The sequence below is a fragment of the Aotus nancymaae genome, unplaced genomic scaffold, assembly GCF_030222135.1.
Source record: "Aotus nancymaae isolate 86718 unplaced genomic scaffold, 86718_ANA_hifiasm-v0.15.2.pri h1tg000058l, whole genome shotgun sequence".
In the NCBI taxonomy this organism is placed as follows: Eukaryota; Metazoa; Chordata; class Mammalia; order Primates; family Aotidae; genus Aotus; species Aotus nancymaae.
This window is the reverse complement of record NW_026988472.1, coordinates 7,631,056-7,760,582: the sequence shown is the minus strand read 5'-3', so window position 1 is coordinate 7,760,582 and position 129,527 is coordinate 7,631,056. Positions and strand designations below refer to the sequence as shown.

Genomic DNA, 129,527 nt, shown 5'->3' with positions numbered 1-129,527 from the left:
GTGGATTTGGGGTGGAGAGTTCCGTAGATGTCTATTAAGTCTGCTTGGTTCAGACCTGAGTTGAAATCCTGGATATCCTTGTTAATTTTCTGTCTCATTGATCTGTCTAATATTGACAGCGGGGTGTTAAAGTCTCCCACTATTATTGTGTGGGAGTCTAAGTCTCTTTGTAGGTCTCTAAGAACTTGCTTTATGAATCTGGGTGCTTTTTTATTGGGTGCATATATATTTAGGATAGTTAGCTCTTCTTGTTGCATTGATCCCTTTACCATTATGTAATGTCCTTCTTCATCTCTTTTGATCTATGTTGTTTTAAAATCTGTTTTATCAGAGACTAGGATTGCAACCCCTGCTTTTTTTTTTACTTTCCATTTACTTGGTAAATATTCCTTCATCCTTTTATTTGGAGCCTATGTGTGTCTTTGCACTTGAGATGGGTCTCCTGAATACAGCACACCAATGAGTCTGGACTCTACCCAATTTGTCAGTCTGTGTCTTTTATTTGGGGCATTTAGTCCGTTCATATTTAAGGTTCATATTGTTACATGTGAATTTGATCCTGCCATTATAATGCTAGCTGGTTATTTTGCTTGTTAGTTGATGCAGTTTCTTCGTAGTGTCAATGGTCTTTAGAATTTGGTATGTTTTTGCAGTGGCTGCAGTGGAAAAGAACCAGTTGTTCTTTTCCATGTTTAGTGCCTCCTGCAGGACCTCTTGTAAGGCAGGTCTGGTGGTGACAAAATCTCTCAGCATTTGCTTGTCCATAAAGGATTTTATTTCTCCTTCACTTAATTTGGCTGGATATGAAATTCTGGGCTGAAAATTCTTTTCTTTAAGGATGTTGAATATTGGCCCCTACTCTCTTCTGGCTTGTAGGGTTTCTGCTGAGAGATCCACTGTGAGTCTGATGGGCTTCCCTTTGTGGATAACCTGACCTTTCTCTCTGGCTGCCCTTAGCATTTTTTCCTTCATTTCAACCTTGGTAAATCTGACGATTATGTGTCTTGGGTTGCTCTTCTCAAGAGTATCTTTGTGGTGTTCTCTGTATTTCCTGAATACAGGTGAATAGATAATGAGATCTCTGCCTTCATGAATGGATTAATCAATTTATAGATTTATAGATTAATGGATTAATGAGTCAATGGGAGTCAATAGGTTATCATGGGAATGGAACTGGTGGCTTTACAAGAAGAGAGAGACTTGAGTTAGCACCTTATCATGCTCTGCCACCTCGCCATGTAATGCCCTTGTCAGATGAATAGCCTCAGACTCTGAGCCACCTCAGGACTCTGCAGAGTACCCACCAGCAAGAGGGTTCTTACCATATATAACCCCTTGACATTGGACTTCTCAGCATCCATAACTGTAAGAATAAATTCCTTTTAAATAAGGTACCCATTTTTGGGTGTTCTAAGCGACAGAAAAAAGACTAAGACAGTGGCCACGTGGGATTTATCCTTGGCATGCAAGCCTGTTTTTTTTTTTTTTTTTTTTTTTTTTTTTTCTGTGCTTCATAGGTTTGTTTTTATTTATTTTGGGGTTTTTTTAGGCATACAGTCCAGACTCCCTCCCAACCCTCACTTCTCCTCTGGGCAGCCACTTCTTGTTACCTGTCCTTTGAAGTTTCTTAAAGCACATCCAAACAGACACATATAGATCACTGTCTCCCTCTTATTTATTCTATGGCTGCATGTTATAGAGAGTTTCATTTTTTTTTGTTTGTTTTTTTTGTCCCCTCTTTTTTTTTTATTGCATTTTAGGTTTTGGGGTACATGTGAAAAACATGCAAGGTTGTTGCCTGGGTGCATACGTGGCAGTATGATAGCCTGTTTTAAAGTACACAAATCAGTCAACGTGATACATTAACAGAATGAATGATAGAAAGCACACAAAAATCATCTCAACTTACACAGAAGAAGCATTTGACAAAGTTCAACATCATTCCTTGATAAAAGTGCTGAACAGTTTAGGTATAAAAAGAAAGTTTCTCAGCAAAATAAAGGTCATTTATGAAAAACCCACAATTAACATCCTAATTAGTGGGGAAAAATGAAAAGCTTTTCCTCTAAGATCCAGTACAAGGTAAAGATTCCCACTCTCTCCACTTCTATTCAGTATAGTACAGGAAGTAGTATGATGTGAATTTCTTGTAGAGTTTATACATTGGATTTTATGAAAATTCATACTGCCAATCTCTTTTTTACCAAGTATTTAAAAATTTTTATTTATAATTGATGCATAATAATTTTATATGTTTATGGGGTACACTGTGATGTTTCAATACATGTATACATTGTATAATGATAATTTTGAAACATTTATACATTGGGTATACATGTATAGATGTTTGGATAATTTGCATATCCATCACCTTAAGCATCTGTCATTTCTTGGTGGTCCAATCCCTTTTTAATTGCTATATTTACACCATTTATATTTACAATAATTATCGCTATTTTAAGGCTTAAGTATCCCATTTTGTTTTCTGTGCATCCCTCTGTTTTTTGTTTCTCTCTGTCTTTCTGTTTCTCTCTTTGTCTCCTTCTCTCTGCTTCCTATAGGTCACATGAACATTCATTAGAATTCCACTTAGAGTGAAGTGTAGAAACACAACTTTTGATGTATTTTTAATCTTATGTTTACACTGGTTAAGTCTTGCTGTTTCAATTTGGTATAATTTATTGCTTTTGTCTTTATATTATCCTATAGTGCTTGATTTTTATAAAGCAATGAATATATAATAAATTTGTGAACTCATTATCCTTCCTCCTATTATATTTTGTAAATGTAGCTATATATTGTCAATGAAAAAAATGTGGCTGATTTACACTGTTATGAAAACTTGAAAATATTCAGTATTTATATACTAGTTTTTAGACTTGATTCACTTGAGATTTGATAGGCAAAATCCTTTTTTGCACATGACCTATTTTTTTTTTTCTATGATCATATTAGTTTCCACCCAAGCATTAGTGATTTAGGTCACTCGGATGGGGACAGGTTTCTCTTACAACTCTTCTCCAGCTCAGGAAAAGCCTCCGTCTCTCAAGCTTCTTCCTCACTGCTCCCTTAGAGGAAGGAAGACCAATGTGACAGGTAAAATTCTGGAGCACTCTGAGAAGTACCACTGTGCATTGCTAAGTGACACCCATACATGTAAGACACATCTAAGCTCTTCTCTTTCTTATCATACTGAAGTAATGAAAAAGCTGGTACTGTGAAGGCTGGGCATTGACACATTGGCTTCTTTTGCTTCTCATTGGAAATTTTGGGCTCTGTCACTCCCGCCTACTAGGGTCAGCTGATGATAAGATTTCTGTAGAATTAAAGAGGCAAAGAGACCCTGCTTCAATCTTGTGCCTAAACCTGTGCTTTAATTCAACTTGACCTGAGGACTCTTCATTGAGGGGTCATGGGAACTGGCCCAGTGAATGATATTTCAGGCCCTTGTGTGCATGTCTCCTTCAGGGAAAGCCCTAAGGGGGGCAATAAAGCACTGTAACATAGGAGTAGGGTATTATGGTATCCTCTGAACAAATGCTAATCCCACACTGTCAGATTCTTACCAGTAATGTCACATAATTGAATGTCTCTCACTGTACTGCAGGTGGTAGAGATGGTGACTTAAATGTCATAATCTACATTGAAATGTCACACATACCCACTCAAATAGACATACTCTCAGGTGTTGCCATGCCTCCATCCACATGTCAGCACTAGGTATTTGCAGACATGATTGGTGGACTTCATGTATGAAAAGACAAGAGTAACTTTCCATAGTTCTTAGTAAGTTTCAATTATTTGCAGAGTCACTATTCCCTCCCTGTTCTCCTTTTTGTTTCTTCCCCATTTATTCATTAGGGTGTTCTATGCTACTTAGCCTTATTGGCATCTGCTTTCATTTCCTGAATTCGTATCAGAATGTCACCTGTGCCCTGCCTTCTTAGAATTCATGGTGATGCAAAAACAGGAAACTTGAATAAAAAAGACTGATAGGAGGCCTCTTGAACTCTGTTAGTTTCCCTGCTGTTTACTTTTCTTTTTGTGTTTCATGTACCATCCTCAGGTACCAGTTTCTGATTTTTTTTTTATTGCATTTTAGGTTTTGGGGTACATGTGGAAAACCTGCAAGGTTGTTGCATAGGTGCATACGTGGCAGTGTGATTTGCTGCCTCCCTCCCCTTCACCTATACCATTTTACTTCTCAACAATTTAACCCTGACATTAGGTTGTCCAAACTGGCAAACACATCCCAGGTGAACTTACTAATTTTTGCCATTTCTCAGTTGTATTAATTACAGTTAGAATTGGACAGTTAAGTTCATCTTTAGTTCATCTTTAGTAACCGCACACATATATTTAACTAATTATTAGCTTTCTTTGCACACAGTGTTATTTTATGTACCTCACGTTATTCAATTTCCTTGAGAGAGCATGTATCACTCTTGTGTTTTTATGAAATAACTTTCAGCTCTCAGAAAATTGTGTATTTGAAATTTTTTCCTGAAGCATTGCTACCACTTTTCAATATACATTTTCTCTTGCACACAAACGTCACACAGGCTCATGTCAAATATTTATATAAGCATAGTCAAAATAGGATGAATAAATTTCTCTTTGGCGGTCAGTTTCCAATTACACCTTCAAGTGACAGGTAGACCCTGCTTTAGAGTCTCTATAATCAATCCTCAACTGCCTGTTACACAACAGTATCTCCACCATTGGGAAATCAATTATCTGTTACCATAGGCTCTGGTAGTTACATTCCTCTGCCATCTCAAAATAAATCCACCTGTGAGATCATACTCATTTCACATGGTGCCATCACTCACGTTGAGCCCTAGTGGAATGGTAATAAAGTAAGTATTCCTAATATGTTCTCACAAAAGAGGACTGGAATAACCTTATGACAAAGCTAAGATTGATGCAGTAAAGTGGTTTCAGGATGGGAGGCACTTTTCCATTTCAGGTTATCTGAATACTGTAAGTCTTGACTAAAAGACTTTATTAGTTTGTATTAACAATACCAGCTCATGATGAATTAAAAAGTTTAACATGAGGCTCAGTGCGGTGGCTCACGTCTTGTAATCCCAGCACTTTGGGAGGCTGAGGCGGGTGGATCACCTGAGAGGTCAGCAGTTCGAGACCAGCCCGGCCAACATAGTGAAACTCAGTCTCTACTAAAAATACAAAAAATTAGCCAAGCATGATGGCAAGCTCCTGTAATCCCAGCTACTTGGGAAGTTGAGGCAGGAGGATCGCTTTAAACTGGGAGGTGGAGGTTGCAGTGAGCCAAGGTTGCACCATTGCACTCCAGCCTGGGCAACAAGAGTGAAACCATTGCACTCCAGCTTGGGTAACAAGAGTGAAACTCTGTCTCAAAAACAACAAAAAAAATTAACATGAGAAACCTGTAACACTATCTTGCAGCTTTGCACCAAGATTACCGTTGTTTAACAGTCATAGTTAGTAATATTTATTTGTGCCAGGGGAATAACATTTTCATGGCTCCTGAATTTAAGTTTCCTATTTAGTAGATTTATTTTTACCTAATGAGTTTAAAATACCAGCATGAGTATTTTGCTAAGAGAGAAGATTAGATGATACCCTAGTGTCCCAGAAAAGGGTATGGATAGTTCATCAAAAAATATTCAAAATATTCCCAAAAAAAACTTTTTAGCAATGACAAATGCATTAGTTTATGCTATTCACTATGTGAAAGAAGTTCATTCCCTAAAGTGCTGGTAGTATTAGCTTTGTAAAAACATATCCCTGTTAATATTTTTTAAAACTATCACCTATAGGATAAACATAGAACTCGGTGTCATGTGCCTTTAAGATTTTCTATGTTTTGATCAAACTTCCTTTGCAGGCCCATTTTTCTCCCTGTTCTCCTGAGAGTCACCACCCACTCTTAACCGGCACCTTCATTAAGATAGAGCTCTCTGTTCTTTTCTTTTTTTCAAACTGTGCATAGGAATAACTAAAATCTTTGTTAGATATGATTTTCCATTAACAATAATGTGAAAATTAGAATTATGAATTCAAAATCAGTAAAGTCTGAAAATTTAAAAAGTAGACTAGGTATTTGGGAACAAAAGGTAAAGGAAGATGAGAATGTTTCTTTAACGCTATTCGTTATCTCCCCTCTGTACACAATGTTGCATATATACAACTACTTCATTTTTATTGCCATTATATAATAGTGAAATCCCCTGAAGCAACCTAGTGTATATAGCTAGTGTCCAACTTTCAGGGGGTGGGAGTGGGGAGTAGAAACACACTTGATTAACAGTTTTGCTCACACATTTTAGACATTTTTTTTTCTTTTCTTGCCAAGCTTTTAGTAGTAAATTCATAAATATAAGAAATACTTTCACTCCTTCGGTGTTAAAATAGAAAACCAAACAGTGCCAACAGTAGCGGCCTAATTATTGGTATACGAGAAAAACACAACATCAATGGGTTTTCTTAATTATGCATTTTAAATAGCAATATGTGCATTTGTTTTTACAGTTATAATTTTTCTCATGTGTTTTAGGCAACAGCTTGTAATAGTTTTGAATCCATTAAGATGTTGCTTTCAATTTGAAATATTTTGTGTATACATGTATATAAAAAGTAACCCAATGTATGACTCATCCTACAGATGTTGAAGATCAATAAAGGCTTCTTTTTCAATATGCAGTTAGGTAGAGAGGGAAGCAAGCCAGCCTCTCTACACTGTCTTTTTGCTGGCTTGTTTTTGCAGTGCTATCAATAGTGGTTTTTGGAGGGAACCATGTGCCTTCAGCCTATCTAGTTAGATCAGATACCACAATCGACAACACGGGTAGAAGAGATGGGGAAGGGGGAGTAGGTAAGTGTTAAACATTAATTTTTAAGTGTGAATTTTGTACTCTTTCTAGGTACAGGATTAAAAACAGACCAATGAGGAAAAAATTGTTATATTAGGAAAGAAACTGCAGTTAAATCAAGACATAATAGCTGAATTAAGTTCTTTAAATAGAGTGCATATATAGATGTTTAGCCATACTCTTAGATCAACTCTTTAAGAGTAGAACTTTATATCCAATTTACATGCTCTAGATACCACCTTATTTTTTACAGTAAGGTCTGGTATTCAATACCCACTTGTACACTGACAGCTTTAAGAAAAACAGGACACAGAGGGAGTTGTCATTTTTAGCAGCAATGAAATACCACTAACCCCATTTTACATACCAAATTCAAGGCACTATCAGAGGTGAATGCACCACAAAGTTACCAGATACAAAATTACTAATCTTTTTTAAATTAATAACTTGAAATTACCCTTGCCCCCCACCCCATTACATCTTTTTATAAAGAGCAAACATTTTGCTATTTTATACACAGGCTAGCAGGCTTGTTTCAATATGAAAGTGCTAGTTCATTTACAGGTTTTTATAATTAGTTATGTAGTGCTACAATAAATGTCCAGTCATCTACATAGGAACAATGACGAATGAAAAAGATGAAGATTGAATAAGGCTATCAGATTACCTTATCTTACTTACACATAAAGAATAGATACCCAATGGTGAGGAAGAGACAGAAATTGGACAAACGCCCAAAGGCGTAAAAATTACATCTACCTTTGAGGTTCATACTGTAAATGAGACATTTAAAAAAATTCTGTAGCCCATGCCTATTCTTTCCTCAGAAAACAAAAAGCTGCCTTCCTGACATCCCCTCTTGTTTCAGATTTCCACAGCGTCACTTTGAAGCTTCAGAGCCAAGATCTAACTTTCTTCAAAAAATAAATAAAATACGTCCCCTAAGGTACCTCCCCATCCCACCCACCCCCGAAATCCTGCTGGTTTCTTTTCCAGTGCCCGGTTGCATGATCAGGTACCATCTCCTGGGGTGGTTGTTGTTTTTTTTTTCTGGTCCATCTATTGATCATTAGTTTAGAATAGATAACATGAACCGGTTCTGGAACCACTACTGGGAGGAACACAAGCTCTTTACTACGATCACACAGCAGGGAAGAAAGAGCTAATTCAATTAATCCCTGATGCTGGGCCTCCAAAATTGAAAGAACTTGGCACAACTGGAGCACTGAATTTGTATCCTCCATGCTTCTCAATCATTTTGGATTCATGGGCTTCTCTTCTTTGATCAGCCAGAGTTGTTATGTCCTGTAACTGTTTTCTTTGTTCTTCATTAGGACCGTGAGTCAGAGCCTGATACCACACGGGATTACGATTTTGAATAGTTTGAAAAATAGCTTTAAATATCTGATACTCATCAACAGGGTTATCTTCATCATCAGTGATTGCGGAATAGCCTTCCAGAGCAGTCTCTTAGGCATCATATTTTTCCCAATCTTCATCATCTCCATCTTCACCTGCCTGCTTAGCCAGAATCTCCAAATATTCTTGTCCATCTTCACCGATATCATCTTCATCACACCCCAGTTCCTCGGTTTCATCATCTTCACCTTCATCATCATCATCACTGTCATTCTCGTGTTCTGCACCGCAGGTGTATGCTCTTTTTAATCCATTAAATATGCTGAACAAGAGCATAGAAGATCTTGAATATTTGTTTCTGGATGAGGACAGACTGATCAGACTGGTTAGAAAGAAGCTGGATAAAACGATCCTTTAGACCTGGCAGAAAATGCTGCATTGCTGCTACCAGTGGACTCTGCTCCTCTGGTTTTTTATACTCATAATTTTTCACAAGCTGATAAAGGCAAACAAGAATTCCTAGCCAACAAGCACTGTTATCGAACTGAAGATAAAAGCCAATTTTGTGCAAAATGGCAGTCCAGCAGCTTGGATAATCATGTTTCATGATGTGATGTATGCATGTAGTAAGCTGTACCCTGATGACCTCAGGAGAATGGATAACGGCTTCTACAATATTTTCTCGAATACAATGGCGATCTTCTTCTGGAATAGTATAAGAGGACCCCTGGTCCTGTTTCTCGATCAGGCCAATACTGTGCTATGTTTTTCAAACAGATAACACCTGCCTATCTCACTAAATCCAGATGTTCCGACGTACTAATCTGGAGCAGTGTTGAGACAAAATTCAGACTTGTGTGTTGGGGTCCATCGCAGCATGGACTCGGTCAAACCCGGGGCTCGGCTGCTACTGTCCAGGAATAGCGCCACCAACTGCGCGCATGGATTCGCCGCGAAAGGCTTTTTTTTTTTTTTTTTTTTTTTTTTTGAGACGGAGTCTCGCCCTGTCTCCCAGGCTAGAGTGCAATGGTGCGATCTCGGCTCACTGCAGCTTCCTCCTTCTGGGTTCAAGCGATTCTTCTGCCTCTGCCTCCCGGACAGCTGGGATTACAGGCGCCCGCCACCACGCCTGGCTAATTTTTGTATGTTTTTTAAGTAGAGACGGGTTTGTCCATGTTGGCCAGACTGGTCTCAAACTCCTGACGTCAAGTGATCCACCTGCCTCCACATCCCAAAGTGCTGAGATTACAGGCGTCAGCCACTGCGCCTGGCCTCTCTCTCCTTTTCTAATTCTCTGATGTATTCTCTGCTAAAGGTCCTGGGCAGTGCCTTATTTTTGGTGATTCTTCTCTGTCTTCCTTGCAGCTGTTCCAGTTTGGTGTTTGCCTGTTCTAAATTGTCAGTGCTCCTTGACTGTTTGTTCCCTCTGAAATCCGTGGGGCATGATGTTGTTATGCTTGGGTCAGGAAGGGAAGGCTGCCCTCTGACTAACTAGTGCTGCTCTGGGTAGAGTTGGAGGCAGAGCAATGGCACTTCCACTTATTTCCCTGTGTGGTGCGAGGTCTCTCTTCAGAAACATATCTATGGTCTCTAAATATTCTCAAATTGGGAAAACTGGATGCATCTCAACACCCCTATCATGGAGAACTTTACCAAAGAACTTCCCTAGTTGAAAGCCTCCCGGTTTGCTCTTTCTTTTCTAACGTGAGCTTCTCTTGGTCCTGCGGGGTTGACACTGTGTTTCCAATCTTTTCCAATCTCACTGGGTTTCCAATACAGTTGACACTGTATTTCCTTAGGGTTCCTCAACCCTCTGTGAAAGGTGTGAAGGTACAAAGAAATGTTAAGTCAAGTCACCAGGCAGGTGATACCGGTTCCCTGCAGAACAATGTGTGTAATAGCTGAGGGCTGAGTTCCCTTCCCCATCCCTTTCCCCTCTCTGCATCTGCCTCCTTGATAATCTAAGCTACTTTCTTATCTCCTAACTGGATGACAAGAGAGGTGCCAGGGTTGCCTCATGGGTACTAGAGGCCCTTGGTTTTGATGGTCTATTGTTGTGCATCCGGAAAGCACTAATGCTTAGGTTTTTAGTCCTAGTACCAAGTCAGAAAAACATGAAAGAAGAGGAAGGAGAGTTTAGATTTAGCAATCAAGAGCTAGAACAGGAGTTTTACATTACTGCAAAACAATACTGCTGCCTTAGTTTTCTTCAATATATGTAAAATGCAAAATGAAAAAATTATCTATTACACCAACATTTTATATCACATATATGTTATATACGTACTTGAAGAATGAATGTGAAGTACAAATCTCTTGTGATAAGTGAAGACTAAGAAAGGTTGTTACCAGCTGGATAATACTACAAGCAATGTTAAATGAAGTTCTTTAGGTTGAAGGAAAATGAGATTCAATGGAAATTTTGATCTACAATCAGGAATAAAGAGCACCAGAAATGATAAATATGTAGGTAAGCATAAAACATTACATTTTATTTTCTCTTAATTATAAAAAGGAAAACAATTTAAAGCAAAAAAATTCTATTGTGGAGTCTATAATGAATGCAGAAATAAAATATATGTCCACAACTACACAACTGAGAGAAGTGAATGAATTTTTACTATTGTAAATGTATTGTGCTTTATGTGAAGTGGTAAGTATTAACGCTAATGGCCTGTGATAAGTTAAAGATGCAACCCCTAAAATTAATGCCAAAATTTATTATTAAAAAGGCAATAGAGGAAGAAACATGGCGGCGCTGATGTTGACTGCAAATTGTATTCCCTGCTGTTCCGCAGGACCTCCACCTTGGCACTCACCATTTGTTTGGTCTTGCTTCTCTAGTTCTTTTAATTGTGATGTTAGGGTGTTGATTTTAGATCTTTCCCACTTTCTGATGTGGGCATTTAGCGCTATAAATGTCCCTCGTAACACTGCTTTAGCTGTGTCCCAGAGATTCTGATACATTGTCTCTTTGTTCTCATTGGTTTCAAAAAACTTCTTTATTTCTGCCTTGATTTCGTTATTTATGCAGTAGTCATTCAGGAGCAGGTTGTTCAGTTTCCATGTAGTTGCGTGATTTTGAGTGAGTTTTTTAATCCTGATTTCTAATTTGATTGCACTATGGTTTGAGAGTCTGTTTCTTACGATTTCTGTTCTGTTGCATTTGCTGAGGAGTGTTTTACTTCCAATTATGTAGTCAAATTTAAAACAAGTGCTATGTGTTGCTGAGAAAATTCTGTTAATTTGGGGTGGAGAGTTTTGTAGATGTCTATTAGATCTGCTTGGTTCAGACCTCAGTTCAAGTCCTGAATATCCTTGTTAATTTTCTGTCTCATTGATCTGTCTAATATTGGCAGTGGGGTGTTAAAGTCTCCCACTATTATTGCGTGGAAGTCTAAGTCTCTTTGTAGATCTCTAAGAACTTGCTTTATGAATCTGGGTGCTCCCGTATTGGGTGCATATATATTTAGGATAGTTAGCTCGTCTTGTTGCATTGATCCCTTTACCATTATGTAATGCCCTTTTTGTCTCTTTTGGTCTTTTTTGGTTTAAAGTCTGTTTTATCAGAGGCCAAGATTGCAACTCCTGCTTTTTTTGCTTTCCATTTGCTTGGTAAATATGATTTATATTTTAAAGCAATTACTCTAGATACTCTGTGGGTAACTGATTGTAGAAAGGGGAAGGATTTGAAGCAGGGAAGTCACTTCAGAGACTCTTTCAGTATGCCAGTGGCCTCAGCTAGGATGATAGAGAGAGAAGCTAATATATATATGAGGTAGAACATTAAGGATTCTGTGATATTTTTAGTATGGGATAGGAGATCAGGTAAAGGAAGTAGTGATGGAAGACTCATAAGTTTTTGGTTTGAGAATCTGAATGTATGTTGGTGGTATTCAGAGTTGAAAAAGTCATGTGAAGGAATACATGATGTTTTTGAGAAGGATATATTATAAGATCTCAATTTGAGACATGTTAAATTTGAAATTACTGAGAGATTTCCAATTGCAGAATGGAGATAGGCAGTTGGATTACGGGGCTAAAAATCATAGGCCAAGTTAGTACTGGAGATACAGATTTGGGAGCAGGAAACATATAAAATTCTGTTTTAAACCTCCTTTCCTGAATTTGTTTACCTTTTACTGTAGACACATTACAGAGGAAGTGCTGAAGAAAAGCATGCACCTGACAGGGAAGGTTGCTATGCAACAGATGAGGAAAGTCATCCAGCCAGGCAGAATTGATGTTGGCCTTTGGGGACCAAATGCTGCAGTCCTTCCTACCATTAGCTTCCTTTCATATGCAGGCTTCTGGCATGAGTTGATACCAGAACAAATGTTAACTGCACAAAGATCTGTCTTGAATTTTGGAAAAGTATCAGTTCATTTTGAGTAACCTCACATCTGTATTTAATTTTCTGCCTTTTTGAGTTTCTCCAGTCATTCTGGAAGCATAGCAGCATGTGCGTCCTTGGGTAGGATTCACTTACTGTGCATTCCTCTTTGCACATTGAGAAACCAGGCTCAGAGAATTGAGTGGCCTGAGCGGGGTCACACAGCTTGAGACAGACAGGCTGGGCACTCCATCCCTGGAATTCTGAAGCCCAGCCCAGTTTCTCTCCATAAGACCACAGCTGCCCAGGCCTCAGCCCTGAAAGGAACCAGGGCTTGCCATGGCTCACACACATAGGTCTGATTGTCCTGACCGCTCCAGTGAGCACCAGGAAGGCCTCAGGGACATTGTGATTGTGTCTTTGAAAAGGAAGAGGCCTGATGTTCTGGGCACAGAGTGGACACCAAGGAGCAATTCCCACACCTGGATGGAACCACACGGGGGAGGTTGGGAGCCTCTGCTCATTTCCTCCTGAAAGCAGAGCATGAGCTTGGGCCTCCTAGAACACAAACCTTGCTTGTTTAGAACAAATGCTGCAGTGGAAAATGTCTGTCACTCAAATGGGAAGGGTGCCTTGGTCCCCAGACCAGCACGAGCAGAATGTGAACTTTGGAGTTAGGAAGACCCAGGCTCAAACTTCTTTTCATAATTTCAAGATTTATTTTAGATTCAGGAGGTAAATGTGCAAGTTTGTTACATGGATATATTGCGTGATGCTGAGATTTGGAATATGAATGATCTCATCACTCAGGTGATAAGCGTAGTACCAAATAGGTAGTTTTTCAGCCCTTGCCCCACTCCCTTTTTCCACCCTCTAGTAGTCCACAGTGTGTATTGTTACCATCTTTACTTCCACGTGTACCCAATGCTTAGCTCCCACTAATACGTGAGGACATGAGATATTTGGTTTTCTGTTCCTGCATTAATTCACTTAGGATAATGGCCTCCAGTTGCATCCATATTCCTGAAAAGGACATGATTTCATTCTTTTGTTGTGGCTGTGTTGTATTCTATGGTGTATATATGCCACGTTTTCTTTATCCAGTCCATCACTGATGGGCACCTTGGTTGGTTCCATGTCTTTGCTATTGTAAATAACATGGTAATAAACATATGAGTGCACGTTTCTTTCTGGTATAATGATCTGGTTTCTTGGGTGTATAGCCAGTGATGGGGTTGCTGGGTCGAATTGTAGCTCTGTTTTAAGGTCTTTGAGAAATGTCCAGCTCTGTTTTAAGTCCTTCGAGAAATGCCTAGACTGGTTTCCACAGTGGCTGGACTAATTTACATTCCCACCAGTAGTGTATAAGCATTCTCTTTTCTCTGCAGCCTTGTCAGCATCTGTTTTTTTTTTTTAACTTTTTAATAACAACCATTTTGAGTGGTGTTAGATGGTATCTCATTGTGATTTTGATTTGAGTTTCTCTAATGATAGTGATGTTGAGCATTTTTTCATGTTTGTTGGCCACTTGTATGTCTTCTTTTGAGAAGTGTCAACCAGGCATGATGACTTATGCCTATAATCCCAGCACTTTGGGAGGCTGAGGAGGGCAGATTGCTTGGGTCCAGTAGTTCAAGGCTAGCCTGGGTGACATGGTGAAACCCTGTCTCTACAAAAACCAAAAAAATTAGCTGTGTATGGTGGTAAACACCTGTGGTTCCAGCTACTCAGGCGGCTGAGATAGGAGGATCACTTGAGCCCAGGAGATGGTGGTTGCACTGAGCTGTGATTTTGCCACTGCACTTCAGCCTAGGTGACAGAGCAAGACAGTGTCTTAAATAAAAAACAAACAAACACCTACAAGCCAGAAGAGAGTGGGGGACAATATTCAACATCCTTAAAGAAAAGAACTTTGAACCTAGAATTTCATATCCAGCCAAACTAAGCTTCATAGGCGAAAGAGAAATAAAATCTTTTATGAACAAGCAATTGCTCAGAGATTTCATCACCACCAGGCCTGCTTTACAAGAGCTCATGAAAGAAGCACTAAACATAGAAAGGAACAACCAGTACCAACCACTCCCAAAATGTAACAAATGGTAAAGAGCATCCACACAATGAAGAAACTGTGTCAACTAATGGGCAAAACAACCAGCTAGCATCAAAATGGCAGGATCAGATTCACATATAACAATATTAACCTTAAATGTAAATGGGCTAAATGCCCCAATCAAAATACACAGACTGGCAAATTGGATAAAAAGTCAAAACTTATCAGTGTGCTGTATCCAGGAAACCCATCTCACATGCAAGGATACACATAGGCTCAAAACAAAGGGATGGAGGAAGATCTACCAAGCAAATGGAGAACAAAAAAAGAGCAGGAGTTGCAACCCTAGTCTCTGATAAAATAGACTTTAAACCAGCAAAGATCAAAAGAGACAAAGAAGGACATTACATAATGGTAAAAGGATCAATGCAACAAGAAGAGCTAACGATCCTAAATATATATGTGCCCAATACAGGAGCACCCAGATACATAAGGCAAGTTCTTAATGACCTACAAAGAGACTTAGACTCCCACTCAATAATAGTGGGAGACTTTAACACTCCACTGTCAATATTAGACAGATCAATGAGACAGAAAATTAACAAGGATATCCAGGACTTGAACTCAGACCTGGACCAAGAAAACCTAACACACATTTACAGAACTCTCCACCCCAAATCCACAGAATATACATTCTTCTCAGCATCACATCACACCTACTCTAAAACTGACAACACAATTGGAAGTAAATCACTCCTCAGCAAATCTAAAAGAACAGAAATCATAACAAGCTGTCTCTCAGACCACAGTGCAATCAAGTTAGAACTCAGAATTCAGAAACTAACTCAGAACTGCACAGCTTCATGGAAACTGAACAACTGGCTGTTGAATGTTGACTGGATAAACAATGAAATGAAGGCAGAAATAAAGATGTTCTTTGAAACCAATGAGAACGAAGACACCACGTATCAGAATCTCTTGGACACATTTAAAGCAGTATTTAGAGGGAAATTTACAGCAATAAATGCCCACATGAGAAGCAAGAAAAGATCTAAAATTGACACCCTATCATCAAAATTGAAAGAGGTAGAGGAGCAAGATCAAAAAACTTCAAAACCTAGCAGAAGACAATAAATAACTAAGATCAGAGCAGAACTGAAGGAGATAGAGACACACACACACAAAAAAAACCCTTCAAAAAATCAATAAACCCAGAAGCTGGTTTTTTAAAAAGATCAACAAAATAGACAGACCACTGGTCAGATTAATAAAAAAGAAAAGAGAGAATAATCAAACAGATGCAATAAAAAATGATGAAGGAGATATCACCACAGATTCCACAGAAATACAAACCACCGTCAGAGATTACTACAAACAACTCTATGCACATAAACCAGTAAATCTGGAAGAAATGGATAAATTCCTGGACACTTACACCCTCCCGAGCCTAAATCAGGAAGAAGTCGAAACCCTGAATAGACCAATAACAAGGGCAGAAGTTGAGGCAGCAATTAACAGCCTACCAACCAAAAAAAGCCCAGGTCCAGATGGATTCACAGCCGAATTCTACCAGACATACAAAGAGGAACTGGTACCATTCCTTCTGAAACTATTCCAAACAATCCAAAACGAGGGAATCCTTCCCAAATCATTTTATGAGACCAACATCATCCTGATACCAAAACCCGGCAGAGACTCAGCAAGAAAAGAAAACTTCAGGCCAATATCCATGATGAACATAGATGCAAAAATCTTCAATAAAATACTGGCAAACTGATTGAAACAGCACATGAAAAAGCTTATCCATCATGACCAAGTAGGCTTCAATCTGGGGATGCAAGGCTGGTTGAACATGCGCAAGTCTATAAACGTAATTCACCGCATAAACAGAACCAAAGTCAAAAACCACAAGATTGTCTCAATAGATGCAGAGAAGGCCTTCGACAAAATTCAACAGCGCTTTATGCTAAAAACTCTCAATAAACTAGGTATCGATGGAATGTATGTCAAAATAATAAAAGCTATTTACGACAAACCCACAGCCAATATCATACTGAATGGGCAAAAACTGGAAGCATTCCCTTTGAAATCTGGAACTAGACTAGGATGCCCTCTCTCTGCACTCCTATTCAATATAGTACTGGAAGTTCTAGTCAGAGCAATCAGGCAAGAAAAAGAAATAAAGGGTATTCAAATAGGAAAGGAGGAAGTCAAATTGTCTCTATTTGCAGATGACATGATTGTATATTTAGAAGACCCCATCATCTCAGCCCAAAATCTCCTGAAACTGATAAGCAACTTCAGCAAAGTCTCAGGATACAAAATCAATGTGCAAAAATCACAAGCATTCCTATACACCAATAACAGACTTAAAGACAGCCAAATCAAGAACAAACTGCCATTCACAATTGCTGCAAAGAGAATAAAATACCTAGGAATACAACTACAAAGGATGTAAAGGACCTCTTCAAGAAGAACTACAAACCACTGCTCAGTGAAATAAGACAGGACATGAACAGATGGAAAAACATTCCATGCTCATGGTTGGGAAGAATCAATACCGTGAAAATGGCCATACTGCCCAAAGTAATTTACAGATTCAATGCTATCCCCATCAAGCTACCAATGACCTTCTTCACAGAACTGGAAAAAACAGCTTCAAACTTCATATGGAACCAAAAGAGAGCCCACATAGCCAAAACAATCCTAAGCAAAAAGAACAAAGCTGAAGGCATCACTCTGCTTGACTTCAAACTATACTACAAGGCCACAATAATCAAAACAGCATGGTACTGGTACCAAAACAGAGACATAGACCAATGGAACAGAACAGAGGCCTCAGAGGCAACGTCACAATCTACAACCAGCTGACCTTTGACAAACCTGAGAAAAACAAGCAGTGGGGAAAGGATTCCCTGTTTAATAAATGGTGTGCAGAAAACAGAAACTGGACCCCTTCCTGACACCTTACACTAAAATTAACTCCAGATGCATTAAAGACTTAAACATAAGACCTAACACCATAAAAATTGTGGAACACAGTGTGGTGATTCCTCAGAGACTTAGGGGCAGAACTACCATTTGACCCAGCAATCTCATTATTATGTGTATACCCAAAGGAATATAAATAATTCTATTATAAAGATATATGCATGTGTACATTCATTGCTGCACTATTCACAACAGCAAAGACATGGAATCAACCAAAATGCACATCAGCGATACGGTGGATAAAGATAATGTCATATATACACCACGGAATACTATGCAGCCACAAAAAGAAGTGAAATAATGTCCATTGCAAGGACATGGGTGGAGCTGGATGCCATTATCTTTAGCAAACTAATGCAGGAACAGAAAACCAAATACCACGTGTTCTCACTTATAAGTTGGAGCTACATGAGGAGAACACATGGACACATAGGGGAGGGAATAACACACTGGGGTTTTAGGAGGGTTGGGGATGGGAAGAGGGAAAGGATCAGGAAGAATAGCTAATGAATGCTGGGCTTAATACCTAGGTGATGGGATGATCTGTGCAGTAAACCACCATGGCACACGTTTACCTAGGTAACAAACCTGCACATCCTTCATATGTACCCCGAACTTAAAATAAAAGTTGGAAATTAGAAAAAATAATTATCTATTTTCTTTTGGGTATGTTCTGGAATTGCTGGGTTGAATGGTAGCCCTGTTTTAAGTTCTTTGACAAATCACCAGACTGCTTTCACAGTGGCTGGACCAATTTACATTCCCAGCAACAGTGTATAAATATTTCGTTTTCTCTGCGGCCTTGCCAGCATCTGTTATTTTTTTTGGCTTTCAAATAATAGCCATTCTGACTAGTGAGAGATGGTGTCTGAGAATATGGCCACTGGTGGGAGGAGTGTCCCCAGGCTTCCCACATCTACAAATGCTCTCTAGGATTAATCTTAAAGATGCTTAATTTTATTTCTTAAATCGTGTTTTTCCTTACTCTTTCCTAATGCCATGAAAATATTATTCAAAAAGATGTGTTTTTTTTGTAACAGCAGAAAAGTATGCTAACTCTGTATTTAAATTCTATGTAATATAATAAAAGAATTCCATATTGTTGGACACTCAGGTGTTTCCCAATTTTTACAATTGCATATGAAAATTTTTTGCTTTTAAATGTTAAAGTATATCTCTGGTCATTTTCTTGCAGTTAATTCCTAAAACTGGAAACATTGATATGTGACTCTATGAACATTTCTAAAGCTTGCATGTATACGTTTCTCTCCAGAATAGCTGTACCAATTCATAATGCTACAGCTATGTGTGAATGCCAGTTCTACTGCATTGTCACCAACACTGGCCACTATTCTCTAAATATTTGCCAACCTCATATATATATTTTTTTGAGACAGAGTCTTACTCTGTTGCCCAGGCTGGAGTGCAGTGGTGCAATCTTGGCTCACTAAAACCTGTGCTTCTTGGGTTCAAGCGATTTTAATACCTTAGCTTCCCAAGTAGCTGAGATTATAGACGTGCACCACCACACCTGGCTAATTTTTTGTATTTTAGCAGAGACAGGGTTTTGTCATGTTAGTCAAGCTGGTCTTGAACTTCTGGCCTCAAGTAATCTGACTGCCTTGGCCTCCCAAAGTGCTGGGATTAAGATATGAGCCACCACACTTGGCCACCAATCTCATATTTGAAAAATAAGTGATTTAGTATTGTTTTATTTAAAAAATATATTTACTCTCTTCTAGTTATAGAAACCATTTATATTTATTCTAGGAAACAGGAAAATATATAAGAGAATGAAGAACAAAATAAAGTCTGTAATCTTACACTAATATAACTACTGTTATTTTAAATATTTTGTTTACATTTAGTTGTTAATTTAATTATAATTGACTCCTTCTCTCTCTTCACATTCAATATCCAACCAACCTGTCAGGAAAATATTTTGGTTTTATCTTCAAAATATATTTAAAATTTGAACAGTTATTACCAGTTCTATAGTTATCACTCTGGTTCCAACCACCATCATTGCTCATGCAGACCATTACAATAGCCTTTTCACTGGCAATATGGATTGGCTCTGTGTCTGCACCTAAATCTTATCTTGAATTGTAATCCCCTCCTGTTGAGGGAGGGACCTGGTGGGAGGTGATTGGATCATGGGGACAGTTTCCTCCATGCTGTTCTCATGATACTGAGTGAGTTGTCATGAGATCTAATGGTTAAAAACTGTTTGGCAGTTCCTCCTAGCTCTCTCTCTGCTGTAGCCATGTGAAGAAGGTCCTTGCTTCACCTTCACCTTGCACCATGATTGTAAGTTTCCTGAGGCCTCCCAGCCATGCAGAACTGTGAGTCAATTAAGCCTTTTTTTTTCATAAATTACCCAGTTTCAGGTAGTTCTTTATAGCAGTTGGAAAATGGACTAATACCACTGGTCTCCATGCTTTGACCCTGTCTCCGACAGTCTCCTCTCCACACAGCATCTGGAGGGATCCTGTGATGTCTCATGTCACTTCTCTGCTCAAAATCTTTCCATATTTCTTATCAAACTCAGAGTAAAATTAAAGTTGTTATGGTGGTTTTTAAGGTCTAAATGTATTCATTTATCACCTCTATGACCTCACTGCCTCACCCTCTTTCCCACTCCACTTCAGCCACATTGGCTTCCTTCCAGATCCTTAAATACACCAGGCTTGCTCTCCCACTTTAGGTATTTTCTCAGCTGTTTCCATTGACAGAAATACTCTTCTATAATACAGCTGCATGACTAATTCCCTCGTAGTGAAGCATTAGCTCAAGTGAGCACCCCAAGAATATTCTGATCCCCTTTGCTATGCTCTATTTTTCTCTTCTACACAATTCTTATTTTGTAATGCACTATATGATTATTTACAGAATATTTCTTCCACTAGAATATAAGATTAAAAAGGGAAGAAATATGTGGGTGTTTTGTTTTATGTTTCTGAAGAATCTTAAACAAGGACCTGGCACATAGAAGGCACTTAGTGAATATTTTCCATGGTCTACAGTGATCATAAAGTCATAACAAACCAATTGCTTATGAGAGATACAACTGTTCCTGCTAATGATGCAATTCCTTTGTTTTGATGGTAAATAATAACAGTGATTTGCTGATAAGCATATCAGTAAAACATGGATATTTGTACCAATCTAACTTACAGGTTTGTCATATGAACTAAAATAGATAACATATTTAAAGAAAGTACTGCTTGGCATATAGTATACAGTCAATAAATGTTAGCTACACTATTTTATAGTGCTTAAGAGTGCTTTGCTCAGGAGTTAGACAGTCCTGGGTTTATCATCTCTTTCTTCCACTACTGGTTACATGGTTTTGGTCAACTTACTTAACAATGTATATACAAGGGGATATTATTCAGCCCTAGAAAAGAAGAAAATCCTGCTATCTGTGACAATATGGTTGAACCTGGAAGATTATTATGCTATGTGAATTAACCTAGACACAGAAAGAAAATTACTGTGTGATCTTATTTACATGTGGAATCTTAAAAAGTTGAATTCATAGAAGCAGAGAGTAGAATGGTAGTTATAGGAGGAGGGGAAGAATGGGAGATGGTGGCCAAAGGATACAAAGTTTCAATGATGTAGGATGAATAATTTCTAGCGATCTAATGTACAGCATGGGGACTATAATTAACACATATGTAAATATTTGAAATTTGCTGAAAAGTTACATCTTGAGTATTCTCACCATAAAAAATGTAACTATGTGAAGAGATAGATATTTTAATTAGCTTGACTGTAATAATCAGTTTACTGTTTATTTATATCAAAACATCACACTGTACACATTAAACACACACAATTTTAAATTAAAAACATAAACGCTATGTTTTTACCACAATACAAAAAAAAGGGATTAAAAACAGAGGAAATTTATTGTGTGTGAAATCCAGAGAAGGGACAGAGTTCTCCTGTAGTTCTAGAAATTATTGAAAAATGGAGAAGATACAAATCAAGATTATCTAAATGTCCAAAGTTCAAACATGTGGGCTACATATGATAATTTAATACATTCACATAATTTGTAAAGGTCAAGTCATTGTAATTGGGATATACATAACCTTAAATATTTGTCTTTATGCTGGAAAGATTTGATACATGCATATATATCTAAAAGAATTGAAAGCAGGGTCTGGAAGAGATATTTGCACACTCATTTTCATAGCAATTTTATTCACAATACCCAATGAAATTGGAAGTATTCTTCTAGCTATTTTGAAATATACAATAGATTGGATAGTTACCCTACTGACCTATCAAACACAAGGTCTTATTTCTTCTATCAAACTGTATATTTGTACCCTTTAATCAACCTCTCTTTGCAAACACTATTTAATGATTTAGTCTCTTTGTAAACACCATTTAATGATTGATTGCCCAATACTAGAGGGTAAGAATCATCATATGTTGCCTAACAATTTCTTTATTGCCTTTTATTTTATTTAAATAATGCAATGTTGGACTTCTTACAAAAAAAAAAATGCAACATTGGACTTTTTGCTGGCCTCTGGCCACCACCAATCTACACTCTATCTTCTTATGTTTTCCTCTTTAAATTGGCTGCTAGAAAGCTTAGCGTCATATTTGTGGTTCACTTAAGGGTATTTCTTCTGTGTTTTAACTTCTTCATATTAATTTTATTTTTTTCTACCCATTTCTTTTTGTCTTAATTCTTTTCAAATGTTAATTATATATTGTGTGAATCACATACATTCTCAAGGCAAATTTTAAAATAATTCAAAAGTATTAAATATAAAGTACATATAATTAGATATGCACTTACATATAATCAAATAAATATTATTTAAGTCAAAACAATGAGATATTTTTTAGCTACCAAATTATCAACAGTTAAAAATTATTCAGTGTTATAATGAATACAGTGCATGGCACTATTATATGTTCTTAGTGAAAGGAATTTAGCAATATGTGTTAAGTGTGGCCAAATATGCAAAAAGTCCAATGTTGCATTATTTAAATAAAATAAAAGGCAATAAAGAAATTGTTAGGCAACATATGATGATTCTTACCCTCTAGTTTTGGGCAATCGATCATTAAATGGTGTTTAGAAATAATTTGAATTGTAAAGGGGAAAGCCCTCATTTTATAATGTGTAGCAAAGAAATATTTAGGATTCTGCTATAGTTTGAATGTTTGCCCCCTCAAATCTCATGTCGAAATTTGATCTCCAGTGTTGAAGGTGGGGCTAATGAGAGGTGTTTGGGTCATTGGGGCAGGTCCCTCATGAATGGTTTGGTGCTGTCCTCACTGTAATATTAGGGTGATTTTTCACTCTGATAGTTTCCAAGAGAGCTGCTTGTTAAAAGGGGCCTGGCACCTTCCTCTCCTCTCTTGCTTTCTCGCCATGTGATCTCTGCACATGTCATCTTTGCTCACCTTCTGCCATGAATGGAAACAATCTGAGGCCCTCACCAGAAGCAGATGCTGGTGCCTTCTTGTGCAGTCTGCAGAACCATGAGCCAAATAAACTCCTCTTCTTTATAAATTACACAGCCTCAGATATTCCTTTATAGCAACACTAAATGGACTAAAATAGATTCTATACTGGATAATATATTATCTTATGTGCAGTGGTTTTCTTTTTTTTTTGTTTTTTTTTTGTTTTTTTTTTTTGAGACGGAGTTTCACTCTTGATACCCAGGCTGGAGCGCAATGGCGCGATCTCGGCTCACCGCAATCTCCGCCTCCTGGGTTCAGGCAATTCTCCTGCCTCAGCCTCCTGAGTAGCTGGGATTACAGGCACGCGCCACCGTGCCCAGCTAATTTTTTGTATTAGTAGAGACGGGGTTTCACCATGTTGACCAGGATGGTCTCGATCTCTTGACCTCGTGATCCACCCGCCTCGGCCTCCCAAAGTGCTGGGATTACAGGCTTGAGCCACCGCGCCCGGCCGGTTTTCTTAAATGTTTATAAGAGTATCCGAAAGATATTGCAATGGTTATCGATGAGTGGATGGATGATTTATGCTCTCCCTGTATTCCAAAGTGTTTATATATGAAACAAATTTCCTTTACAGTTGGAGGGAAATATAATTTAGTGAATATATGACAAAACTCATTAGTGGCTTTGTAAACTCTCACAGCTGTGAACAGGATCAAGGAAGCAGTAGGCCATCTCCACAGAGACAGTGATGTAAAGTTGCTGGAGAACAGAGACAGTAGAACTTCTCTATGTGTATTTCACGCAAATCTTCTCTGCAAAACTCAAATGTCTTTTATGTTTTAAATGGTAGAACAAATTCTGGTAAGAGGAATCTATCATTCAATTCAAACCCTTCCTTCCTTCCATGCTTTCTTTTTCTTTCTTTACCTTTCTTTCTTTTTCTCTATCTTTCTTCACAGCTTTATTGAGGTATAAATGATATACAAAAACATGGACATATTTAGTATATACAAATTGATGGATTTGGAGATATGCATACATTTATAAGCCATCATCACAATCAAGGTGATGAACACATCCATCACCTCCAAAACTTTCCTACTGCCTCCTCTTTTTGTATTCAAAACCTTTATTTATCGTTATGTGTTCCTTTGATATTAAAATAACCTTACCTGCACCTCCATAAAATAACCTTACCTGCAAATTGGCTTCACCAATGTTATGGACTGCTTTTTAAAAAAAGTTCCTTTGCAAATTTATTATCATTTCATATATCTACATTCAGAAACTGTAGACACTTTGATAAATGGATTGAATTTTTTTGTCTTTGAGCTTTTTCTCTTTTAATGTGATATGTCTAGATATAATGTGCATGCGTATGTGTGTGTGTAGTGCATGTTTGCACATGTTTATACTGTTTGGTGCTTTTTGAGCTTCTTGAATGTGTGGTTTAGAATCTGTCATTAATTTGGAAAGTTCTTGTCTACTATTTATTCAAATATTTCTTCTGTGATATTTGTTCTTTCTTCTCCTTCCGGTATTACAATTATGTGTATGTTATAGTTGTTGCTATTGTTCCACAGTCCTTGTATGTTCTACTCGTTTTTTTTTTTCTGTAATTTTTTTTTATCTTTGTGTTTTAGTTTGGAAAGATTCTATTGGCCTATCATCAAGTTAACTGATTCTATTCATGGGTGTGTCCATTCTTTTTTTTTTTTTTTGAGATGGAGCTGTGCTCTTGTTGCCCAGGCTGGAGTGCAATGGCACGATCTTGGCTCACTGCAACCTCTGCCTCCCAGGTTCAAGCGATTCTCCTACCTTAGCCTCCCGAGTAGCTGGGATTACAGGCATGTGCCACCACACCCAGCTAATTTTGTATTAGTAGAAATGGGGTTTCTCCAATTTGGTCAGCCTGGTCTCAATCTCCTGACCTCAGGTGATCCACCTGCTTCGGCCTCCCAAAGTGCTGGGATTACAGGCTTGAGCCACCGCACTTGGCCGGCTGTGTCCATTCTACTCAGAAACTTGTTAAAGGCATTCTTCATTTCTGTTGCTGTATTTTTTATTTGTAACATTTCCTTTTGATTCTTTCTTAAAATTGCCACCCTTCTGGTCATGCATGTTGCCTACTTTTACATTAAAGCCTAAATATATTAATCACAGTTGTTTTAAATTAGTTGTCTAAAACATTCTCCCCATTTCATATCTGAGTCTGATTCTGATAACTGATATGTCCCTTCAGAATATTTCCCTTCTTGCCTCTATGGTGTTTCATTTCATTTTTTTTTTTTTTTTTTTTTTGTTGTTGTTGTTAAAAGCTAGGTATGGACTTCTGGTTTGTGGCTTTGCATGTAAGGAGCTTGAAAATCCGTGCACTCCTAACAACTACAAAGCTGAATAGATAGAAAAAGTCAACAACTCTTCTTTGATCTATAAGATAGGGGAGGACACAGGAAAACTCCTGCTTCCAAGTTTAGAGAGACAGGTAAATATGGAGTCGTGACTCATAAGCAGAAACTGCCACAGGAACCGGTACTAGGGTAGGAAAAATCTAACCTGTAATTAAATAATTGCTGAAGGTTCAGTGCAGGCAAATCTAAGAAATAAAAACTTCAGGAGGACCCGGTGATAGAGGGGTTTTTACAATATTATGAGATTTACCTCTAGGAGCACAACCATGTTGCCGTAGTAAATGTTGGAGGAAAATTTTCTCATGCTTTCAGGAGTGGGAAGGAAAAAGGAACCATTTTGAAATACACCAAAGTACTCAGAGTACCTAAAGACTGATACTTAATCATAGGACCACAGAATGCTTCTTCTCCGCCACACCTTACTATCACATTACTAAAGGACCATTTGCAGAAGTTCATTTTACATTGTACATCATGTCTCGCTATTAAGAAAAAATGACAAGGCATATGAAAAGGAAAAAAGGTCCACAATTTCAAAACATTAGGGCAAGCAACAGAACCAGATATGACAGGGTGTTGAAGTTATCAGACCAGGAATTTAAACAACCTACACAGTTTATATGCTGAGGGTTCTAAAGGATGAAGTAGGCAGTATGCAAGAAGAGATGGGCAGCGTAAGCAGAGAAATGGAACCAAAAAGAAATGCTCGAGATCAAAAACATTGTAACAGAAATAAAGAATGCCTTTGATGGGTTTATTAGTAGACTAGATACAACTGAGTAAAGGATCTCTGAGCTTGAGGATATATCAATAGAAACTTCAAAAACTAAAAAGCAAAGAGAACAAAAACTGAAATAAAACAACAGAACAGACTATCTAAAACCTGTGGGAAAACTACAAGGGTATAACATATGCATAATGGGAATACAAGAAAGAGAAAGAAAGAAAGAAATAGAAGAAATATTTCAGTCAATAAAGACTGAGAGTTTTCCTAAATAAGACCAGACACCAAACCACAGATCCAAGTGGTTTCGTGTCTGGCATTATCTGGGGAGATTCTCAGTCCAGAGAACACCAAGCAGGATAAATGCCAAAATGTGACACCTAAGCATATCATTTTCAAACTGCAGAAAATCAAAGGAAAAAAATCCTGGAATAAGCCAAAGGGGTGGGGGGAATCTTACCTATAGAGTAACAAAGATAACAATTACATCCAACTGCTCCTCAAAAACCTTGCTAACAAGAAGATAGTGGAGTGAAATATTCAAAGTGTTGACGAAAAAGCCCACCAACCGAGAATTGCAAAATTATCCTTCAAAGGCGAAGGATAAAGACTTTCTTTTTTTTAAATGAAGATTTTAAAAATTATATTTTAAGTTCTGGAGTACATGTGCAGATCATGCAGGATTGTTACATAGGTATACACATGCCATGGTGGTTTGCTGCATCCATCCCCCTGTCATCTACATTAGGTATTTCTCCTAATGTTATCCCTCCCCAATTCCCCTACCCCTTGTTATCCCTCCCCTAGCTCCCCTACCCTCTGACAGGCCCTGGTGTGTGATGTTCCCCTCCCTGTGTCCATGTGTTCTCATTGTTCAGCACCCACTTATGAGTGAGAACATGTGGTGTTTGATTTTCTGTTCTTGTGTCACTTTGCTGAGAATGATGGTTTCCAGCTTCATCCATGCCCCTGCAAAGGACATGAATTCAGGATAAAGACCTTATTAGACAAACAAAAATTGAGGGAATTTATTGTCAGTAGACCTACCTTGCAAGTAATGTTAGAAGTTCATTAGAGAGCAGGAAAATTATAAAGGACAGAAACTCTGATCTACATGAATAAAGTAGAACCATGAAGGAATAAGTCAAGGTAAAATGAAAAATTTTATTTCAAAATTCTTAGTTGATCTAACAGATAACAGTTTGTTCAAAATAATAGCAATATAATCAATTATGTAGGTGAATATATATATCATATATATGCTTATGTATGCTTATATATAAGTGAAATGAATGGTATCATTGACACGAGGAATGGGAGGGAGAAATTAAGGTTATTTTGTTATTATGAGGTATTCACACTGCCTGCAGAGTGGTATAGTGTCATTTGAAAGTGGACTTGGATTAATTGTAATTGTATGTCCAATATAATTGAAAACAGATATTAAAAAAAAGATTCTAAAAACTTGTACACCAACGTTCATAGCAGTACTAGTCACAATAGCCAAAGTATGGAATCAATGAAATTTTGATCAACTGATGAATAGACAAACAATTGTGGTATACCTAAACAGTGAAATATTATTGATGGCTGGCCTCTATGGCTCATGCCTGTAATCCCAGCACTTTGGGAGACCGAGGTGGGCAGATTGAGCTCAGGAATTTAAGACCAGCCTGGGCAACATGGCAAAAACCCACCTCTACCCAAGATACAAAAATTAGCCAGTCTCATAACTTGGTCTCCAAATAAACAAATAAATAGGTAAAGATTAAAAAATTAAAAAATTTTAAAGAAATATTATTGAGCCATAAAAAGGAATACAGTACAAATGCATGATGCAACACAGATATACGTCAAAAACGTGCTAAATCAATGAAACCATACACAAAATGCCAATTATTGTATGATTCCATTTGTATGAAATATCCAGAACAGTTAAATACATACAGACAGAAAGTGGTTAGCGGTTGTCAGGGACTGAGGGAGAAGGAAATGGTCAGCAAATTCTTAAAGGGTTCAGGGTTTCCTTTTGGAGTGATGAAAATATTTCAGAACCAGGTCAAAGTAGTTGTACAACATTGTAAGTGTGCTAGATGACTCTAAATGACTTCAAAATGGTTAATTGTATGTTTTGTGAATTTTTCTGTAATAAAAATTTTGATGAAAAGTAATAGATTGCAAATTTAACATGTGCAAAATCTAACTCCTGATTCTGTCACTGCCAAATCTGAAATTGCACAGTCTTTCACACTCCAGTTAATTGCAAATCCATTCTTCTTTTTCCTTAGCCCCAAAACCTTGTATTCATCTTTGACTCTCCCACAATCCACATCTAATCCATAGGAAACTATGAAAGGACTTACATTTCTAAATATATCCCGAATATATCTCACCATTACCACTGCTATCATTCTCGTCCAAAGTACTATAATCTCCTTCACTAGATTTTCACAATAGTCTCTTAACTGGCTTCGATCTTTCCCCATCTTCAGTCCTTCTCAGTACAGCAGCCAGAGGATTCTATGAAAGCATGTTACATAATATAACCTTTCTGTTCAAAACCCTCCAATGATTTTCCGTCTCTTTCAGAGTTAAAGCCAAAGTTCATACAATAGCCTGCAAGGCTCTAGATGATATGAACTACCATAAAATCTGTGCCCTCATCTCCTATTCCTTTCCCCTTCATTCACGTTGCCCCATCTGCACCACCCTCATGGCTCTTAGCAAAACTGCCAAGAAGAATCTTTCTTTGGAAAACTGCAGTTGATGTCTCCTCTGCCTGAAATATCCACCACAACTGCTATCATCATTACCATCATGACCAATATCCAAATGACTTTCTACCTTACCTCCCTCAGTTATTTACTCAGCTATGACTTACACAGTTAGCCCATCTCCAATAACCCTACCTAACACTGTAATCCCTTCAGCCTTCCCAGCTCACTTCCATGCCTTACCTTTCTCCTTAGAGCATATTACCATTGAAATCCTATGCATTTTATTTATTTAGATTTTTATCTATCTTCCTCAATTATAATATAAGCTCCACAAATTCAGGTAATTTTACCTACCTTATTCACTACTATACTTTTAGCATCTAAAACAGAACTTGGTACACCATAGAAGATAAGTAAATATCTGTTGAATAGGAGTGGATGAATGACATTGTAGGAAGAATCTCCTAACTGTCACCTCTCTGCACAATACAGTTTCATAATTGCTGCAGGATGTCCTTGCAGGAAGCTTGTGTGTCGATTCCTTGCTGAGCTCTATTCTCTCACTTCTAGAGTAGTGTTTCTACCCAGAAGGAAAGATGAGGACACTACTTCACAGAATTCTGGACAGTATTTATTCTTCTGTGGTGAACACCTATAAACAAAAGAGATTTTGAGTTGGTCTTTTGCCTACCCACAAATGACTCAGGGACATGGATGGGATCAAGTCCAGGGGTTCAGAGAGAAAAGATAATGGGGCACATCACCAGAGAAAAACCTAGGTCTGTTATCATGTAAACATTATTCATTATTTATATGTGTCTTGGGAGGAAAGTGCAAGAAGAGCTAGATAATAATTTTTATAAGAGCAGAATGATCCGTATTTGCAGATTAATAGAAATCTGTAAAATCTGGATATGTCCACAATGTCAAAGTCCAGAGTAAAGACAGAATAGAGATAAAGGAACAGGACAAAGGTCATGTTTGGACAGAGAAGGGAGACTGATTTTTGGAGGGGCAGAGACGCATTTAATACAAGTTAAATATAACTTATTTATGGTTTGGAAACAGCAAGAGGTTTAGGCCATAGTCAAAGCTATCTACATATCTTACCCATAAACTGGAATAAATCGAATGCAACTTGTCTCTGGTATTCAGGATTTGACAGTTCCAAATCTGTTACCCTTCTCAAAACATCAAAGACTTACAGATTTCAGAGATAACTCTTTCTCAATTTTAAAAAGGAATTTTCAAATGAAGAGTTAGCTCTAAGTAAATTGTTAACATAGCTCAAAGTGTAAAGAGAATGTGAAATATGAATAATGAAAGAAAAGCTATGTACTAATATTTAAATGATAAAGACACCCCAAACACAACATGCATGTACTCTTTCTGTAATCTGAGTCCTACTTTCCTTCCAGCCTCATAGCATTCCTCTTCACCACAACAACCACAACTACTTTTACTCCAGTCAGACTGAGTCACTGTGCTCATTTGCTCAGAATTGCACACCTGTGAGTGAGCTTCCCTAATCTAACTTGTGTCTCAAGTTTCACTTGTTATTTTTGTCATGACTCAGATTCAGCTTTGGTTTCCCTAATAGCCTGTCTCAGTTGTTTGCCTTAACCTGTCACCACAAGAAGACAAAGACAATAGAGAGACATGTTTTCTCACCTGTCCCAGACCTCTATTCACCAAGTTTCCTGCCTGAGCCCAGCAATTCAGTAGACATGAGCAGAAAAATGATTAACAAACAGTTGGATTCCAAGAACTTTTTATAGCAGTTAGACCCTTTTCTTTCTCCTCTGCCTGTTGAGACACTATACTTAGACAAAATAGACTGTAAAAAACTATCACTATAAATGTAATTACAAAGGAGATTGTTAAATAATGATAAAAGGGTCAAGTCAACAGTAAAATATAAAAATTATAAATATATAAGCAGATATTATCAAGGCACCTAAATATATAAAGTGAACATTGTCAGATGTGAAGGGAGAAAAACATAGCAATACAATGGTAGTAGGAGACTTTAAGACCCCACTCACAACTGTGGATAGATCATTCAGAGATAAAATCAATAAGGAAAAACTATAGACTAAATAGAGGTAACAAAAATCTTCAACAAAATATTAACAAATAGGATTCAATAGCACATTAAAAGAATTATAAATCATGACCAAGTGGAAGTTAGCCTAAGATGCAAGGGTTGTTCAACATACTCAAATCAATCACTGTAATACACCACATTAATGGAATGAACGGTAAAAATCACATGATCATATTAATAGATGCACAAAAATATGTGACGAAATTCAAGACCCTTTCATGCTAAAAACTCTCAATAAATTAGGTATGAAAGGAACTTAAAATAATACAGGCCATATATGAAAATGCACTGCAAACATCATATTCAATGATGAAAAACCAAAAGCTTTTTCTGTAAGATACAGAGCAAGACAAGGATGCCTATTCCTACCACTTTTATTTAACACAGTACTGGATGTAGCTAGAGCAATTAGGCAAGAGAAGGAAATAAAACACATTCAAATTGGGAAGGAAGAAGTAAGAGTATCTGTTTGCAGGTGACATGATCTTATTAGACTTTTGCTTACAGAGCTGTTTGAATGCCTTATATTCTGGTTATTAATTCCTTGTCAGATGGGTAGTTTTCAAATATTTTCTCCCATTCTTTGAGCTCTTTCTTACTTTGTTGCTTGTTTCTTTTGCTGTGCAGAAGCTTTCTAACTTTATGTGATTCCATTTGTACATATTTGCTTTGGTTGCCTGTGCTTGTGGGTATTGCTCAAGAAATCTTTGCCCAGACCAATGTTCTGGAGATTTTTTCCAATTTTTTCTTTAGTAGTTTCATAGCTTGAAGTCCTACATTTAAAGCTTTAATTCATTTTGATTTGATTTTTATATATATTGAGATATTGAGGTCTACTTTCATTCTTCTACATATGAATATTCAATTTTCCCAGCACCATTTGATGAAGAGATTGTTTTTTTCTCCAGTGTATATCCTTGATCCCTTTGTCTAAAATGAGTTCAAGTGTGTACATTTGTTTCTGGGTTCTCTATTCTGTTCCATTGGTCTACCTGTCTTTTGGGGGGCAGTACCATATTGTTTCAGTTACTATAGCTCTGTAGTATAATTTGAAATCAGGTAATGTGATTCCTCCAGTTTTGTTCTTTTTGCTTAGGATAGCTTTGGCTAGTCTGGTCTCCTGTGGTTCTATATAAATTTTAAGATTGTTTTTCTATTTCTGTAAAGAATGTCATTGCTATTTTGATAGGGATTGCACTAAATCTGTAGATTGCTTTGGATAGTATGAACATTTTAACAATATTGATTTTTCCAATCTATATATAGTTTTATAGTTTTCATTGTAGAGGTCTCCCACTTCTTTAAGTTGTCTCCTAGGTATTTGATATTACTCGTGGCTATTGTAAATGAGATTATGTTTTGATTTCTTTTTCAAATTATTCACTATTGGCATATAGAAAAGCTACTGGTGGGAGGCCGAGGCGGGTGGATCACGAGGTCAAGAGATCGAGACCATCCTGGTCAACACGGTGAAACTCCGTCTCTACTACAAATACAAAAAGTTAGCTGGGCATGGTGGCACGTGCCTGTAATCCCAGCTACTCAGGAGACTGAGGCAGGAGAATTGCCTGAACCCAGGAGGCGGAGGTTGCAGTGAGCCGAGATCGCGCCATTGCACTCCAGCCTGGGTAACAAGAGCGAAACTCCGTCTCAAAAAAAAAAAAAAAAAAAAAAAAAGGAAAGAAAAGCTACTGGTATGTTGATTTTGTGTCCTGCAATGTTACCAAATTTATTTAATAGTTCTAATAGTTTCCTTGTGGCATCTTTAGGCTTTTCCCAAATATAAGATAATATCATCTTCAAACAAGGATTATTTGACTTCTTCCTTTCCAATTTGGATGCCCTTTATTTCTTTCTCTTGTCTAATTACTCTAGCTAGGATTTCCAGTTCTATGTTAAATAACAGTGGTGAAAATGGGCATCGATGTCACATTCCAGATTTTAGAGAAAAGGCTTTCATTTTTTTCCCATTCGGTACACTACTAGCTGTGGATCTGTTGTATATGGCATTTATTATGGTGAAGTATTTTCCTTTTATCCCCAGTTTTTTGAGGATTTTTAGCATGAAGGGATGTTGAATTTTATCAAATGCTTTTTCATTTTCAATTGAAATTATGATACGGTTTTTATCCTTCATTTTGTTGATAAGATGTATCACATTGATTGATTTGCATGTGTTGAACCATCCTTGTATCCCAGGGAAAAATCCCACTTGGTCATGGTATATCATTCTTTTAATGCACTTTTGTATTTGGCTTGATAGTAATTTTTTGAGACTTTTTGCATCTATGTTCATCAGGGATATTGGCCTGTAGTTTTCTTTTCTTCTTGTGTCTTTTATTTCTTTCAAATTCATTTATTTCTGCTCTGATCTTTTCTTTTCCTAATTTTGGGCTGCTTTTGCTGTGTCCCATGTTTTGGTATGTTCTGTTTCCATTATAATTTGTTTCAATAATTTTTAAATTTTTCTTCTTAATTTCTTTGACATTATCTTAATTATTTAAATGTTTTAAGACTTGTTTTATGACCTAACATATGGTCTATCATTGAGAACGATTCATGTGCTAAAGAGAAGAATTTGTATTCTGCAGCCATTGGATTAGATGTTCTGTAAATATCTATCATGTTCATTTGTTTCATAATGCAGATTAAGTCTGATATTTCTTTGAAGTCTTCAGGTAGTATTGAATTGAGGTCTATCTCTCTCTTTAGCTCTAATAATGTTTACTTCATATATCTTGTTGCTCCAGTGTTAGGTGTCTATGTGTTAACAATTGTAATAGCCTTTTGTTGAATTGACCCTTTTATCATATATAATAATCTTCTTTGTCTCTTATTTTTTATCTTGAAATCTATTTTGTTTGATATAACTATAGCTATTCTTTCTCTTTTTTGGTTTCCATTGGCATGGAATACTTTTTTCCATCCCTTTATTTTCAGTCTATATGTATCTTTATAGGTGAAGTGTGCTTCCCGTAGGCAACAGATCCTTAGGTCTTGTTTTTCTTTTCTTTTTTTTTAATCCATTCAACCAGTGTATGTCTTGTGTTTGGAGTGTTTGTTCCATTTACATTCAATGTTCTTATTGGTAAGTATGGGCTTACTCCTGATATTTTGTTATTTGTTTTCCAGCTCTTTTGTGGTCTTCTCTACCTTTTCTCTTTCCTTCCTGTTTTTCTTTTAGTAAAGGTGATTTTCTTGCATGGTATGAATTAATTTCGTGCTTTTTATTTTTTGTGTATCCATTGTGTGTTTTTCTTTTATTTATTTATTTATTTATTTTATTTTTTATTGCATTTTAGGTTTTGGGGTACATGTGAAGAACATGCAAGATTGTTGCATAGGTACACACGTGGCAGTGTGATTTGCTGCCTTCCTCCCCTTCACCTATATCTGGCATTTCTCCCCATGCTATCTCTCCCCAACTCCCCACCCCCTGCTGTCCCTCCCCTATTTCCCCCCAACAGACTCCAGTGTGTAGTGCTTCCCTCCCTGTGTCCATGTGTTATCATTGTTCAACACCCGCCTATGAGTGAGAACATGCGGTGTTTGATTTTGTGTTCTTGTGTCAGTTTGCTGAGAATGATGGTTTCCAGGTTCATCCATGTCCCTACAAAGGATGCGAACTCATAGTTTTTAATGGCTGCATAATATTCCATAGTGTATATGTGCCACATTTTCCCTGTCCAGTCTATCATCGATGGGCATTTGGGTTGGTTCCAGGTTTTTCCTATTGTAAACTGTGCTGCAATGAACATTCGTGTGCATGTGTCCTTATAGTAGAACGATTTATAATCCTTTGGATATATACCCAGTAATGGGATTGCTGGGTCAAATGGAATTTCTATTTCTAGGTCCTTGAGGAATTGCCACACTGTCTTCCACAATGGATGAACTAATTTGCACTCCCACCAACAGTGTAAAAGTGTTCCTATTTCTCCACATCCTCTCCAGCAGCTGTTGTCTCCAGATTTTTTAATGATCGCCATTCTACCTGTTGTGAGATGGTATCTCAATGTAGTTTTGATTTGCATTTCTCTAATCACCAGTGATGATGAGCATTTTTTCATATGTTGGTTGGCCTCATATGTGTCTTCTTTTGTAAAGTGTCTGTTCATATCCTTCCCCCATTTTTGAATGGGCTTGTTTGTTTTTCTCGTGTAAATCTGTTTTAGTTCATTGTAAATTCTGGATACCAGCCCTTTGTCAGATGGGTAGACTGCAAAAATTTTTTCCCATTCTGTTGGTTGCCGATTCACTCTAATGACTGTTTCTTTTGTTGTGCAGAAGCTGTGGAGTTTGATTAGGTCCCATTTGTCTATTTTGGCTTTTGTTGCCAATGCTTTTGGTGTTTTGGTCATGAAGTCCTTGCCTATGCCTATGTCCTGAATGGTTTTGCCTAGGTTTTCTTCTAGGGTTTTTATGGTGTTTGGTCTTATGTTTAAGTCTTTAATCCATCTGGAGTTAATTTTAGTGTAAGGTATCAGGAAGGGGTCCAGTTTATGCTTTCTGCATATGGCTAGCCAGTTTTCCCAACACCACTTATTAAACAGGGAATCCTTACCCCATTGCTTGTTTTTCTCAGGTTTGTCAAAGATCGGATGGTTGTAGATGTGTTGTGTTGCCTCTGAGGCCTCTGTTCTGTTCCATTGGTCTATATCTCTGTTTTGGTACCAGTACCATGCTGTTTTGATTACTGTAGACTTGTAGTATAGTCTGATGTCCAGTAGTGTGATGTCTCCCTCTTTGTTCTTTTTGCTTAGAATTGACTTGGCTATGCGGGTTATCTGTTGGTTCCACATGAAGTTTAAGGTGGTTTTTTCCAGTTCTGTGAAGAAGGTCGTTGGTAGCTTGATGGGGATAGCGTTGAATCTGTAAATTACTTTGGGCAGTATGGCCATTTTCACGATATTGATTCTTCCTAACCATGAACATGGAATGTTTCTCCATCTGTTTGTGTCCTCTCTTATTTCATTGAGCAGTGGTTTGTAGTTCTCTTTGATGAGGTCCTTTATGTTCCTTGTTAGTTGTATTCCTAGGTATTTTATTCCCTTTGTAGCAATTGTGAATGGCAGTTCATACTTGATGTTGCTCTCTTTAAGTCTGTTATTGGTGTACAGGAATGCTTGTGATTTTTGCACATTGATTTTGTATCCTGAGACTTTGCTGAAGTTGCTTATCAGTTTCAGGAGATTTTGGGCTGAGATGATGGGATCTTCTAGATATACAATCATGACGTCTGCAAATAGAGACAATTTGACTTCCTCCTTTCCTATTTGAATACCCTTTATTTCTTTTTCTTGCCTGATTGCTCTGGCTAGAACTTCCAGTACTATATTGAATAGGAGTGGTGAGAGAGGGCATCCTTGTCTAGTTCCAGATTTCAAAGGGAATGCTTCCAGTTTTTGCCCATTCAGTATGATATTGGCTGTTGGTTTGTCATAAATAGCTTTTATTATTTTGAGATACGTTCTGTCAATACCTAGTTTATTGAGGGTTTTTAGCATAAAGGGCATTGAATTTTGTCAAAGGCCTTCTCTGCATCAATTGAGATAATCATGTGATTTTTGTCTTTGGTTCTATTTATGTGGTGAATTACATTTATAGACTTGTGTATGTTGAACCAGCCTTGCATCCCCGGAATGAATCCTACTTGATCATGGTGGATAAGCTTTTTGATGTGCTGTTGCAATCGGCTTGCCAGTATTTTATTGAAGATTTTTGCATCTATGTTCATCATGGATATTGGCCTGTAGTTTTCTTTTCTTGTTGAGTCTCTGCCAGATTTTGGTATCAAGATGATGTTGGTCTCATAAAATGATTTGGGAAGGATTCCCTCTTTTTGGATTATTTGGAATAGTTTCAGAAGGAATGGTACCAGTTCCTCTTTGTATGTCTGGTAGAATTCGGCTGTGAATCCATCTGGACCTGGGCTTTTTTTGGGTGGTAGGCTCTTAATTGCTGCCTCGACTTCAGACCTTGTTATTGATCTCTTCAGGGTTAGGACTTCTTCCTGGTTTAGGCTTGGGAGGAGGCAAGTGTCCAGGAATTTATTCCTTTCTTCCAGATTTTCTAGTTTATGTGCATAGAGTTGTTTGTAATAATCTCTGATGATGGTTTGAATTTCTGTGGAATCTGTGGTGATATCCCTTTTATCATTTTTTATTGCATCTATTTGGTTATTCTCTCTTTTCTTTTTTATTAATCTGGCCAATGGTCTGTCTATTTTGTTGATCTTTTCAAAAATCCAGCTCCTGGATTTATTGATTTTTTTTGAAGGGTTTTTTGTGTCTCTATCTCCTTCAGTTCTGCTCTGATCTTAGTTATTTCTTGTCTTCTGCTAGGTTTTGAGTTTTTTTGATCTTGCTCCTCTAGCTCTTTCAATTTTGATGATAGGGTGTCAATTTTAGATATCTCCTTGCTTCTTATGTGGGCACTTATTGCTATATATTTTCCTCTAGAGACTGCTTTAAATGTGTCCCAGAGATTCTGGTATGTGGTGTCTTCATTCTCATTGGTTTCGAGGAACATCTTTATTTCTGCCTTCATTTCATTGTTTATCCAGGCAACATTCAAGAGAAAGTTGTTCAGTTTCCATGAAGCTGTGCGGTTCTGGGTTGGTTTCTGAATTCTGAGTTCTAACTTGATTTTTCTGTGGTCTGAGAGACTGTTTGTTATGGTTTCCGTTCTTTTGCATTTGCTGAGGAGTGATTTACTTCCAATTATGTGGTCAATTTTAGAGTAGGTGTGATGTGGTACTGAGAAGAATGTATATTCGGTGGATTTGGGGTGGAGAGTTCTGTAAATGTCTATTAGGTTTGCTTGGTACAGGTCTGAGTTCAAGTCCTGGATATCCTTGTTAATTTTCTCTCTCGTTGATCTGTCTAATATTGACAATGGTGTGTTAACGTCTCCCACTATTATTGTGTGGGAGCCTAAGTCTCTTTGTAAGTCATTAAGAACTTGCCTTATGTATCTGATTGCTCCTGTATTAGGTGCATATATATTTAGGATCATTAGCTCTTCTTGTTGCATTGATCCTTTTACCATTATGTAATGTCCTTCTTTGTCTCTTTTGATCTTTGTTGCTTTAAAGTCTATTTTATCAGAGATGAGAACTGCAACTCCTGCTTTTTTTTGCTCTCCATTTGTTTGGTAAATCTTCCTCCATCCCTTTATTTTGAGCCTTTGTGTATCCTTGCATGTGAGATGGGTTTCCTGGATACAGCACACTGATGGGTTTTGGCTCTTTATCCAATTTGCCAGTCTGTGTCTTTTGATTGGGTCATTTAGTCCATTTAAGTTTAGGGTTAATATTGTTATGTGTGAATTTGATCCTGCCATTTTGATGCTAGCTGGCTGTTTTGCCCATTGGTTGATGCAGATTCTTCATTGTGTTGATGCTCTTTACCATTTGGTATGTTTTTGGAGTGGCTGGTACTGCTTGTTCTTTTCTATGTGTAGTGCCTCTTTCAGTAGCTCTTGTAAAGCAGGTCTGGTGGTGATGAAATCTCTGAGTACTTGCTTGTTCACAAAGCATTTTATTTTTCCTTCACTTATGAAGCTTAGTTTGGCTGGGTATGATATTCTGGGTTGAAAGTTCTTTTATTTAAGGATGTTGAGTATTGGCTCCCACTCTCTTCTTGCTTGTAGTGTTTCTGCTGAGAGATCTGCTGTGAGTCTCATGGACTTCCCTTTGTGGGTAACCCGACCTTTCTCTCTGGCTGCCCTTAGTATTTTCTCCTTCATTTCAACCCTGGTGAATCTGAGGATTATGTGCCTTGGGGTTGCTCTTTTTAGGAATATCTTTGTTGTGTTCTCTGTATTTCCTGGACTTGAATATTGGCCTGCCTTGCTAGGTTGGGGCAGTTTTCCTGGATAATATCCTGAAGAGTATTTTCCAGCTTGGATTCATTCTCTTCGTCACATTCAGGTACATGTATCAAACATAGTTAGGTCTTTTCACATAGTCCCATATTTCTTGTTGACTTTGTTCATTCCTTTTTACCCTGTTTTCTCTAATCTTGCCTTCTCGTTTTATTTCATTGAGTTCATCTTCGAACTCTGATATCCTTTCTTCTGCTTGGTCAATTCGGCGGTTGAAACTTGTGCATGCTTCGTGAAGTTCTCGTGTTGTGTTTTTCAGCTCCATCAATTCACTTATATTCCTCTCTAAGTTGTCCATTCTCGTTAGCATTTCGTCAAATCTTTTTTCAAGGTTCTTAGTTTCTTTGCATTGGCTTAGAACATGTTCTTTTAGCTCACGGAAGTTTCTTATTACCCACCTTCTGAAGCCTGATTCTATCATTTCATCACACTCATTCTCCATCCAGTCTTGTTCCCTTGCTGGTGAGGAGTTGTGATCCCTTGTAGGAGGAGAGGTGTTCTGGTTTTGGGTGTTTTCCTACTTTTTGCACTGGTTTCTTCCCATCTTTGTGGATTTATCCACCTGTCGACATTGTAGTTGTTGACTTTCTGATTGGGTCTCTGAGTGGCCATTCTGTTTATTGATGATGAAGTTATTTCTGTTTCTTAGTTTTCCTTTTACCTGTCTGGCCTCTTTGCTGTAGGATTGTTGAGGTGCACTCCAGGCCCTGCTTGCCTGGGGATCACTTGCAGCAGCTGCCGAACAGTAAAGGTTGCTACCAGTTTCTTCTTCTGCTTTGTTCCAGAAGGATACCTACCAAATGTCAGTCTTAGTTCTGCTTTATGAGGTGACTCTTTGGATATACGGGGGTCAGGGAGCTGCTTGACGAAACAGTCTGTTCTTTATAGTAGCTCAAGTGCTGAGCTGTGAGCTCCGTTGTTCATTCAGAGCTGCTGGGCAGGTATGTTTAAGTCTGTAGCAGCAGAACTCATAAACCCCTTTTTTTCCCCAGGTGTTCTGTCCCAGGGAGTTAGGGCTTTATGAGTTTCCGCTGTGCTGTTGCCTTTTTTTTTTTCTTCAGGGTTGCCCTGCCCACAAGGCGGCAGCCTAGTCACTCTCAGCCTGCAGAGGCTTTGCTGAGCTGCTGTGGGCTCCACCCAGCTGCCATGTGAACTTCCCTGCAGTCCTGTTTATATGGGTGTAGTTCAACCTGCCTCGGCAGTGGTGGCCGGCCTCTGTAATGACGGACTCTCTCTGTAATGGCGGGTTGCCTCAGCAACAGCAGGCTACCTGTGGAATGGCAGACTGCCTCCATAGTGGTGGAGTGCCTCGGTAATGGTGGACACCCCTCCCCCACAGAGCTGGACCATCCTGGGTTCAGCTGTGCTTGCTGTGAAACTCTCAATCCAGAGCGCTTCCAATTGCTGTTTTTTTGTTTTTGTTTTTTTTTTTGTTTGTTTTTGTGGGGGTGGGACCAGCCGGGCCTGATCACCTGGCTCCCTGCCTCAGAGCCTTTTGTTTTTTAGTTGAACTGTCAGCTCTCTCCCAGGTGTCCTGGTCACCTGTTGAATAGGCGCCGGGATCTGTGTGATTTCTGGTGCGGTGATCCACTGCTCCAGCTGAAACCGTGGCTCTGAGATTCGTGGTGCTTTTTTGCCCAGGAATCTCCTGGCCTGGCTCCCTGTTTCGACTCCCCTTGCTGGCTAAGTGGGGACACAGTCCCGTTTACTCTGCACTGGGATTCGTTGCGCCGGGGCACAGGCAAAACAGCTGCGCTGGCCTAAACATCTGCGCTGGCGACCCGTAGTGCTCCTCCGCCTGGGAATCTCCTGGTCTGTGGGCAAGAAAAATCCGTCTGGAAATGTGGCGTCCACTCACCCTCTGCACTTTCACTGGGAGATGCAATCCTTACCTGCTCCTACCCGGCCATATTGGATCTTCCCCGATGTGATGGTTTTTTAAGCGGCTTTTATCCCTTTTGCTTGGCATTTCTCCTTCCTGAGAAACTTCCTGATTGCAAGTTTCCTGAGGCCTTCCCAGCCATGATGAAGAATTAAACATCTTTCTTTTCTAAATTATCCAGTCTCTGGTATGTCTTTAATAGCAGTGTGAGAACAGACTAATGCAATTTTCTTCTAAGAGTCTATAGTTTTAGGTCTTCTGTTTAGGTCTTTAATCCATATTTAGTTAATTTTTGTATATGGTTTAAGGTAAGAATTTCACTTTACTCTTTTCCTGTTTAAGAGAAGTGGCTTCTCTTTGTCACCCACACTGGAGTACAGTGGCCTAATCAAAGATCATTGCAACCTTGAACTCTTATCCTTAAGCAATCCTCCCATCTCAGCCTCTCAAGTAGCTGCCATTACAGGTGGAAGCCACCACACCTGGCCCATTTTATTCTTTTGTATGTGGGTTCTCAGTTTTATCAACAGTGTTTTGTTGAAAAGACTGTTCTTTTTTTTCACTGTGTGGTCTTGGCATCCTTGTTGAAAATCATTTGGCCATATACACAAGAGTTTATTTATGGGATCTCTATTCTGTTCCATTGACCTATATATCTGTTTTTAAACCAGTACCACAATGTTTTGATTACTGTAGCATTTTTGTGTATTTTAAAATCAGGAAAAGTGAGACCTCCAACTTTGCACTTCTTTTTCAATATTGTTGTGGTTATTCAGGGTCCTTGAGATTCCACATAAATTTTAGAATGGCTTTTCCTATGTCTGTAAAAAATGTCACCAGGATTTTGATAGGAATTGCACTAAGTCTATAGATTGGGTAGTATGGACTTGAAACAATATTAAGTCCTCTAATCCATACACACAGGATTTTATTTTCTGTTTATGTGTTTTCTTTGATTTGTTTGAGTGATGTGTTTCAGTTTTCAGTGTGTAAGTCTTTCATCTCCTTGGTTAGGTTAGTCCCTAAGTGTTTTATTATTTTTGAGGCTACTGAAAATTGGATTGTTTCTAAATTATCTTTTTGTACTGTTCACTGTTAGTAGTACATAGGAAAAAAATCTGCTTTTTTGAGATGATTTTGAACCTTGCAACATTGCTAAATTTATTTATTAATTACAGTGGCTTTTAAAAAGAATGCTTAGGGTTTTCTGCATATAAGATTATTCTAAGTGAGGTGACACAGGAATAAAAAACTAAATACCATATGTTCTCATTTATAACTGGGAGCCAAGCTGTGGGTATGTAAAGGCATACAGAGTGGTATAATGGACTTTGGAGACTCAGAAGTGGGAGCATGGAAGGGGGTGAGGGATAAAAACAACTACATGTTGGGTACAATGTACACTAGTTGGGTCATAAGTGCACTAAAATCTCAGACTTCACTGTTATACAATTCATCCATCTAATCAAAAACCGCTTGTACTCCAAAAGCTACTGAAATAAAAATATTTTTAAAAGATTATGTCATAAGCGAACAGAGATAATTTTACTTCTTCCTTTCCAATTTAGACCCTTATTATTTATTTTTTATAGAAGGATTATTTTATTGGGCATATTCACTGATGTGCTCTCCTATTGAATTGAATAATGTTTAAACACATTATATGTATCCCCCCAGATGACAACAATGGTGACATTTTCAAATATTATTTTTTAAATTCTGTGTTTCATGAATCCAGTACAACCTTAGAACACAGGCATTATTTTATTCCCACACTGTGTTTATGAGAATTGGCTAACCAATAGACTGGACACCAATTCCCTCTTTAAAACATGGAAGGATAATGTGAAAAGTTAGAAAAATATATAGGTGTCTTCTTCTACCAAAATTATTCTTCTAACAGATGAAATGCTAATAGATGAACCTGTTGACACAATAGAAGAATGAAAGCTTCACATCTCTAAATCACAAAATAATATGGAATTGTTAACTCATTCTCTGGATTTCTCTCTTCTATATCTTTTAATTCTATCCTTTCAAAGTGCAGTTTTGTCTTCTTCTTGACAACTTCATTTGATGTTTTCTTTTGATTAAGTTTAGTTTATAAATGGAACCCATGTCACATAGCCTTCTTGGGAACAGAGTATCACAAGTCACCTGGAATAATCATGCAAAGCTCAAGTCTAGAAATCTAGACTTTGTTGGATTCTGGAATAAGATATTTCCAAAGAGTGAACAGGCATAGGGGTCATACTCATAGGCAGGTATTGAACAATGAGAACACATGGACACAGGGAGGGGAGGATCACACACTGCGGTCTATCGGGGGATCTAGGGGAGGGACAGCGGCGGATGGGGAGTTGGGGAGGGATAACAGGGGGAGAAATGCCAGATATAGGTGATGGAGAGGAAGGCAGCAAACCACATCGCCATGTATGTACCTATGCAACAATCTTGCATATTCTTCACATGTACCCCCAAACCTAAAACACAATAAAATATATATATATATAAAATTTTTAAAATTACCTTTTAAAGTTGTATTGAGAGGTTTTAGACAATTGAAAATGGTGTATATTCAAGGTATGCAATGTGATGCTTTGATATACATTGTAAAATAACACAAGCTAACTTATTCATCTCCTTACAAAGTTTGTGTGTGTGTGTGTGGTGAGAATAGCTAAAATCTAGTCTCTCAGCACATTTCAAGTATACAATATAGTATGATTAATTATAGTCATCATGGTGTACACTGACTCTCCAGAACTTATTCATCTTATAACTGGAAGTTTGTACCCTTGACAAACATCTCCCCATTTTCCCCACCTCTGACCACCAGTAACGACCCTTCTACTGTTTCCCTGTGAGTTAAACTTTTTTAGATTTCCTGCATATAAGTGAAATCATACAGCAGTTACTTTCTGTATCTGGCTTTTTTCATCCAGCATAATGTTCTCTAGGCTCATCCATGCTGTCATGAATGGTAAAAATAAGGCTGAATTGTTTTTTTTTTTGTGTGTGTGTGTGTGTGTATAAAACTCATTTTCTTTATCCATTGATGGACACTTGGGTTGTTCTAATATTTTGACTATTGTGAATACTGCTGCAATGAACATGAAAGTGCAGATATCTATTTGAGACAGTGGTTTTCTTTCCTTTGGATGTATATACCCAGAAGTCTAATTGCAGGATTATATGATAGATCTACTTTTAATTTTTTTAAAAAACCTCCATACTGTTTTCTCTAATGGCTATATCAAATAACATTTCCAGTAACAGTGTACAAGTTGCTTTTTCTCAACACCTTTGCCAACACTTGTTATCTCTTGACATTTTGATAGTAGTCATCCTAACAGATGTGAGGTGACATTTCATTTGATTTTAATTTGCATTATCTTGAGTAGGAGCTGTAAAAGTTAGGCTGCTTGATGTATGCACAAACTTCTTCTAGGGAGAATTTGCAGAACTGAATTAATCACTGGAGTGAGCCCAGGGAGATGGCATAGAAAGTGCTCACACTCTCATTCAGGCTCCCAAAGGCCTACTGTTTATCTGCCCCATCAGCTCCTGGAAGCAGATTAATCAGACATCTAACTCTCAAGCAAAAATTGGAAAAGTGTATAGACAAATGCCAGGAAGAAACTGGAAGCTTGAAGTTTTTGTCAGTTTTCTCTTTCTTTAGTACAGAGGTGAAGAAAGGGGTAGGATAGTCACTGGAAGTGCTCACACACCCATTTAAAACTGCCTCTTTGTTCTCTGTGATCTAGGGAGACCTGGCAATGCCAAGTCTTTTCTACTTTCAGAGCTGGGTGATTTAGGAACCAAACTCTGTGAGGAGAGCAGTAAAAGTTGAAATGTTCTATGTGTGGTACAAACCTTTCACTCTTCAGGGAGAAGTTTGGAGTTGGTGATTTCTTCCTGATTGTAAGGTGCTGCGCTTGTGATGGGATTTGTGCATGAATATATCTTAGCCTTTCCTTCCCAACTGGAAGTGAATATTTTCTCAGTTGCCTGGAGTACAGGAGTCTGGATTTCTGGATTTCTCTCAGAGGAAATTGATCCATGTGTAGACACTTATTTGGTGCATCTGTGGTAGGAAGGAAAGCAGGAGCCTCCTATTCTTCCATCTTGCTAATGTCACTTCATTAGTTTCCTTTTCTTGTAGTGTTCTTGTCTGGCTTTGATATGTTGGTAATGCTGCCCCATAACATAACTTTGGAAGTGTTCTCTCCTCTTAACATTTGTATAAGAGTTTGAGAAGGATTGGTATTATTTCTTCTTTAAATGGTTGGTAGAATTCACCTAAGAAGACATGTCCTTGGCTTTTTAATAATGGGAAATTTTAAGTATTGATTCAATCTTTTTACTGTTGCTGTTTGCTATTACTGTTGTTATTACTTTACTATTACTATTATTGCTCTGAGGTTTTTTTTTTATTTCGTTATGATTCAGCTTGGTAGATTGTATGTTTTTAAAATGTTATCCATTTCTTCTAGGTTATCCAATGTTTTGGTATATAATTGCTCATAGTAGCCTCTTAAAATCCGTTATATTTCTGTGCTATTAGTTGTAATGTTCCGCTTTCATTTTTAATTTTATTAACTTGTGTCTTCTCTTTTTCTTTGTTAGTCTAGCTAAGGGTTTGGCAAATATTTAATTTTTTAAGAAACCCACCAACTAAAGTTTTATTTTATGGTGTTTTTTAGTCCCAGTTATACTTATTTATGTTCTGGTCTGTGCTATTTCCTTTCTTTTACTAACTTTGGACTTAGTTTTCTTTTTCTAGTTCCTTGAGGTATAACATTACATTTTAATGTAGGTATTTATCACTGTAAACATTCTTCATAGAACTGCTTTTGCTGCATTCCACAAGTTTTGGTATACTGTGTTTTCATTTTCATTTGTCTCAATATACTTTTTAATTTCTCTTTTGATTTATTCTTTGATTATTGGTTACTTTGAAGCATTTTGTTTAATCTTCACATATTTGTGAAATTTTCAGTTTTCTTCCTGTTACTAATTTCTGGTTTCATCTGTTGTAGTTGGAAAAGATACTTGATATAATTGCAATCTTCTTGAATTGTTAAGACATGCTTTGCAGCACTTGTTGTATTCTGTTGTAGAACACCTTTCCTTGGATTTTTTTTGCTTCTGTGCAGGTGAAGATTAATCTTCAGCTTGGGCGCCATCTTCTAGTAAGAAGCTGGTTTGGGGTTTCATTTGGGAATTTCATAGCTGAGGGTCAAGGTTTATTGTTACCTGGCTATAACTTCTCTTATGCTCAGAGATCTCAACTGTGTGTAAATTGTGTGATCACCTTTTTTTTCCCTTTTGGTTTGTTTGTTTGTTTATTTCAGTTACCTTCCACTAGATTTGACCAATGCCTGGCCCCCTGTAATGTTAACTGAAATGTCTGCAGTTGCAGAAAGTAAAAATTTCCATCTCTAAATAGAAAACTGGCCAGTTGAGAAAGTTTAGAAATTTGACTACCTAAACACTTTTGCCTACATAACAAGGCCATCTCTTACTAACCTTTGCTAACCGAGCCTTTTCCTTTCTTCTTCCAATAACCTGTCTTGCCACTAAAACTAATTTTGTTTTTTGTTTTTGTTTTGTGGTTTTTTTTTTTTTTACATACCTTGAACCTGCAGGCTTTCTTTCATTTCTGAGTTTCTGTTATTTATTGGGAAATTGGGTCTCCATTCTGAAGGTTCCCATGAATGCATATTAAATAAATTTGTATGCTTTTTCTCCAATTAGTCAATCTCCTCATACCAGTGATTTTTCAGTGAACCTTTTGGGGACCAAAGGTCATGACCCCCACAGTATATGCAGCAAGCAAGGTGACCAAAATTGCTTTTCTCTTCTGGAAGCCGTGGTGGCCCAGGAACCTGATCTGCCAACAAAGAGGGAAGAGTTTCTTACCAGCTAGGCGCCTGGCCTCTCTCTCTGAACTCTAGGTGAATGCATGGCAAAAATCGTCTCATCTAATAATTTTAAACTCATAAAAATTAAAAGTTTTAATTTTTTAAAAAGGATTAGCCTTTTGTGACTAGCCTTTTGTGACTCTGGTATATTTTTGGTACTTTGTGCTATGAATATTCGCTATTGGAATAAAGTACGTTATTGAAATTTCTGATTGTCAGTGGCAAAAGCTAGAGAAAAACATTTTAGCAATATCTTATTTTAAACAATTTATGAGAAAATCAAACAAAATGGACACATAATAGTGTCATGGGACTTCACTAAATTAAAAAGCAAAAAAATCAATTTTTGACTTAAAAGAAAGTTGAACTCCTTTGCAACCTCAACACTGCCTGCTCTAGATTTCTTCTTCGAATAGTAATAAAGCCTGCCCCATGCTGTAGTCTAGTAGTTAAGGTTCTGCCCTTTCACCACAGCAACCTGTGTTCGATTCCCAGCCAGGGGATGAGTCCTTTATCATTTGATATTTGCATGACTTTTGCCATTTATTGATCCCTTTCCCTTTGATAAACAGCTTATGATTTCCTTTCTTGAATTTTACCTTCTCTAAGGTACCTTTTGGGTGATTCTGGATCTTGAAAAAAATACTTGCCCCCCTTTGGAGACACCTTGCACATCTCTGGTTAAGTCATAATCTTGGTTAAGGGAGGATACCTTTGGTAAAGAAGTTCAAAAGCCAAAAATATTGGCTGTTTATCCTGGCTAAAATCTGATAATAAGAGATTTAAATGGGTTGTTTTAAAAAGAAATCTGTGGTTAAAAATCAGTTTGATTAAAAGCTGATATCCAAGCTATATATTAAATATTTAAAGGCCTTTATGCCTTTTCTTTTTATGGATCCTGATTTGGGGAATTTTTTTTTCAGCTGACTGAAATCTTTTTTAAAACCTTTTGTAAAATAAATTTATATTTTAAGAAGAATTTCCATTTGTATGAGTGTCTGCCTGTGTACATTAAATCCTCTTACCATTGCTTTGAAGTGCTTTTCCTATCATATCTGAAATTTACTTACCCTGTTTTTTGCCCTTGGTTTGAGCAAATAATGATACAATATTTAGGTCCAGCTTCTTAGTTCTGAACTTTGAGTTGTAAATTCTCTATATTTCACCTAAGAGTTGTCCGTTTAGAATGCAGATTTAAGCTGTCCCGGCCAACAATTGCCTAGAAGGATGAAACAGGTAACTAAGAGATTGAGCATCTAAAGTGGGGGAAGAGAACTTTAAAAACTACCAAATAAAAACTCTTATAAATCTATAAAATCTGTTTCTGTCTACATATCTGCACGTCTATGTGTTTATACATGTCATGTGTTTGTGATGTTTCACTATCAAAATACATTAAAAAAGCTCTGATTAATAGGCTTAAAGACAAAAATAAGTGCTCAAATATTCATCAGAAAAACAAAAACCTTAATTTGAACACCTTTTCACTCTTGTGATTTTAATAATCTTTAGTAAATGAAGCTAATTTAAAGTTATTGGTAAAATAAAATGAAAATGTCTTCAAAGTGTAATTTAGTAATTTGGTCTGAACTGGTCAGGCAGGTCAGATACTGTCTTTGTTAGATATTTTAAGGTCATAAAGTGCTTCTGTGACATTTAAAATAATTGTTTGACTTGTCTATCTTATAGTAAGCCCTGGGGAAATGTGAAATTCTCCCTGGCCCAACTATGCTACCTGACTATGTTGGAAAAGGTTAGACATTATCTGCAACTCTGTCTTTTGTCTGAGGTTCTGCATCTGATAAATAATTAAAATTGTTTACCTCCTAGATTTTTCACTAGAAAGGAGTTACTAAGAGTAACACAGAAATTATTATATATAATTAAAATGACTAATGTAAGAGAAACATTTCTATATAGAAAGTACATAAAGAAATTAGGATGTGTTTGGAAAAAGGGGTTATAAGAAGTCATGGAAATATGTTCTTTGTTAAAGGGAAAGAAAATACTTTTGTCTAGTTTAGAGGTTTTAAGGATGAATTTGTTTGTGTAATTTTATTAAAATTAGCTTTACTGTTAATACACTATGCAAAGATAAAATTTGGTTTTCTCTTTCGAACAAGATTTTCATGTAATATTAAGAGATAGCAAAGGTTTTTGTTCACCTTTTGAGTAAACTGCAGAAAAGAGCGGAGAGAGGGACAGATTTAGTTGGCCTTTGACTATCTTTCTTAGGTCTCATTATTTGAGAAATTGAGTATCCTCTCTATCAAAGAATAAAAGCTTTTGCTTTTTTGAAATCTTTAAATTATCACTTTGGCTAAAGGAATATTTTGCAGTGACCTGTGATCCTATTTTGTGATATCAAATATTTCATAAGTTTGGTATTTAATAAACATTCCAAAATCAAGTTCTAAATCAGTCTTTTTGACCTAATTGTCTTTTAGATATTAGATCACCTGAATTCCAAAAAAGACATATTTGGCTTATTCGATAGGTGAAGATCATACAGGAAGCATGGTCAAATATGCAATGTTGAACTTTCATTGGATTCTATTTTTATTAACTTGTAATTAATATATGTTCCAAAACTGTATCAGATTCCTGTAATTCTGGTATGTCTTAGTATAAGTTACTAGTGAAAGTTATAATTATTATGTTAAATTGTTATATCCCACAGGAAAAAAACAAACTTCCATGTAAATTGTGTCTTTAACCATGACTGTCCTAAGACTTTGGTTATCACAATTACTATTTTACTTTTATTCTTCTCAAAAAAGAAGCTGTTTATTAAAAAATGCTGCAGTCCAAAATGGGCTTTTTAAGGGGAATCCATGAAAAATACTTGGACAGGTGTTCTTGAATGCAGGTTTCTGATAACTTTGAAGACTGTGCCATACTACTAGCAAATAAAACAGAAACAAAAACTTTCAGGACTCTAATTAAGTCTGATATGTTAATGAATATTGCTAACCCAGTCTCAAGTAGAATGAATGATGGGACTGAATGAATAGAAGATTGAAATAATTTTTATGACGATTTTGTTTGAAACATTGCTAATTATTTCTGTTGTTTTTCAGAGTCAAAAAAACTAGCTTTCTTTTGAGCTACTTATAGCTTTTAATAATTGAGTAAAGTATACGCTTGTGAGCAACATTTGAAGCATATTTCTTTCTCTCTATTTGATATCTCCAGAATTTGAAAACCATTTGTGAATCTTCTTAATTCCTGGCAATATAGTTATTTGCATAAATTCAACAAGAATCTATTTCCTTTTATAACAGGACACCATTGGAGATACTGGTTATTTTACCAAGACCTTAACTGGAATGACATATTTTCAGATATGGAACAGACTGCTTTGGAAAATTGAAGTTGACTTAGAGCTGATAAAAGCGCCTTGGAAAAACTGGCCTTGTACCTTGTCTACGTGGTTCCTTTACAGGGTTCCTGACCTTTGGAAATAAAATATGTCACTTTCCAACAGACCCAGGAACCCCAAGTTATCTTGGTACTACAAGAAGAGAGGAATTCACCCAATTAATTCAGGTATCTACAGACACAGATGAATCCTTGGCTGGGTTCAAGATGCTTGTGAAAAGTCAAATCTGAGATTCCTTATTTTTGAAAAAGTTCCAGCAAAGCCAATTTAAAGAAAGCCTAAATGGCAAATACTGATTCTTGCTGTGCTTTATGCAAACAATAAGGCCAAGTATAATAAGTATAATAAGACTTATTTTGCAAACAAATTGATTGTACTATGATTTGTCTTTAATAAAAATGAGGAATTGAAGAGAAAAAATTGTTTCAAAAGAAACTACAGTACAATTCTTCTTATTAGATTCTAGACTTGTCCATTGTTTTCCAGTTTTATTATTTGTCTATGGTTTAACTAGATTGAATTCTGAATTCCTTACAGGCTACAAGTCTCCAAACTGTTTTCAATTTTTTTCCTCTTCCATTTTTTTCTGACTTGGAATTACTATAAATTAAAACTATGCTTTTCTTAAAGCCCTATAAACTGAAGCTAGACAACTTAAACTTTGGGAGAAGTAAGAGCAAATTATTTATATATATAAACCATTTTTCGCCTGCCTAATGATGTATGAACTTTGTAACATAGCCTAAATCAGTTTTCCAGGATTGCTTTTCCCATTATTGCTATAATCTGGATTTGGTCCTTTTTTTCTCCTCCTTTCTTCCTCCTGCTATTTCTCTCTATGGGATGTGAGACTTCACAACCTTCTAGAATGAGGCTTCCTAACAACATGAGACCTACCATTCTAGGAATAAACCATCCTAGCAATGAAGGATCAGACCAAACCCATTACCAGAGACTCATTTTCTTCTACAATGCTTTCTCCAAAAGATTTTGAAGAACACGAGCGAAATGTGAAAGGAAAATAAAATCTCAGGACCCAAACTCATTACACCAAAGAGAAAGTTAAACTTGGGAACTGAGTCATGCAAAAAACTGCCTTCCTTTTTTGTTCCAAAGTAACTGTAAATTTCAAATGGTTACTTTATTTTACATAAACTGTAGGTCTATGCAGCATAAGATGAATGCATAAATTGTAGATCTATGCAGCATAAGATGAATGCATAATTGACTCCCCTCACTCCTTTCTTTTCACATGTAAAGTGTGAATTCAATGAGCGCCAATCAAAGCCTCACAAGAATGCAACACTTGCTTCACCACCTACCCCAATTTTTCTTTCGTTGTTTCCCTTCCTTTTACTCCTGCCCACTCTTTCCCCTTTAAATATTGAAGTGCTCAAAACCCTCTTTGGAGACAGCACAGGCCACAGATCTTGCTATAATTATATTTCTTTATCCTGGGCACATCCTCAACTTTGGCAAAAGAAGCCTTTAAATTGGTTGAGATCTGTCACTTTTAGTTTACATTAAATACATTCATGGACTGAAAGTGATAGGATAGAAAAAGACATTTCATGGAAGCAGTAATTGAAATAGGCAGGAGTGGCCATAGTTGTATCAGACAAAATAGATTTTAAGTCTAAAACTTTTTGTAGAGAAAAAAAAATCATTGTAGAATGATGAAAAGGTCAATTGTAAATATATAAACATCCAATATGAGAACACCTAAGGAAATATTGGAAATATTGACAGATCTGAAGACAGAAATTCACGGGAATAAAATAATAGTAGGGGACTTCAATATCCCATTTCTGAATGGATATCCAGTCAGAAAAATCAGTAAGGAAAGAACCAACTTGAACAACACTATAGACCAAATGTACCTAACAGACATAAGCCAAACTTTCCATTCAACAGCAGAAGAATACACATTTTTTTCAAGTGCACATGGAACATTCTCCAGAATAGATCACATTTAGGTTACAAAACAAGTCTTAACAAATGTAAGAAAATAAAAATAATTTCAAGTATCTTTTTTGGTCACAATGGAATCTAGAAATCAATAACAGCAAGAAAACAAAATTTACCTATGTGGAGCCTAAACAACATGCTCTTAAACAATCATTGAGCCAAAGAGGAAATCAAAACGTATCTCAAGACAAACTAAAATGATATCAGAACATAATAAAACCTTTGAGATGCAGCTAAAGCAGTACTGAAAGGGCAGTTTATACCAATAAATTCCTACATGAAGCAAGTGGCCCAAAATACAAACTAACTTTCCAACTCAGAGAACTAGAAAATGAACAACAAACTAAGTCTAAAGTTAGCAGAAACATGAAATAGAACTGAACTAAATCAAGTGGGGGATTTTAAAAAATAAAAAACTCAACAAAAACAAGAGTTTGTTTTTGAAAAGATGAACAAACTCAACAAACCCTTAGCTATACTAGTTAATATAAGAGCAAAGACTAAAATTTTAAAAAATCCTAACTGAACGAGGACACATTACAGCTGATGCCTTATGCTATGGTTTGAAAGTTTGTGTCTCCTTGTAATAGGTTTCTCCAGAGGGGAAGAAAAAGTAGTATATACATGAATGAGAATTTATTAAGGAGAATTGGATCACACAATCAGAAGAGGTGAAGTCCCGTGATAGGCCATCTGCAAGCTGGACAATCAGAGAAGCCGGTCTTGTGGCTCCCAGAGAAGCCAGTAGCCTGGCTCAGTACAAGTCTGAAAGCCTCAAAATCAGGGAAGCCATCCGTGCAATCAGCAGTCTGAGGCCAAAGATCTAAGGGCTCATGTAAGGTCACTAGTGCAACTCTGAGTCTAAAAACAGAGGAACCAGAAGTCTGATGTCCAAGGGCAGGAGAAGAAAAAAGGCCTTCTGCTCTGGAAAGGAGAGAGAGAAGAAGCCAGAGCAAGCTGAATATCTTCATTTCTGCCTGCTTTGTCCTAGATGGGCCCCCAGTCAGTCAGATGATGCCTGCCTGCATTGAGGATGAGTATTTCTCTCTCAGTCCACTGACTCACATGTCAGTTTCCTCTGGAAACATTCTCATAGATACACCCATCAGTAATGCTTCACTAGCGATCTGGGCATCTCTCAATCTAATTGATCAAGTTGACACCTAACATTAACCATCATACCCTTCCAAAATTCATGTTGAAAATTAATCTTTAATTGAATAGTATTAAGAAGGGGACTTTAGGAAGTGACCAGATCATGAAGGCTCCTCTCTCACGAATGGGATTAAAGCTGCTATATAGAAAGCTTCACACAGCTTTTGAGACTTTTTACCCTTCTGTTTTTTCTGCCATATGAGACTATATTATTTATCTCCTGGGAGGATGCAGCAACGAGGCACCATCTTGGAAGCAGAGAGCAGCCCTTACCAGACACTGAACATGCCAGTCCATTGATGTTAGATTTCTCAACTTCCAGAACTATGAGAAATAAATTTCGGTTCTTTGTAAATTACCTAGTCTCAGATATTTTGTTACAGCAGCACAAATAGATTAAGACACTTCAGAAACCAAATGGATCATAAGGGACTATTATGAACAATTATATGCCAACAAATGGGATAACCTAGAAGAAATGGATAAATTCCCAGAAACGTTATAAAGAAAAAGAAAGCTCAAGCCAATAACAAATAAGAAAATATAATCAGTAATCAAAAATCTCCCAGTAAACAAAACCAAGGACCAAATAATTCACAGCCTAATTCTACGAAATTGTCAAAGAAGAATTAATACCTATCGTTCTAAAACTCTTCCCCAAGATAGAAGAGGGAACATTTCCAAGCTCATTCTGAAAGGCCAGCGTCAGCCTGATACCCAAAACAGACAAAGACACTACAAGAAAACTACAGTCTAATATACCTGATGAGGTATATGCAAAATTCCTCAATAAAATACTAGAAAACTGAATACAATGACATTTTAAAAGGAACATAGCCTACTTGAAAAAATTCCAAGTGGAATTTATTCCTCAGATGTGATGATGGTTCAACATACACAAGTGATTCATTGTGATACAACACATTAAGAAAATGAGAGGAAAAGTCCACATGATCATCTGAATAGATGTATGAAATCCATTTGACAAAGTTCAACATTCATTCATAATTAAAACTCTCAACAAAATAGGTACACAAGCAATTTACCTCAATACAATAATGGATATATATGAAAATCTCATAGCTAACATCATAATAAATGAGGAAAAATTAAAGCTTTCACTCTAAGATCCAGTACAAACCAAGGATGCCTACTCTTGCCACTTATTTGTAACATGACACTGGATGTGCTAGCCAGAGCAACTAGGTAACGACAAGAAATAAAAATCATTGAAATCAGAAAGGAAGAAGAAAAATTATCTCCATTTCCAGAAGACATGATCATATATATAGAAAGCCCTAAACTTAAACCCAAAAGACTTAACAAAAATAAACTGTTAGAACTAATAAATTCAATAAAGTACCTGATACAAAATGAATATACAAAAACAAATCACATTTTCATACACAAACAAAGAATATTCCGAAAGCACAAGTAACAAAAGCAAAAATAGACAAGTGGAACTACATCAAACTAAAAGGTTCCTTTATGGCAAAAAAAAAGATCAACGAAAAGACAGCTTATGGGTTGAGAGGAAATATTTGTAGCTATATGTCCTATAAGGAGTTAGTTAATAATCAAAATATTTAAGGAACTCCTACAAATCAACAGTAAAAGAAAACCTGATTTAAAAAATAGGTAAAAGAACTGTATAGATACTTTCCCAAATATGGGTAAAAGTATGTGAAACAATGTTTAACATTACTAATAATCAGGAAATGCAAATCAAAACCAAAATAAGATACCACCTCACACCCGTTAGGATGCCTATTATCATAAAGTCAAAAGATAAAAACTGTTGGTGAGGATGTGGAGAAATTGGAGCCCTGGTACACTGTTAGTGGGAATATAAACTATAAAAGTTATTATGGAAAACATTATGAAGATTTCTCAAAAAATTAAAACCAGAACAACCAACCAGATGATACAGTAATGCCGCTCCTGTGTCTATACCCAAAGGAAATAAAATCAAAGAGATATCTGCACCCCATGTTTTTATAATGGCTAATAAATGGAAACAACCTAAGTCCACTGACAGTCCATTGACAATGGAGAAAGAAAATGTCGTATGTGTAGCATTGTTTTGTCCTCTGGACAAATACTAGCCCCAAACTGTCCAATTCTCACCAGTGACCACACATACTCAATGTCTCTCCGTGACATTAAAATGTCACATGTACCTATTCAGATAGTCATGCCCTCAGGTGTTGCCATGCCCTCATCCAGAGCTCTGCACTTGGTATTTTCAGGCATGGTTGACAGATTTCATGTGTGAAAAGATAAGGTGAATGTTTGTATGGGAGGATGGTCAAAGCCTCCTGAATCCCACTGGTTTCCCAATACCTGTTTTTTCCCTCCGGGGCCTATGCACCAATCTCAAATACCAGAAAGCCAGTGTTCTGGTTCTAGAACAAGTCTCACAGAAGGTAGGCTGTCCTCATTTAGACCTCATTTTATCTCTCAGAAATTTAACCTTTAAATTTGCACTGTCCAAGTTGGCGAATATCTCACGGCTGACTCACTGGCTTCTGCTATTTCTCATTTAAAATTAGAAATTTCTGGCCATCTTCAATAACTGTTTCTACAGATTTAACTAATTATCAGTTTTTCTTCACCCAAATATTAATTATTTATCTCACATTTTACAATTGCTTTGAAAGAGATAACACATATCATTACTATCCTTTTAGAAATGTCTTTCAGCTATCACTAAGTTGTGTATTTTAACTTTCCTTTTTTCTTAGAAGCTACCCAAATGTCCTGCAGAATCCCTACCACTTATGAACATATATTATTACCCTTGCACAAAAATTCTCACACTCAGGCCCATGTCAATTGTTAATTTTTCAGAGTCAAAACTCACATGAGATAAGTTTCTCTTAGGTGATCAGTTTCCAAATATGCCTCCAACTGAACAGATGGCATCTTCCCTATACTCTCTACAATTTGTTCTATAGTGCTGGCTCCACAACTTTTTCTCCATGACTGGAGAATCAGTTCTCTGTTCTCATAGGTTGTGGTCAAGCCTGCATTCCTCTGCCATCCCAAAATAAGTCTACTACTGAGATCACACTCGTATCACATGGTGCCATCACTCAAATTGAGCCCTGGTGGAATGGTCATAAAGTAAGTACTCCCTAATATATACTCAGGAAAGGGGACTGGTTCTCACCTTGTGAAAAAGCTGACATTGATACAGTAAAATGACTTCAGGATGGGAGGCACTTTTCCATTGGAGTTCATCTGAATACCAGTAATCTTGGCTAAAAGATTCTGTATCAGTCGGCATTCAAAATATTTGTTCATGGTGCATTATAACACAGCATAACTTGAGATATAACTTTTAAAAAAATACTTAGCTTAGTGCTTAGTGGTCATAGTTTATAATATGTTTTGTGCCAGGGGAATAACATTTTCATGTCTCCTGAATGTAAGTTTCCTATTTAGTAGATTTATTTTTATCTAATGAATTTAAAATACTAGTATGAGTATTTTGCTAGGAGAGGGGATTAGATAACATCCCAGTGTCTCCGACAGGGGCATGGATAGTTCATCGTGAAATATTCAAAGAATTCTCAGGAGAAACTTTTTAGTAATGACAAGCGCAGCAGTTTATGCTATTCACTACATAAGAGAGGAGACCTTCATCATTTTTTTGTGTTCTCTACAGTGCTTCCAATATATGAATCTTACAAAAACACACCCTTGATAAAACTTCTTTCAACCATCACCTACAAAATAAAGTTAAAACTCTTTGGCATGTGCCTTTTAAAAACTTTCTATATTTGCACCAAAATACCTCAGCAGGCTTATCTCTCACCCTATTCACTTGAGGTTTATTGGGTCCCCCTTTATCTGACACCCACGTCAGCACAGAACTCTGTTCTTTTCTAAGTCATTGATGTATTCTTCCTTAAGGGCTTGGGATCATAACTTATTTTTCCATGACTGCTCTGTCCTCCTTACAGCCACTGCTGTTTGGTGTTTGCTTGTCCTAAATTGACAGTGATTCTTGCTTGTTCACCCTGGAACCTATGGGGAAGAATGGTGTTGTCATTACATCAGGAAGAGAAGGCAGCCCGTTGACTCAGTGGTGCTGCTCTGGGCAGGATTGGGAGCTGAGCAATAGACCTTTCATGATTTCCAGGTGTGGCACTCCTTTCAGAAGCATTATATCTCTGGCCTCTAAATATTCCACATTGGGGAAAGTGGATGCATTCCATTCACAAAGGAGTTTAGTAACAACTCCCCAAGGCGAAAGCCTCCCAGTCTTATCCTTCTGTTCTAATTGAATTTTCCCTGGTTCCATCGGGTTGATGCTGCGTTTCTAATTTTTTTATGTTTTCTTTCACGCTTTTCAATCCTCTTTGAAGGTGTTAGGGCAAAGTTTAAGTCAAGGTACCAAGAAGGTGGCAGCAGTGAGGAGTGAGTCTGCTTCCCTACCCTTTCCCCTCTTTTAGCCCAACCTCCTGGATATTCTAAGCTTTCTCATCTCCTAAGCCAATTATAGGAAAGGGATAAGGGCTGCCCCAGAGATACTAGGGGTCCTTGTTTTTGGTGGCCTACTGTTTCGCATTTGGAAACCCCTAACACTTGGGTTTTTAATCCTAGAATTAGAGCGGTAGAGCATGAAGGAAGAGCAAAGAGGGTTTGGGCTTAGCAAGTGATAGCTAGAATAGGATTTTTAAAGAGCCCTCCCCAAACAGTATTGCTGCCTTAGGTTTCTTTTTGTGCTGTTTTCAAAGTGGAGAGGATTGACTTGTATTTAATTCAATTTCTAAGATAAGCATGAACAATATGACACCTCATATAAACCAAGGAAGGCTACTACAATTCTGTAATGTTTGTGTGGGGTGCATGTGGGCAACCTGATCCAGGTTGGTGGTCAGCTCCTGACTGAAACTTCTGCATAGCCTCTTCAACCTCCAGCCCATGGCATTTTGGAGGATAAACCCTTCTTTGCCATTACCAAGGTCAGTAGCTTTTAGTGAAACTGGGTTCTTGTCAATGTCCAGTAGGCCTTTTGCAATGCTTAAAATTTTATAGTTACTACTTACTAAGCAAACTCTGGTCAGACAGAGAGGTAAATGTCTAGTTTCAGCTTATGGATTATGTAGAGTACATACAGAACTTTATAACTTGAGCAGCACAAAATTTTGCAATATTAACTAACTTTTCCTTCCATATTTCTTCATACTTCTCTGGATTTGCACTATAAAATCCAGAGAAGTATGAAGAATGACTTTTCTGCTTTCCCTGAATCAGTCACTGATTCAGGGAAAGCAGAAAAGATAGGTTCCTCCATTCTCCCTCACATGAGGAAATTATCTATGTGCCAATGAAGGCTGAATATGGTCCTTCTCTTCCCACAATCCCATTCTATGTACTCAAAAATTGTTTCTCTGACAGTAGAGGTTAGATAACCCTTTCCTGGGAGAGACTGAGACAGAATTTTTTAGATCTTGTATTGTTTCTAAATTAATCTGTGTTCTGCAAAAAGCAATGAAAAGTATGTTAAATCCAGTTTGACATTAAATTCCTCCTCTCAAGATTTGGAAAACTAGTTATATTAGCTGGACTATGATGTAGTAACTGGCTCATTACATGTGCTTACAGTGTAAGCAACTATAAAACTGTACAAAATTTATTAGGAGACTGTTTGGGGGCATCGTAAAACAGGCAGTGCAGAATTGTGATCTTTGAGAGAATAAAATCCCATGAGATAAACCAATGTTTTCTACAGGATACAATGTGCCAGGTGGTATGTTCCAGACTATGGCATAAGGAGATGGAGTCCAAACAAAGTGCAAGGACTTTGCTGAGCTAAAGAGAGAGTTTGTGGCTACTGAAGCACTTGAAATTGCTTATCCTATCTGGAGAGGAGAAGGCAGTTCTGGTCAAGGGTTTAGGGCAAGAGTCCAAGAAACCTATGACAGAGCAAGTGATGTGGGGCTAAGTACAGAGACCTTGCTGAACACCATGGGAATTCAATTCAGACCACAGCTAGTCCAGGCATTAGGAGTAAGGACCATATTTGAGAGTAAATATTTTGAACTAAGTTCAAAACTACTGTATAACCATCCTAATAAAGAATAGAAGCAATCTCGGCAGGACCAAGAAGCCCAATAGTAGTTCAACTACCTGCCACAACAAAACTGAGCAACCTTTACGGAAGATGTTAAAGTCCAAATTTCAAACAATGCATCATTCACAATGTACTGCACACAAAAACATTTCCAGACATACCAAGTGTGAACCAGAATCAACAAAAACAGCAATAGAAATGACCTCAAGATATCTAAATAGTTGGAATGAGAAGAAAAGTTAAAAAAAAATTCAAAGTTCTCCTCTTATGCCCTCACCAACACAGCTACCATCACTGACCCCTGTGAATTAAAAGGCTTGTTTAATAACTTCTTCAAAGTCACACATCCCGTGGTGGAGCCAGGATTTGAACCCAGAGCATTTTTTCCACTATATTTCTCTTAGTAATTATTTTTGATGCACAAACATCTTCCATACTTAGTAGTTTTGAAAATAGGTTCCTCTTTTTTGCATGCTGTAAAATAAAATGATGATAGACAACAATTATATTAAATGAGATATTTTACATGTTTTTTATTATTATTATTTTTTGAGTCAGAGTTTCACTCTTGTTGCCCAGGCTGGAGTGCAGTGGCATGATCCTGGCTCACTGCAACCTCCGACTCCCAGGTTCAAGCAATTCTCCTGCCTCAGCCTCCCGAGTAGCTGGGATTACAGGTACCTGCCACCATGCCAGGCTAATTTTTGTATTTTTAGTTGAGATGGGGTTTCACTATGTTGGCCAGGCTGGTCTCAAACTCCTGACCTCAGGTGATCCGCCCACCTCGGCCTTCCAAAGTGCAGGGATTACAGACGTGAGCCATCGCACCCAGCCCATGTTAATATTTAATATGATCCTAGAGAAGAGAGCAAAGGAAGAAGAGACAGAGAAAGAATGGACATGTGTCTTAGCACTCCCTCCCCACTCCCAGTATTGCTCCTGTGCCTCTACTTCTCATAGGGCCTTCACTTGGGCCTGGAATGAAGATGCTGAATTTAAACTCTTGTCTGGTAAATAAGGGAATTCTTCAGCTTTCTGGTGTGAAGAATATTGGCTTCAAATGGTTGGCATGATATGGAATAGCTTGGTACTGTGGTCCACACATTATCCCATGTGTGTACTTAGAAGCTCTGTTTTACACGTTATATGGAAAAAGCTCCCTAACATAGAGTTGGCAAGATGAAGCCTTACCAGCTGGCCAACTATTGTGTGAGAAACAGAGTTTACACCAGGTTCATCCATCTTGCAAAACATCACCTTCATTCCCAGCAAAATTCTGCTCTTCCAAGCATCAGACGATGACTCAGCAGTACCTAAAATGTCATGTGGTTATGAGACTTGAAAAATCAAGAGGCTTTTCAAAATATCAAAATGCAATATTCCCTGCAATTAATGTCCTTTTGGGTGATCTCTTCGAAGAATCTAATGCAAACCAAGGCTAACCACCTCCTAAACTCTTCTTAAAGGAAATGGAAGGGAAACATGGCGGGGGAACCATAAGAATCACTAGATGAGCTTCATCAGTCTGTAACACACCTACATCTTTCCCCTTTTCATAACAAGCCCTCATTGGAAGCATTCTTGGCATCTGGGTTACTATGATGAAGGGAGGAGCAATGACCTGAGAAGTAATGGTCACAAGTAACATCTGGAAGTGTTACATTCATGGTAGCTAAAATTTGTTGATCACTCAATATTTACCAGGTATCCTACTGCTACTTTTTAAAAAAATATTTAATATACTTTAAGTTCTGGGGTACATGTGCAGAACATGCAGGTTTGCTACATAGGTATACACGTGCCATGGTGGTTTGCTGCATCCATCACCCCTTCATCTACATTAGGTACTTCTACTAATGCTATCCCTCCCCAGTCCCCAACCCCTTGCTATCTTTCCCCTAGCCTCCCACCCCTAGACAGGTCCCAGTGTGTGATGTTCCCCTCCCTGTGTCCATGTGTTCTCAGTGTTCAACACCCACTTATGAGTGAGAACACGTGGTGTTTGGTTTTCTGTTCTTGTGTCAGTTTGCTGAAAATGATGGTTTCCAGATTCATCCATGTGCCTGCAAAGGACATGAACTCATCCTTTTTCATGGCTGCACAGTATTCCATGGTATATATGTGCCACATTTTCTTTATCCAGTCTATGTTTGATGGGCATTTGGGTTGGTACCAAGTCTTTGCTATTGTGAACAGTGCCACAATAAATATATGTGTGCATGTGTCTTTATAATAGAATGATTTATGCTCCTTTGGGTACATACCCAGTAATGGGATTGCTGGGTCAAATGGTATTTCTATTTCTAGATCCTTCAGGAATCGCCACACTGTCTTCCACAATGGTTGAACTAATTTACACTCCCACCAACAGTGTAAAAGCCTTCCTATTTCTCCACATCTGTTGTCTCCTGATTTTTAAATGATCACCATTCTAACTGGTGTGAGATGGTATCTCAATGTGGTTTGATTTGCATTTATCTAATGACCAGTGATGATGAGCTTTTTTTCATATGTTTGTTGGCTGCGTAAATATCTTCTTTCGAGAAGTGTCTGTCCATATCCTTTGCCCACTTTTTGATGGGGTTGGTTTTCATTTTTTTATTTTTTTGTAAACTGTTTAAGTTCTTTGTAGATTCTGGATATTAGCCTTTTGTCAGATGGGTAGATTGCAAAATTTTTTTCCCATTCTGTTGGTTGCTTGTTCACTCTAATGATAGTTTCTTTTGCTATGCAGCAGCTCTTTAGTTTAATTAGATCCTGTTTGTCTATTTTGGCTTTTGTTGCCATTGCTTTTGGTGTTTTAGTCATGAAGTCCTTGGACGTGCCTATGTCCCGAATGGTATTGCTTAGATTTTCTCCTACGGTTTTTAATGGTGTTAGGTCTTATGTTTAAATGTTTAATCCATCTGGAGTTAATTTTTATACAAGGTGTAAGGAAGGGATCCAGTTTCAGCTTTCTGCATCTGGCTAGCCAGTTTTCCCAACACAATTTATTAAACAGGAAATCCTTTCCCCATTGCTTGTTTTTGTCAGGTTTGTCAAAGATCAGATGGTTGTAGATGTGTGGTGTCATTTCTGAGGCCTCTCTTCTGTTCCATTGGTCCATATATCTGTTTTGGTACCACTACCATACTGTTTCGATTACTGTAGCCTTGTAGTATAGTTTGAAGTCAGGTAGCATGATACCTCCAGTTTTTTGTTTTTTTTTTTGCTTAGGATTGCCTTGGCTATGCAGACACTTTTCTGGTTCCATATGAAGTTTAAGGTGGTTTTTTCCAATTCTGAGAAGAAAGTCAAGGTAGCTTGATGCGGATAGCATTGAATCTATAAACTACTTTGGGCAGTATGGCCATTTTCATATTGATTCTTCCTAACCATGAGCATGGAATGTTTTTCCATCTGTTTGTGTCCTCTCTTATTTTGTTGAGCAGTGGTTTGTAGTTCTCCTTGAAGAGGTCCTTTACGTTCCTTGTTAGTTGTATTCCTAGGTATTTTATTCTCTTTGTAGCAATTGTGAATGGCAGTTCACTCATGATTTCAGTCTTTGTTTGTCTGTTATTGGTGTATAGGAATGTTTGTGATTTTTGCACATTGATTTTGTATCCTGAGACTTTGCTGAAGTTGCTTATCAGCTTAAGGAGATTTTGGGCTGAGACGATAGGTTCTTCTAAATATACAATCATGTCATCTGCAAACAGAGACAATTTGACTTCCTTTTTTCCTAATTGAATACCCTTCATTTCTTTTTCTTGCCTGATTGCCCTGGCCAGAACTTCCAATACTATATTGAATAAGAATGGTGAGAGAGGGCATCCTTGTCTAGTGCCAGTTTTCATAGGGAATGCTTCCAGCTTTTGCCTATTCAGTATGATACTGGCTGTGGGTTTGTCATAAATATCTCTTATTATTTTGAGACATGTTCCATCGATACAAGTTAATTGAGAGTACTTAACATAAAAGGTTGTTGAATTTTGTTGAAGGCCTTCTCTGCATCTATTGAGATAATCATGTGGTTTTTGTCTTTGGTTCTGTTTATGTGATGAATTAAATTTATAGATTTGTGTATGTCAAACCAGCCTTGCATCCCAGGGATGAAGTTAACTTGATAGTGACAGGTTTTGGTATCAGGATGATGTTGGTCTCATAAAATGAGTTAGGGAGTATTCCTTCTTTTTGTATTGTTTGGAATAGTTTCAGAAGGAATGGTACCCGCTCCTCTTCATACCTCTGGTAGAATTCGGCTGTGAACCTGTCTGGTCCTGGACCTTTTTTGACTGGTAGGCTATTAATTGCTGCCTCAATTTCAGACCTTGCTATTGGTCTATTAAGGGATTCAACTTTTTTCTGGTTTAGTCTTGGGAGGTTGTACCTGTCCAGGAATTTATCCATTTCTTCTAAATTTACTGGTTTATTTGCATAGAGGTGTTTGTAGTAATCTCTGATGGTAGTTTTTATTTCTGTGGGATTGGTGGTGATATCCCTTTTATCACGTTTTATTGCATCGATTTGATTCTTCTTTTCTTCTTTATTAGTCTGGCTAGTGGTCTATCTATTTTGTTGATCTTTTCAGAAAATCAGCTCCTGGATTTGTTGTTTTTTTGAAGGGTTTTTTGTGTCTCTATCTCCTTCAGTTCTGCTCTGATCTTAGTTATTTCTTGTCTTCTGCAAGTTTTTTAATTTGTTTGATATTGTTCCTCTAGTTCTTCTAATAGTGGTGTTAGGGTGTTGATTTTAGATCTTTCCTCCCTACTCTTGTGGGCATTTAGTGCTATAAATTTCCCTCTAGTCACTCCTTTATATGTGTTCCAGAGATTCTGGTACGTTGTGTCTTTGTTCTTGTTGGTTTTGAAGAACATCTTTATTTCTGCCTTCATTTCATTATTTATCCAGTAGTCATTCAGTAGCAGGTTCAGCTTCCATGTAGTTGTGTATTTTTGAGTGAGTTTCTTAATCCTGAGTTCTAATTTGATTGCACTGTGGTCTGAGAGACGTTGCGTTATGATTTCCGTTCTTTTGCATTTGCTGAGGAGTGATTTACTTCCAGTTATATGGTCAATTTTAGAGTAAGTGTGATGTGATGCTGAGAAGAATGTATATTCTGTTGATCTGTGGTGGAGAGTTCTGTAGATGTCTATTAGGTCTGCTTGGTCCAGATCTCAGTTCAAATCCTGGATATCCTTGTTAATTTTCTGTCTCATTGATTGATCTAATATTGACAGTGGGGTGTTAAAGTCTCCCACTATTATCGTGTGGGAGTGTAAGTCTCTTTGTAGGTTATTATGAACTTGCTTTATTTATCTGGGTGCTCCTGTATTGGGTGCATATATATTTAGGATAGTTAGCTCTTCTTGTTGCATTGATCCCTTTACCATTATGTAATGCCCTTCTTTGTCTCTTTTGATCTTTGTTGGTTTAAAGTCTGTTTTGCCAGAGACTAGGATTGCAACTCCTGCTTTTTTTTTCTTTCTTGCTCTCCATTTGCTTGGTAAATCTTCCTCCATCCCTTTATTTTGAGCCTATCTGTGTCTTTGCACGTGAAACAAGTCTCCTGAATACAGCACACCGAAGGGTCCTGACTCTTTATCCAATTTGCCAGTCTGTGTCTTTTGACTGGGGCATTTAGCCCATTTACATTTAAGGTTAATATTGTTATGTGTGAATTTGATCCTGCCATTTTGATGCTAGCTGGTTGTTTTGCCCATTAGTTGATGCAGTTTCTTCATAGTGTTGATGGTCTTTACAATTTGGTATATTTTTGCAGTGGCTGGCACTGGTTGTTGCTTTCCATGTTTAGTGCTTTAGGAGCTCTTATAAGGTAGGCCTGGTGGTGATGAAATGTCTCAGCAGTTGCTTGTTCATAAAGGATTTTATTTCTCCTTCACTTATTAAGCTTATTTTGGCTTGATATGAAATTCTGGGTTGAAAATTCTTTTCTTTAAGGATGTTGAATATTGGCCCCCACTCTCTTCTGGCTTGTAGGGTTTCTTCTGAGAGATCTGCTGTGAGTCTGATGGGATTCCCTTTGTGGGTAACCAAACCTTTCTCTCTGGCTGCCTTAGCATTTTTTCCTTCATTTATACCCTGGTGAATCTGACAGTTGTGTGTCTTGGGGTTGCTCTTCTCAAGGAATATCTTTGGTGTTCTCTGTATTTCCTGAATTTGAATGTTGCCCTGCTTGCTAGGTTGGGGGATTTCTCCTGGATAATATCCTGAAGAGAGATTTCTAACTTGATTATATCATCCCCATCACTTTCAGGTACATTGATCAAATGTAGATTTGGTCTTTTCACATAATCCCATATTTTATTTCTTGGAGGCATTGTTCATTTCTTTTCATTCTTTTTTTTCTTTAATATTGCCTTCTCACTTTGTTTCATTAAGTTGATCTTCAATCTCTGCTATCCTTTCTTCTACTTGATTGATTCAGCTATTGAAACTTGTGTATGCTCCACGAAGTTCTCGTGCTGTGTTTTACAGCTCCATCAAGTCATTTATGTTCTTCTCTATGCTGGTTATTCTAGTTAGCATTTCGTCTAAACTTTTTTCAGGTTCTTATTTTCCTTGCATTGGGTTAGAACATGCTCCTTTAGCTGAGAGAAGCTCGTTATTATTCACCTTCTGAAGCCTGCTTCTGTCAATTTGTCAAACTCATTCTTCATCCAGTTTTGTTCCCTTGGTGGTGAGGAGTTGTGATCCCTTGGAGGAAAAGAGGCCTTCTTGTTTTTGGAGATTTTAGCCTTTTTGCGCTGGTTTCCTCCCATCTTCCTGGATTTATCTACCTTTGGTCTTTGAAATTGGTGACTTTTGGATGGGGTCTTCGAGTGGATGTTCTTTCTGTTGATGTTGAAGCTGTTTCTTTCTGTTTGTTAGTTTTCCTTCTAACAGTCAGGCCCCTCTGCTGCAGTTCTGCTGGAATTCGTTAGAGGCCCACTCCAGACCCTCCTTGCCTGGGCATCACCTGTGGAGGCTGCAGAACAGCAAAGATTGCTTCCTTTTCCTTCCTCTGGTAGTTTTGGCCCTGAAGCATACCTGCCAGATGCCAGCCAGAGCTCTCCTGTATGAGGTTTCTCCCAGTGAGGATACATGGGGTCAGCAAGCCTCTTGAGGAGGCAGTCTGTCCCTTATCAGAGCTCAAGCACTGTGCTGGGAGATCCATTGCTCCCTTCAGAGCTGCTGGGCAGGGATGTTTAAGTTTGCTGAAGCTGAACCCACAACCACCTTTTTTCCCAGGTGCTCTCTCCCAGGAAGGCGGGGGCTTTATTTATAAGTCCCTGACAGGCTGTTGCTTTTTTTCAGAGATGGCCTGCCCAGCAAGAAGGGAGTCTAGTGACAGCCTGCCTGCAGAGGCCTTGTTGAGCTGCTGTGGGCTCTGCCCAGTTGCTGTGTAAACTTCCCAGGACTTCGTTTACACAGGCAAGGTTAAAGCCACCTATCCAAACCTCAGCAATGATGGACGCCCCTCCCCACACTGAGCTTGAATGTTCCAGGTCATGCCCAGACTGCTGTGCTGTCTGCAAGACTTTCAAGCCAGTGGAAATTCTTAGCTTGCTGGTCTTTGTGGGGATGGGATCTGCCGAGCCATATCACTTGGCTCCCTGGCTTCAGCCCCCTTTTTCAGGGTAATGAGTGGTTCTGGCTTGCTGGTATTCCAGGCACCACTGCAGTATGAGAAAATAAAAATTACTGTGCCTAAAACAGCTGCCTACCTTTGTTCTGGAAACCTGGGGTGCTGGTGTTGTAGATACTGGAGGGAATCTCCTGGACTGCGGGTTGCAAAGACTGTGGAAAAAGTGCAGTATCTGAGCCAGAGTGCCAGATTGTCTAGAAAAGTCCCTAATGGCTTCCCTTGGCTAGGAGAGGAAGTTCTCCAGCGCCTTGTGGTTCCTGGATGAGGCTATGCCCCACCCTGCTTCAGCTCACCCTCCTTGGGCTGCACCCACTGTAACCAGTCCCAATGAGATGAACCTGGTACCTCAATTGGAAATGTGGAGATCACTCACCTTCTGCATCACTCTCACTGGGAACTGCAGACCGGAGCAGTTCTTATTCAGCCATCTTGGTAGAAATCTGTGTTTCCAGATTTTTACATTTTTTTCTAGTTCCCTCATGTGTACAGTTAGGTTGTTTATTTCATATCTTTCTTTTTAAAAAATGTAGGCATATATCACTATAAACTTTTCTCCTAGGATCGCTATTGTATTTGTCTATCATAGACTATGAAAAAAAGCAGGTTTAGAGAATATAATGGGATGTATGATATTGAAGGTTGAGATGAAGAAGTGGGAATAATCTATGTAGACAACTTATAAAAAATGTTGCTGTGAAGGGAAGCAGGTATACAGCTGGTAGAGAAGTGTCATCAAAAGAAGGTACTTGTTTAAAATGGAGAATATTGGAGCATAAGTGTATGCTGATGGGAATAACCACTGGAGCAGGAGAATTTGAAGATGGTGTGTTGATAAAGAAATTAAGAAGAAAACTGAAAAACTTCTTGAAACAAATGATAATGCAAACACAACATAGCAAAACCTATATAGCAAAAGCATTACTAACAGGTGAGTATATAGCTGAAAGTGCCTTCATTAAAGAATAAAAACTTCAAATAACAACCTAATGATGCAGCTTAAAGAAGTAGAAAAGCAAGAGCAAACTGACCCAAAATTAGTAGAAGAAAGGAAAGAATAAAGATTTGAGCAGAAATAGATCAAATTGAAATGAAGAGAAAATCATCAATGAACCAAAAGTTTGTTTTTTGAAAAGTTAAACAAAATTGACAACAGTCTAACCTTAGAGAAAGGAGAATATCCAAATAAATAAAATCAAAGATGACAAAGGAGATGTTACCACTGATACCACAGAAATTCAAAAGATTGCTAGTGGCTACTATGAGTAACCATATACCAATAAATCTGAAAATATAGAAGAAAGGGAAAAATTCCTAGACATTTACAACCTACCAAGGTTGAACCAGGAAGAAATAAAAAAAAACTGAACAGATCAATAACAAGTAACAAGATCAAAGCTGTAATAAAATGTCTCCCAGGAAAGGAAGGCCTGGAACCTGATGGCTTCACTACCAAATTCCACCAAACATTTGAAGAAGAAGTAATATGAATCATACTCAAATTATTCTGATAAATTGAGAAGACACTTCTAAACTCATTCTACTAAGCCAGTATTACTCTGATACTAAAACCAGACAAAGATACATTAAAAAAGAAAACTATAGGTCAGTATCGCTGGGGAATATTGGTACAAAAATCCTCAACAACATACTAGCAAACGTAATGTAACAATGCATTAGAAAGATCATTCATCATCACCAAGTGGGATTTATCCACATCAGTCAATGTGATACATCCTATTAACAGAATGAAGGACAAAAGCCATAGGATAATTACAATCAATGCAGAAAAAGCATTTGAGAAAATTCGTTCACAATAAAAACCCTCAAAAACGGTATAGAAGGAACATACCTCAACATAATAAAAACAACATGTGACAGATTCACAGCTAGTATCATATCGAATGGGGAAAACCTGAAAGCCTTTCTGTTAAGATCTGGAAAATAACAAGTATGCTACTTTCACTACTCTCATTCAACATAGCACTGGAAATCCTAGCTAGAGCAATCAGAAAAGAGAAGGATATAAAGGGCATCCAAATTGAAAAGGGAGATATCAAATTATCTTTGTTTGCAGATGATATGATCTTATATGCAGAAAACCTAAAGGTTCCACAATAAAACTATTAGAAATGATAAACAAATTTAGTAAAATTGCAAGACAAAAAATCAACATACAAAAATTAGTAGCATTTCCATATGCCAGTAGTGAACAATCTGAAAAAGAAATAAAAAAAGTAATCTGATTTACAATAGCTGCAAATAGAATGCAATACCTAGGAATTAACTCAACCAAAGAAGCTCAGGATCTCTATAATGAAAACTATAAAACATTGATAAAAGAAATTGAAGTGGACACCCAAAAATGGAAAGATATTCTATGTTCATGGATTTGAAGAATCAATATTATTAAAATGTCTATACTACCCAAAGCAATCTACAGACTCAATGTAATCCCTATCAAAACACTGATGATATTCTTTGCAGAAATAGAAAAAAAAATTAAAATTTATATGGAACCACAAAAGACCCAGAATAGCCATAACCATCCTAAGCAAAAGGAGCAAAACTAGAGGAATCACATTACCTGACTACAAATTATACTACACAGATATAGTAATCAAAACAGTATGATACTGGCAGAAAAACAGACACATAGACAAATGGAACAGAATAGAAAACCAATAAACAAATCCACATACCTACAGTAAACTCTTTTTTAACAAAAGTCCCAAGAACATACACTGAGGAAAATACAGTCTCTTCAACAAATGGTGCTGGGAAAACTGGATATCTGCATGCAAAAGAATGAAATTGAACCCCTATCACTCATATACATCATATACAAAAATCAGTTCCAAATGGATTAATGACTTACTATGAAACTGCTACAAAAAAACATTGGGGAAACTCCCCAGGACATCAGTCTGTGCAAAGATTTCCTGGGTAATACCCCACAAGCACAGTCAAGCAAAGCAAAAATGAACAAATGGGAACACATCAAGTTAAAAAGCTTCTATGCAACAAAGAGAACAATCAAAGAAGTGAAGAAACAACCCATAGAATGGGAGAAAATGTTTGCAAACTACTCATCTAACTAGGGATTAATAACCAGAATGTATAAAGAGCTCAAAAAACTCTATAGGCAAAAATCAAATAATCCAATTTTTTAAATGGGCAAGAGATCTGAACAGACATTTCTCAAATGCAGACATGCAAATGGCAAACAGATATATGAAAAGGTGCTCAACATCACTGACCATAAGAGAAATGCAAATCAAAACTACAATGAAATAACATCTCAGCCCAATTAAAATGAAGTATACCTAAAAGACGGGCAATAACAAATGCTGGCAAGGATGTGGAGAAAAGGGAACACTTGCACACTGTTGTTGGGAATGTAAATTAGTATAACCACTATGGAGAACAGTTTGGAGGTTCCTCAAAAAAAGTAAAAATAGAGCTGAGGTATGATCCTGCAATCTCACTGCTGGGTATATATACCATAAAGAAAAGAAATCAGTATATTGAAGAGATTTCTGCACTCTCATGTTTGTTGCAGCTCTGTTCACAATAGCCAAGCTTTCAAAGCAAACTATGTGTCCATCAGCAGATGAATGGAAAAAGAAAATGTGGTACTTATAGACAATGGAGTACTATTCAGCCATAAAGAAGAATGAGATTCAGTTGTTTGCAGGTAGATAGAACTGGAGGTTATTATGTTAAGTAAAATAAGCCAGGCACAGAAAGACAAACATCACATGTTCTTACTTGTTTGTGGGATCTAAAAATCAAAACCGCTAAACCTATGGAGATGGAGAGTAGAAGGATGATTAACAGAGGCTGGGAAGGGTAGTAGGGGTTGGGGAAGAGGTGAAGATGGTTAATGTGAACAGAAATAGTTAAAGAAATGAGTATGAATAAGACCTAGTATTTGGTAGCATAACAGAGTGACTATAGTCAATAATAATTGTACATTTAAAAATAACTAAAAGTATAATTTGATATTTTGTAACACAGAAGATAAATGCTTGAGGCAACAGATACCCCATTTTTCATGATGTCATTATTGTGCACTGCATGTCTACATGAAAATATCTCATGTACTTCATAAATATATATACCTACTATGCACCCACAAAACGAAAAATAAAAAATTATTAAAAATAAAAAAAATATATGATGTGAGGTGTCTCATGTGTTTCACGTGTCCAGCCCAGCACGAAGTTTGTCCAGTCTCTGAAACAGGGAGTGAATACAAAGAAGGTAATTGTTTGCTCAGGAAAAGAGGACAGGAAAGAGGCCCCTTATTAATTTGGCTGCTTCCAAGAGCTGGAGACTATCAGAAACTTCCCTCCTTTGTCACCCCCCAATGCCTGATAGAATAGGAGTGTGACAGGAAAAGGGAGCCCTAGGAAATGGTCCCGCGGTCTGGGCAGAGGTCTTTTGGGCCACAGAGGAGGAGAGGGAATCTTCCCTATCCGACTCTGCTAATGAGGATCAGGGAGCTCTTCTGGGGCAGCATTTCTAAAATTGGGCTGGAACTTTCTGTCAGAAAATGGGAATGACTGAAAACCTCCATATTATAATAGAGAATGGGGAACAGAGCAAAGAGTTGGGGTAGCAAGAATCCCTAGAACCTGCTTGGTCCTTGACTCCCCTGTGGCCAAACTGGTACCTAAGGTGCAAGATGAAGTCCCCTTTACTTTTCCATCTACTTTTCTCAAGCAGGAGAAATTTCATTCTCTAGTCACCACAGCTGAGAATGCGCTGATTCTCACCTGAAGCCAGCAAGTCTCAGAGGCTCTCCCAAGGCCCTCGACATAGTACTTGGGTATCACTGCTGGTTTTACAGGGTCCAAGCACTCTTCAGTTAGCAGATGATGAATGTTTCCTCAACTAGGTCCTTCTCTTCAAGCCAGCAGGTTCCCTTCTGGCCCAGAGAGTGTCTAGACATGTTTTACGGAAGCTAGAGCCAGGAATGGGGGCCTTATGGCTCTGACTGGTGCCCTATCCTGCTGTGGCTAAGCTTGTTTCCAAGATGTAAGACAAAGTCCTCCTTAGTCTTCCCGCTCCTCCCCTCAAGTGGAAGGAAGGGGTATCTTTTGGAGTTGCAAGCTGTGCAGTCTGGGGTTAGGGGAGGGTGATGCCAGCACTCGCTTAGCCACCTCAGCTGGTGTCTCAGTAGGTCATGTGCCCTCCCAGCCCACTGTCTCTGGGCCCAGGTCAGCACTAGGACTCGCCTTAGAGTTGCAGTTCTTGTGGCCTAGACTGCCTTCCAAGTTTACTTACAGTCCCAGAGCATGTTAGTCCTCAGTAGTGAGGTTTGTGGGAACTCAAGTTCTGACCGCTAGGATTGGCAATTCCCCTCTGGCTAGGCTGGTTTAAATGCTCTGTGGATAGACATTAGCTGAGTTTAGTCATGTTTTTCTTTCTGCTCTAACAGAAAAGCATTGAGTTCAATGCCTCACAATTGCTGAACTCTCCCTCCACCAGCATGCAAAAGTGCTCTCTGCAACACACCATAGCTGTTGAGAGGTGTGGGATGGGTCGTGTCAGCAATTCAAGACTGTCCTTTTTACATCTTAAGTGTGACTTTCAGTGATATGAAGTGAAGACCAGGTACTATGATTATAGGTTCTCATGAACATATTTTTGTGTGTAGATAGTTAAATTGATGTCCTTGTGGAGTGGGAGTGGTGTGTTCATCAGAGGTGCCTTCTATTCCACCATCTTGCTCTACTTCCTCTACAGGAAGTCTTCCTTCTTTTGAAAGTCTAAATAATATCCCATGGTGTGTATCACCACATTTTCTTGATCCATTCATCTGTCAATTGACATTTGGCTTGTTTTCATTACTTGATTATTGTAAATAATGCTGCAGTGAACATAGAGTGCAGATGTCCCTTTGAGATCCTGTGTTCATTTTTTAAATATATATCCAGAAGTGAGAGTGCTGGATCATATGGCAATTAATTTGTGGAATCCCATAATGTTTTCGATAATGACTGCACCATGTTATATACTCACCATCTTTTTACAAGGGTTTCAATTTCTCTGCAACATTCTCAATACGTATTACCTTTAGTGTTTTTTGTTATTATAACTATTCTACCAGGCATGAGGCGATATCTCCTTCTGGTTTTGATTTACATTTTCCTGATGCTTAGTGATGTTGAGCATCTTTTCATATACATGTTGGCCATTTGTGTGTATTATTTGGAGAAATATCTGTTCAAGTCTTTTGTCCATTTTAAGATTTTTAATATATATTTTGTTATTGATATTTAGGAGTTTCTATACATTTTGGAAATGTATAGAACACAAGATGTCTTTCCATTCTTCTGTGTCTTCTTTAGTTTATTTCATCAATGTTCTGTAATTTTCAGTGTACAGGTCTTAAACATCTTAGGTTAGGTTTATTTCTATTTTATTATTTAATTATTTTTGTTACTATTGCGAATGGGTTCTTTTCTTAACTTCATTTTTGGATAGTCCATTGTCTGCTTGTGGAAATGTGACTAATTTTTATATGTTGATTTTATATCCTGCAATTATACCAAATTGGTTTATGAGTTATAACATTACTTTTGGCTAAGTCTTTATGGTTTCCTTTGTTTACGATGATACCATCTGCAAAAGAGATAATTGAACTTTCATTGAAGTCTGTAACTGGCATAGAGTCTACAATCTTGTAAGTGGTATTTTTGGGGACTTAAAAGCAAAGCCGTCAAGCGAAGCGTTATCTTCCTCACATAACCATTTCCCATTGGTCCTTCTCTAAGAGGAAGTGGTCATAGTCATCCAGTCAGGGACAAGCAGCCAAGTGGATCTGGGATCCCCTGAGAGGGGTGTGAAACACTGGAAGGTGGGCACTCAGGAGTGCATATGAAACAAACACTTTGACCAAAAGGAGACTGGACGTCTCACAATGTCCATGAAGGTCAGGAAGATGGGCAGAACTTCATGTGGTTCCTTCTGGTGTGGGGCATGGCAATGGGTGTGGGTTGCACCATTGCAGTGAAGATGAGGGATATGGTTTGGATCTGTGTCTCTGCCAAAATCTCATGTCCAGTTGTAATCCCAATCAACAGTGTTGGAGGTTGGACCTGATAGGAGTTGATGGATCATGGGGGTGGTTTCCAGTGGTTTAGCACCATTTCCCTAGTGCTGTTATCATGAGAGAGTTCTCATAAGAGCTGTTTGTTTAAAAGTGTGTAGCACCTCCTATTAACTCTCTTCCTTCTGCCCCTCCCATGTGAAGCACTCCCCCTCCCACCCCCCGCCACCGTGAACTGCTCCCTCTTGCTTTGCCTTCCACTAGAATTGCAAGTTTCCTGAGACCTTGCCAGAAGCAGAGCAGATGCCAATATCAGGCTTCCTGTATAGCCAGCAGAACGGTGAGCCAATTAAACCTTTCTCTCTTTCTCTCTTTTTTTTTTTGAGACAGAGTCTTGTTCTGTCATCCAGGCTGGAGTGCAATGGCGCAGTCTAGGCTCATTGCAACCTCCGCTTCCCGGGTACAAGAGATTCTCCTGCCTCACTCTCCTGAGAAGCTGGGACTACAGGCACATACCACCACACCTGGCTAGTTTTTGTATTTTTAGTAGAGATGGGGTTTCACCATGTTGGCCAGGCTGGTCTCAAACCCCTGACTTGGGGATCCATCTGCCTGGGCCTCCTAAAGTGCTGGGATTACAGGCGTGAGCCACCGTGCCTGGCCTAAACCATTTTTCTTTATAAATTACTCTGTCTCAGGTATTTCTTTATAGCAATGCAAGAAGGGAATAGTACAATAAACTTACTTGGATATTTCGGAGTGAGGATTTCCAGGACATAGGAAATGGCAGCTGGGTCCCAGGAAAGGAGAGTGCAGCTGGACAAAGGAACTTCAGAGACTTATTGGAATAAATGGAAGGAAGGGAGTGAAAGTTGGGGGCCTCTGCACAGCTTTTCTGTCATTTTACTTCACAAATTTATGGTGTGGAATGTGTCACGTCCTGCCTGAAACCCTGTTTGTCCAGCCTCTGATACAGGGATCCAATACAAAGGAGACAGCTACTCAGGAAAAAGGGACAGGGAAGAGGCCCCTCATCAGTTTGGCTGCTTCCCAAAGCAGGAGACTATCTCCTTTGGGTCTCCCCCAGACCCTAGTGGAATGGAAGTGTAGCCAAAAGGGGGAGCCCTAGGAAGTGCTCCCATGGTCTGGGCCCAGGTCTCCCAGGCCACAGAGGAGAAGAGGGAGGGGTCTGTTCTGCCCTGTGCGATCTGGCAGGAAGGATTGGGGAACATTTTTGGGGCAGCATTTCTGAAATCAAATCGGGCTGGAACTATCTGACATAAAATGGGGATGAATGAAAGCCTCCCATATTATGATAGAGGCTAGTGGGTGGGGAACAGGGCAAGTGGATCGGGATAGCAAGAATCCTAGATTCCACGGGCATGGTTTGGAGGTACAGCACATTGTTGGTAAGATGGTGGCTAAGGGAGAAGGAAGCCTGGATGTAAACACTTGAGATTGGTGTTGGATCCCTCTGCCTTTCCGTTCTCCTCAACCCAGTGGGAAGGGGAGGTCAGGGCAGCACTAAAGCGAATGTTCTATTCAGTTTCTGAATAGGGGCTTGTGTACGTCAGAGGAAGACAGAATGCGCACATTTCTCTGTTTCTCTTTGTCTCCTTCTTAGTCCCAAGGCCATTAGTTCTAGTTACCATGGGAACGGAAGCTGAGTGTCTGATGCATACATTGGACTGTGGGAGAAAATTTGATTTGGTCCCTGATTTGAGTAATCATCCATTTACCACCTTCACGCTTTTTGCCATATTTAATTGTGGTAAAACCATTATAATACCAAATGCTTCTGATCGACATTAATATTTCACTTGCATTTCTTATAGTTTGTACAGAATTTTAGTTCGTTAGTATCACATGATACCTTCATCGTCATGTTTAGAAGGTGTAGTGTTATTCTTTGAACAAAGTAATTTTTCATCAATAAGTACATTTTCAAAGGAAACTTAATATCATCACCATAAGTGGAAATCCGACATCACTTGTCGTAAATAGAAAGTTAGTGTAAAAAACAAATGTAAGGGAAGCAAAACGTATCATTTAGGAAAATGTGTCTTACACTTGTTCATGTTTCATTCAGATGATGCACCTGCCCTCATTTTGTGTACCATATGGGTACAATTTTGGTAAATTTTATCAATGTGAGGCAGTCCTCTGTAGCCCAATTCCCTCTGGATGTGTGGACAACATTTAATTGCTGGAGCTACAAAACTGGGAATAACAGTGATCATAGCATGGTACTGACTTGCCCTGTAGGGGGACTGACTGGATGACGAGATGGCCCTCCCCAGGCATCCTTGGAGTCATTATATCTTTTAAAATGATGAGAACTGGTTTGTGAATGTTTCCCTTGCCGGTTCAGGGTACATGGATTCATTAGTGATCTAGACAGAGGCCATGTTCATTTCCTCTGTAGCTCTCAAACCTTGCACAGTATTTGGGGAAGACAGTTGTCAAAAAATGTGTGTCAAGTAAACTTCCTTCTTTGAAAATTCTGTTCCTACTTCCAGGAATGTCATTCCCACAGCTTTGATGGTGGATAACCTGCAACTCATCCCTTAAACATGGAGCTAGTGCTCCTGACTACCACAGGAAGCTGTTTCTTCTCTCCTCTTTGTTCCTGTAAGGAAGGTAATATTCATTATGATAAGTATCAGCGCCTATGAAGCTTATCTCTCCCACCACACTCTGAACTTCTCAATGTCAGTGACTAATTCTTGTCCATCTTTTTGAAGCCTCTTCAATTTTTATAGAGCCTGGTGTTATATTGAAGAATGTCGTATGTGGGTTCCCTTTTCAAACCAGATTGGGCGTTCTTATGGTAAGAGGAAACCCGACATCGAATCTGTATACCATGTGACTCTACAGCCATCAGTTCTGCCCCTAGTGCCCCAGCAAGCCCTTCCATAATCACTAAGCTGTGAAGATTGTCAAAATAGTGAAGCCTCAGTTAAGCCTCTTCCTTCCCCCAGGTTTCATTTTCTGGACTCCAGACTTCATTATCCACTTTAAAAACTAAATATGCTTTTCACTGTGTGGAAGAAAGAATAGAAATTCAAAAGAAAATTGCTTCTTAATCATCCTATGTTTTGTGAAAAATATTTGGGTTCAGACATATTTTGTGCACCTCTTATCGAATCCACTTTTGGAGAAATTTCATCTAACGTTCCACAAACCTCTTTGAATTCCTTGTGGTAGATGTAAATGGGGAGGGAGACAGGATTGGCAGGAAGGTGAAGGGATGGCCTGGGAGATAGGAGGTGCACAACATGATGTCTGACCCCACTATCCATCCATTTTTCATTCTGCTCCTAGCAGGTGCCTCCACCTCACGACCACGTGGAGAAAATCACCTAGAGAAAAGAAAACCTTCCAGACTCAGTCAATCCACATGCCCCTTAGTCTTTGAGGTTCACAAAAGTTGAGTAACTTGGCTCAAACTCAATTAAGTCATTTTATCAGACCAATATTACCCAGAAACCAAAGGCAGAAGAGGACATCACAAGAAAAGTATACTACAGAACAATATATGTTATAAATATCGATGAAAATGCCCTCAACAAAACCAAAAGGAGAGACTGGCAGAACAGATTTTTTTAAATGCTCCAATTATATGCCGTCTAGAAGAGGTGTGCTTTACTTCCAAAGACATAAGTTGCTTAAAATAAAAGCATGGAAAAAGTATACTGTGGAAACAATCAAGAAAAGAGAGTTGGGGTGACTCCACTAATATTCTCCGAGACAAAAATATACTCTAAGACAACAATTTGATTTAGATACAGACAAGGACATTTTCTCATGGTAAATCGCTCAGTCCATCAAGAAGATATAATGATTACTATAAAAAAATATAGGCGCGTAGTAATAGTGCCCCCACAATACACGAAGCAAAAATGGACACAACTGAAGGCAGAAAGACGCACGCAGAATTCCAGCCTTGTAGGATGCAGCTAAATTAGCTCATAGATGTAAATGGATAGCTATAAATGCCTATATTAAAAAGAGTAATGCTCTCAAACAATTCTCCTAAATTTTTATGTTAAGACACAGGAGGAAGAAGGTTAAACTAACCCAAAACAAGCAGGAAGAAGGAAATAAGGACTGCTAGACTGATAGAAATACAAAGAATATAGGAAATAATAGAAAAAATAACAAGACAAAAGTTGGTTCTTTAACAAAGATCAATAAAATTGACAGGCTCTTGCCAGACTAAGAAAAAATAGAAAAGATGCATATTATAAAAACCAAAACTAGAATATAGGATATTAATACAATCTCACAGAAACAAAAATGTTATGCTAAATACTGTGAACACCAAAATTAGATAACCTAGCTGAAAAGAACAAGTGTCCAGAAACACAAAAATTACTGAAAATGCCTATAGGAGAAATAGAAGATTTCAATATATTTACAACAAGTAAAGAGACTGAATTACCGATAGATATATTCCCCCAAAGAAAAGTCCAGGGTTAACTGGTGAATTCTACCAAATATTTAAAGAACACTTAACACCAAAGCTTCACAAGATTGCTCAAGAGCAGAAGGTGGCACTTCCCAGCTAGATTTGGAGCCCAGGTTTAACCAAATTCCAAAATTAGACAAGGCATCAGAAGGAAATAATTAACAGGATTACAGATGAACATCTGTTACGTATACACAAATCTCCTCCACTAATTACACACATACCGAATCCAGCAACACACACACGTGTACACACACAGACACACACACACAGATTATACACAAAGACCAAGTGGAACTTGTTCCAGGAATGTGAGGTTGGTTCAACATACAAAAATCAATCAATATAATATACCACACTAACCAAATAAATTTTCAAATTATCATTTCTGTAGACACAGAAAGACTTGTGACAGATCCAAAACCATTTTACAGTTAAAAAACTATGAAGAACCAGGACAGAAAAGGCACTTCTGCAACTCACTCAGTAGACTCTACCAAAAACCCACAATTGCCATCATGCTTAACGGTGAAAGGCTGAAAACTTGCACCCTCAACGAGCAACAATGTGTGTTCTCACCACTTGTACTTAACATTGTACAGGATCTTCAACCTAATGCATTTAGGCAAGAAAAAGAGACAGCAGATCTCCGGATTTAAAAGGAATCAATAAAAGTATCTCTGCTCACAGATGACATGATCCTGTACATGGAAAACACTGAAGAATCCAGAAAAGAAAATACTATTAGGACGAGTCATCGAGTTTATTCCATATAAACTAGGGGGTTAGGAGAGGGATGGCATTAGGAGAAAGACCTAATGTAGATGACAGGTTGATGGGTGCAGCAAACCACCATGGCACGTGTATACCTATGTAACAAAACTGCACGTTCTGTGTATAGTGCTCCCCTCCCTGTGTCCATGTGTTCTCCTTGTTCAACACCCTCCTATGAGTGAGAACATGTGGTGTTTGGTTTTGTGTTCTTGTGTCAGTTTGCTGAGAATGATGGTTTCCAGGTTCATCCATGTCCCTACAAAGGACGCGAACTCCTCATTTTTTTTTTTTAATTGCATTTTAGGTTTTGGGGTACATGTGAATAACATGCAAGGTTGTTGCACAGGTGCACACGTGGCAGTATGATTTGCTGCCTCCCTCCCCTTCACCTATATCTGGCATTTCTCCCCATACTATCCCTCCCCAACTCCCCACCCCCCCACTATCCCCCCTCCCCCCCAACAGACCCCCGTGTATAGTGCTCCCCTCCCTGTGTCCATGTGTTCTCCTTGTTCAACACCCGCCTATGAGTGAGAACATGTGGTGTTTGATTTTGTGTTCTTGTGTCAGTTTGCTGAGAATGATGTTTTCCAGGTTCATCCATGTCCCTACGAAGGATGTGAACTCCTCCTTTTTAATGGCTGCATAATATTCCATGGTGTATATGTGCCACATTTTTCCTGTCCAGTCTATCATCGATGGGCATTTGGGTTGGTTCCAGGTCTTTGCTATCGTAAACTGTGCTGCAATGAACATTCGTGTGCATGTGTCCTTATAGTAGAACGATTTATAATCCTTTGGATATATGCCCAGTAATGGGATTGCTGGGTCAAATGGAATTTCTATTTCTAGGTCCTTGAGGAATCGCCACACTGTTTTCCACAGTGGTTGAACTAATTTACACTCCCACCAACAGTGTAAAAGTGTTCCTATTTCTCCACATCCTCTCCAGCATCTATTTTCTCCAGATTTTTTAATGATCGCCATTCTAACTGGCGTGAGATGGTATCTCAATGTAGTTTTGATTTGCATTTCTCTAATGACCAGTGATGATGAGCATTTTTTCATATGTTTGTTGGCCTCTTGTATGTCTTCTTTTGTAAAGTATCTGTTCCTATCCTTCGCCCATTTTTGAATGGGCTTGTTTGTTTTTTTCTTGTAAATCTTTTTTAGCTCGTTGTAAATTCTGGATATCAGCCCTTTGTCAGATGGGTAGGCTGCAAAAATTTTTTCCCATTCTGTTGGTTGCCGATTCACTCTATTGACTGTTTCTTTTGCCGTGCAGAAGCTGTGGAATTTGATTAGGTCCCATTTGCGGAGGAGTGGGGGGGACAGCGTGGGGGGGAGTTGGGGAGGGATAGCATGGGGAGAAATGCCAGATATGGGTGAGGGGGAGGGAGGCAGCAAATCACACTGCCATGAATGCACCTATGCAACAACTTTGCATGTTTTTCACATGTACCCCAAAACCTAAAATGCAATAATAAAAAAAAAAAAACAACTGCACGTTCTGCACATGTATCCCAGAACTTAAAGTACAATTAAAAAGAAATTAAAGAAGACCTAAAGAAATGTAAAGATGTCCCTTATGCATAGATGGGGACTCCCTTTGGAGTCCCCATTTGGGAATGGGAGCTAATACTGTTCGGCACTGCAGTGTGACTCTGCACGCACAAGTAGGACTCAGAGGGGCTGCCCCTCCTCCCAGAAGACCGTGTATCACTAAAATGGTAACAGTCTACAAGTGGATCTGCAGATACAAAGTACTCCCTGCTAAAAATCCCACCGGGATTTTCTTGCCATAATTGACAATGTGATACTAACATTCCCATGGCGATGCAAGGGACCCAGAAAAGCCAAAACAATCTTGAAAAAGAGCAGTGATGGAGGACTCACACGTCTCTATTCCAAACCTACTGCAAAGCTCAAGTAATCAATGTGTTGTGGTACTGGAATAAATATAGGCATGTATGTAAGTGTTCTAAAAATGCAAATTTTAGAAATAAAACTTTTCATTCAAGTTCGATGGATTTTCGACAAGTGTATCAAGGCAACTCAAAGGGAGAAAGAATAGTGTTTTCCACAAGGGGTTCTGGGACAAATGGTTATGCCCACACAGAAGAATGAAGTGGACCCCCCATCTCATGCCATGCCTGAAAATTAATTCAGAATGAATGATAGACATAAATCTAAGGGGAAAAAATGTAACTCTTGGAAGAAATGTTGGGGTAATCTTCATGACTTTGAAATGGGAATTGGCTTTGTAGATATGGCACCCAAATCATGGGTGGAAAACATGAAACGCAGAGGAATTGTACTTCATTAAAATTAACTACTTTTATGCTTCAAAGCCCACCATCAGGGACAGGGAAGGCAACTCATGAGATTATTGAAAAGACTGGAAAATCATATAGCTCACATTTGAAATCGATTTGCATTATCTAATAAACATGACTGTGTAATAAAAAAAGACCCACAGCTCAAATAAAAGTTGGCAAAGGATTTTAATAGACATTTCTCTAAAGAACATACACAACCGGCTAACAAGCACAAGAAAAGATGCTCAAGAAACGTCGTTGGTCATTAGGGAAATTCAAGTTAAATCCACATTGCGATACCACTTCCCACGCACTAAGATGGCTGAAATTGAAAAGATAGGTAATAACGAATGTTGGCAAGGTTGTGGAGGAATTTGAATCTTAAGACACTTCTCATGGGATTGTAAGATGTTTCAATCACTTTGGGACAGGGTGCAGCAGTTCCTCCAAAAGTTAGAGTTGCTTTATGACCCAGCAAGTCTACTCTAGGAATCCACCCAAGAGAATTGAAAAGACAAGTCAGGTAAAATCCTGTACAAGAGTGCCCATAACAGCCTTATCCATAATAGCCCAAAAGTGAACGAATCTAAATGCCCATCAACAGTTGCAGGAGTAACCAACATGTGGTATTATTATATGGCAGTTAATTGAGTGATGCATTGGTACTCACCACAACACTGATTAATCTGGAAAACGTAGTGCTTACGGAAAGAAGCTGGTCAAAAAGGTCATATATTGTAGAATCCGATTTACAGGAAACGTTCAATACATGCAAAATCAGAGAGCCAGAAGATAGATCAGTGGGTGTCAGCGGTTTGAAGAAGAAGGGAGATTAGGTCACTTAAATACATACAGCTATTTTTTTTTAATAAAAAAAATGCTTAAATTACAAGGTTTTGATAGTCGCACGACTTTTTGGGTTTATTTTATTTCATTTAATTGTGATAAGAACACGTAACATGAGATCTGCCCTCAATAACATTTTCAATACAAAATACCATATTGTTAACCATAGGCACAGGATTGCACAGCAGGTCCCAGTAATGTATTCCTCTTGTGCAACGGAAACTTTATACCCACATAACAGCAACTCCCTGTTTCCCCCTCCCTCCCAGTTCAAGCAGGCGACATTGCACTCCTGTTTTTATGAGTTTGATTGTTTCAGATAGCTGAAATAATTAGAACCCGCATTACTTGTGTCTGTTGGCAGAAATTCCTTCGTCGTGGAGGCTGAATAGTGTGCCATTTTATATATATACCACATTTAACATATCCATTAACCTGCTGAGAAACATTTAGGTTGTTTCCATATTGTGTTTTAATCTTGACTGTTGGACGTAATGCTTCAATAAAGCTGGGAGTCCATACATGGCTTCAAGGCCCAGATTTCAATCCTTTTGGATATATACTCAACAGTGGGATTTCCAGATCACATACTAGTTCTATTTTGAATTTTTTGAGGAACCACTCTGGTGTATTCCACAGTGGTTTCACGGTTTTACATGCCTGCTCCTGTGTGCCTGGGTTGGAATTTTTCTACATCTTCTCCAACACTTGTTATCTTTTGCTTTCTTTGATAATATTTCAAAGTGTGAGCTGATACCTCACTGTGGTTTTGATTTGCATTTCTCTGATGATTAGTGATGTCGAGCACTTTTTTATATACTGTCGGGCATTCCCGCATCCTCTTTGGAGAAACGTTATTCGAGTCTTTTGCCCATTCTTTAGTCAGTTTGTTGTCTTCTTTTTCGGTATTGAGTTGTAGGAGTTCCCTGTATAGCTTGGATATTAATCACTTATCATAGATATCCTTTCAACTATCTTTTCCCATAAATCTCCTAGAAGAGAACATAGGTGAAAAGCTCCATAGCATCTGTCTTGGAAATTGCTTCTTGAATATGACAAAAAGCCCAAGCAACAAAAAGCCACCTTAGACAGTCGAGATTACGTCTAACCAAAATCCTACGGTGAACCGAATGAAACAATCAACACAGTGAAAAGGCCACCTACAGAATGGGAGTTGCTCCACCTTTGAATAGACTAACAACCACTGCACTGTACACTTTAAACGAGTGAAATTTGTGGTATCTGAATCATATCTCAATAAAGCTGGTTCTTTTAATGAAGGAGGAAAGAATCTCTGGAGAAATTCAAAATGTTCGTGTTATTCCTGAGTTAACGTACGTACTAATAATACGTTAGGATACAAATTGGAGGGATCTTTTTGAATGATTACAAAACGAAACCTATACGAAGACTTCCAGAAGGCTGAAAAATATCAATGCGGTAGGAGGTTTCCAAAGCGACCTCTCTGGCAGAGCAGCAAGGTTGCAAGAACAATGTGAAAACAAAGCTATTTCTCAGGCGTGACCTTCGTGATTGTTTCTGTCTCACACTCCCATGGATACCGCCTGCTTTCCGATCCTGGATGTGCAGTCCTTTTATTGACTCCATGTGCAACCTGATATCCTTGCATCAGGTTTCTTTTCGGTTGAGCAACCTTGAGTGTTTTTCTGTCGTTTGCAATCAAACATACTGATGGATACAGGAAGTGGCAGATGTAGGTGTTATTTACGTCTATAAAGTGAAAGGAAATTTCTTAGAGAGAAAATGTAGAAAAGGAGGAGACAAAGCCACAATCTGGAGCACAGCACCAAAAAAGAGGAAGAGGAGCCGGGAAATAACTCAAAGAACAGGATCTACCCTGGAAGGAAGATCACCAGAAGAGAATGGTTTCGTGGAAATGTTTTCCTGGGATTTCTCTTGAAATCCACACGATTTGAAGAGACTGGCAGTGGACAGCGTGTTCAATGCTACTAGGAGGGCAAGCCAAGTCAGAAGGATGATAATTGGATTCGACAGTACGAAAGTTACTAAGGAGCCTGAAGAAAAGCATGTTTGGAGGACAGAAGGCCGTGCAAGACGTTGGAGGTGGAGATGAGGAAGTGGTGACAACCTGCTCAAACAACTCACCAGAAAAGTTTTACTGTAAAGGGCAGCAGGTATGTGAGAGAACAGCTGGTGGGGAAGGGTCGCCAAGGGAAGGTGCTTGTTTACCATGGAGGATGGTGGAGCGTAATTGTACGCTGATGGGAATAAGCACTGGAGCAGGAGAATTTGAAGATGCAGAGACACAGTGGACATCTGCAGGGATTCAAACTGTGAAAGGGTGAGGGGTAAAGATGGGATCAAACAGAGAGGCTGGCTTTGTTAAAAATATGAACGACCAGCCCTGTGATTCAGGCTCTCAGCTAAAGCCCTGCTGATAACCTCCATCCCCAGGGATGGCCAAATTGACAATGAGGGATTGGCAGGGCAGAGATGTCCAGAGGGTGAGGAAATGAAGTTTGAAGTCTATGGGATCCAGGCTGAGTAAGGAAGGGTAATGTGCATTGACAAATTCAAATTTTGAGAAAGGTATTGGTCAGAGATATTTTTAAATTTTTTTACATTTTAATTTTTATTTCTGCAGGTGGGGTCTCGCTGTGATGCCCAAACTGGTCCTGAACTCCTGGCTTCAAAGTGGAGTCTCCCAAAGCTCTGTCCAGTGGTGCTGTCATAACTCACTGCAGCCTCGAACTCCTGGGTTCAAGTGATCCTCCTGCATCAGCCTCCGGAGTAGCTGAGACCACAGAGGTGTGCCACCATATACGGCTAAGTTTTCCTGTTTTTGTTTTTTTGGAGATGAGGTCTCGCTACATTGACCAGGCTCGTGTCCAACTCCTGGCCTCAGAGAATCCTCCTGCCTCGGTGTCCTGCATAGCTGGGGTTGTAGGTGTGAGCCACTGCACAGAGCTGGGTGGGGGATAATGCTGGGACACTCATAGCTCCTTAGTGTTTGGGTGATTGACTCTGTGTGTTCATGTGTTCACAGGGAGGTGGAGACATAGACAGATCCCATTATTGAGACATAAAGAAATCCCTGCAATGAAGCAGGTTAATGGAGGGGACTTTCTCCTTTCCAGGGAGATAAAAGGGCCGTGCTCAAAACAGGAAGAAAAGCCATGAACAGGGATTCCCCTGAAATGGAATGTCCTCAGAAGACCTTATCTTTTCCGTGGGAGGAGGCAGGGGATGGGTGATTCTTTTTGGATTCTAGAAGCGTGGATACTTAGCCATCGCTCACTAATAGTTTGTTCCACTGTAATTTCATGTAGTCACTACTGACCCTTCACTGAAATCTGTAACTGGCATAGCCTCTACAGTCCTGTGAGTGGTACTGTCGGGGACTTAAGGAGCAGAGCAGTTCAAGCGAAGCGTTGCCACCCTGGCATTGCCATTCCCCGTGGGTCCTTCTCCAAGGGAAAGTGGTCGTGGTCATCCAGACAGAGACCAGCAGCCGAGGGGATTTGCGCTCCCCTGAGAGGGCTGTGAACCACAGGGGAGTCACTGGCAGGTGGGTATGCAGGAGGGCATAGGAGACAAACCCCCTGACCAAAAGGAGAATGGACATCCCCTAATGTCCATGGGGGTCAGGAAGGTGGGAAGACCTTCCTGTGGTTCCTTCCGGTGTGGGGCGTGGCTATGGTTGCGGGTTGCTGCATTACAGTGAAGACGAGCTTACTTGGATATTTTGAACTGAGGGGTTACAGGACGTGGAAAATGGCGGGCGGCTGGGGCCCAGGAGGGGAGAATGCAGGTGGAGAAAGGGACTTCAGAGAGTCACTGGAATAAATGGAAGGAAGGGAAGGGAAGTTGGGGGCCTATGCCCAGCTTTTGAGTTGTCATTTTTCACCAATTGACAGTGTAGGATGTCTCATGTCCCGCCCGGCACCCTGTTTTTCCAGTCTCTGGTAAGGGGAACCAATACACAGGACGCGGTGGGCTGCTCAGGAAGAGGGGCAGGGAAGAGGCCTCTGATTAGTTTGGCCGCTAGTAGAAGTGGGAGACTATCAAAATCGTTCCTCCTCTGAGTCTCCCCAGGGCCCTGGTGGAGCAGGAGTGTGGCGGGAAGGGGGAGCCCTAGGAACTGGTCCCATGGTCTGGGCTGAGGACTCCCGGGCCACTGAGGAGAAGAGAGACCGGGTGTGTCCCGTGTGACTCTGGCAGGAAGGATCGGGGGACCCTTCTGAGACAGCATTTCTGAAATTGGGCTGGCTGCAGCTTTTTGTCAGAACATAGGGATGACTGAAAAAAAACCTCCCCTACTAGGGTAGAGGCTAGAGGGTAGGAAAGAGGAAAGCGAGTTGGGGTAGCAGGAATCCTAGGTTCCACAGGCGTGGTTTGCAGGTACAATACATTGCTGGTAACATGGTGGCTCGGGGACAAGGAAGCCTGTCTGCAAACCACGCAGGTGCATTTAGAGGATGGAGACATTCTGGATCCATGTCGGGCCCATCTTCGTTTCTGTCCTCCTCCACCGAGCATTCCGGGGAGGGCAGGGTAGAACTAAAGCGAATGTTCTTTTCAATCCCTGAATAGGGGCTTGTGTACCTCACAGGAAGACAGAACACGTACATTTCTCTGCGTTTCTCTTTGTCTCATCCTTAGTCCCTAGACCGTTAGCCCCCGTTGCCATGGGAACTGAAGCTGAGTGTCTGATGCATTCATTGGGCTGTGGGAGAAAAGCAGAGTCGGTCCTTGAAATAAAGGCCCCTGGGGGAGAGGATTCTAGCAAGGCAGTCACATGGAAAGAATTCACAACTCCCACAGATATATTGATCCCTGCAGTTATTAGTACACACGCACACACAAACACACACACATGCTTCATCCCGAACAGATATGATGCACAGTGCATCACACTGGCTGGCCCATAGGGTTCTTGTGGGAGAGGCCAGGTCTCTGTAACCATGAAAGTGGTTGCAACTGGTGTAGTCGGGGAGGAATCCCAGGAAGGGGAGGGATTCCCTTAAACTTGCTAGTTGAAACCCGCACCTGGCAGGGGAAAGGAGGATCTGGTGCAGAGCTTGGATTCGGCAGAGGTGGCCGTTGATGTGACCGGTCCCCCTGTTTGTTTGGGCGGGAAGGCCCTGAATGACACAGGGAGCAGGGCAAGAGGTGTCCCACGTGGGATGGGAATCCCCTCTTTCCCGTGGCAGGGTAGACTTCCCAAAGCTGGCACTTTTCTCCCCCTTACCCTCTCTCCCTCACTGCCCCTTCATCTTGCCCCTTCCTCATCTATCACCCTTTGGTAAAGGATCTCTCCCCTTGTGTCTTTTGCTTTACTCCCTCATTCATTTCCTCTACACTCCTTCCTTCTTTCCTCTCTCGTCCTACCTCACTTCAGCCTCCGTCATCACCCCTCATCTCCACTCTCTCCTCCCTCCTTTGTCTGTCCCTTTGTCCTCCCTCCGAGTTCCCATATCCCTCGCCGCCCTTCCTCTCCCTCTTTCCTTTCTCATGTTGTCCTCCCTGGTTTTCCCCTCATTGTGCTTTTTCCTTCTCTCTATGCCATTCTCTCTCCTCAGCGTGCCCGCTCCCCCTCCTCCCCCCGCCAGGTACTTAGCCGGTGACTAATCCTTAGTTCCTTCAGTGGTACTGGGCCTAACGTGGGCCCTGTGTGTTTAGCTTCAGCTTCAGAGGGCACCGCGTCCTACAGTGAATCACCGACTTAATCATTCCTCTGCAAATTGCCATCAGTGATGTGAGGTTCAAGGGCAAGGGGCTGTGAGAGTGCCCAGGAAGGGAGCTCATTTCTGTGGTGGGCTCAGTGAAGAAAATGTGATTGATGCTAGTTCTTGTTCTGCCATCTACCGTCCTCTGCCTTCCATTTTGTGCTGGGGCAACTGTCCTCTTCTATCTTTTGCAGCAGGGTGGGACTCCTCTCATGGTGTCCTGCCCTCCACAACCCAAGGTGTGAGTTCTCATGAAGTCCAACTGGATGCCCATTCCCTGCAACCCGAGCACCCAACAGACCAAACGGCATGAGGGGTTGTTTCGACTCGCCCGGGACCCTGGTTCCTGCTCCCAGGTTCCCCTGGGCGCCTTTGGTCGGTCATGTGCTTCAGTCGCCCCTTCTCTTTCTCACCTTCACTTCTCCCCTCTCTTCCCCGTCCCTCTTTCCTGGCTGCATCCTTTCTTCTCAAGGCCTTACCCCCTAAAGACAAAGAAACTGGATGAGGAGACAAAAGAAGGAATGTGGCAGAAGGTGTGAAGGAGACAGGCTAGCGACACCTGACTTGGCTGATTAAGAGAGCTTGATCTTTTCTGAGGGTGTGGGGCGTTCTCGCTCTGTCTGTCACCCAGGCTGGAGTGCAGTGGTGCGATTCTAGCTCCCTGCAGCCTCGAATTCCTGAGCTCAAGCGATTCTCCAGCCTCAGCCTCCCGAGTAGCTGGGACTACATGTTCGTTTTTCATTTCTGTGTTTTGTTTTTTAGAGACGGAGTCTCACTGTGTTGTCAAGAGAGCTTGAGCATCCGCCGGCAGTAGGGACAGCCGGAAAGCAACCGACTTATCCCCTCCCACCGGACCTTCCAACTGTCTGCCACGCTGGCATTGCCAGGTATCCCTGCACGTTGTTGGTAGTGGTGGGGGCTATAAACTTCACGAGGGCTCTAGAAAGTGTATCTAAAAATCACGTAGACACCCAGGGGATCCCTCTCAACTCCTCCCAGCATGACAAATGTCTCTCCCCCAACTCTGGGAGATGGAGGAAAAATGTGCCGTCTGCAGAGCATGAACCAGCAGATTTATGGGCGTCGGAACTTCAGGCTCACTTGAGGGCATACATCCTAACCCGGCATGGGGATTTCAGTTGCTGTCTACAGAACTCTTCAGTCCCTTACCTCCGCTGGAGTTTGACGTCCAAATTGCTGGCATCTTGCCCCTTCTCAGAGATGCTGGAGAGTCTTCCTGTGTAATCTAAACTTCCCCATTGAGGAGACTTAGTAATAGGGGCAGCAAAGACCGCTGGAGCTTGCTTCATTAGTAAGCTCAAAATATTTTCTTATTTCAACCTGAGTTTTTCTTAGAGCCATGGATTTCTTAGGAGGATGTTTCATACATTACAAACATATACGGGGGTTGGGGGGGGTGCTGTAATGTTCTTTTGTTATTAATTTCTAGATCCCATTGTGGCATTGTGGTCAGACAATATACGAATCACCGAAGAATCCTTTGTTTATGGACATTCCTGGGATTTTATTCATTTAAGTATCTTTATGTACATTGTAGTGGAATAGAATGTAAAATGGAGTTGCCCAAAAAATGAGGGAACCGCTCAGTAAATGGTTACACAGGAACGTCTGATCCCCTGCGATCTGGGTTAAGAAATGGTGTGCTGTGTGGCCGACAGCCAAAAAGCACACTCATGCCAGTCACTCTTTTCTTCCACCTCGGCAAATCTAACCGCTCTTGAGCTTTGAACACTTGAAGGTAATTCTGCCTGTTTGTGAACACATCGCATATAAGTAGAATCGTTACAGTACATATTTTATAATCTGGGTTTCTCTTGGCAACATTAGGTTTTTCTTTGAACTATTCACTTTTGTTGTGCTGTGTAGCTGAATTTCGTTTCTTTGCATTCCCGCACAGTACTTTGATCTGTATGACGATGCCACAATTTGCTCATGCCTTTTATCTCTAATGGACATTTCAGTAGTTTCCAGTGCTGGAGTGTTAGTGTTATTATCGTGGCGCACGTTCACAAGCATGTCCTTTGGTTAACGTGCGTATGCATTTAGGGCTGTTCTCGCAGGACCGCCTTGATTACTTTTTCTTCCTTCATGGCACTGTAAGTGGTGACAGTGGATGTATCTGGGGTTTTTTTTTTTTTTTTTTTCCTGTTCTCACAGGGAAAGCTGTCAACATGTCACCAATGAGTATCGTTGTTTTTGTAAGCTTTTAAAGGGTATTTTAAAGGATATTCTGATGGAATCAAAAGAGTTCTTTTTTATTCGTAGTTGGCTAAGAGGCTTTACCATGAGTGTGTGGTCATTAAAAAAAATCAAACCCATAAAATACCCTTTCTGCCTCCGTAAGGAATATCATATTTTTTCTCTTTCATACGTTACTTCTGAGAGAGAAATTTTTCAAGGACTGAACCGCTTCATTTCTAGAATAGTCTTGAGTTGTTTGTGATACGTTTTCCTTTATGGAGATTTAACTGATATGTTTTGCAAATGCTTTATTCAAGGTTTCTTCCTCTGTGCTTGTGTGAAAGACAGGCCTGTGCATTTCATTTCTTACCATGCCCTTGAAGGTTTATGGCTCATAAAATGGGATGGGAATCATTTCCCCTTTTCTATGTTACCTGGCAAGAAGGTAAGATTGACATTCTTTCCTCTACAGATGTTTTGTAGAAGTAATCGGTGGCGGCATCAAAGTCCGTAGTTTCTTGTGGCCGCTGCTGTTGTTTCCTTCAGATTCCACCCATCTAGAATTTGTAGGACAACCCAGATGTTTAGTCTGTTTCTGTCATTTTGTGGTATTTTCTTGGAATGTGTAAATTATATCCAAAGTTTCAGATTTGCGGGCATAAGGTTGTTCGTGATTTGGAATAATGATCTCCTTAAAGTTCTCGTTGTCCGTGGCGATGCCTCCTTAGCCACTGCAGACACTGGTTGCTTCGTGATCTCTCTCCTTTTTATTGCTTTTTAATTCCATTTTCTTGCCGAATTACCCTCTCAACCTCCAGGACTATGTTGAGAAGAAGAGGCAAAAGTGGACATTTGCTTTGCTCCTGATCTTAGAGGAAGAGTTTTCACTCTTTCGCCATCGAGTACGGTGTTCACGGTGAGTACTTTATATCGGGCTTTTGTGATGTCGAGGTTGTTTCCTTCTGTCCCAAGGAGTTTGAGTGTTTTTATCACAAAGGGGGTTGACTTTTGTCAGATGCTTTTAGTGCATCGATTGAGCCGATTCTGTGGTTTTTGTCCTTGATTTTGTTGATGCCGTACACTGAATTAATTGATTTTCACTGGTCGAAACTTCTTGCATTCCACAAATAAAGGCCAGGTGGTCGTGGGCTTTTCACGTGTTGTTGAACTGGGTGTGCTAGACTTTTGTTGAATATGTATGCATAAACATTCTTTTGGGGGGTGTGTGTGTGCGTGTGTGCGTGCGTGCGTGCGTGTGTGTGTGTCTGTTTCTGGTCCTAATTCTTCTTTAAATGTTTGGTACAATCCTCCACTGAAGCCATCCGGTCTTGGGGTTTTCTCTGTTGGGAGGTTGATGAGGACTGATTAAGTCTCCTTACGAGTTATCGAGATCTGCTGAGTTTTTTTTATTTCTTTAAGAGTCAGTCTTGGCAGCATGTATGTTTCTCAGAATTTATCCACTTCTCTAAAATACCAAATTTGCTGGTGTATAGTTGTTCCCGGTCTTGTTTTTACACTCCTTTTATTTCTGTGGTATCAATCGTAATGCCTCTCTGTCACTCTGATTTCGGTTATTTGACACTTCTCGATTGTGTCTTAGTTAAACTGCTTAACGGGTTCGTCCGTTATGTTGACCTTTTCAGAGACACCAGCTCTTGGTTTCACTGTTTTTTTCCCCGTATTATTTGTCGATTCTCCATTTCCTTTATTTGCGCTCTAATCTTTATTGCTTCCTTCCTTCTGCTAACTTTGGGTTTACGTTGTTCTTCCTTTTCTAGTTCTTGAAGCACAAAGACAGGCTGTTGATTTGAGATCTTTCTCGTTTTTCACTGTAAGCATTTACCACAATAAACTTGCTTCTTAACACTGCTTTCCCTGCATCTCCTTACTTGTGGCATATGGTGTTTTCATTTTCATGTGTCTCAAGGTATTTTCTAATATCCTCGTGGTCTGTTCTTTGACCCATTGCTTATTGAAGAGAGTGTTGTAATTTCCACCTATGTGTGACTTTTTCAATTCTCCTTCCGTTAGTGGTTTCTAGTTTCATTCAGTTGTGGTCAGAAAAGACACTCGGTATGATTTCAAACTTCTGAAATTTGTGAAGATCCTAAATGTCAACAAAAAAGCGAAAGCGTAAGACCTCTGGAAGAGAATGGAGGATGAAGCCTTGAGAACCTTGCTGTAGGCGAAGGACTCTTACAGCTATGACACAGAACGCAATAGCCACGCAAAAACAGGTTAAGCGAATTTCATCAAATTTAGAAATCTGGCTTTTCATCGTTAGCAAAATGAAAAAGCAAACCATTGATTGTGACAATGTTTGCAAAATACACTCCCCGACAAAGGAAAGGTTTGCACACAAAAAAGCACTCTTACGATTCCGTATTGACGCCAAATAACAATCAATGTGCAAACCATGTGAAGGGTTCTTCACATGCACACCGCAAACGATATGCCACCGGTCAAGGGAAGAGGCTGGGCCAAGGTCACTAGTGGAGGCAGCGGCAGAGCTGGGTCAGAGATCTCTGGCAAGTCCCTTCCCTTCTCTGAGTCTGTTTCCTCAAGTGTATAAGGAGGATGTACCTAGTAGCTCAGACTGTCTTTGAGGGTGTCATGAGGCAGTGGGCAAAATGCTCTTGGCTCAGGGCCTGATGAGGACAAAAACAAGGAGGAGCAGCAGGATGGATGCCCAGGAAGGAAAGCACCCAACCCGATGTCTCCGGAGGCTGGGAGGGAGGGGGCAGGCCTCAGAAACCTAGCGTGGAACCTGGCATCCGGGGAAGCCATGAGTGGTGGCGATCATGCAAAATGAAGGGAGATGGGGAGTGTCCAGCAGGTGGGCGAGAGGGTGGGTGTCAGGAGAGAGTGCCCAGCAGGTAGGTGTATCACCCACGGGACACTGCAAGCCCCTGGATGGCAGGGGTGGCCACCAGCAGGGCCCAGTGCACGCACCCTGGCCTCAGGGGGCCCCGGGTTCAAGTCCGTGCTCTGCTGCTTCCTGGCTGTGTAACTTGGGGAGGGCATCTGCCCTCTCAGAGCCTCAGTTGGCTGAGACCATGAAATGGGCTTACCGCCCCTGCCTCTCAGGCTTGCCCGAGAAGTGGAAACATAGGCCCAGACAAGAAGTTGTACACTTATAATCAGAACAACTTTATGCATAATGTCAATAACTGGAAACAAGTGAATTCAAGAATGCTGGTCCATCGCCAGGTCTGGGGCGGGGGCGATCAGAGAGAGCAGGCCGGGCTGGGAGAAGGCTATTGGAGCGGTCCAGTGCCACGGCAGGGTCTCAGAAAACACTTGCTGGTGTGGACCGTGGGGCTTTGTGGTGTGGGGTCTGCAAAAGACCCCAGGTTGCGAGTGGAGGGGAGACCTGCCTGGGTCTCCTGTTTGCCGTGTGAGTGAGGTGGTGGTCGTCTCCAGGGTGGCGGGTCTGAGCCTCCCGCAGGAGTCCCACTCCAGTCTGCCCCCATTTTCCACCAGGACGCTCCTGCCTCCCTCCTCTCCTCCTCTTTTCCCAGCTGCTTTCAGTGCTGCCGCCACAGGGTAGGGGGAGTGGGCCCCTGGCGAGTCCCCACCGCAGCAAGGCGACGTGAAAGGTGCAGCGTCCAGCCAGCCTGGAGGCCTGTGGAGGCGGTGACCTGCCTCTGAGAGCTGCTTCCTGTTCCTTTCCGGTTGAGCTTCCATATCTCAAGTGCCCTCTGCACACTGTGCTCAAACTCACTCCTGTGGCTGATGGAGACTTCCCCCACCCCGATCCAAGGACAGGCATGTACCTGCTATGTGCACAGGGGTATCCAGGGAGGTTCCGGCCAAATAGCACTAAATTTGTGACACCAGGGCTGGAGTCCCAGAAATCCCTCATCTCTTCCACAGCCCAGACCACGGACCAGGAGACGTAAAGGGAATGGGACTCCATTTCCGTGTGTGTGTGTGTGTGTGTGTGTGTGTGTGTGTGTGTGCGCGCGTGCCTGTAAAACTTTGGGACTGGATTTTTGTCAGAGTCCCAGAATGTCAGTGTGGCCAAGCATGGACCCAAGCACCAGAGAAGCAGAAATCACAGCGGCAGCCAACAGGGAGACCCAGCCAATCCTGTCTGAAGGACAGCTTCCGGGGGGTGCAACCTATGCAGTGTGATGCTCACGAGGGCTCCCCATGTGGCCCCATGCTCTGCTGTTGTTGTTTTGAAATCCTTCATAGTTTTTGACAAGGAGACTCATGTTTTCATTTTCCACTGGCCCTCCCAAATTAGGTAGCCCGGTCTGGGTCAGGATCTGGACCTGGCGGAGATGGCAGCCCCTCTAGGGGAAACAGAGGCCGGGGTGGGGGTAGGGGGAGGCAGGGAGCCTTCCGCTACTGTGTCTTCCTTCCTCATCTAGGGCTCTGTCCTCCCAAACCCTGGACAATACCAGGGAACTCCAGAAAGCCCTGGACACTGTCCCTGCCTGCCACTGAGCCCTTCCCAGGAGGCCAAACTGTCTGCCTTTACCGTCTGGCACCTGAAGCGTGTGCAGCCCTACCTCAGAGCCCTCCAGACATCACCCAACCCTTGAACACTCCAGGACCTAGGTAGACCTGGTGTCGTCCTCACCGGGAGAGCCCTGCCTCTGGGGGAGAAGGGCCACGAAGCCCCAAAGAGGCCGCCTTCCGTCACAGGCGACGGACTGTGCCCGCCTGCACCGTGGGTTGTTTTCATGACATCCTGCTCCCTTGGCAATCACGGCCCCTCCTCCTACCCACTGGAGGGCTGCCAACATCACTACGAGGCCCACCTCATTGTCCGTCAGACTCTGTACCGAGGATGGGGTCCTGCACTGTGTGGGTGATGAGCCCAGGGTTCCGGAACAGCATCTCCGAGGAGGGGGTGCGGGAGGTGGGTCCTGGCGAGAGCCTTGGACCCTGTCCCCGGTGGGAGGGGCAGTGGCACCGGCGCCAACCTGCCGTCTTCCACCCCACCCCCTCTCTGGCCTCCCTTTTGCCATGCCCCTGGGGCTGCCGGTCAAGGCTTGTAGAGAAATCACATAACCACGAGCGCTGGGGCCTCTCCAAACTCCTGGTCGCACACTCAGGTGCAACCAACACCCGCACCTCCCAGCATCCCACCTGTCCCTGTGGGCCTTTTTGGCAGAGGTGGGGCCCACCTGCCCCAGAGAGCCCGAGGAAGTGGCCTTGCTACGAGCCCAAGCACGGCCAGGTACAGTAATGGGGGGCAGGTAAAGGAAGAGACGTCCACATTAATTTTGCAACTTTAATGTGACACTGATACCCAAAACATGAAAGCACAAGGAAAAGCACACAACGAAAGCAGGAAAAGCAAAGAGAGCTGCATCTTGCACGCCACTTCCGACGGACAGGAAGCAGCGGCCTAGGGTGCTGTGTCCAGAGGGAATCTGAGAGGAGGCGCTCTGGCTTGGCCAGTAAGATCTCTGCAGTTCATCAGCGGTGCCTGTAAAAGCACAGGAAACCAAGGTGACAACATCCACGGACACGCTCGCGAACCGGGGAGGGGTGTACGTAACAAAATAAGTGTCGGCCCACGCTGTCGCCGTCGCCCCCACCCCCCACCCCGGCCCTCCCTCTGACATCTCGCACCCCCCCGCAGCCCTCCTGCAGAGTCCCGTTTCTCTACCGAAACTCTTACTGGATCCAGGAGAAAAAGCTGGCGCCAGCTCTGGCGGCATTTCTGGTGCGGATGGTGGAGCTGGTGCTAGGGCCGTCTAGGACGCTGGTGCTGGCCCCTCCGTTGGTGCCACTGCTGACACCAGCTCTCCACGTGGCCCTCCTGTTGGCACGGTTGCTGTTCAGAATGTACTGATGGTATCTGGCCCAGAAAGCAAAGGGGATCCTGGCCCAGGCGTCGCCAAAATCACCGTCCTCGTCCCAGGTCAGGAGCTCGACCTGTATGTCATCCCAGCTCCACCGTCCAATCAGAGCCTCATCCCCGATGTTCATCTGGGCCCTCATCTGGGCCCTGGCATGTTCCTCGGCCATATCCACATCCATCTTCTTGAAAGCATCATCCACAGCCTCCAAGAAACGAGCCTTCCACTCCCGGGGGTCTCGGTTCTGATTCTGAGGAGGAACAGGGCAAGTGTAGACACGGAGCCACCCCACACGGGCTGAGCGTCCTCGGCCCGCCTCACCCCCTCCTTGTGCTTTGCCTAATGCCATCAAAAACCAAGACCACAGGGATCGGGGGCCCCTACTATCCTGTGCCAGACCTGGGGTTCTGCCCCATCTGTGACCTTGTGTAGGGGGGCTCAGGTCCTCTGTGAGTGTCGGCACCCTTAGTGGAATACAGGATCACGGGAAGGAGGCCTCGACCCAGAAACCAGCAAGATGTGGAGAACACCACCCCCAGTGCGGGGCACCGGACAGAGGCCCTCCCTTACCTGGGCGATGAATCTCAGGACCCTCATCTTGCTGGTCTCATGGCGGGCGCGCAGGCCCCACAGGAATTCATACTCAGGCGGGTTGCTGTTGGGGATCTTCTTGTATTCCAGGTACCTTGGCGTGAGAGGGAAGGAAACTTGGCTTGTAGCCAAGCAGACCTGGCGCTGAATGGATGGGTGCCCGGGAGCCCTCCTCAATCTGATGCCGCAGCCCCGCCCCTGGAAGAGGACTGCCCCGCCCCTCCAGCCCTTCTCTAATCCCCAAACCCACTGGCAGGACTTCTTCCTGCAACGGTGAGGCCTTCAAAGCCTTTTGCCATTGGTCCTCCCCGGAGGCCACGTGGAGGTGCAGGGGGGACACATGTAGGGCCTTTATCTGTAGCGAGGCCACAATTTTATGCCCCTCATCACTACGAGCCCTGATTTCTGTTGGGTGTGTGTAATCAGAGGAGCCATTCTTCAGGCCCCCTGCTCTGAGCACACCCCGCCTGGAGGGTCTTGGCCACACCCTGGCAGAGCCCTGGAGAGGCCCACCAGAGGAAATGACCAGAAAGGGAGAAACAGCCAGCCGGGAGAAGCGTGCCCCAGACATCCTCCTGAAGTCCTGACCCTTTGTGGGTGTGCATGTGCGCCTGTGCGTTGGCAAGTCCTCCAGGGATGGGGATAGGGTGGGCCCTGGCCTGAAAATCAGGAGATTCTGGGCTGAGGCCCTGACCAACTGTGAGCCCCGCTCAGAGGCGCCCCCTCTGTGAGCCCCGGGTTCCTTAGGTGTAAACCGGGGGGAACCGTTGTGTCAGTCTACGGGGCAGGTGCTCGAGGAGACGGTGGCTGTTATCATACCTCACACCGTGTCCTCCCGTGACGTGCGCTCCCTTTTCCCAACACCGCCCTGGCCTTCGGCTCCCCACACGCTCACATAGCCCTCCCGCCACTCACTCCCAGGCCAGAGGCACCCATCATCCCTCCAGTTGAAGATTTCAGACAGGAAACGATGGCTTTCTCAGCCAGACCAGAGCAAAAGGATGCCCGAGTGAGAGACGCAGTTAGCTCAGGCGATACTTACTTCTGCTTCACAAAGTCATCTGTGATGAGCTTCCTCAGATCGCCAAGGAACGGGTGCCTCACCCTGAGGGCAAGGAAAGGAATCCATGAGCAGAGACAGCGGCAGTGCCCGCCCCACCCTGCACGCCGGCAGGGGCCCTCGCTAGCATGACTAGGAGCTTCCCGGCCCACGGGGCATCGCCGTGGAGGCCTGGGCACGCAGCAGAGGCCAGAGGACGGTTTGTCAGGGATGCGTGCCCCAGGCAGGGACATGATGGAGCCCCTGACTCTGACTGTCTCTCTTACATGTCATCTGGGGCCACAGAGCAGGGAGGAGGCTGAGCAGCGTCCGGCACCACTTCCCATCCGCCCCACCCGGTGAGACCCTTTGCTCTCTACCGAGCCCAGGGCACCCCACGCCCCTGGGCCAGACCGCCAGCCTATTGCAATCCCGGGACCTCTTTGGCCAGAGGACAGCACACAGGGGAGGAGCTGGGGAGCCCAATCATACCCAGGGCGCAGTCCCATCTTGCGTAGTGCCTCCCAGAGGACAGCTGCGAGGGGAGAGGAGGTTCGAGAGTTTGGCACCCAAAAGATGAGACTGTGGGTGGCCCCCCAGCTGCAGGTCCAGCCACTCACCCTCACTGGCACGGTTGCCATTCATGAAGATGACGCCCAGAATCACCAAGAGGAGACTCAGCCTGGGAGTGTCCTTGGTTCTAAAGGTGTGGAAAGAGAAATCCTGTTTAGCAGCTATTTGCCTGAGAGACCGCACCAGGCTCTCCCAGCTAGGCCCTCTCAGGTTTCCCGGCTGGAGGGGAACTCTTCCCAGGACAGGCAGGGTTCACTGGCTGCTGGCAGACCGTTCGCACCTCCGCCTGAGACTTAATCACCTCCTCTATGAAACGTGGGTACTAACACTTCCCTGACAGGGTCCCGCAGGGGACAGGGCGAGGCAGGGAGCCGAAGCTCTGCAAATGGTCAACGTGTGTCCAGAGACGTCTCCAGACCTTTCCTGCCCCTTCCGCATCAGGACCCACACTGAGGAGGAAGCTCTCCCCTAGGCCAGCTCTGCCGGGCCCAGGCCAGGCAGGCAGGAGGAAGAGGCGAGCCACTTTCCTCGGAAGCTTTGGGGGCAAAGCCCGACAGCGGCTTGGGGAGATGTGAGGCAGCAAGGCCTCACCCCAGGCTACCGTAGCTCCTTTCATCCAGCAGTCACCAGGCAGCCCTCGCTGTGTGTGGGAGGGAGCTATGCGCCGCACTCAAGGACTCAAGCTCCGTCTTCCTGCTTCGCTGGGGGGCGGTTGGGTGGGGGGAGGTTCGGGCAGGGGAGGGGCACCACCCCACCGAGGGAGGCCATGACCCGCTTTCCCTTTCTTACTTTCCAAGGAGGCGAGCTGAGGAGTCCCGTGTGCAGACGAGAATATACAGGTGTTCTTCCTTGTCGATCTCCTTCAGGTGGATCCCAAACTTCTACATGGGAGAGAAAGTAGAGCGTGAGATCCAGACTCCATGCGGGGCATCCTGCCGGCAGAGAGTCGATTCCCGGCTGGAAGGGCTCCTCAGCAGGCAATCCAAAGTCGTGAGCGAGGGCGGAAGACGACAGCACTCGGAGGACCCTCCCTGTGGGAGCTGACGCTGGCAGAGGCGATGAGACCCACGTCGCGAGACGGTGACACACTCAGAGAGCGTGAGACAGAGAAGCCGAGGGCAGGAAGCACGGGTCAAACTGCCAGTGCAGTGGAAGCTCAGAGTAGGGGAGGTTAGGGTCGGCTCCAGAGACTGGGCCTTGAGGGTCTGCAGGGTCACGCCACCCCACGCCCACTCTTCCTCCACAGAGCTGCTGCCATCCTGCACCCACCTTTTCCAGGGTGTACGTTGCTCGTTCAATGATCTCAGGGAAATGTTCGTCATACTCTCTGATGACATCCTTCAGCATGTCTGCGGGAGGGGGAAGAGTTGGAGAAAGCACCTGGGCTGAGCAGGGATCACAGAGCTGTAGCCCCCTGGTCAGCCCCGCGGAGGGTGGCACGGCCAGAACCCCGTCGTCCCGTGGCGACAGAGGGACCCGCCGCGGCCCGCCAGCAAAGGGGTGCCCACAGGCTAGGGGGTGGCGAAGGGGGCACAGGCTGCCTACCTGAGCGCTTGATGGGGATCTTCTTGTAGTCCTTAATCATCAGGTATTTCACCAACTTATTTGCCTGGAGAAGGAGGAACACTCGGGGAGGTCAAGGCCTGGGTGACGGCAGAGAAACGGCCCGCAAGGGAGGAGAGGAGGGAGGTGGGGGAGGGCGGGCTTCTTACCCTCTCTTGCAGAAGGGTCACGTTGCGGGGGGGCAGGCACAGTACGTGCCTTGAGGGTATCTGGGACCTCGGGGCCGCCGGGGGCCGAGGGGCCAACTGAGCCCGCACGGTCAATGAGGGCGGTGATGCTCTCCAGGTGGGCGGGACCGCAGGAGGCTCTCTCTCCTCCTCGCTGCTCTCATACTCATCGTCCAGGTGCTTGGACTGTATCATTCGAGAGAGGAGAGACCCAGGGCTACCAGGCTCCCCGTGCCAAAGCGCCCGGCACGCACCTCTCCCGTAGCAGGCTCTTGGAAACGAGAGCAGTACCAGCAGCGGCTGGCATGTGCTGCGTGCTTACTAAGTGCCAGGCACTCAGCCAGCCTCTTCTCCCACCAGTCCTGAGGGTAGGGACTACGTGGAGTGAAAACATGCTCAGCAAACTTGTGTTGGAGAAACACGGACTAGCTGAGAGGAGAGAGGAGGGGAGGGGAGGAGGGGAGGAGAGGGGAGGGGAGGGGAGGAGAGGGGAGGGGAGGGGAGGGGAGGGGAGGGGAGGAGAGGACGGGAGGAGAGGAGGGGAGGAGAGGAGGGGAGGAGAGGAGGGGAGGAGAGGAGGGGAGGAGAGGGGAGGAGGGGGAGGGGAGGGGAGAGACAGGGGAAAGAGGACAGGAGAGGAAGAAGAGGGAGAGGGAGGAGAGGGAAAGGACAGGAGCCAGAGGGTGTGGAGGTGGTGGGGGGATCTCACCTTCTTGGTCCTCTTGCCTCCCATCCTGGCCCAGGGCTCAGCACTGTGCTGAGCAGTGGCAGCAGCTGCACCCTCCGGCTCAGGGATGCTTGTGGCCATCTTGGCCTTGGCAGCAGCTGCTGCCACAACGTTCTGAGGCTCCACCCACCGAGTCTTGGCCAGAGCCTTCCCAGACTTGGTGGTCTTGGGTCGAGTGGCTGCCATCTCCCTGCCAGGTCCCGTCTGGGACACCCCGGAGGCAGCACTGGGGCCCTCTGTGGCAGCCTCTTGGGCTGGGGCAGGTCTCTTGGGGCGTGGGAAGGCCATGCCACTGACACCTGCCGGCTGGGTGAAATCAAAGACATCGTTCGGACCCAGGAAGGCTGTGCTGGGCCGGGTGGCGTCCACCTCACTGGCACTCGGAGCCCGAGAGAAAGCACAGGCGCTACTAGGGCCCTCGGTAGCAGCCTCCTGGGCCGGGGAGCCTGTCTGGGACTGTGCAGAGGTTGCCGGGGCCCCGGGGGCGGCCATCTCACTGGTGACTAACATCTGGGAGGTCTGCGGAGAAGCAAGGGGGGGCTCCGGGCTGGGCCCCTGAGCCTCGGCGGCGGCGGCGGCGGCGGCGGCGGAATAGGTCGAGGGCTGGGTATCCTCTCCTGAGACCTGCGGCGTGGCCACCCGGTGGCTAGCCATCACCTGATTGAAGGCGCTACGGGCAGCGGCGGCAGCGGCCCGAGCCGCACGGTTGGAGGCGGCGGCGCGGGCAACGTTGGCAGCACGGGCAGCCGTCTCATTGGCAAGTGTTTCCGGATCCAGCTGCAATGCCTCCACCAGGGTCTGGGCCAGCACAGGGTTTTCCAGTTCCCAGGGCTCATTCTGCAAGGCCAGAGAGAGGGGTAGGGGAAGGCAGGCCGCTCGACGACACACTTGTGTTAGCGTCGCTGGGCGGGCCAGCCTCTTCCCAGCAGCCAGCCCAGGACACCCCAAGACCTTCCCAAATCCTCTTCTTCCCAGCAGGGGAGGGAAGCTTTGGGGAAGCCGGGCAGCCCTTTCCCACACAACCCTCCTTGCTTCCCCCCTCCTCCCTCCTCCATTCACAGGGGAAAGGCCCCGGCGAGCAGGCGGCCTGGAAGGAGCCTCACCGACAAGATGCGAAGGCCTGGACCCAAGCTTCCGAAGGCTCTGAGGATGTGGATGTCAAAGCTGGTGAGGGTGCCATAGCCGCCAAAGGCACCGAATTCTTCATAGTCGTTGCCTTCAACCATCTCTTCCTCCCCGACTTCGTCGCTACCCTCGTCCATGTCCTCAACACTGTAGTTTTCCGATTGCACGCCGAAGCTTCCCTCAGCCATGCTGCGGGTCCCAGGGAGAAGAGAGCTCTGCCTGAGAGGGAGGGTGAAGCAGCTGCAGGGGGAGGGGGCGGGATCCAATGGGAGGCGGCATCTCCCGGGACGTGAGGGGCGACAATCATCAGGTTACTAGGCAATATTAGGCAGTAAAAGGCTGGTGGGGGGGACGGGGGGAGGGGGCAAGCGGGGGAGAAGAGGATTTGGCTTTCTGATGGGGTAGACTTGGTCAGGGACAGAGCCCAAGGAAAGGGTCAGAGGAGGTCGCGGGCGACGCCGCACCGAAAGCGGAGTTTAGGATGGGCAGGCTCCCCATCCCAGTGGCCAGATTTGAATGGGGGGTGTTCTGGAGGGCTGGGGTCCCAAGAGTCCCAAAGGGGATGCATTGGGGGAGAGAGAAACAAAGGGTTTGGATGGAAGGGCCAGAGAAGGGGACCGGGATGAAGGGGGAGCAGATGGGAGCGCTCAGACATCGCCGGGGACAGCGGCAAGCGACAAGCTCTGCGAAACAGAATCCCAGGGACCTTTTGGCTAGGTCCGGGCAGGGGGCCTAGGTGGGGCTCAGGCTCCAGCACTAGAGGCGGATGGAGGAGTGGGGGCCTCGGACCTAGGTGAGACTCCAATCGGAGCGCTGGAGATCTCAAACGGGAGGACTGGCACTCCAGGAAGGGGGCAAGCGGTCAGCTCGGTTCGAGTAATCTAGGAGTGGTTGGGGTGGGGGTGGGGCCTCCGGTCCAAGGGAGCTCAGCTCGGAGCACACGGGTCTGCTAAGGGGGTGAGGATCCTGGGCTCTGGTTTCCGTAGGGCTCAGATCGGGGCGCCTGGGTCTGGTGGTGATGGGGGCTCCTGTCTAGACCTTGGCTCTAACGGGGTTCCGGTTCTGAGTGCTTGGGCTTTGTTCAGATCCGGAGGCGGAGGGAGGGCGCAGCGTGCCGGGTTCCACTCGCCCTCTCCCGGTCCTGCCTGGGGCTGGATCCTTACCTTCCCCGGGGCTCCAATGGCGTCGGTCCTCAGCACCAGGAACCCCGCAGCCGCGCCCTCGCCTACTGCTGCCAGCACAGCAGCCCGGACCACCCCGCCCCTTTTCTCCGTGCACCCCCCGCGGCTGGGTAGCCTGCGCATGCGCGGACCCCTCCAGCCCGCCCGCTTTCCCAACAAAAGCCCTTTCCTCCAGGTCCCCAGTGCGCATGCGGTTCCGCGGGTGGGTGGGCGGCGGGGTCGAAGTCGTAGTGGGGGGGGCTCTTCCCGCCAGATCCGCTTCATTCCTCCTCCTCCTCCTACCGCGGGCGCGCACACTCACACCCTGCAGTGCAGCTCGACCCACCCAATCATCTCTTCTCAGGCCCCCCACTTTTGCACAAGGTTTCTCCGTCCTGCCCTGCCCTTTCACCCGAACTCCTCTAGCCTGGTCTGGGATCCACTATGCCCCATCTCCTCCGCACGGCCCCTTAGGTCACAATTAGCGAGGTCTCACAATTAGTGAGCTGGGTCTCTAACTGCAACAAGTGGCAATCCTCAACCTGCGGGGCGACGAAACGGACGCGGCCAGAGGATGGCACTTCCCTTTGTGTGCTTCCCCACTAGCCAACTCTCTGGCCGCAGACACGCTGGGAATATCTGCTTCCTCAGCTACCCTTTATGCAGCTTGTATGTCACAGAGGGATCTGTGCTGGGGCTTGTCTTCCCCTCACAAGCAGCCCTGGGAGGTGGATGTCAGCATCCCCACTTGACAGATCGGGAAGCCGAGGCACAGACACGTTGCACGAACTCGACCACAGAGCCAGGAAACAGAAAATGCAGAATTTGGGCCTGGCTCTTCCAGACTCCAAAGCCCACCTCCTGCTCCTGCTGGCCTGGGGACTGAGGCACTGCCTCCTCCGTGCGAGTGACAGACCTTCCCCACCCCAACGTCTGTCCCAAAGAAGCAAGGTTTGTGCTGTAGGAGGCCTAAGCTCATGCTCTGCCTTCAGGACACAGGCAGGCAGAGGCCCCCCACCTGGCCTCTGTGGCTCTATGTGGTTCCATCCAGGTATGAGAATTGCTCCGCCTGGTCCGCTCTCTGCTCACATTGCCAGGCCTCTTCCATCTCAGTGACACAATCAATCATGCTGCCGCTGAGACCCCCCTGGTGTCCGCTAGGACAACCAGGCACCTGTGTGCCTGAGCTAATGACCCCACAGGCGACAAGCCCAGCTCAAACTTCACTTTTGAGGTCCAAGTGCATAGTACTTTCGCCCGCCTGAGTGCCATCTCCAGTTGGATGTCTTTTGAGGCAGAAAATGCTGTGGTCTCATCTCCAGTCGGACCTGGATTGTTTGTAAAATTCGTAGTAGAGTTTTATATTTGTTTTTATGTCTGCCTCACCAGGACCCCTGTGTGCAAATGGAAGCTACTGCCAGGACGGCAGGCAGCTCGTACTCTCCGCTGACCGGTATCCCTTCTGCCCGGCTCTGTGGCTTCCTCCAGCTGCTGTATATCAATCTCTCCTGTCAGCGGCCTGTGTCTCTTTGGCCCTTCCCCTGTAGCATGTCCTCTGTGGGAGAGGAACACACCCTGCAAACGAAAGCCTTCAGAAAGTGCTACGTGCTGATCACTCCAAAAATCTACAGCCCCAGTCTGAACTTCACTTTTGAGGTCCGAGTTCATACATTCACCCACCTACGTGGCATGTCCACTTGGATGTCTCAAGGGCTCTTCACGGTTAGCCTGTCCCAAACTGGTCACTTGGTATACTCACTCCTCCCACACACTCACACAGCCCCATCGTTCCGGTTCCCCCCGCCCCACCCATCTTCCCAATCTCAGTAAATGGCACCATTAGCCACACAACCACTCACTCCAGAAACTGGGAGTCATCGTTGCCACTCCCCCTTTCTCATACACTGCATCCAGACGGGCAACCTCTGAAGGGTCTCCAGAGCTGCCTCTCTGTGCAGCTGTCCCCTCTCCGTTACTCCCGGCAAATTCTGGTCGGATGGACCTCTCGAGCTCTCAACTCTGTCTCCTTCATTCAGACTGTCCACCGGGGGCTCTGCTGTGTTCAGCTCCGCTGTGCTGCAGCCTGCAGACTCTATCCGGACAGGAAGTTGGTGGGATTGGGAGATCAGAGGGCTCACCTGGTCAGGTTCCCTTTCTCTCAGGGACCACTGCGGTCAGGTTCCCTTTCTCTCAGGGATCACTGTCCCGTGTGCCGGCGGTGCCAAGGTGTTAAGCCTTATAATTTGTTGGTCTATACGTATTTAGATGAGATGGGAAATCTGCTTCTCGTTAATCCGTCATGGCTGGAAATACAAGTATCCAGCAGATTTCTTAATTTTCTTTTCACTGAGCCCTGTGCTTTCACGATGCATCCATGTTGCCACGCATCATCTAAGGTATATCCAAGCTGCTACGCACAGAGAAGGCGTCGGGCGCATCCATGACATTTGACCCATCTCCTCTCCCGGAGATTTACCCTTTCTCCTAAGTAATTATAAAATCAGGAAAAATCATGAGAAACATTTAGATGTCCAAAGAAAATAACGACAGCACACTTCTCGTTAGCAATATGGAAGTCAGAAGTCACGTGGCACGCCGTCTTTAAAATCGCCAAATAAAAATAAATGTTAACTCTTAAGTCTATACTAAATGAATATCTTTTGAAATGAAGTTAAAATGGTAGGTGTTTAGACATACAGAAGTCGAAAGAATTTATCATCAATAGAATTGCATCGTAACATTTTTTTTAAAACTTTTTAGTTTATGTTTGGGGGTACACGTGAGGGTTTGTTACTTAAGTAAACACGTGTCACCGGGATTTGTTGCACATACTGTTACATCACCCAAGTATTGAGCCCAGTGCCCAGTAGTTATCTCTTTTCTGCTCCCCTCCCTCGTCCCACCTCCCCCCAACTTAAGTACAACCCAGGGCCTGTTGTTTCCCTCCTTGTGTTCACAGTTCTCACCGTTTAGCTCCCAATTATAAGTGAGAACGTGTGGGATTTGCTTTTCTTTTCCAGCGTCAGTTTGCTGAGCTGGTAGCCTCTAGATCCACGCACGTTCCCACAAAAGACATAGCCTTGTTCTTTTTTATTGCTGCATAATATTCCACGGTGTATATGTGCCACACTTGCCTTATCCAGTCTGTCACTGACAGGCATTTAGGTGGATCCCATGTTTTTGCTTTTGTGAACAGTGCTGCTGTGAATAGTCCGGTGCATGTGTCTTTATGGTAGAATGCTTTATATTCTTCTGGCTATATGCCCAGTAATGGGATTGCTGGGTCAAATGGTCGTTCTGCTTTTAGCTCTTTGAGGAATTGCCGTACTGCTTTCCACAATGGTTCAACTAATTTACACTCCCACCGACAGTGTATAAGGGTTTCCTTTTTTCAGCAACCTCAGCAGCATCTGTTTTTTTTTTTTTTTTCCTTCAGTTTTTGATAATAGCCACTCTGACCGTTGTCAGATGGTATCTCATTGTGGTTTTGATTTGCATTTCTGTAATGATCAGGGATACTGCCCTTTTTTTCATATACTTCTTGGCTACATGTATGCCTTCTTTTGAGAAGTCTCCGTTCATGTCATTTGCCCCCTCTTTAATGGCGTTGTTTGTTTTTCCCTTGTAAATCTGTTTAGGCTTTTTACAGAGGCTGGATATTAGACCTCTGTCAGATGAATAGTTTGCCAAGTCTTTCTCCCGCTCTGTAGGTTGTCTGTTTACTGTGCTGTTCGTCTATGTGCCTGGTTTTGTACCAGTACCAGTACCATGCCGTTTTAGTCACTGTAGCCTTGTAGTGTAGTTCCTTTTGCTTAGGATTCCCTTGGCTATCCAGGCTCCTTTTCGCGTTCCATACCCATTTTTAAATATTTGTTTCTAGTTCTGTGAAGAATGTCCTTGGTTGTTTGATGGGAATAGTATTGAGTCTATAAATTGCTGTGGGCTGCTGTACAGCCATTTTAACGATACTGATTCTTCCTGTCCGTGAGCATGGGATGTTTTTCCATATGTTTGTGTCTGTTCCGATTTCTTTAAGCAGTGTTTTGTAATTCTCATTGTAGAGATCTTTCACCTCCCTGGCTAGCTGTATGCCTAGGTAATTTACTTTTGTGTGTGGCAATTGGGAATGGGATTGCCCTTCTGATTTTGATCTCAGTGTGGTTGTGGGTGGTTTATAGGGATGCTAGTGATTTTTGTACATTGACTTTGTATCCTACAACTTCACTCAAGTCGTTCATCAGCTGAAGGAGCCTTTTTGGGCCAAGACTGTGGGGTTTTCTAGGTATAGAATCTAGGTAGTTTGGCTTCCCCTCTTCCTATCTGGATGCACTTCATTTATTTCTCTTGCCTGGTCGCCCTGACCAGAACCTCCAATACTACGTGGACTAGGAGTGGTGAGAGAGGGCAACCTTGTCTTGTGCCAGTTTACAAGGGGAATGCTTCCAGTTTTTGCCCATTCAGTATGCTGCTGCCCGTGGGTTTGTCACAGATGGATTTTTATTTTTTTGAGGTATGTTCCTTCAATACCTAGTTTAGTGAGGGTTTTTAACATGAAGAGACGTTGACTTTTATAAAAAGTCTTTTCTGCATCTATTGAGATAATCATGTGTTTTTTTGTTTTAGATCTGTTTATATGATGAATCACATTTATTGATTTACGCATGTTGAAGAAAACTTGCATCTGGGGATGGAGCCTACTTGATCGTGGCGGATTAGCTTTTTCATGTGCTGCTAGGTTTGGTTTGCCAATATTTTGTTGAGGATTTTTCATCGATGTTCATCAAGGATATTGGCCTGAAGTCTTTAGTTTTTTGTTGTTGTCGTTGTGTCTCTGCCAGGATTTGGTATCAAGATGATACTGGCCTCATAGAATGAGCTGGGGAGAACTCCCTTCTCCTCAATTTTTGGGAATAGTTTCTGTGGGAATGGCACCAGCTCTTCTTTGTACATCTGGTAGAATTCAGCTGTGAATTCCTTAGGTCCTGGTTTTCTTTTTTTTTTTTTTTTTTTCCTTGGTAGGCTATTTATTACTGATTCAATTTCAGAGCTCATTATTGGTGTGTTCAGGGAACCAGTTTCTTCCTGGCTCAGCCTTGGGAGCAGGTACGTATCCAGGAATTTATTGATTTCTTGTAGGTTTTCTAGTTTGTGTCTATAGAGTTGTTTACAATAGTCTCTGGAGTTTTTCGGTATTTCTCTGGGGTTGGTGGTAGTGTCCACTGTGTCATTTCTGAGTGTGTTTATTTGGATCGTCCCTCTTTTTTCTTTATTAGTCTAGCTAGTGGTCTATCAGTCTCATTTTTTCTTTCCAATAACAACACCTGGTTTCACTGATCTTTTGTATGACTTTTTGCATCTTAATTTCATTCAGTCCAGCTCTGATTTTGGTGTTTTCTTGTTTTCTGCTAGCTTTGGGGTTGGCTTGTTCTTGCTTTTTCTAGTTCCTCGAGGTATGGTGTTAGATTGTGAATTTGAGATCTTTCTAACTTTTTGACGTGGACATTTTGTAGTAAAAACTTTTCTCTTAACACTGTGTTTGCTGTCTCCCAGAAACTCTAGTGTGTGGTAGCTTTGTTTTCCTTAATTTCAAAAAATTTCTTGATTTCTTCCCTAATTTCACTGTTTACCCAAAAGTCATTCAGGAGCGCGTGATTTAATTTTCTTGTTATTATTTGGTTTTCAATGATTCCTTCGTATCAATTTCTGTTTTTATTGTATTGTGGTCTGCGAGGGTGGTTGGTAATTTTTCAGGTTTTGAAATTTTTCTGAAAATTGATTTATGGCCAATTGTGTTGGTCAGTCTTACAGTATGTTTCACGTGCAGATGAGAAGAATGTAGATGCTGTTGTTTTGGAGTGTAGAGTTCTGTAGAATAGTATGTTCAGTCTGTTTGGTCAAGTATTGAGTTCAGGTCCGGGGTCACTTTGTTAGTTTTCTGCCCGATGATCTAGTACTGTCAGAGGGGTGTTGAAGTCTCCCACTATTATTGTGTGGTTATCTAAGTCCCTCTGTAGGTCTCTAAGAATTTGTTTCATGAATCTGAGTGCTCCTGTCATTGGGCGCCAGTACTTCTATTGTTGGGTGTGTGTATATTTAGGATAGCTAAGTCTTCTTGTTGAATTGAACCCTTTACCCTTACGTAATGCCCTTTTTAGGGAAATCACAACTTTCTTAATCTTCTTGGCCTTGGCAAAGATTTTCGAAATGAGACACCCAAACCACAAACTCAAAAGGAAAAAATATTAATAAATCTGATTCCACCAAAATTACGTTTTTTTGGTCTTTAAAAGCATTCTTTTGAAATTGAAAGAGAAATCCACTGTCTGCGATAAAATATTTAGAAATCATATATATGCAACGCAGGACACTTGTAGACTATAAAGAAGTCTTAATAACTCAATTATAAGAAGGCAAATACTCAACCACAAAAATGGACAAAAGACATCAACAGACTTCCTCACCAAAGAAGATATACAGATGGCTAATAACCACACAAACAGATACCATCGTCTATCATTCTGGAAACGCAAATTAAAACGAAATTTAAATACCGTTGTAGATACACGTGCATGATTGAAATTAAAATAACGATTCTACCCAGCGCTAGCAATGATGTGGAGCTTCTGAATGATGAAAACATTTCCGAAGAGGGTTTGGTAGTCTCTTACCCAGTTAAATGTACACCCCCCATACGCCAGCCATTCCGCTCCAAGACATACACAGGAGAAAAGAAAATATATTTTCATAGGATTACCTGTTCATGAATATTCCTAGCAAGTTTATTTGTAATAGCCAAAAGCCCGAAGACAACCCAAGTGTCCATCAACAGGCAGATGAATTACGAAGTTGTGGTATGTCCATACAATGGAATACTACAGCACATTAAAGAGAAATGAATTGTTGATGCTTATGACAACATAAATGCATCTGAAATTATGCTGTCTGAAAGAAGCCAAACCAACAACAAAAAGGGTACAGGGAGTGAGATTACGTTTATTAAAGTTCTGGAGTTTCAAAGGAGCCCAAGGATATTTTTGCTTGTGATAGATATGTTCATTATCTGGACTATGATGATTGTTTCACAGGTATGATACCAAAACTTGTTGGATCGTATATGTTAAATATGTTCAGTCTAACATTTGTCGATTATCATTAATAGGGCTGTGAACAAGCCGGGAGTGGTGGCTCACGCCTGTAATTTCCCAGCACCTTGCGGCCAAAGCAGGAAGATCACATGAGGCCAGGAGTTCAAGAACAACCCCAGCAACATAGCGTGACCCAGTCACTACAAAAAATTTGACAGACTCACTGTCACACTACAGACTCAGATGATGCAAACACTCATAGAGAAGTCACAATCACTCAGAAATCACACAAACTGTTTCAGAGGTAGCATGTTCACTCAGAGGTAACTAAACATTTATCCAGATGCTGCACTCATCCTGATATTATTTAGGTATTGAAGTATTATACATAGACACATTTTCACACCAATGTTTTCCACATTCGTTCATATGCTTATTTTATGCACACTTATTTAGAAGATGGCTAATTTTTAGATGATTAATTTTAGGTGTCAACTTGACTGGATTCAGGGATTTCTAAATATCTGGTGAAGCATTGCTTCTGAGTGTGTCTGTGAGGGTTTTTACAGAGGAGATTGACATGTGAGTCAGTGGGCTGAGAGAAGTCCCATTGTCAATGTGAGCAGGCATCATACTACAATCGGTCAGAGACCTGCCTGGGATAAAACAGGTAGGACAAAACTCTTTCCATCTCTCTCCCATTTTTGGACTGGAATGCCTTTTCTTCTCCTGCTCATCAACATAAGACTGTAGGTTCTTTGCCTTTTGGACTCTGGGACTTATACTAGTGGCCTCTTGAGGGCTTTTGGTCCTTTGGCCTCAGACTTGGTCCTTTGGCCTCAGAAGCTGCACTGTAGGCTTCTGTTTCTGTGGCTTCCAGATTTATACTGAGCCTCACTACTGGTTTTGAGGAACAGTACTCACTTATCTGGTTCTCCAGCTTTCAGATAGCCTATCATGGGACTTCCCCATTGCTATGATAATGTGAACCAATTCCCCCTAATAAAATCCCTTTCATGTATTCTGTCGGTTCTGTTTATCTGGAGAACCTTGGCTAATACAACATATATTCACTGATGGTGCACTAAAACTCCAGTATCTTATCTTAATCAGTATCTTAATCTTATTAAGTACTTTGATTAACCATATTTTCAAAAATCCACTGCCTTGGAAACCATGCGCTAAAAAACAACAAAAAAAATTAAGAAGTTCTATAACAGAATTCAATAATTTCATCAGTTGTAAAATGTGTGAAACTCAGATATCAACTGGGATCTCTATACACCTTTAGATACAGATAGAATTATGTGTAACTGCATTCTAAAGTCCCCATGAGAATCACCTATCCTTTCTAAGGTTGTGTGAATTCTGGAGCAGCTTACTTTCCCATGATTATATGAGACTTTGAGTATCTGCTTTCTTTATGCCCCAAAATATCAATCCAGACTTTGAACTCAGTCTTTTCTACAATTCCCACTGTTATTGTTTGGATGCTTGTCTCCTCCAAATCTCATGTTGAAATTTGAAGTGAGGCCTAATGGGAGGTGTTCGAGTTGTGGGGGCAGATCTTCATGAGTAGATTAATGCTCTTCCTGGGGGTGAAGAGTGAGTAAGTTCCTGCTCTATTAGTTCCTGAAAGAGCCAATTGTTGAAAGAGTCTGTCACTCCCCACTTGCTTTCTCTCTCACCATATAATCTTTGCACACAGTGGCTTCCCTTCCCCTATGAATGGAAGCAGCCTGAGATTCTCACCAGATGCAGATGCTGGCACCATGGTTTTTGTATAGCCATGAGAACAAATGCATAGCCATGAGAACCATGAGCCAAATAAACCTCTTTTACTTACAAATTACCAAGCCTCAGATATTCTTTTATAACAACACAAATGGACTAGGACACCCACAAAGAAATTTAAAAGAAATGTAATTTAGTTGTAATTTGGAGAACAGCAAACAACTTCAGCAACACAGACAATGTGAGAAGTAGCAACTCTATTAAGGAAAGTTCTACAAATTATCGATACTGAGAATTTTTCTCTCCCCATGTTACTCCATTCATCATTGTAGCCACAGTTTAATACCATGCTAATCATTAGTCTCTTCTTACTCTTCCTTTTTTTTCCATACCTCATCCTTCATGGCTTGTCCCTTAGTATTACAATTTTTTCTCATACTTATTTGTGGAATAGTTCATCTTTCTAACCTTCTCTCCCACATTTATCAACATATTCTGTCACTGTAAGTTTAAATGTTGCAAAGAGGTCCTTTTATAACCAAAGCTAGAACTGCCATGAAGAAAGATTGAAGGAAGGTGAACAGAGTCTGGTGGACTTATGGGGCATCATCAAGCAAACAAACATATGCATATGGAAGTTCTGGAAAGAGAAAAGAGAGAGAATGAGGTAGAGAGATTATTTGAATAAATAATGGCTTAAAGAAATCACAAATTTGAGGAAGTACATACATCTACAAATCCAAAAGTCTCAACAAACTCCAAGAAAGATAAACCCAAAGAGATCTACAACAAGACACAGCATAATCAGTCAAAAGTCAAAGATAAAATCTTGAAAGCAGTAAGAGAAAAATGACGTATCATGTACAAGGGATCCTCAATAAAATTACCATTGAACTTCTCAGAAGAAACTTTGCAGACCAGAAGAGAGTGTGATAATATGATTAAAGTGCTGGAAAAAAAACCCTTTCAAACAAGAATTCTATATCTGGCTAAACTGTCCTTCAGAAATGAGAGAAAAATTAAAATAATCTCAGATACACAAAAGCTATGGAAATTTATTACCACTAGACATACTGTAGAAGAAATGCTAAAGGGAGCTGGACATGGTGGCTCATGCCTATAATCCCAGCAATTTGGAAGGCCAAAGTGAGAAGATTGCTTGAGGATTGTTGACCAGCTTGGTTAACACAGTGAGACCCAGTCTCTACAAAAAATAAAAAATTATCCAGGCATGGTGGTGCATATCTGTAGTCCTAGCTACTTGGGAGGCTGAAGCATAAGAATCACTTGAGCCCAGGAGTTTGAGATTACAGTGAGGTATGATCACACCACTGCAATGTGGGCAACAAAATAAAACCCTGTCTCTAAAAACAAGCAAGAATACTTTGGGAGGCTGAGGCAGGCGAATCACCTGAGGTCAAGAGTTCAAGACCAGCCTGATCAACATGGTAAAATCCTTTTTCTACTAAAACTACAAAAATTAGCTGGGTGTGGTGGCACACACCTGTAGTCCCAGCTACTTGGGAGACTGAGGCAGGAGAATAGCTTGAACCCAGGAGGTGGAGGTTGCAGTGAGCCAAAATCATGCCACTGCACTTCAGCCTGGGTGACAGAGTGAGATTCCATCTTAAAAACAAAGCAAAACAGACATGATTGTATATTTAAAACACTCCATCGTATCAGCCCAAAATCTCCTGAAACTGATGAGCAACTTCAGCAAAGTCTCAGGATACAAAATCAATGTGCAAAAATCACAAGCATTCCTGTACACCAATAACAGACTTAAAGAAAGCCAAATCAAGAACGAACTGCCATTCACAATTGCAACAAAGAGAATAAAATACCTAGGAATACAACTAACAAGGAACGTAAAGGACCTCTTCAAGGAGAACTACAAACCACTGCTCAACGAAATAAGAGAGGACACAAACAGATGAGAAACATTCCATGATCACGGTTAGGAAGAATCAATATCGTGAAAATGGCCATGCTGCCCAAAGTAATTTATAGATTCAATGCTATCTTCATCAAGCTACCTATGACCCTCTACATAGAACTGGAAAAAAACACCTTAAACTTCATATGGAACCAGAAGAGAGCCTGCATAGCCAAGTCAATCCTAAGCAAAAGGAACAAAGCTGGAGGCATCACACTACCTGACTTCAAACTATACTACAAGGCTACAGTAACCAAAACAGCATGGTACTGATACCAAAACAGAGATATAGACCAATGAAACAGAACAGAGGCCTCAGAGGCAATGCCACACATCTGCAACCATCTAATCTTTGACAAACCTAACTAAAACAAGCAATGGGGAAAGGATTCCCTGTTCAAAAAATGTATTGGGAAAACTGGCTAGCCATGTGCAGAAAGCAGAAACTGGACCCCTTCCTGACACCGTACACAAAAAGTAACTCCAGATGAGTTAAACACTTAAACATAAGACCTAACACCATAAAAACCCTAGAAGAAAATCTAGGCAAAACCATAGGTGTAGGCAAGGACTTCATGACTAAAACACCAAAAGCATTGGCAACAGAAGTCAAAATAGACAAATGGGATCTGATTAAACTCCAGAGCTTCTGTACAGCAAAAGAAACAATCTTTAGATTGAACCAGCAACCAACAGAATGGAAAAAAAATTTTGCAATCTACCCATCTGACAAAGGGCTAATATCCAGAATTTACAAAGAACTAAAACAGATATACAAGAAAAAAACAAACAACCCCATTCAAAAATGGGTGAAGGATATGAACAGACACTTCAAAAGAAGACATTTATGTGGCCAAGAAACATATGAAAAAATGCTGATCATCACTGGTCATTAGAGATATGCAAATCAAAATCACATTGAGATACCATCTCACACCAGTTAGAATGGTGATCATTAAAAATCTGGAGACAACAGATGCTGGAGAGGATGTGGAGAAATAGGAACACTTTTACACTGTTGGTGGGAGTGTAAATTAGTTCAACCATTGTGGAAGACAGTGTGGCGATTCCTCAAGGACCTAGAAATAGAAATTGACCCAGCAATCCCATTACTGGGTATATATCCAAAGGATTATAAATCGTTCTACTATAAGGACACATGCACATGTATGCTCACTGCAGCACTGTTTACAATAGCAAAGACCTGGAACCAACCCAAATGCCCATCAATGATAGACTGGATAAAGAAAATGTGGCACATATACACCATGGAATATTATGCAGCAGATTGTTGCATAGGTACACACATGGCAGTGTGATTTGCTGCCTTCCTCCCCATCAAATATAGGTGATGGGGAGGAAGGCAGCAAATCACACTGCTATGTGTGTACCTATGCAACAATCTTGTATGTTCTTCAAATGTACCCCAAAACCTAAAATGCAATAAAAAAATGATGAGTTCCTGTCCTTTGCAGGGACATGGATGAAGCTGGAAACCATCATTTTCAGTAAACTGACACAAGAACAGAAAACCAAACACTGCATGTTCTCACTCATAAGTGGGTGTTGAATACTGAGAACACATGGACGCAGGGAGGGGAACATCACACACTGGAGTTTGTTGGGGGTTGGGGGACTAGGGGAGGGTTAGCAGGGAGTGGTGAGATTGGGGAGGGATAACATTAGGAGAAATACCTAATGTAGGTGACGGGGGGATGGAGGCAGCAAACCACCATGGCACGTGTATACCTATGTAACAATCTTGCAAGATCTGCACATGAACCCCAGAACTTAAAGTAAAATTTTAAAAAATGATGCACATTTACCTGCCAAAAATGCTGTTAAAATGTTTAAAAAAACGAATTTGATAAAATCCAACATCTCTTTAAGACAAAAACACTCAACAAACTAGATATAGAAGAAACATAACTCAAAGTAATAAAAGCCATGTATGAGAAACACAGAGTTAACATCATACTGAATGGTGAAAAATGGAAAGCCTTTCCTCTAAGATCTGGAACAAAGCAATGATGCCTACTTTCACTAATTTTATTCAGTATAATACTGGAAGTCCTGGCTGTAGCAGTTATGCATGAGAAAGGAATACATACAAGAAAGGGATACAAACCAGAAAGGAAGAAGTCAAATTAGCCTTTTTCACATATGACATTATTTTATATTTAGAGAAACCTGAAGATTCCACCAAAAAAAAAAAAAAAAAGTTAGAACTAATAAACTAGTTCAGTCAAGTTGCAGGATACAAAATCAAAATGTAAAAATCAGTCACATTTCTATATGCTAACAGTAAACAATCTAAAAAAGAAATAAAGGTATCAATCCCCTTTATAATAGCTAAAAGAATATAAAATACCTAGGAATCAATTGTGTAAGACCTTGAAAGCACAGACAACAAAAGCAAAAATAGACAAATGGGGTTTCATCAAGCTAAAAAGCTTCTGTGCAGCAAAGGAAACAATCAACAGAGTTAAAAGATAAACTTACAGAATCCAGTGAAATGTTGCAAACTATCTATCTTACAAGGGATTAGTAATCATTACATGTAAGGAGCTCAAACAACTTAATAGCCAAAAAAAACACAAATAATCCAATTTAAAAATGGGCAGAAGAACTGAATAGACAATTCTCAAAAGAAGACACATAAATTACCAACTAGTATGTGAAAAAATTCGCAACATCACTATGATTTCACTAATTATCAGAGAAATGCAAATAAAAACCACAATGAGATATTCTTTCTCTCAGTTAAATTGGCTTTTTTCAAAAAGATGGGGAATAATTGATGCTGGCAAGAATTTGGAGGAAGGGGAAGCCTTATACACTGCTGGTGGGAATGTAAGTTAGTCCTCCACTATGGAAAATAGTATATCAGTTCCTCAAAAAACTAAAAATAGAACAACCATCTGATCCAACAATTCCACTACTGGGTATATATTATAAAGAAAGGAAACTAATATATTGAAGGGATATCTGCACTCCCGTGTTTATTGCACCATTATTCACAGTAGCTAAAATATTGAATCAACTTAAGGGTCCATCGATGGATGAATGCATAATGACAATCTGGTATATATGCACAATAGCATATTGTTCAGTCATATAAAAGAATAAAATTCTTTTTGTTCTTGGTTATATGGTCTCTTTTTAACTTGTATTTTACGTTCAGGAGTACAGATGCAGATTTGTTACATAGATAAACTTGTGTCATGGGGGTTTGTTGTACAGATTATTTCATCACCCAGATATTAAGCCTAGTACCCATTAGTTATTTTTCCTGATCCTCTTCCTCCTCCCACCCTCTGCCCTTTAGTAGGCCCCAGTTGTTCTCTATGTGTCCGTGTGTTCTCATCCTTTAGCTTACACTTATAAGTGAGAACATGAGGTATTTGGTTTTCTGTTCCTGTGTTAGTTTACTAAGGGCAATGGCCTCCAGCTCCATCCATGTCACTGCAAAAAAACATGATCTCATTCTTTTTTGTGGTTGCATAGTAGTTCATGGTGTACATGTACTACATTTTCTTTATCCAGTCTATCATTGACGGACATTTAGGTTGATTCCATGTCTTTGCTATTGTGAATAGTGCTGCAATTAACATTTGCATGCATGTGTCTTTATAATATAATGATTTATACTCCTTTAAGTATATACTCAGTAATGGGATTTCTGGGTCAAATGGTATTTCTTTCTCTAGATCTTTGAGAAATCACCACTGTCTTCCACAATGGCTGAACTAATTTACATTCCCACCAACAGTGTAAAAGCATTTCTTTTTCTTCACAACCTCACCAGCATATTATTTTTTGTCTTTTTAATTATAGACATTCTGACTGGTGTGAGATGGTATCTCATTATGGTTTTGATTTGCATTTCTCTAACGATAAGTTATGTGGCGCTTTTAAAAATATGACTGTTGGACACATGTATGTCTTCTTTTAAGAAATGTCTGTTCATGTCCTTTGCTCGCTATTTTAATGGGGTTGTTTGTTTTCTTGTAAAATTGTTTAAGTTTCTTACAGATGATAGGTATTAGACCTTTGCAAGATGCATAGTTTACAAAAATTTTCTCTCATTCTGTAGGTTGCCTGTTTACTCTGTTGACAGTTTCTGTTGCAGTGTAGAAGCTCTTTAGTTTAATTAGATCCTATCTATCTGTCAATTTTTGCTTTTGTTGCAATTTCTTTTGGTGTACTCATCATGAAATCTTTGTTTGTGTCTATGTCCTGAATGAGATTGCCTAGGTTTTCTTCTATGCTTGTTATAGTTTTGGGTTTTACATTTAAGCATTTAATCCAACGTGAGTTGATTTTTGTATATGGTGTAAGGAAGGGGTCCAGTTTCAATATTCCACATATGGCTTGCCAGTTCTCCCAGCCTCGTTTATTAAATAGGGAATTCTTTCCCCATTGCTTTTTTTTTTTTTTTTTTTTAATCAGGTTTGTTGAAGATCAGTTAGTTGTAGGTGTGTGATCTTATTCTGGGTTCCCTATTCTGTTCCATTGGTCTATGTGTCTGTTCCTGTATCAATACCATGCTGACTTGGTTCCTATAGCCCTGTAGTATAGTTTGAAGTTGGATGGCGTGATGTCTCCAGCTTTGTTCTTTTTGCTTAAGATTGCCTTGGCTATTCAGGCTCTTTTTTTGGTTCCATATGAATTTTAAAACAATTTTTTCTAGTTCTGTGAAGAATTTCAGTAGCAGTTTAATGGGAATAACACTGAATCTATAAATTGCTTTAGGCACTATGGCTATTTTCACAATATTGATTCTTTCTATCCATGCCCATGGAATGCTTTTCCATTTGTTAGTATCATCTCTGCTTTCTTTGAGCAGTGGATTGTAGTTCTCCATGTAGAGGTCTTTCATTTTCCTTGTTGGCTGTATTCCTAGGTATTTTATTCTTTTTGTGGCAATTGTGAATGGGAGTTCATTTGTAATTTGGCTCTTGGCTTGCTTGTTGGTTGTATATAGAATTGCTAGCAATTTTTTGTACACTGGTTTTGTATCCTGAGAATTTGCTGAAGTTGCTCATCAGCTTAAGAAGCTTTTGAGCTGAGATTATGGGGTTTTCTAGATATAGAATTATGTCATCTGCAAACAGAGATAGTTTGACTTCTTCTCTTCCTATTTGAATACGCTTTATTTCTTTCTCTTGCCTGATTGCCCTGGCCAGAACTTCTAATACTATGTTGAACAGGAGTGGTGAGAGAGGGCAACCTTGTCTTGTGCCGGTTTACAAAGGGAATGCTTCTAGCATTTGCCCATTCAGCATGATGCTGCCTGTGTGTTTGTCATACGTGGTTCTTATTATTTTGAGGTATGTTCCTTCAATACCTAGTTTATTGAGAGTTTTTGACATGAAAGGATGTTTAATTTTATCAAAAGGCTTTTCTGTATCTTTGTATATCTGGTAGAGTCTAGCTGTGAATTCATCTGGTCCTGGATTTTTTTTTTTTTTTTTTTTTTGGTTGGCAGACTATTCGTTACTGTCTCATCTATGTGTTTTTTGTCTTTAGTTCTGTTTATGTGATGAATCACATTTATTGATTTTCATGTGTTGAATCAACCTTGCATCCCAAGGATGAAGCCTACTTGATCATGGTGGATAAGCTTTTTAATGTGCTTCTGGATTTAATTTGCTAGTATTTTGTTGAGGATTTTTGCATTTATGTTCATCAAGAATATTGGCTTGAAGTTTTCTTTTTCTGTTGTATCTCTGCCAGGTTTTAGTATCAGGATGATGCTGGCCTCACGGAATGAGTTAGAGAGGAGGCCCTCCTTTTCCATTTTTTGGAATAGCTTTAGTAAGAATGATACTAGCTCGTCTTTGTATATCTGGTAGAGTCTAGCTGTGAATTCATCTGGTCCTGGGATTTCTTTGTTGTCATTGGTAGACTAATCATTACTGTCTCAATTTCGGGACTCGTTACTGGTCTGTTCAGGGATTCAATTTCTTCCTGGTTCAGTCTTGAGAGGGTGTATGTGTCCAGGAATTTATAGATTTCTTCTAGTTGTTCTAGTTTATGTATATAGAGGTGTTCGTATTATTCTCTTATTGTTGTTTGTATTTCTGTGGGGTCAGTGGTAATACCCCCTTGCAGTTTCTGATTACATCTACTTGAATCTTCTCTCCTTTCTTCTTTATTAGTATAGCTAGTGGTCTGTTTATTTCATTTAATTTTTCAAGAAACAGCTCCAGGATTCATTGATCTTTTGAATGTGTCTCTATCTCCTTTAGTTCAGCTCTGATTTTGGTTATTTCTTGTCTTCTGCTAGCTTAGGAACTTCTTTGCTCTTGGTTCTCTAGTACTTTCAGTTGCAATGTTAGATTGTTACTTGAGATCTTCCTATTTTTGTTATGCCAGCATTTAGTGCTATAAATTTCTCTTTTTACACTGCCTTAGCTGTGTCCCAGAAAGTCTGGTACATTGTATCTTTGTTCTCATTAGTTTCAAAGAATTTCTTGATTTCTACTTTAATTTCATTATTTACCCAAAAGTAATTCGGGAGCAAGTTGTTCCATTTCTATGTAATTGTATCATTTTGAGGGAATTTCTTAGTCTTTATTTCAGATTTGATTGCACTGTGGTCTAAGAGACTTTTTGTTATTATTTTAGTTCTTTTGCAGTTGCTGAGGAGTGTTTTACTTCTGATTATTTGATTGACTTTAGAGTAAGTGCCATGTGGCAATGGGAAAAATGTATATTCCTCTTTGCTTGGGTGGAGAGTTCTGTAGATATCTTATCAGGTTCATTTGATCAAGACCTGAGTTCAGGTCCTGAATATTTTTGTTAACCTTCTGTCTCAGTGATCTAATATTGTCAGTGGGTGTTAAACTCTTCCCCTATTATTGTGTGGGAGTCTAAGTCTCTTTGAAGGTCTCTAAGAACTTGCTTTATGAATCTAAGTGCTCCTGTGTTGGGTGCACATATGTTAAGGATAGCTACGTCTTTTTATTGAATTGAACCCTTTACCATTATGTAATTCCCTTCTTTGTCTTCTTTAATCTTTGTTGATTTAAAGTCTGTTTTGTCAGAAACTAGAATTGCAACACCTGCTTTTTCTGTTTTTCATTTACTTCGTAGATTTTCCTCCACCCCTTTATTTTGAGCCTAGGGCTGTCATTGCACGTGAGATGGGTCTCTTGAAGACAGTACACCAATGATTCTTGGTTCTTTACCCAGCTTGCCATTCTATGTTTTTTAATTGGGGCATTTAGCCTATCTATATTTAAGGTTAGTATTGATACGTGTGGATTTGGTCCTTGCATCATGATGTTAGCTGGTTATTTTGCTAACTTGTTTATGTGGTTGCTTTATAATGTCACTGGTCTGTGTACTTCAGTGTGTTTTTGTCATGGCTGCTAATGGTCTTTTCTGTCCATAGTTAATGCTTCCTTCAGGGGCTCCTGTAAGGCAGATCTGGTGGTAACAAATTCCCTCAGCATTTGCTTGTCTGAAAAGGATCATTTTTCTCTTTCACTTATGAAGCTTAGTTTGGGTAGATATGAAATTCTGGGTTGGCATTTCTTTTCTTTAAAAATGCTGAAAATTGGCCCTAAATTTCTTTTGGCCTGTAGAATTTCAGCTGAGATGTCTGCTGTTAGTCTGATGGGCTTCCCTATGTAGGTGACCTGGCTTTTCTCTCTAGCTGCCTTTAACATTTTTTCTTTCATTTCAACCTTGGAGAATCTGTTGATTATGTGTCTTGGGGATGTTCTTCTTGTGGTGTATCTTACTGGGGTTCTGTGCGTTTCCTGAATTTGAACGTTGGCCTCTTTAGCTAGCTTGGGGAAGTTCTCATAGATGCTATCCTGCTATCCTGAAATATGTTTTCCAAGTTTGTTCCATTCTCCCCATCTCTTTCAGGTACACCAATCAGTCATAGATTCAGTCTCTGTACATCTTTACATAATCTCATATTTCTTGGAGATTTTGCTCATTTCTTTTTATTCTTTCTCTATTCTTGTCTGCCTGTCTTGTTTCAGAGGACCAGTCTTCAAACTCTGAGATTCTTTCCTCTGTTTTGTCTATTCTGCTATTAATACTTGTGATGGCATTATGAAATTCTTACAGTGTGTTTTACAGCTCTATCAGGTTGACTACATTCTTCTCTATACTGTCTAGTTTGTCAGCTCCTGCAATGTTTTATCATGATTTTTATCTTCCTTGCATTGGGTTACAACATACTCTTTGAGCTCAGTGAATTTTGTTTCTATCTGTATTCTGAATTCTACTTCGGTCATTTTGGCCATGGCAGCCTCAGCCTTGGTCTGAACCCTTGCTGGAGAGGTGATGTGGTCATTTGGAAGAAAGAGGGCACCCTGGATTTTTGAGTTTTAAGTGTTCTTTCACTGATGCTTTCTCATCTTTGTGGGCTTCTCCTTCAATCTTTGAGATTGCTGAACTTTGGATTTTTTTTTTATTTTAATAGTCTGGCCACTTTTCTGTAGGGATGCTAAAGTATACTGGAGTTCCACTTCAGTCCCTAGTCACTTCAGATTTTCCAGTACCTGAAGGTATCACCAGTCTGTGAGACAACAAAGATGAAAGCCTGCCCCTTCCTCTGGGAGCTCCATCCCAGGGAAGTACAGACCTGTTGCCAGCCTTAACACACCTGCAGGAGGTGGCTGGAGACCCCAGATGGGAGGTCTCACCCAATCAGGAAGAATGGAACTGGGACCTGCTTCAAAAAGTAGTCTGACAAAGTTTTCATAGAGCAGCTGTGCTGTGCTGGGGGTCCACTTCAGCCCCTGGTTGCTGCAGACACTCTGAAGCCCAAAGTCTTGAATGGCTAAGTTGCCCAAACAGCAGAGAAGGAGGCCTTCCACTCCTCCTGGGAGATGTGTCCCAGGGAGACTGGAAACCTCTGTCAGCTGGAGAACACTTGTAGGGGTAGCTGGAGACCATGGTTGGGAGGCTCCATCTGGTGATGAGGAATAAGGTCAAGGACATGAAGGACATGCTTTAAAAAACACCGTGGCTACGTTTTTATGGGGCTGTTATGCTGAGCTGGGGTACTGTGTCCACTCCTGTTCAGCTTAAGCTCTCCAAAGCCTAAAGGCTGGAACTGCTAAGTTGCCCAAACAGCAAATATAGCAGCCTGCCTCTCTGTCTATGAGTTCCATCCCATGGAGATTTCAAATCACTTTCAGCTGTCGAACACTGGTAGGGGTGGCTGGAGGCCCTAGTTGGGAGGTTCTGCCCAGTGAGGAGGAATGGAATCTGGGACCACTTAAAGAAGCAGTCTGGCCATACTTTGGTAAAGCAGTTGTGCTGTGCTGGGGCATCCCTTCTGTCCCAGTTGGTTTGGACTCTCCAAAGACCACAAGCTGGAATGGCTAAGTTGCTCAAAGATGGTGGCCTGATCCTCCCTCTGGAAGCTCTGTCCCAGGGAAGCACAACACTGCTACCAGTGACTGGTTGATATTCCAAGACAGTGAGTTGTATCCTATGAGGCACTGTGGAAGTGGGGACTGCAGACGGTTACTGCTTGACTCCCTGGATTCAGGCTCTTTCCTAGGGGTATGTATGGTAGCCTAAATTCCCAGTTTGCCAGAGTTGCAGTTACTTTTTCTGGGAAGCCCAGAGTCAGAGTATCTAAAGCTCCTGGGTCTCCATGCATGCCTGAGTGGCTGCTCTGCTAAGACTGATACAGGAGTGGGACAGGGATGTGCTGGGTAGAGAAGGGTAGGGTCCCTGGCAAGGGCTACACCACAAGGCTTGTTCCCATGAACCTAAGTGAGAACCACGACACCTGTTTTCATGCTCAAATGTTGCATTTTCCAAGACCACTCTGGCCCACCATACCTCTCATTTTGTGCCCATAAAAACCTGAGACTGTAGTGGGCACACACACAAGTGCCTGGATGTCAAGAGGAGCAGAACAGCACACTGACAGATACCAGCAGACACCAGCAGGCCATTGGATAACCAGATGATGTGGAATTTGGTCAGGGGTGGTTGGAAGAGTCTGGCCACTGGGCAGCCTGACTCCAGGGGAAGACTAACTTTCCACTTCATCCCCCTTCTGGCTCCCCATCTATCTCACTGAGAGCTACTTCCACTGCTTAATAAAACCTTGCACTCATTCTCCAAGCCCACATGTGATCCAGTTTTTCCAACACACTAGAACAAGAACCCAGGATACAGAAAGCCCTATGTCCTTGCAATAAGGCAGAGGGTCTAATTGAACTGATAGCAAGCTAAAAAAGCATACTGTAATACATGCCCACTGGGGCTTTGGGAGTTGTAAACACTCAACTCTAGACATTGCCATGGGATCAGAGCCCCAAAACACTCCCCATGACCTGCCCATCTGCATGCTCTCCCTAGAGGTTTAAGTAGCTGGGCACACAAGAAGTGAGCCACACCCCTGTCATATGCAAAGGGGATAAGAGAACTTCTTCTGTTTCAGCTCCACATAGCTTTATGTGTCAGACTGAAGGCCCTAGTGGAGTGGGTTCACAAGAGGATCTCCTAACCTGAGGGTTGCAAAGATCCATGGGAGAAGTGTGGTTTCCAGGATCATCATTCACTCACCACTTTCCTGAGCAGGGGAGGTTCCCTTGGCTCCATGTCACTCCCTGGTAAACTATTGTCCTGCCCTGCTTTTCTCCATTCTTCACCATGGGTCAAATCGTTTTCTTGATTAGTCCCAATGTGAGTACCTGGGTGTTTCAGTTGAAGGCACTGTATTTACTCTCCCCTTCCACTCCTCTCCATGAGAACCACACACCCTAGCTGCTTCTAGTTGGCCATCTTGGTCACTCTCATACCTGAAATTCTTTTATTGGCAGCAACTTGGATGGAACTGGATATCTTTATGTTAAGTGAAATAAGCCAGATGCAGAAAGACAAATATTACATGTTTTCACTCATATGTGGGAGCAGAGGAGGCAGAAAGGAAGGGAGAAAGAAGTAATGTTGATTAATGTGTAAAAATACACAGATAGAACAAATAAGATCCAGTGTTTGCCGCATGTTCTCACTCATAAGTGGGTGTTGAACAATGAGAACACACAGACACAGGGAGAACATCACACACCGGGGCCTAGGGGTGGGGCGCTAGGAGAGGAATAGCAGGGTGTGGGGGGATTGGGGAGGGATAGAATTAGAAGAAACACCTAATGTAGATGACAGGGCGATGGATGAAGCAAACCACCACCATGGCACGTGCCTACCTATGTAACAAACCTGCATGATCTGCACATGTGCCCCAGAACTTAAAGTATAATAAATAAATTTTTTTTAAAAAGACCTAGTGTTTGATGGATCAGTAGGGTAACTGTAGTTAACAATAATTGATTTCACATTTCAAAATAGCTGGAAGAGAATAATTTGAATGTTCTTAGCATAAAGAAAAGATAAATATTTAAGATAATATATATCCTTAATTACCATTATTTTATCTCTATGCATTATATTAATATATCAAATTATCACATCTATATGATTTGGATTTGTGCTCCTACCCAAATCTCATGTGGAATAATAATCCCCAGTGTTGGGGGAGGAGCCTTGTGGGAGGTGATTGGATCACGGGGGTGGATTTTCCCCTTGCTGTTCTTCTAGTAATGAATTCTCATGAGATCTGGTTGTTTAAAAGTGTGTAGCACCTCCCCCTTTGCTACCTTTCTGTTTCTCTGGCCATGTAAGATGTACCTGCTTTCCCTTAGCCTTCCACCATGATTGTAAGTTTCCGGAGGCCTCCCCAGCCATGCTTCGTGGACAGCCTGCAGAACTGAGTCAAATTAAACCTCTTTTCTTTATAAATTACCCAGTCTCAGGTAGTTCTTTATAGCAATGCAAGAACAAAATAATACACATGTACCCTGAAAATATGTAAATGTACTATGTATCAAAAAAGAAAAGGCAACTACAAGTCAATATCTGTCATGATGACAATTGCAAAAATTCTTAACACAATTTCAGCAAATATTAATAGAATCCAACAATCTATAGGAATGAAATATACATTCTAACCAAGCTGTGTGTATCCCAAGAATAGAAATGTGGTTTTACATTTGAAAAGCATTTTTTATTAATATTCTAAAAATGTATAATTAACTCACAGGTGAAGAAAACAATTGACAAAATCCAACATCCATTCCTGATAAAATGTCTCTCAGCAAAATGTGAATAGACAGTAACTCCCCCAACCAGGTAAAGGGCAATTTCCTACAAGTAATATAACATTAAACGAGAGGCTGAATGCTTTCCATACAATATTAGGAAAAAAGGATGACTAATCACTCTTCACCACTTCTGTTCAAAGTGCAATAAGCAATAAAGTAAGAAAATGAAATAAAATAAATGTTATAAGAAAGGAAGAAGTAAAAACGTCTTTCTCAGGAGATGACATGTAGAGAATCCTCAGCAATCTATAAAATGCTACTAGAAGTAGTGATAAGTTGGGAAGTTTTCAGGATGTAATATTGATCTAAAATAATAAACTGTATTTCTATATTCTAGCAATGAATTCTATATACTGATTAAATTAATGAACCAGCAATGTAGTAGAAATTGAAGTAAACAATACGTTAATAAATTGATAAAATACTTTCAAGACCTCCATGTTACTACAGCACACTAAGTGGCTACATTACTTAGGGTAATTAAGAAGATGTAAATAAATGGAGAAATGAGCTGTATTCTTAGATTTGTAGATTCAATGTTGTTAAGGTATCAATTTTCTCTAAGTTGGTTTATACATTTAATTTAATCATAATTAAAACCCCAGAAGGCTTTTCTGTAGAAATTGACCAGGTTATTATAAAATTTATCTGATAATACAAATGACTTACAATATAGAGAACAATTTTGACAAAGAAGAGCAAATTAAAGAACTTACACTATATGACTTGAAGAATTATTACAAAGTAGTAGTGATTAAAATCATAAAATACTGAGGTATAAATGGACAGAAGTATAGTTAGTGAAGATACTCACACATAGAAGTTCAATCCATTTTTGACAAAGTTCACAAGGCAATTCAATAAATAAAAAAATAATGTTTTCAATAAATACTATAAATACAATTGGATTACTATTAATAGCATAGTAAATTTCAATCACTACTTCATACAATATACAAAAAGTATCAAGATGAAATTTGGGTGAGAAAAAAAGAAAAAATACAAAAAGTAACTGAAAAGGATTATAAACCTAAATTTAAAAACTAAAACTATAAAATTATTAGAAGAAAAAGTAAGACATAGAAGAAAGATTTTATTGACCTTGTGTTTAGCAATGATTTCTTAAGTAGGACACAAAAAGAGCAAACTATATAAGAACAACATCAATAAATTGAACTTAATCTAAACTAAAATCATTTGGCTTTCAAAATACACTATTAAGAAAGTAGCCCCTTACTTCCCATCCCCTCCCTGGGGACCTAGGCGCTGGGGCAGGGACCTTGGCTTGCCTGGGGCCATTTCTTAATTCTGAATCCTGCCTGATAATGAAGAACTGGAAGACAAGCCTCCAGCACCTCCTGTGTGAATGAGCAGTACCATTTTTAGCACTGGAGGCAAAGACTCTTTGTCAACCAATCACAGTTTGAAACCTTTGCGTTCTGTTCCAGAGGAGAAAAAGCCCAGGAATAAAATCATCTCTATGTTCTCAGACACAGAGAAAGGAAGTAAAAAGAAAGAAAAGGAAGGGCCAGAAATTTCTACTCCATCTGATTTTGAACACACTATCCATGTTGGCTTTGATGCTGTCACTGGAGAATTCACTGACATGCCAGAACAGTGGGCTCAATTACTACAGACCTCCAATATCACCAAATTAGAGCAAAACAAGAATCCTCAGGCTGTGCTGAATGTCTTAAAGTTCTATGACTCCAATACAGTGAAGCAGAAATATCTGAGCTTTACTCCTCCTGAGAAAGATGGATTCCCTTCCAGAACACCAGAACTGAATGCCAAGGGATCAGAAACATCAGCAGTAGTGACAGAAGACGACGATGATGATGAAGAGACTGCTCCTCCTGTTATTGCCCCAAGACCAGATCATATGAAATCAATATGTATGATTGATTACATGGTCTGTAATTGACCCTGTTCCTGCACAAGTTGGTGATTCAAATGTTGATAGTGGTGCCAAGTATTCAGACAAACAGAAAAAGTAGACTAAGATGACAGATGAAGAGATTATGGAAAAATTAAAAACTATCGTAAGCATAGGTGACCCTAAGAAAAAATATACAGGATATGAAAAATTTGGACAAGGGGCTTCTGGTACAGTTTTCACTGCTACTGACATTGCATTGGGACAGGAGGTTGCTATCAAAGAGATTAATTTACAGAAACAGCCAAAGAAGGAATTGCTCATTAATGAGGTTCTGGTGATGAAAGAATTTAAAACTCCCAACATAGTTAACTTCTTGGACAGTTACGTGGTAAGAGATGAATTGTTTGTGGTAATGGAGTACCTTGCTGGTGGGTCACTTACTGATGTTGTAACACAAACCTGCATGAATGAAGCACAGATTGCTGCTGTAGGCAGAGAGTGTTTACAGGCATTGGAGTTTTTACATGCTTATCAAGTGATCCACAGAGACATCAAAAGTGACAATGTACTTTTGGGAATGGAAGGATCAGTTAAACTTAGTGACTTTGGTTTCTGTGCTCAGATCACCCCTGAGCACAGCAAACGCAGTACCATGGTTGGAACGCCATACTGGATGGCACCGGAGGCGGTTACACAGAAAGCTTACAGCCCTAAAGTTGACATATGGTCTCTGGGTATCACGGCTATTGAGATGGTAGAAGAAGGAAAGTCTTTATACATCAATGAAAATCCCTCAAGGGCCTTGCGCCTAATAGCAACTAATGGAAGTCTAGGACTTCAGAATCCAGAGAAACTTTCCCCAATATTTCAGGATTTCTCAAATCGATGTTTGGAAATGGATGTGGAAAAAAGGGGTTCAGCCAAAGAATTATTACAGCATCCTTTCCTGAAACTGACCAAACCATTTTCTACCTTGACACCATTGATTATGGCAGCTAAAGAAGCAATGAAGAGTCACCGTTAACATCACTGCTGTGGCCTCATATTCTTTTTTCCATTTTCTAAAAGAAGCCTTTTGGTATATGAAAATTATTGCTCTTTGGGGGGTTTAAAGAAATGGTCTGCATAACCTGGATGAAAGAAGCAAATGACTATTCTCTGAAGACAACCAAGAGAAAATTGCAAAAAGGAAATTATTACTTTCATATGAACCCCTTCATTAGGGTCCAAAAGGAATTGTGGACTGAATCACTAGCCTTAGGCCTATTTTAACAAACAGCCTATCAGGGCAATTTATCATGTGTGAGTTGCATTTTACTTGGCTGACTTTGTTGTAATAGATTCCATTCATTATCCCCTTTGAGGTACTTCTAATACTTGAATGGCAGATTCGAGTTTTTCAGAGTATTTGTTTCATCTGCTAGTCTTTCCCTCCTTCATAGCTTTCCTTTTCCTTGACTTGCTCCTTCTAAGTTGCTTTTGAGTTTCTCATGCCTAGGCAAGTGTAATAGGAGCGCTACATAGTTTCACTTTGTATAAAAGTTAGGACCAGCTGTTGTTACATGTAATACTTTAGTTCAGAACTTGACCTGAAGGAAGGGAAGAAAAGTATGTGATTTTTACCTTTTTTAAAAAATGTGAAAAAGCCAGTTTTAGAAATTTTGTGGTAGTAAGTTTGGAATTTGTTA

At 41.0% G+C, this 129,527-nt stretch overlaps 1 protein-coding gene, 1 non-coding gene and 2 pseudogenes across 5 annotated transcripts; 1 reads left to right on the top strand and 3 right to left on the bottom strand.

Moving 5' to 3' along the window:
• Window positions 1-8,024: 8,024 nt before the first annotated feature.
• Window positions 8,025-66,041, bottom strand: LOC105709546 (importin-7-like; annotated as a pseudogene).
• Window positions 66,042-95,520: 29,479 nt separating this feature from the next.
• LOC105713534 (melanoma-associated antigen D4) lies at window positions 95,521-103,199 on the bottom strand. Of its 4 annotated transcripts, none has more exons than XM_064364594.1 (13): window positions 103,057-103,199; window positions 101,872-102,082; window positions 100,751-101,605; window positions 100,024-100,227; window positions 99,857-99,920; window positions 99,581-99,660; window positions 99,101-99,192; window positions 98,359-98,438; window positions 98,231-98,273; window positions 97,742-97,804; window positions 96,679-96,793; window positions 95,916-96,358; window positions 95,521-95,732 (listed from the first exon to the last, which is right to left on the bottom strand). In XM_064364594.1, exons 2-12 carry the CDS (start codon window positions 102,079-102,081, stop codon window positions 95,924-95,926), a joined length of 2,241 nt encoding a protein of 746 aa, XP_064220664.1. In that variant the 5' UTR covers window position 102,082; window positions 103,057-103,199; the 3' UTR covers window positions 95,521-95,732; window positions 95,916-95,923. The 4 variants fall into 4 exon arrangements, with proteins under 4 accessions (XP_064220664.1, XP_021529543.2, XP_021529542.2 ...); XM_021673868.2 differs by having other exon boundaries at window positions 95,928-96,358; XM_021673867.2 differs by having other exon boundaries at window positions 95,928-96,358; window positions 101,872-102,112; window positions 103,057-103,148.
• On the bottom strand, window positions 97,038-97,164 carry LOC135270002 (small nucleolar RNA SNORA11). Its single transcript, XR_010338230.1, has one exon. It is a non-coding gene; the product is annotated as a small nucleolar RNA SNORA11 (small nucleolar RNA).
• Window positions 103,200-127,299: 24,100 nt separating the features above from the next.
• LOC105713535 (serine/threonine-protein kinase PAK 2-like) lies at window positions 127,300-128,863 on the top strand (annotated as a pseudogene).
• The last annotated feature ends 664 nt before the right edge of the window (window positions 128,864-129,527 follow it).

Bases quoted from the DNA above. Each gene is read 5' to 3' on its own strand.
- LOC105713534 (XM_021673868.2), bottom strand. From the start codon at position 102,081: ATGGCTGAGGGAAGCTTCGGCGTGCAATCGGAAAACTACAGTGTTGAG. The intron at 101,606-101,871 runs GTGAGGCTCCTT...CTGGCCTTGCAG, and splicing joins CAGGCCTTCGCATCTTGTCG to AATGAGCCCTGGGAACTGGA. The intron at 96,794-97,741 runs GTAAGTATCGCC...TCTCACGCCAAG, and splicing joins GATGACTTTGTGAAGCAGAA to GTACCTGGAATACAAGAAGA.